Source organism: Lissotriton helveticus, chromosome 5_1 (assembly GCF_964261635.1).
Source record: "Lissotriton helveticus chromosome 5_1, aLisHel1.1, whole genome shotgun sequence".
Lineage (NCBI taxonomy): Eukaryota > Metazoa > Chordata > Amphibia > Caudata > Salamandridae > Lissotriton > Lissotriton helveticus.
In genome coordinates, this window is record NC_136065.1 from 839,683,863 (window position 1) to 839,828,041 (window position 144,179).

Here is a 144,179-nt window from a genome sequence, read left to right on the forward strand (position 1 = left end):
CACCAAAAACTGGTCTTCTGCCAAGCAGCGGGCTGTGCGAGAGGGGAAGCTCTGCAAGACGTCTGACCAGGACTAGAGGCCATGGCCTGCTGGTCTCCATGCTGGGTGAGGAGAGATCACCTCCCCTGGAGCACCATCGTCTGCCTGCTTGCCAGGACCAGTGTGCAGTGTCAGAATGAGGAGCGCGTTGAAGGGAGAGAGGTCTAGTGGAGAGCCTTGCACATGCTTTCCCTGAGCAAGGTGTGAGGCTGTGCACCCATCGGGCCACGGCCCATGTGCTGTATCACCTCTGCAACGTCAGTATGCCAAGAGAGGGTGCATTGTTCTTAGTTATATCAGAAGCTCTGTGCACCAAGTGTGAGAAGTTGGCCTGATGTGTGATGTTCACTATTCTAGTGAGCACCTTGTATCAGTCCAAACAACCCTTATGGTGGTGGTTGTAAAGTCAACCTTATAGACAAGCTATCCTAGGGGTAGCATGGACTAAGCAGTCTTAACTCAAGAGGGCATGTGAAGCCAGCTGTTTTACCATATGCAATCCTGTAATGTCAAATGAAAGGACACCACACAAGTTACATATTATAAAAAATATATGTATTTATTACTAGAATAATCCTCTGTACTCTTTATGAGGGCAGAGGCACAAGCGTTTAAACAGAAGCACAGTTAAACATACAAAAGTTGCACAATTATGGATGGGCCCGGTGGCCACTCAAACCATATATTAAATAAGTGGTATAAGAACCGATTTGCGAACAATGGTAAGGCCTAGGGCCTTGGGAATCGCTGGGACTACACTGGACTATCTGTAGTTAGGACGGGAGTAGCCCGCGGGATTCGGTTGCAGCGCTAAAAGCACACGCATGCACCAATGCAAAGTCAACTGTGCGTAAAAGTTATAAAGTTACTGCTTTGGAAGTCTTCCGACTGGACTAGAACTTAGCCACTTAAAACTAGGACACTAGAGGTGTAAATCACTACAGGAGCACTGGTGTTGTATTGTTACCTCACCCACAGGAAGCAGGTGCATAGGTGCCAAAGTGTGTCTGGTTTTGTCGTGGAGGTCTATGGAGCCTGGGGATGAAGATGCTGCAGGCGGCCAGGAGAGAAGAGTCCGGTTGGATCCAAGGGTGGATCGAAGATGTAGAGTACATGAAAGCAGAGGGGACAGAGTCTGGGTCACTAGCCAGTGACCAGGATGGAACCAGGAAGGAACCAGGCGATGTCGGGCGCAATCAGGTGGTTGTCGAGAAGCTTGTCTCCGCTGCCACGTGGACTCTGGGGCATCGAGGATGACCAGGAGAGGATCACAAGGTGTTCCACAAAGGCTCTCACTGTCGGCGGTGTCGGCTTCTGGATCGGAGTCAACAGGCCTTGGCAAATGCAACCCACGCAGGAATTGAAGATCGCGTCTTACTCGGACTAGCAAGGTCAGAGGTGCTGCTCCTTTTCAGGGGAGCGAGGGCCAGTCTGGAGCAACCAAACCAGCAGAGTAATTTCAAAGAATCATCGTCGTAGAGGCCACTAGCCAACAGGCAAGTGACCGGACAGATGCGTCGAGCTGGAAAATGCAAAAGGGCCCCACGCAGCACTCGGTGAGTGTGGAGGGGTGATCTTCGGTGCACAAGCTGCTCGGGGCTGGGGCTTCTCAAACGCCAATGCACAGCTTCAAGGGTGCCTCGGGAGCTGCACAGTCAGCACTTTGCAGTCTTTTCAAGATGGCCGGTCCCACGTCTCACGTCGCCTCCATGGGTCTCAGCTTTGCTGTGGCTGTGGATCGGGCTGTTGGATGTCTGAGAATCCGGTTCTTGTCGATCTTTGTCGCTCGAGCTCCGGCTGGAGCTGCAACTAAGCCAACCGTTGGGCGCTGGATGGTGCCTGTTTGCACAGGGTGGTCACTCCTTGACCACAAGGGAGATTCTTCAGTCTTCCACGTCGAGTAGGATGTCGAAGGGCCCAGAGTTTCAGTCAGGATTATATAAAGTCTATGGACACAGCTCCTACCTTTATTCCAAATCAAGGGGCTGGATTACCTGCTAGGTCCCTCCTATGGGTGGGACCCAGGAAGGGGGTGGTTACACCCCTTTCCCTTTGTCCAGTTTCGCGCCAGAGCTGGGGCTGGAGTGCCCCAGCACCGGTTTGAACTGGGCTATGCATGGGGAGACTTGTGCGCCCCAGGCAGTGTCTAGTTTCACTCGCCCTGCCTGCCTCAATCCACTATCTCCTGTCCGGGGTAGTGTAACACCTCCCTGTGACAAGATACCATTTGTCCAGGCCTCCCCTGCCGGAGTTTTGGTCAGCAGCAGGAGGCCAGACTTGTGTCTGTGGCAGCAGCATCCATTTTGTGATGCTGTAACATGTCTTCTCCCTCTAGAAGGGTGGAATGCTACCCCCGTCGTCAGAACTGGCGAGGGGGTAGTATTCCAAAGTGTATGACAACTTACACAACATGTTTTGATAAAGCCAAACCAAAGTTAGCAATAACCGCGAGGATTAAAATGCACTTAAGAGTATATGGTATGGCAATATCCTGAAACAGCTATAAGGAAATGGTTCCGAAAGCTGCAGACAGGCTCAGCTCATGCTAGAGCACCATCTCACATAAAACCAAGCACTCTGCCTCCAGGATTGTTAAGGCCTGCCATAGGAGTGACTTATAGGTGTATATGTGTCCAGATATAGGTTTAGACATAGGTATACTATATCTAAGCAAGGGGTAATCAAGGGGTAATTACACGACCTTGCCCCAGCTGAGTGATCAGCCAGTTGTGTCTGTTTGGATGGCCAGCCAGGGGTGGCAAAAGATATGCTGCAGCCCTTGGTAGGCCTTGGGTGCACCTATGCCCTGGGTACCTATAGTACACTGTACAGGGGCTGATAAGGTGACGCAATATCCAATTAGGTATGTACCTAGGGTACATGGAGTCCATTTTACAGAGAGAGCAGATAGCCTGGGGCCCTGATTAGCAGGGTCCCAGGCCAACTAAGTCGAAAACCAGCTAAACACAAGGCAAAAAATCTGGGGTAACCATAGTCAGGTATCCACCCTCCTACACCAAGTTACACCTACGCGGTCACACCGTATGCCAGTGGGTGTCACAGTTGAACTGATTTTGGGTCAGGAGCGTCAGACTTGTGACTGCTGAAATCGGTGACTCCTTATGCTAGGAGAGGCCGCCGTAGTGAAGACGATCTCATAAGGAGAGTCTGCGCCAAAATTGTGAGTAACACAGAGCTGTCTGTATCATTTTGGCCAAGGTTTCGGGTCATTGCCTCGACCTAAGCAATACTGTCACGCTAAGATCCAACCGGACAGATTTCCGGAGGATCACCAAGACACTGCTGAGGACTTCATACCCTCATTGATGCCCTGGTTGGGAGCCAGAGGACTGCACCAGCCCCCTCTCCCCCTCCTAGGGGGAAGTGCAGTGTCTGCCAAGGAGGAGTAGATCTGATCACTGGAAAGAACCGGCAGTGCTGCTTGACAGAGAGAAACTGCGTCGCTACGTGCTGATACGTACACCGCGAGCAGCACGTTTTTGTCATACAGGATCCGGAATCTTGAGCTCCCCAGGAGAGGGCACTCACTGCTCCATTGACATTGCCATAACGCCAGAGAGGGTAAGACTGGAACTGGGCCCTTGTGGAGGAGGAATTGCTGCTAGCGGTCATGCGGCACCATGGACACTTTTGACTAATTCCTAAAGAGTCAAATGGAGAACCCTTGAGTGCGGCCTAATGGTTTCCATTACTAAGATGCAGTCACCAGTAAATGGGGAATAACCCCAAACAGATTATAAGAAGGTGGGTGGGACAGGGATCTGCCTGACAACTACGCGAGCCCCGACCTCAAGAGGGCTTGTGTTATTGCTTCTGAATGTCATATAACTTTGCATGTGTAGCGTTAGAAATAAAATGCTTATTTTTTCTATAAAAGTTAGTTTTGGACTGGAGATTGATTTACTGCTCATACTGTTTGCACTTTGAGTTAGGAGTTGTGTTCACTGACCTGTATCTACATCCCTCAAGGGAGCCTTGACTGCTCAACCACAGCTACCCCTGGGAGTCAAGTGCAGAAGGGGTACTTGGCCCAGATGCTCGCTCAGGATCCATAGTAGATCAGGCACCAGAAGTAGAAGGCCTCAACCAACACGGTTGAGCCCAGTAGCCCCTATGTGCCTCTGAAAGGGGTTCTGGCAGAAGGTGAGAAAAAAGGAAAGAAAGAAGGAGAGAAGGAAATAAAAAGGGAAAGAAAGAAACAGAAGGAAAGAAGGAAGGGGAGAGAGAGAAGGGAAGAAAAAAGGAAAGAAAGACAGAATGACAGAAAGAGAAGGAGAGAGAGAAGAAAGGAGAAAGAGAAGGAAAGAAAAAAGGTAAGAAAAAGAGAAGGAAAGAAAGATGGATGGAGAAAGAAAGGAAGAGAATGGAAGGAAGAAAGAAAGAAAGAGAAAGAAAGAAAGAGAAGGAAAGAAAAATGGAAAGAAAGAAACAGAAGGAAATAAAGAAGGACATAAAGAAGAAAAAAGAATTACAGGAAAGAGAGAATGAAAGAAATGGAGATGGGAAGAAGAGAAAACAAAGAAGAAAAGATAAAGAAAGAAAGATGGAAGCAATGAAAGAAGAGATTAAAGAAGACAAGGGTAAAAGGCAAGAGAATGAAACAACAAAGGAAAGCGAAAGAAAGAAAAAGAGAAAGAATGAGATAAAAAGGACAGAAAAAAAGGGCAGAAAAAGGTGAAAGAAAGGAAAAGTAAAAGAAAGAGAGGGAGAGGGAGACTGAAAGAAAGAAATAGAAGGAAAGATAGAAAGACAAAGAAGACAAAAAAAGAAGGAGAAAGGAAAGAAAGAAGGAAAGAAAGAAAGAGAAAGAAAGAAAGAAAGAAAGAAAGAAGAAGAAAGAAAGAAAGAAGAAAAATAAATAAAGTAAAAAGAGGATAAATGAATACAGAAGAGTTTCAAATTGACACAATCTTCTATGCTGTAAAATAGTAGAAGCCAGAAAAGCAAAACTCTCCAAAAGGAATGTACAACATCAGTGGCACGAAATGGGATGTGGTAAAGATGGAATGTGTCCTGTGCTCACATCAGAACCTTCTAAACACAAAGGCAAGACTAAAGTAACTATAAAGTAAAAACAGAAACCACTGACACTGAAGGGAACTAGCTTATGTGTGGATGTGCTCCTTGTGAGTGAGCGAAATGCAGTCTCTTAAAGTGAAGTTAACCAGTGGCTTTAGTGGGCTGACCCTCTGCCCCATGCTACATTCTGTAGTGGGTGGAGGCAAAATGTGAATGACACAACAACAGACCAATGGATGAAAAGGGGTGGCTGAAAGCCCCTATATGTAATATATTATGCATATTTTAGTAAAATCAAAATGTTTTGGCTAACACAAAACCTAAAAATACAACAGAAACCTCACATCATGATATTTTTAATGAATGACTGAAATGTATGGATAAAACACTGCATGAATATTTTTATATCATTAAATTATTCTTATAGGTGTCAGTAAATGTACACACGGGGATTGGCCCTTCTTGGTACAGCCTGTGTGGACAAAGTTTAGAATGGCATGTGGTTACAGCATAATATAGTAAATAATTACAGATTCTCAGGGTAGCCCTGTTACATGGTAGACAGTGAATTGTTCTAATCAGACACAGGAGGGGTGCAAGCTGCAGACATGTTGTGATGAGATTTCATTATCATGCCTTACACTGACCCTGAAGGACTTTCCATCCTTACACTATTCAAAGAATCCAGGGGAAGCACCACTCTCTTATTTCAGCATCAGCCTGAAACGTCAAAAGCAGTGATAAACGACAAACAGCTGAGGAGAGACCAGGAGGAAAGAAATGAGTAAGCAATACACTTTCCAGCACCAGGACGTCTGCTAAATAAACACATACAAACAATTAAAGGTGTAGGCCTAATATCTGCAAAGTGTATATATTTCTTATGTTGTATAGTTATCAAGGACCCCCTGATTACAATGGATTTAAGATTCCTAGGTCAGGGGAAAACAACTTGTCGATAAATAACAACCTAGGCAATCATAATTAGAGTTCACGATCAACATAAAATTTATTTTAAAAAGGAAAAAAGAGCTACTAATGAATTCAGATTCTGATATTTATTTACATATATATTAAAAAGTTAACACAAAATTATACATACATAAAATAAATGACAAGGTAATCAAACATAATATATGAAAAAGAATTTGTAAATATCATACATAATTCACAACTCATTATAAAAATTCATTAAAACAATAGAAATGGCCTAATAATTCTCGACGCGCGTTTCGGCGACCAGCGCCTTCTTCTGGAGAAGCCAAATATGATCTATATTTCCATGTCTCCTGAGCTACATAGGAGAGACTTCAAGAATGATCCAAACCCGCCTTACTGAGCATCGCTCCGCTATTAAGACTAAGAAAATCATTGCCCCCATGGTCAAGCATTTTTTAGAAAAAGACCATGGTCCAAAAGATATCAAGTGGCGGATACTTGAAAAAATTAAAATACCTGACTCTCAAGGGGGCGCATCGATGAGAAAAAGGAGAGAAGTATTTTGGATTTTTGGATTTGATTCCTTTCGGAGAGGCCTTAATAGTGAAATCCCGTGGGAAAATGCAATCTGTTAACAAAACTGAGGATTAATAGTATATAGTAATAGTATATATATATATATATATATATATATATATCCATCAAAACAGGAACCACAAATTTGACGGAAGCCTCAGAAAGAATAACATCAGCTCATTTATTTTCATCAGGCAACTTGCTGGCATAGCACTTGCAGGAAACAAAGTCACACAGTGAAGCGCCGGACGCGTTTCAGGTTTAAAACTCCCTACTTCAGCGGCGAATTTTCAGCATGTCTGATGGCGCTAAACAGTGCACTTTTATCTTCTCAGTCCCCTCCCAGGTAGGTGTGGCCTAACGTAGGCCTTGTGGGATCTGTAGTGCATGTTAGTAATACCTCAGTGGGCGCGCTGTCAATGTCTGCTGGGTGCATCAATTAATCCCAAGTGGGCTGACTTGTATACTGAAATGCTGATGTCGTGCTTTGTAGTTACCTTCTCGAGCTTGAAAAGGCAGCTCCCTGCAAAGGCACCTGCTCGACTTTCTCCCTCCATTCCGACATCCCAGTGATGTCAGAGCGGGTCCGCAAAGCGAAGGGCCTCCGTACACGACTTTGGGCAAGCCGTTATAAATCCATCAAAACAGGAACCACAAATTTGACGGAAGCCTCAGAAAGAATAACATCAGCTCATTTATTTTCATCAGGCAACTTGCTGGCATAGCACTTGCAGGAAACAAAGTCACACAGTGAAGCGCCGGACGCGTTTCAGGTTTAAAACTCCCTTCTTCAGCGGCGAATTTTCAGCATGTCTGATGGCGCTAAACATTGCACTTTTATCTTCTCAGTCCCCTCCCAGGTAGGTGTGGCCTAACGTAGGCCTTGTGGGATCTGTAGTGCATGTTAGTAATACCTCAGTGGGCGCGCTGTCAATGTCTGCTGGGTGCATCAATTAATCCCAAGTGGGCTGACTTGTATACTGAAATGCTGATGTCGTGCTTTGTAGTTACCTTCTCGAGCTTGAAAAGGCAGCTCCCTGCAAAGGCACCTGCTCGACTTTCTCCCTCCATTCCGACATCCCAGTGATGTCAGAGCGGGTCCGCAAAGCGAAGGGCCTCCGTACACGACTTTGGGCAAGCCGTTATAAATCCATCAAAACAGGAACCACAAATTTGACGGAAGCCTCAGAAAGAATAACATCAGCTCATTTATTTTCATCAGGCAACTTGCTGGCATAGCACTTGCAGGAAACAAAGTCACACAGTGAAGCGCCGGACGCGTTTCAGGTTTAAAACTCCCTTCTTCAGCGGCGAATTTTCAGCATGTCTGATGGCGCTAAACATTGCACTTTTATCTTCTCAGTCCCCTCCCAGGTAGGTGTGGCCTAACGTAGGCCTTGTGGGATCTGTAGTGCATGTTAGTAATACCTCAGTGGGCGCGCTGTCAATGTCTGCTGGGTGCATCAATTAATCCCAAGTGAAAATAAATGAGCTGATGTTATTCTTTCTGAGGCTTCCGTCAAATTTGTGGTTCCTGTTTTGATGGATTTATAACGGCTTGCCCAAAGTCGTGTACGGAGGCCCTTCGCTTTGCGGACCCGCTCTGACATCACTGGGATGTCGGAATGGAGGGAGAAAGTCGAGCAGGTGCCTTTGCAGGGAGCTGCCTTTTCAAGCTCGAGAAGGTAACTACAAAGCACGACATCAGCATTTCAGTATACAAGTCAGCCCACTTGGGATTAATTGATGCACCCAGCAGACATTGACAGCGCGCCCACTGAGGTATTACTAACATGCACTACAGATCCCACAAGGCCTACGTTAGGCCACACCTACCTGGGAGGGGACTGAGAAGATAAAAGTGCAATGTTTAGCGCCATCAGACATGCTGAAAATTCGCCGCTGAAGAAGGGAGTTTTAAACCTGAAACGCGTCCGGCGCTTCACTGTGTGACTTTGTTTCCTGCAAGTGCTATGCCAGCAAGTTGCCTGATGAAAATAAATGAGCTGATGTTATTCTTTCTGAGGCTTCCGTCAAATTTGTGGTTCCTGTTTTGATGGATTTATAACGGCTTGCCCAAAGTCGTGTACGGAGGCCCTTCGCTTTGCGGACCCGCTCTGACATCACTGGAATGTCGGAATGGAGGGAGAAAGTCGAGCAGGTGCCTTTGCAGGGAGCTGCCTTTTCAAGCTCGAGAAGGTAACTACAAAGCACGACATCAGCATTTCAGTAAACAAGTCAGCCCACTTGGGATTAATTGATGCACCCAGCAGACATTGACAGCGCGCCCACTGAGGTATTACTAACATGCACTACAGATCCCACAAGGCCTACGTTAGGCCACACCTACCTGGAAGGGGACTGAGAAGATAAAAGTGCAATGTTTAGCGCCATCAGACATGCTGAAAATTCGCCGCTGAAGAAGGGAGTTTTAAACCTGAAACGCGTCCGGCGCTTCACTGTGTGACTTTGTTTCCTGCAAGTGCTATGCCAGCAAGTTGCCTGATGAAAATAAATGAGCTGATGTTATTCTTTCTGAGGCTTCCGTCAAATTTGTGGTTCCTGTTTTGATGGATTTATAACGGCTTGCCCAAAGTCGTGTACGGAGGCCCTTCGCTTTGCGGACCCGCTCTGACATCACTGGGATTTTGGAATGGAGGGAGAAAGTCGAGCAGGTGCCTTTGCAGGGAGCTGCCTTTTCAAGCTCGAGAAGGTAACTACAAAGCACGACATCAGCATTTCAGTATACAAGTCAGCCCACTTGGGATTAATTGATGCACCCAGCAGACATTGACAGCGCGCCCACTGAGGTATTACTAACATGCACTACAGATCCCACAAGGCCTACGTTAGGCCACACCTACCTGGGAGGGGACTGAGAAGATAAAAGTGCAATGTTTAGCGCCATCAGACATGCTGAAAATTCGCCGCTGAAGAAGGGAGTTTTAAACCTGAAACGCGTCCGGCGCTTCACTGTGTGACTTTGTTTCCTGCAAGTGCTATGCCAGCAAGTTGCCTGATGAAAATAAATGAGCTGATGTTATTCTTTCTGAGGCTTCCGTCAAATTTGTGGTTCCTGTTTTGATGGATTTATAACGGCTTGCCCAAAGTCGTGTACGGAGGCCCTTCGCTTTGCGGACCCGCTCTGACATCACTGGGATGTCGGAATGGAGGGAGAAAGTCGAGCAGGTGCCTTTGCAGGGAGCTGCCTTTTCAAGCTCGAGAAGGTAACTACAAAGCACGACATCAGCATTTCAGTATACAAGTCAGCCCACTTGGGATTAATTGATGCACCCAGCAGACATTGACAGCGCGCCCACTGAGGTATTACTAACATGCACTACAGATCCCACAAGGCCTACGTTAGGCCACACCTACCTGGGAGGGGACTGAGAAGATAAAAGTGCAATGTTTAGCGCCATCAGACATGCTGAAAATTCGCCGCTGAAGAAGGGAGTTTTAAACCTGAAACGCGTCCGGCGCTTCACTGTGTGACTTTGTTTCCTGCAAGTGCTATGCCAGCAAGTTGCCTGATGAAAATAAATGAGCTGATGTTATTCTTTCTGAGGCTTCCGTCAAATTTGTGGTTCCTGTTTTGATGGATTTATAACGGCTTGCCCAAAGTCGTGTACGGAGGCCCTTCGCTTTGCGGACCCGCTCTGACATCACTGGGATGTCGGAATGGAGGGAGAAAGTCGAGCAGGTGCCTTTGCAGGGAGCTGCCTTTTCAAGCTCGAGAAGGTAACTACAAAGCACGACATCAGCATTTCAGTATACAAGTCAGCCCACTTGGGATTAATTGATGCACGCAGCAGACATTGACAGCGCGCCCACTGAGGTATTACTAACATGCACTACAGATCCCACAAGGCCTACGTTAGGCCACACCTACCTGGGAGGGGACTGAGAAGATAAAAGTGCAATGTTTAGCGCCATCAGACATGCTGAAAATTCGCCGCTGAAGAAGGGAGTTTTAAACCTGAAACGCGTCCGGCGCTTCACTGTGTGACTTTGTTTCCTGCAAGTGCTATGCCAGCAAGTTGCCTGATGAAAATAAATGAGCTGATGTTATTCTTTCTGAGGCTTCCGTCAAATTTGTGGTTCCTGTTTTGATGGATTTATAACGGCTTGCCCAAAGTCGTGTACGGAGGCCCTTCGCTTTGCGGACCCGCTCTGACATCACTGGGATGTCGGAATGGAGGGAGAAAGTCGAGCAGGTGCCTTTGCAGGGAGCTGCCTTTTCAAGCTCGAGAAGGTAACTACAAAGCACGACATCAGCATTTCAGTATACAAGTCAGCCCACTTGGGATTAATTGATGCACCCAGCAGACATTGACAGCGCGCCCACTGAGGTATTACTAACATGCACTACAGATCCCACAAGGCCTACGTTAGGCCACACCTACCTGGGAGGGGACTGAGAAGATAAAAGTGCAATGTTTAGCGCCATCAGACATGCTGAAAATTCGCCGCTGAAGAAGGGAGTTTTAAACCTGAAACGCGTCCGGCGCTTCACTGTGTGACTTTGTTTCCTGCAAGTGCTATGCCAGCAAGTTGCCTGATGAAAATAAATGAGCTGATGTTATTCTTTCTGAGGCTTCCGTCAAATTTGTGGTTCCTGTTTTGATGGATTTATAACGGCTTGCCCAAAGTCGTGTACGGAGGCCCTTCGCTTTGCGGACCCGCTCTGACATCACTGGGATGTCGGAATGGAGGGAGAAAGTCGAGCAGGTGCCTTTGCAGGGAGCTGCCTTTTCAAGCTCGAGAAGGTAACTACAAAGCACGACATCAGCATTTCAGTATACAAGTCAGCCCACTTGGGATTAATTGATGCACGCAGCAGACATTGACAGCGCGCCCACTGAGGTATTACTAACATGCACTACAGATCCCACAAGGCCTACGTTAGGCCACACCTACCTGGGAGGGGACTGAGAAGATAAAAGTGCAATGTTTAGCGCCATCAGACATGCTGAAAATTCGCCGCTGAAGAAGGGAGTTTTAAACCTGAAACGCGTCCGGCGCTTCACTGTGTGACTTTGTTTCCTGCAAGTGCTATGCCAGCAAGTTGCCTGATGAAAATAAATGAGCTGATGTTATTCTTTCTGAGGCTTCCGTCAAATTTGTGGTTCCTGTTTTGATGGATTTATAACGGCTTGCCCAAAGTCGTGTACGGAGGCCCTTCACTTTGCGGACCCGCTCTGACATCACTGGGATGTCGGAATGGAGGGAGAAAGTCGAGCAGGTGCCTTTGCAGGGAGCTGCCTTTTCAAGCTCGAGAAGGTAACTACAAAGCACGACATCAGCATTTCAGTATACAAGTCAGCCCACTTGGGATTAATTGATGCACCCAGCAGACATTGACAGCGCGCCCACTGAGGTATTACTAACATGCACTACAGATCCCACAAGGCCTACGTTAGGCCACACCTACCTGGGAGGGGACTGAGAAGATAAAAGTGCAATGTTTAGCGCCATCAGACATGCTGAAAATTCGCCGCTGAAGAAGGGAGTTTTAAACCTGAAACGCGTCCGGCGCTTCACTGTGTGACTTTGTTTCCTGCAAGTGCTATGCCAGCAAGTTGCCTGATGAAAATAAATGAGCTGATGTTATTCTTTCTGAGGCTTCCGTCAAATTTGTGGTTCCTGTTTTGATGGATATATATATATATATATATATATATATATATATATATATATATATATATATATATATATATATATATATATATAGGTACCCATTAACCGTAATACCCTATATACTATCTCTACAGGATGTTTAAATAGTTTCCCCTTACTTAATGTTTAGAATCAATAAAAGGTAGAAATACCTGATTGCCTAGGTTGTTATTTATCGACAAGTTATATTTCTTATGTTTAAATTTGATTTGGAAATAGTTAATAGTGACCACTAACTATGCAAGATGATTAGAGTAAAAGTGTATTTATATTTTATTCATTTTTTCAGTAGGTCTACCACGGGAAAGCAAACACAGCTTTTTAGGTCTCGCCTACGCAGCGCGTATACGCTGCATAGGAGACCTTTAGCCGTCGTGCAGCTCTTTATCAAAGCACATACTCATGCTTGTGGCGGCATACGCCTTGCGGGAGTGCACAGCGGCACGCCACAAGCACGAGTATGTGGTTTGAAAAAGAGGAGACAGCTCTCCCCAGCGTGCGCGCACCACTCGCAGGTGCTCCCCTCCGCCTCTCTCTCCAGCTGCAGCCTGCACGCCTTTTTAAAAAAAAAATCTTTCAGAGCACCTGCTTGTCTTTCTCTTTACCCTTCTCCCTCTTGTTTCCCTTCTTTTAGCACTCTTGTTCTATTCTGTTATTTTTTTTACCTTTTTTTGTTTTTTCTAATTCGTCATTCTCTGTCCATGGAGGCGCGCGCGCTTGTCTTTCTCTTTACCCATCTCCCTCTTGTTTCCCTTCTTTTTAGCACTCGTTCTCTTCTGTTGCTTTTTTACCTTTTTTTTTAATTCGTCATTCTCTGCCCATTTCTCCTTCTGTCTGTTTTCGTTGCTGACCCGTCTGACTGACCTGGGACGGACTTTACGGCATGCACCCCCCCAGGGAGCCCAGGAGACGGGGTCTGCCGCCCACGCCAGGAGTAGGCCTTTCTCTGCTGTACCCAGTCACCGCCTCTACAGCATCCCAGAGAAGGAGCTACTCCCTTCCGCTCCCCAAGCTGCCTTACCTGCTCCTCTGATTTTCACGAAACTACGTCAGACCGCTGCTTTTCCTGTATCTCTGTGTAAGAGCTTCAGAGGAAGGGCTTGCTTCCCCGGGTTGCATCTGCCCTTTCTGCCGTTCTCCAAATGCAGCTAAAAAGAATGTGGCAAAACTTCTCAGTTTTGACTTAGGCTTGTTCTCATGGTGCTTGAAAAAAACATGAGCTTGCAGCTGTGCAAATGGGCGGGCCCGGGAGTAAATAGAAAATTCTCTGCATTTTTTTATGTACTTGTGTGTGTGTGTGTGTGTGTGTGTGTGTGTGTGTGTGTGTGTTTTCATGCGAGTCCATATCAAAAAATATACGAGGGTGCATCTCTGGGCCCTGCTGCCACTATAAGGATTTGCTCCTTCTTAAGGGTCTCAAAGTTCCTCATTTACTTTTCCCTATTACCAACCTTGTCTCCTGTCCTACTACTCCTCTTCTTTCCTCTTTCTTCCCATCTTTTGCCTCCCCCTCCTTATTCCCTCCCGTCTTCCTCTCTGACATCCTCTTCCCTTGCCTCGTTTGTTCGTTCTTATGTTCTTTTTCTCATCATTATCCCTTTCTCCAATCTTATAAAAAAAATTCTCTGCATTTCTTTAATCCTTTTCCTCTCCTCCACTCATTTTCATCTATCTCCCACAGTACTCTACCCAAACTCCCCAAAGAGTAAACCAACAGGCTCTGGGCTTACCCGTTTCTGAGTGCGTTTTAAAATTACTGCACTAGGTACAGGGCAGGCTCCCACCTCTAGGCCTGGCGTTACCAGGCAGCTGCACAATTGATCAATAGGCTATTATTCACAAAATATTGTGTAAAGCTTCGAAACTTTACAGATTTTAGGGACTGGTACAAATTAATTAGATTATTCAGTGAAAGTACTAAATATACATTTGCATGCATCGCGGTTTGTAGCGGCTTGTGAATTCTAGCAAGGGGCCTCTTCTGTTGTGACCGGCAGGGCTGCGAGCAACAGCGGCGGACTCCAAGGACCAGGAGTCCCCGCCCGCCCGTGTACAGCTGGGCTGCTCTCCCTGCCGGCCCCGCCCTCTCGGTGGCCAATTGTTTTGAACCGAAGATAATCGCTATATAGAGGAAGTATCTTCCCGCTGCGCGGGAGCGCGCGGGGGCGCCGGGAGAAGCCCGGGACAAGGACGGGACCGTTTGAGGCCTAGGAGGACTGGCCTGGCCCTCTCTCTTTCGCCCTTCCTACTTCACCAAGTACCCACTTAGGTCTGTGATTTACTTCTACCTGCCTATTCATAATCTCATTGTTTTCCTCACTTTTGTTACGACATGTGTTCTAGGCTAACTAGGAGTAAAACCTCTAAAGGTGGTCATCCAATCAGTGGCCCCATGGATGATTTTATTTCCCGTACCAACTTCGCCATAGATCAGGAAATATCGAAACTTCAAGCTCGTGTATCCTTAGAGTTGGTAGCGGCTAGAAGACTGTCGGAGGTTATTGCTACCTCTAAAAGATGCTCCCTAGGCCCCATAGCTGCCGCGGTCACTCCAGAGCGAACAACCATACCCCGTTGTGTAATTACTCAGGCCGAAGTTCATCCAACCCTGCTCCCACACACCCTTACTTCGCAACCTACACTATCACCCAAACCTAGCGATACGAGTGTACCTGCCATTGCCTGTCCCGAGAATCCTATTTCTAACCTTCCACCCCCAGTGATATTCAACGCCCCCAGTGTATCCCAAACCAAACCAAAACATCGTTCCCGTTCCGCTTACTCCCGGAAGAAGGCGAAGATCGTTGCTTCACACGATCTGGTATTGCCCGAAGGCCGGACCACTCTAATCCAAGGTGGTCAGGCTCCGGAGGTACAGCCTAAAATGATGGAAGGGGGGGTCGGGTCTACCGCTGTATCAGCCATTGTGACTGTAGAGGCTGAGGGCTTGCAGGCGGATGGGTTGGGTAAGAATGACAGAGAATTCATAGAGCTGGTGTGGGAAACCCTAAAACATCTCCTCTCTCCCCTAGATCTCAGACTCTCGCGGATCGAAAATAACCTACTTGAGATGGAAAAGAGCATTATTGCTCTTGCCACTCTCGGTCTGAGAAGTCTTGAGAATAAGGGCGTCCCTGACGCTGATTTAACACCTCCAGCTCCCACACCGCAAGTCCCCCAACCTCCTCCTACTATTCCACGTACTACACGCCCGGTCCCTAAACCAAGGACTGTGGCTGTGGATAAAATTTCAACCATTTCAAACCCTAGGGCCCCCAAACGTGCCCCTACACACCCTCCGGTTAACCACAAACCTGGAGCCACCACCAAACCACAACTTAGTAAACCGGCCAGCCAGCACACCCAGGACTTCTCAGTTAAGAACAACTTTAGAGGGGGTTACATTGACCTTCCACCGGAGACCAATGATTTTGTGGTTGTCCTGACGGGAGTTCCCCAGATAGGTATCGACCAACATGAGAACCACTGGTCCCTGAACAACAAAATAATGCATTGGCTTAATGTCAATAGACCCATCCCTAATGGCCATAGAAGTAGAGTCTTGATGGTGCGCAGAACGTCATGGGTGGGCCCAACTAGGAAATCCATTCCTGGGGACTGTATAGTCGTAACATTCGATGACCCCCACACGGCGCAGCATATATGTTCATGGCCCTGTAGCGAGGGTTCCTCTGTTATCCCCAGGCCATTGTCCTTTTTTTATCCTCCACGCCCCACTCACAACCAAATTAATAATTGGTCACTAGTCCACCACCAACCAAGGAAAGGCCATTTTAAGAATGTGGATCCCTACTCACACTGGAACGGCTTCCCTACCTCTAATAGATTTGGAGGCCTAGAGGAAGTAGATTGACTCCTTAAGCACCCTGATCACCACACAGGGGGGATTGTAATATCACCACAAGCCGGAAGGCCTTGTGAATCCCCCTCTGTCTCTAAGGAATCCTTAGCCATCGAACGCCCTTCTGACTTAATAGGAACACCTAACATTCCACTGCTAGAGGGTGGGATGACAGACATGAGCAAGGTTGCATTGGCTGATTCGACCATCCTAGGTGAGCCTTGTCATTATGGTAGGGAGTCCCAGTTGGTCCCCTCCCATATTCCACTGTCTTCATTACCCCGGCTCACCCCAGCACCGGCTTACCCACTGGAGGATACTATGGCTCCTAACAACTCTAAAAATGAGCCCTTAGATAGGCCACCGTCATTGGCTGTGTCCTCTCCATTTGCACTTACCCATTCCATCAACCATTCCTCCTTAGAGGTATCACTGTTAAAGATTGTAAGCTGGAATGTGGCAGGGCTTGCTCGCAACCTCGATAACCCGGAATGGAATGCGTTCTTAGAGCCTTTTAACATCTGCATTCTGCAAGAAACCTGGTCTCAGGAACCTAAACATAGGGTAGGGTTCACAACCTACTTTGTCCCAGCTCACCAGCAAAGCGGATCTAAGGGTCGCCCATCTGGCGGCCTCTTGATATGGGTCAGTATTGCTCTGGGCCTAAAGGTGAGTCATAGGCCCACCCAATCTCCTGACCTACAGAGGATTTCAATTCATTGTGATGGGGGAAGGATGCTAGAGGTTTTTAATCTGTACTTGAGAGGTGCTAGAAATGGGTCATCCAGCTTGCCATCAACAGGCCTAAGTAAAGATCTGGCTGCTTGCAATATTAACTCCTACGTCCTCCTTGCAGGCGACTTTAACTGTTGCTTTGAACCACTGGCAAGGGAGGACATTTTGGAGTCTTTCGATGAGGACACTAAAAGAGGAATACCGATTTTGACTCTCGACCCAATTCCAAAATGGACGCAAAGTGCGATAGACATCACTGCACTTTGCATGGAACACAACTTGCGCTCAATGAATGGTCGATCCAAATCGGATCCTGGGGGTGCCCACACATATAATAGGACGGGCCATACCTCCAGAATAGATTTTATCATGTTGAACTATAATCTCTGGCCTCTTCACCATGACATGGAGGTCATCACGTCTTCCGACAGCGACCACAACCCCCTCTCCCTAACCTTGTCTTCCCCGTGGCAGATGAAGAACCAGGTCAAGCCTTCCCACATCTGGAAATCATCCCATAACATTGTACCAACGAACTGTGGCAGACGATTGAAGTGGGCTAAAGTTAAAGAAGACGAGGCTAGACTGATGCAAGCTGGGACCATCTTGTCTGTGGTGGTATCCCGGCTTGACACTTTATGCCCACCGAACACTAAAGTGCTACCATTATTCATAGAGACCGTAGTATCCTTGAGTGATTTGTTTGTTATTCCTCAACCCAAGGCCAGGTCTGTAGCTAATGGTGCCAACAAAGCTAGAGCTAAATGGTATTCCGCCAAATGTAGAGCTGCTAGGGGGGATCTCATCACTGCAGTAAAGAATAGGGATCCAGTCATTATCAAATCCGCAAGGAAATTCTATAAAAAAACGGTGACTGAGGCCAAGGAGAATTATGAATATTATTTTTGGTGTGAGTTAACTGAGGCAAGTAAAAGGAAGGACTCGAAGGGTTTTTGGGATCTTTTAAGAGCAAGGGACAAGCCCATTGACCAGCAGATAACCTGCAACATTCCCGGTGACGTTTGGTTTGCTCACTTTTCCAAACTATACTCTGAGACTCAGGGGATATCCCTTGCATGCCCGGGCCCGGGCCTCTTGAACAGCCCAACAGTCTTCTCCCCTGTCATCGTTGACCCCTTCACTAACCAGGAAGTTGAAAGGGCAATTGGTGGTATTGCTTCTAACAAGGCACCGGGCCCCGATGGAATCCCAGGCGACCTTTTGAAGTCCCATCCAGCAGTATGGAGCAGATTAATTGCTTCACTGCTAAACGAGGTCTTGATGGGAGGCTCCTTTCCTGACTCTTGGAGGGGCGCTGAAGTTGTGCCAATATTTAAGAAAGGCAGCAGGGACGATCCAGCCAACTACCGTCCCATCAGTTTGCTGGATTCAACCCAAAAGGTGGCAGGCAAGGTGGTTCTGGGTAGGATTCTGCAGTGGGTTGACGAGGGAAAAATTCTGTCTGATTTTCAGGCAGGATTCAGATCAGGGACAGGCACCATCGAGCAGACATTCCGTCTCCTAATGATATATTGGAAGGTGGTGGTACTGGGAGGGGGCAGTTTGTACCTAGTCTTTATAGACTTGCGTACTGCCTTCGACCTGGTCCCACGGGCACTACTTTGGAATGTCCTCGATGGACTAGGCCTACCACCCTACTTGCTGCTTTTGCTCAGAAAATTCCACGAAGACAATTTCGCCCAGATCAGATGGGGTGTCCAGGGAGAAAAAACATCTCGTATCCCAGTAGACAGGGGTGTCCGCCAGGGGTGTGTGCTTGCCCCCACTCTGTTTTCTCTTTATGTAAACGGAGTGGTGGAGCATCTCTTGGAACATCCAGCAGATGCACCCACCCTGGCGGGCAGAAAAGTTCCAACTCTCCTGTTTGCGGACGACACCCTTCTGATATCCAAAACACCTGCCGGCATTCAGAAATTGCTCACAAGTTTTAAATCTTTTTGTGACTCTAGGGGATTGGCAATAAATATAGGCAAGACTAAATTCCTTGTCCTTAACCCTCCTAAGAAATCCGTTACCCCTCCTGCCTTAGACTCTATCCCCCTTGAAAGAGTCAGGGAATTTGATTACCTCGGAATACGGCTCTGTGATACCATGAGCTGGAAGGCACACCACCAAAAGGTATTCCTGACTCACAAAAGGGCCACAGGAGCCTTGCTTAAGGAACAGCGAGCCTCATCCTTAAAACCAATCGGGGCATTGATAGATATCTACAGAGCGCGGGTTGTGAGTGCCGCCCTGTATGGGGCTGAACTGTGGGGCTTACAGAAAGTTGATACCCTGGCCCACCTTGAAAATAATTTCCACAAGGATTTGATGAGGTTGCCCCATAGTACTCCTACAATCCCACTACTGTTAGATACAGGCACTCGCCCAATCTGTGAGCAAGCTAATTTACGACCTTTGCTTCTCTGGTCCCGGATCTGGAACGTCCCCGAATTGTGTAGCTACGCTGACGCCCTAAAAGACCTTCTGTCGCTTCCAGGTTGCAGTAAGATACCCTGGTTTAGGGAAGTCAAACGCCTGCTTTATGAGCTGGATTTGGGTGACGCCTGGGTCAACAAAACCGCACCCCCCAAGCAGTTCCTGAAGAGGGTGTATTGGCTATGGGTACACAATAAGAGAATACACAATTCCAACCATTGCAAATCTGTCGCCAAGTTCTTGTTGGTCAAAGAGATCCCCTATAGGGAACCCTATCTGGACCTGATTCATAATTCTGGAGACAGATCACTGTATTTTAAATTTAGAGTGGGTGTGCTCCCCCTAGGCTCGTTTACCTCTACCTGGAAACCTCCACTTCAAACGCTTCCACATTGCCCGTTCTGTGCTTCAAGGGTTGAGTCCATCGCCCACTTACTGTTTGAGTGTAAGGCTTATGCAGCACCTAGATCGAAATGGCTAAAACCATTGTGTAGGAGCCTAGGAACAAGATCACACTCAGAAGCCCTACGCATACTATGCTCAGATGCCCGCCCATTTTTTGCATGTTGTATGGCAAAATTTTTAGGTTGGGCCTGGCGTATAAGAACCTCAAGGAAGCTGCTGCTTCAGTAAAGTGCCCCTTGATGAACTATATTCCGTATGGGTGTTCAAATGTTAATGCTACCCTTATTTGCGCATCTCGCTCTTATTGCTTTTATTGCTTTTATTATCAAACCTGAAGGTATTTTATATTATGTAAATTGTATTGTTTTATTTGATGCTTTGTATTGCTTTTAGGATATGTACTGTATCGAAATAAAGCTTACTTACTGACATTTGCATGCTAGGCTAAACCATCGCTAGAAATATACAAGCATTGGCATAGCCAATAGGTCTCGCCTTTGGGACCGTATAAATGTTTAGCCATGCAACAGTTGATGTTGTTGCACCAAGGATATTGTGCTGCATAACTAAATACTTATAAGGTCCCAAAGGCGAGAACTATTGGCTATGCCAATGCTTGTTATTGTAGTCACTATTAGGTTTAGACCTCTGACCTTTAATGAACAGGTCCTTTTTTAGTACAAAAGTAACTAATATGAGCAATGTAAATTGTGAATAGAAGGGACATTCTGTGGTGTTCATAGTAAAATATGTGCAGTTATAACCAGTAAAATATTTACAAATACTTTTCCGAATGAAATATAGAATTGTTTTTGTACAAATGTTTTTTTGATCAAAGCCAAGGGAATTAAGGGATTTTGCACAAGTTGAACTGTGCCCATAATTAGGGCTATGCCACATGTACAAAATTAAACTGTGCCTACAGATAAACAAGCATTTGCTATGCACAGGGTCTCGCATTGGTGAAAGTTAGAGATATTAGAGGTGCAAAAGAGAACGCAGATCGCAGAATTGACAAGTTAAAAATAACTTGGAGGATTTTATACCAATCCATATTTGAGTGAGCGCTCCTGACACTCTCAGAATCTAAGTACAAAACCGAAGTGCTGGTATTTTAGCAGAGAAAGGAGGGAAACCTCGAGTCAGAGCACAGGCAGCAGAGGAGTCAGTTCTCTGCTCTGGGACTGTAACATGAACCCGGAAGTCCCGGCGCAGCCAGAGAGGGGCAGACGCACAGACACCACCACTACACATGGAGAGGGACAGAGGCACAGACACACCCACTGCACAAAGAGAGGGACAGACGCACAGACACACCCACTGCACACACAGAGAGACAGACGCACAGACACACCCACTGCACACAGAGAGAGACAGACGCACAGACACACCCACTGCACACACAGAGAGACAGACACACCCACTGCACACAGAGAGAGACAGACGCACAGACACACCCCCTGCACACACAGAGAGACAGACGCACAGACACACCCACTGCACACAGAGAGGGACAGACGTACAGACACACCCACTGCACACAGAGAGGGACAGACGCACAGACACACCAACTCCACACAGAGAGGGACAGGCGCACAGACACACCCACTCCACACAGAGAGGGACAGACACACCCACTTCATAAAGAGAGAGAAACTGAAACTTACCTTCACTTCCTGCATTTCTGAATCATGGCGGCAGCAGCTCAGCTCGGGAACCTCCAGGAAGAGGCCACTTGTTCCATCTGTCTGGACTATTTTACTGATCCGGTGATGATTATTGATTGTGGACACAACTTCTGCCGCTCCTGCATCACCCAGAGCTGGGAGGGAAGAGATGGAAACTTCCCCTGTCCTGAGTGCAGGGAAATATCTTCTGGGAAAAACCTCCGACCCAACAGACAGCTGGGAAACATGGTGGAAATGTTAAAACAGCTTCATCTGCCCCCAGAGGAGAATCTGTGCGAGACACATAACCAGGCACAGCTGCTGTTCTGTGCAGAGGATCAGAGGATGATATGCTGGGTCTGCCGGGAGTCCAAGGAGCATAAAACTCACTCAGCAAGTCCTATAGAGGAGGCTGCAGAGGAGCACAAGGTATGTCTGTGGGCCTTAAGGGATCTCAGAGTCCCTCTTTGAGCCCCATTGAAGCCCCTGCAGAGGAGCACACGGTGTGTGTGGGTGTTTTGGAACTACAAGTAAAGATTACAAGGTACGTCTGTGGATGTTCAGGGATCACAGAGTCGCTTGGAGAGCCACACCAAGGGCAGCCGGAGAGCACACGCTGTCTGTGTGTGTGTTCAGAGATCACAAGTCACTCTTTTTATAGGGTGGCCAGATGGCTCCATGTCACTGGGACAACACATTTCCATTCCTGGATTTTGCTTTTACATATCATTTTTATCTGGTGTGTTGAAGCAATAGGGTCAAGTAAAATGAACCAAGACTACAACTCCCAGAATCCACTCTTATGTTAAATCAGAAGTACAGAAATGAACAAGTTGTGTCCCGGTGGCATAGAGTCATCTGGTCACCCTCCCTGTGTATGCCTTTGGGAGGCTGCTGAAGAGAACAAGGTGTGTCTGTGGATGTTTATGGATGACACGGCACCCGTGGACCCCAAAGGGAAAGCTGTGCAAGGAGTGAGTGATTGATTTTAGATCTTATATAGCGCATACTGTACCCTACGGGTATCCTGGCGCTTCAGGAGTGGATGTGGGTGTTCACGAGTCACAAGTGAAGACACACTGTAAGTTCCACAGAGAAAGAAGCTGCAGAGGAGTACAAGGTATATGTGTGGGTGTTCAAGATTCACAAGTGAAGGCATTCTGTACATTCTGCAGAGGAAGAAGCTGCAGAGGAGCACAACGCGTGTCTGTGGACGATCACGATTCAGAATTGAATTAACTTGTCAAGTCTTTAAGAGGATACAATGTATATTTAGGGGTGTTAAGTGTCCTTCGAGAAGGCTGCTGAAAAATATAAGGTATGTTTGTTGGTGTTTAGGGATTGTAAGTGAATACACTCCATGAGGGCTTTATAAGAAGCTGCAAAAGAGCACAAAGTGTGTCTGTCAGAGCGCTGAGATTATGGGCCGTATAATGCGAGCCACGGCAGCTGCAGAGGATCAGAGGCGTGTGTGTGTGTGTTTTGGGACCTTCCACTTAATTCAAAGGATTCCATGTGGCACTGCAGTGTGAGTTGCCGGTGTCAGAAGACTTGATGAGACAATACAGTGTGTGACACACGGGCTCACATGATCGTGAACACAGCAGAAGAGGTGCAGCAATGCAGGGTGTGGCACACGGGCTCACATGGGCATCAGACACAAAGGAGTTGGCCTAACTGCTAGGGCGCTCGAAAACGGACCTGGGTATCTGGGTTTGAGTATCAGTAACGACGCCCAACATCCTGTGATTCTGGGCAAATCACTTAATCTCCCCGTGCCTAACAAAAATGAATGTGTGTCCTCATGTGACGTAACTGGTGCTATGTAAAGCGCTTTGATACCCGATTCGGGTCAAGTTCGCGCTATATAAAACTCTACAAAAAAAAAGATGTGCAGCAATGCAGGGTGTGACACACGGGTGCACATGCTCCTTGACACAGCAGAAGAGGCGCAGTAATGCAGGGTGCAGCACAGGAGCTCATATGATCATGGAACACAGCAGAAGAGGTGCAGCAATGCAGGGTGCAGCACAGGAGCTCAGATGATCATGGAACACAGCAGAAGAGGTGCAGCAATGCAGGGTGTAGCACAGGAGCTCAGGTGATCGTGGAACACAGCAGAAGAGGTGCAGCAATGCAGGGTGTAGCACAGGAGCTCAGATGGTCATCAGGCACAACTGAAGGTGCAGAGAACAGCTGCAGCCATGCACTGTGACGCTCACAGGGTCACGAGGGCTTTGGCGCAGATGACTCCCCAGCAATGCAGGGTTCACCAGACACAAAGTGAAGTACAGGGTCCAGGCCAGAGGCGTAGCTAGAGCTTGTGGCGCCAGGGGCTATCCCTCAGATTGCCGCCCCTGGGGGGGATGGGTGATGGGGGAAAAAGGAAGGCGAGCACTTGAAAGAGGTCCGAGAGACATGTATTATCGCCACTAATAGTTACCTCGATCATGCAAGTTACATGCACATACATGACACGGTCCAAGGCTACACATTTGAATACCCCGGTGACTGGCAGTACAAAAGAGAAGACACAGACTGCATGATCTATCTGGGGACTCAGAAAAACCCCATGTGACATCCATCAGAGAGCTGCGTGAACGATTACCTGGTAATCCCCTCAGCACAATGCAAACATGCACATACATGACACTGTTCAGGGATCCATCATATACAGCTGACATTAAATGACCATACATCATGGTCCCCCCATTAAAGCAATGGGGACCTGCACAAACGTGATGTGCTCATTTGTAAATTAGGAGCCAACCCAAGGACCATGGCGGCTGCTGGAGCCTGGAGCAGCAGTCACAGCACTGACTGTGTGCAGCTGCTGCTGGTTGGTGAGCCTGAATCTCTAGAATCAAGACCGAGCACCGTGTTTGCCGTGGGATGCTTCGTTGCGGCCACTCCACTGCCAGGGCTGTAGGTGCCCCAAAAACCGAAATGTCCGGGCTGGCGCACCCTCCACCTTGCTGCAAATATAAGTAAGTGAGACTGAGTGTGAGAGCGCCCTAATCATGTCACTGATTGTTATTAAAACTGCTTTATAAATTTAGCGCGCACTCTGTATTGGCTGCCTGCCCTTCTGTGGTACACTGAAGTTCTCTGCAGGCACACACAGTGAGCTAGCGAGAGTCTCATTCTGTCTGGACTCAGGTCACACACTGTGTAGTTCAGGGCCGAGCCACGTGAAGACGTACTTTTTGAAATATTACAGCACTTGCTGCACTGTAGTGCCTTAGCCTGAGACTTGCCCAATCAATGCAGCCCGGTGGTGCTGCTGTGTAGTCAGTCAGCGGGTAGTACTGACTCTGTGTGCTGACAGCTAGACTCTTAAAACGTACTATACTTAGGCAGCTGAGCTGAGAGCTCATCTGTGCTGCCGACTGCGGGGCTGGAGCCAGAAGGTGGCACACCAACAATAACCACTTCATGTTAATAATTTGGTTGAGAGCACTACATCTCCCTGGCTGCTGGCTGTGAGCTATGTGACATGACTGTATGGATTAGCCTGAGGCTTGCCCAATACTCATTGTACCCGACTAGTCAGCTGACTGTGTCGACTAACTTGTAATTTTAATTAGGCACTGCAGCTGTGAAGACCGAGAGATCCGTGCTCTTGAGGGCTCACATCCTGGGCTGCGTCCCACTTGAGACAGAGAGTGGCCTGGAGTCCACTGAGTGATGCTCTGTAGCATCTGATTTGATTGATGGATGGTTTGCCACTTGGAGGATCCAGGGACCCAGTAGACAATGCCCCCCCCCCAGCTACGCCAGTGAATTATCACAGTGTAACCAGCAGTTGGGCACTAATTAGGTTGAATCAATCTGTGGTTGGTCCATGCTCCACAGAAAGGAATGGAAGTGATGCTTGGTCTGCGCTGCCCAATTAGGAGACAGAAAAGAAGGGTGAAACTGAAGCCAACAAATGGTAAGCAATGGCTCCAGGCCCTTATTTTAAACCGTAGTCTTGCACATGTTGCAGGCTCAACCTAAAAATGGATGCCAAAACAACTAATTGAAAGTAATATAAATAAAAATGAACCAGCGTGAGCTTTGTGAAAAGCAAAATGTTCAGAATGTTCAGGGAGTGCCTTAAACTGAACAGGAGGAAATGCCACAGCTTGGTGCCAGGTATAAAAAAGATGTGTGGCTTGAATGAAGCTGCCATACCTTTAGAAGACTAAGAAGATGAGCACTATTGTCTCTTAACATAATGTCTCAGTGTAGTGCTCTGAAGTGACCAAAAAGTGACATGTAGTCTTTTATTTAAAAAGATAGGAAGGAAATGCAGAAGAAACGGACAAGTGTATGCTTACATGCCAAAGGCTGGGAATTACCTCATACCTCCCTTTCTTAATAATGCAAACCCCAATTTACATTGCTAATCCTGCAAATTCACCTTTCTACTGTGTTCCTCTCTATTGTCTCCATACAACGTTCTTTTGCGTCTCTACGCTCGTGCTTTATTAAACACACAAAATACAATTCGGTCAAGCTTAGTTCTGCAGGGCACAATCGGTGACATCAGGAGTGAGGGACACATTTCATCATTGGTGTACTACTCATGCATGGAACTGGCAAACAGAGGAACTCTCTTTTACTATGGGCACTGGTTTTATTTGACTGCACATTACGGTTCATTTTTCCATGGCCAGAATTTGCTTGGAATTACCTTTTTTAAAATCCTTGAAAATAAAGTCGACTGATTATTTTTTATCTATAGCCATTAAACCAATGAATTTATATAACGATGTAAACTCTGCATAAAGAAAAAACTTATGATATTTGAATCGCCAATATTAGAGACATTTTGCAATCAATAACACTCGCTTTGGCACTGAATGCATATGGGTAAAAGCTGCAGAGTCGAGAATAGGGCTCATTTTTGGTGCTGACGTCGTAGCCACTTACATTTTTAAAAAAATGCCTGCTTCGTTTTTTAGGATTCAATGTAATGTATTACGTAAACATTCAATGATTTGACACTTTTCTAAAAGGCAATTACATATCTTGAGCAAACAGAGCTGAATATTAATGTTGCTGTCAGTACAGTTTTTGGTTAGTGTCCAGGCTGGGCAATATCTGTTAGGGCAAGCTTGGGCGTGTTTTCAGAACCCCTAGGAGAAGTGTGGCTCACTGGTTAGAAGCGGCAGACCCTGAAGCAGAGATCGGCCCGGGACCAGGGTTTAATTCCCGACGCGGCAGGGTCTTGGGTCAATGTACGCGAACTCGATAATTCTCGCCGAGGTGCCTACGCTAACCATGGGTCCCACTCTGCAACTCTGGGCAATAGCTTGCTTAATCTCCACAACGGCCCCATCAGCGCCGAGGATGCCTGGCTTCACCTTGGAGGTGCCCAGGAGGGACCATCTCACAGGGAAAGCCAGGACGGGTTCCCCAGCGGTATACAGCGCCAGGACACTCCGAGATGGAGTAACTGTGCGCTTTACAAAGTATACTTACCTTTACCTCTGACAGGTTTTGAAAGTTTTTCTACAAGGCTGGAAGTCTTTCCAATCAAGGTCAGTTCTTCAACATTTAAACTCAAATAATTATTTTAAACATCTTGAGCAAGCAAAAGGAAAGACGACATTTTTGCAGTAACCCGGAAAGAAATGTCTGAGCATGTGCGGGCACATTTAGTGCAAATTGAGTGGACTCCAGTTAAACATCTCTCTCGTCTGCGGCCGTGTGCTCGGCACTAGTGACCCGTTGCGGGGGCCTTTATTATTTATTTGGGGACTCTGACACTACTGTAATGTCAGTGAGTGTCCCCAAATAAATTATAAAGGCCACAGCAATGGGCCACCAGTGTCCCGCAGCTGCCCCCAGAATTGTGCCGCCTCGGGCGGACCGCCCCCCCCCCCTAGCTACGCCAGTGGTCCAGGCACGGGAGACTTGCATCGTCACTGGGCACAGAGTGAAGATCTCCTGTAGCTTTGGCTGCTTGAAGCTCGCTGGCTTTGGGTACCCCTCACAGGATAACTGACTGTCGGGCGTGGCTACGATCACAGGCTCCCGGTCTGGGGAAGCTCAGAGTCTTCGACCTCCCCACGCCAAGTTGCTGAGCACTGGACTGGGCGATGAGGAAAAGTCCTCTCCTCGTAGGCAGTCCACCACCGGGTCCTTCCTCCGAAGCAACAGAGGTCCTTCCTCTGCCCTGGGGGTCCAGCGCCTTCTGTAGAAGGGAAACTGCCATCATTCCCATCTCTGGTCTTCAGCGTTCTCTTCAGTAGAGGTCCTTCCTCTGCCCTTGGGGTCTAGCGCCTCCTTCAGAAGGGAAGCGGCCATCATTCCCGTCTCTGGTCTTCAGCGTTCTCTTCAGTAGAGGTCCTTCCTCGGTCCTGGGGGTCCAGCGCCTCCTGTAGATGGGAGAGGACATTCATTCCCGCCTCTGGTCTTCAGCGTTCTCTTCAGTAGAGGTCCTTCCTCAGGGTGCAGCGCCTCCTGTAGAAGGGAGACGGCCATCTTTCCCGTCTCTGGTCTTCAGCGTTCACTTCAGTAGAGGTCCTTCTTCGGTCCTGGGGTTCCAGTGCCTCCTGTAGAAGGGAGACGGCCATCATTCCCTCCTCTGGTCTTCAGTGTTCTCTTCAGTAGAGGTCCTTCCTCGGTCCCGAGGGTCTAGCGCCTCCTGTAGAAGGGAGACGACCATTATTCCCGTCTCTGGTCTTCAACGTTGACTTCAGTCGAGGTCCTTCTTCGGTCCTGGGGTTCCAGTGCCTCCTGTAGAAGGGAGACGGCCATCATTCCCTCCTCTGGTCTTCAGCGTTCACTTCAGTAGAGGTCCTTCTTCGGTCCTGGGGGTCTAGCGCATCCTGTAGAAGGGAGACGGCCATCTTTCCCGTCTCTGGTCTTCAGCGTTCACTTCAGTAGAGGTCCTTCTTCGGTCCTGGGGTTCCAGTGCCTCCTGTAGAAGGGAGACGGCCATCATTCCCTCCTCTGGTCTTCAGTGTTCTCTTCAGTAGAGGTCCTTCCTCGGTCCCGAGGTTCTAGCGCCTCCTGTAGAAGGGAGACGGCCATTATTCCCGTCTCTGGTCTTCAACGTTCACTTCAGTAGAGGTCCTTCTTCGGTCCTGGGGTTCCAGTGCCTCCTGTAGAAAGGAGACGGCCATCATTCCCTCCTCTGGTCTTCAGCGTTCTCTTCAGTAGAGGTCCTTCCTCGTTGCTCGGGGTCCTACACTCTTCCTGTGTCGGTTTTCTGTCACAGACCCTGCCTGGGGTTGGTGCCTGCACTCTTCCTGTGTCTATCTTCTGTCACAGACCCTGCCTGGGGTTGGTGCCTGCACTCTTCCTGTGTCTATGTTCTGTCATTGACCCTGCCTGGGGTTGGGGCCTGCATTCTTCCTGTGTTTTTTTCTGTCACAGACCCTGCCTGGGGTTGGGGCCTGCACTCTTCCTGTGTCTGTTTTCTGTCACAGACCCTGCCTGGGGTTGGGGCCTGCACTTTTCCTGTGTCTGTGTTCTGTCACAGACCCTGCCTGGGTTTGGGGCCTGTATTCTTCCTGTGTCTGTTTTCTATCACAAACCCTGCCTGGGATTGGGGCCTGCACTCTTCCTGTGTCTGTTTTCTGTCACAGACCCTGCCTGGGGTTGGGGCCTGCACTCTTCCTGTGTCGGTTTTTTGTCAAAGACCCTGCTTGGGGTTGGGGCCTGCACTCTTCTTGTGTTGGTTTTCTGTCACAGACCCTGCCTGGGGTTGGGTCCAGCACTCTTCCTGTGTCTCAGGTTGGGGCCAGCACTCTTCCTGTGTCTGTGTTCTGTCACAGACCCTGCCTGGGGTTGGGGCCTGCACTCTTCCTGTGCCTGTTTTCTGTCACTGACCCTGCCTGGGGTTGCGGCCTGCACTCTTCCTGTGTCTGTTCTCTGTCCCAGACCCAGTCTGGGTTTGGGGCCTGCACTCTTCCTGTGTTTGTTCTCTGTCACAGACCCTGTCTGGGGTTGGGGCCTGCATTATTCCTGTGTGTGTTTTCTGTCACAGACCCTGCCTGGGGTTGGGGCCTGCACTCTTCCTGTGTCTGTTTTCTGTCACAGACTGTGATCATTTCTTTGGTGGTCTGTTCTGTATAGGTCAAGGTCTTAATATGGTTAATCAGCCGAGATGGTCTAGATGTAACATATTTAAGAACAATATGGATATGTGTGGCCATAATTTAAAATCTGGATATCTGTTACTGGTACTGACAGTCTTAGTATATATGGGCAGTACTTACAGCCTGGCTATAAAGCGCAAACCGAGTGGCTGGCCCTGGGAAGTTGCAGTTGTTGGCGGAAGGTCTAGGGTTGGCTGTCGGTTCAGGGATAGTGCTCCTTAAAGAGATGGGTCTTCAGCATTTTCCTAACTTGGGGGAGGGTCGAAGTTGATGCGATATCGAAAGTGAAGCTGTTCCAGATCCTGGGAGCATAAACGGAGATGGCTTGCCTTCTGGGTTTTAATTCTTAAAATTTTTTGTCTTGAGTCCGGTGATATCCCCGCTCCGGGTCTGATGTCGTTCCTTGAACATGTATAGTTTGTTTTCCAGGTGAGCTGGAGTCTTGTTGTTGAGCGCTTTATGCGATGCGCTGACCATAAAGATGACCTGGGCTGGAAGGAACAGCTAGTATAGGTCTTTTTTTTTTAGGTCTCGGCTAGCGTAGGCTGCGCACATGCGCAGTCTCGCTGGCGAGATTTAATGATTTGGAGTAGCGAGGTTAAGCCCCGCCCCTATTCTCCATTGGCTGGCCTCCTAAACTGTAGCCAGCCATTGGAGAAGAGGACCTAGTGACGTTCTTCTTTCGATCTATGCCCCGTCCTTTCAGATCGGGGGGCGTGTTGAGGACATGAGTAAAACATATGCACAATCTCTGCTTGTTCAGCCGCATTGTTAACACACGGTCCCCATCTTTCCCATGTTATCGGCTCTAGTGTAGGTCTTTTAATGTAGAGGTGATATAATTTCTTCAAGCCCTTGATGAGCTACGCCGCTTCATGTGTGCTGCCTTTCAGGGGTGCTAGGGTGATGTTTGGGCGACCGTTGTCCAGCGCCATGTCTCTGCCCGATAGGAGAGGCCCTGTACTTTTTTTCTGAAGTCATCTTCCAGGAGACACAACCTCTTCAAGAGAGGACATTGGAATCAAGCTTTCTTGTCATTCTTTGTCATTCTTTCAGTGTGTTGCTTGAATGAGAGGTCGGTGTCGAGGGTGAAGTAAAGACCGATAGGTTTACGTTGGAGACCCAGGCTTAAGTCTGTGGCTGCTCTGAGCTGGTGTCATACAAGAACAGTTCAGTCTTTGTGGGGTTTAACTTTAATACATTAGGTGACATCCAAGACTGGATGAGATCAGGGCAGATATGAGGATGTCATTGGGTGAGGATATTTAAGGTAGAGTTGAGCATCATCTCCATATTGATGGATCTTGATGCTGCTGTCTGTAAGGATGGATCAGAGATCCCTTGTAGAGGTTAAAGATGAAGAGAGAAAGGAAGGAGCCCTGGGGTACTCTGCAGGAGACGGGGAATGTTGGTGATCTTGTAGAACCTATTTGCATGAACTGGTGCCAGTTGAGGAGGAGGGTGTGGTCGTCTACTTGGAGTGTGGCTGTCTCAGGGCTCCATACACGGTTATTGCACTTAGAAAACTTGTTAGCTTTGATATTTTCACTTGGTTCTGTGTTGTTTTGAATGTTTGATAATGTTTCTAGGACAATGTTTCTTCTTTAGTGCAAAGTCTATCTGTTTCCATGCTTTGGGCATAAACTGTGCCCAATATCAAGTCGCAGTAAGTGCCAGCGATGAAGCTTGTTCCCATGGACCAGAGATTCTGATCCTTCTTGGCAAGAACCGGTACAAAAAAGGGACATCATTGTCTGTGATACTTGGGGTTGGTGCTCACAATCCTGTTAGTGCGGCTGGTGTAACAATACTAATGCATGACTGGTACGTACAGTCTGGGCACGTGTGGCAGGTACTGTAGTTACTTTTTTTTTGTAATTAAGACCACACTCTACAGATCTACTCTTATTTCTTGCACTCTCATCCCTACAGGTGAAACTTCAAGAGTGGCTGCTTGTCCTGAAGAAACAGGAGGGATATTTCCTGGAGTCCAGACTCAAGGAAGAGGAACAATATAAAAGCCTGAGGGTGAGTAGCTGCAGTGAGTGCGGTGTATCTGTGTCTCTGTATATGTCTGTGCCCATGTCTTTGTGTGGTCTCTTAAAGTTCAAGACACACAGAGACTGATGAGTCACACTACAGACTGGGTCGTGGGCCCCACCAAATAAATATTCTGACCGGAGTCATTGCACCTGGATATTGGGGCTGAAATCGTCCAAGGACGCGTCCTACAAAAACATAAAATCAAGTATTACTCTTCTGACCTTAGGTAGTACTTGCATACTCACATCGTGCGTGTTAGAGTATGTGTGCAGTGGGGTGGCATTATCTGGCTGGGAGTACGTACCAGCAGGTGTGTGTGTGCATATCTGTGTGTGCATGTTCACGCTTAGGTATACGTGTCTAAGTATGTGTTCATATATGGATGGACCTGGAGTTATCTTTGGGAGTACATGCATGTCTGCGAGTCCCTATATCTGTCTGTTTTTTGGGCATAGATTACTGCTTGTGTGTATCTCCATATTCATATATAAAATTTTGAGCCACAGAGTATACAAATACATGTCCTTATCTATATACATGCATGTTTGAGGGTTGTGTATGCTTTAGTCTGGATGTATTGGCTGTAAGTTTGTACCTACATAAGTGAATGCCTGCCTGTGGGCTTGTATATCACAAGGTCTGGTGTTATTTGTGAGTGTGCAAATACATGTGTGCATCTGTGAGTTTGTGACGTGAATGCATAAGTCTGGAGTTATACATCAGTGAGATTTTATATGCATTTGTGTGTGAGTATATATGTATTAATGTGTGTCTCTATGAGTGTGTGCATGCATGGACTGAAGATATCCATCTGTGAGTTTGTACAAGGTTTGTGTGTGAGTATATATGTATGAATGTGCTTCTGAGTCTGTGCAAGCATCGACTGAAGATATCCATCTGTGAGTTTGTACAAGGTTTGTGTGGGAGTCTGCAAATTAACGTGTGTGTCTGTATGAGTGGGTATCTCTGTGGATGTGTGTATGTATGCACGTTACCGCCCCTTGTCAATGTTCCGCCACCACCTACCTCATCCCCGCTCCCCTACCCCCTCCTCGTTCCCTCCTCCTGGAAGGAGGTTTAGCCCAAGACACTGTGCAAGCATCAAGGCTATCTTAGGACCTCCCTACCTCACTGACGCACAGCACACTCGGTCTTTCGAACACTTACGCTTACCTTTGCCTTTTTATGTGATTTCTGCTTCAAATCTGTTGTAAAGCGCTCCGATACCCTCGGGTCTGGCCAGTGCAATATAAAACCTCTTAATAAATTTGGAGTTATTTATCCATCCATCAGACTAAGAAAGCCTGGTGTAAGGCCTTTCCTAAAAAAAGGTTTTAGCTGTGTAATAATGCTACGGTATGGTACATACATCGTCGAACACAATAAATAATATACCTCCCTCTAGACCTCTATTTCTTTACCTTGTAGAATGAATCTTAATGGGTTATATATACATTTTGTGAAACATCATGGATACAACATCATCTTATTATTCAAACTTTTTATTTATTCATTTTAGTTGGTATCTGTATTCATTTACATTGATAGTATTAAAACAGGGGAAAAAATGGAATCTAGAAAAACATACATATTCATAAAAATCTTTTTGTCACAAGTTTTGCTTTTTAATACATTTTCTACATAGACCAACAATTTCATATCTTTATATACAAATTCAATTTAGTGCTCTTCACTGGACCCCTTTAATAATATCATACACTAATCACGTAAACAGAATCACATTCGCACTCAATCACACCAATAAAACTAACATACACCCCCAAAAGCACATACACATCCTGGTCAGAAGGGGACATAGATATTGTGAATCTCCATGACCGTGTTGTGGGTTGGGTGCATACAGTAAGGTCGACCCGCGTTTCGGTGGAATATGTCTGATGTTAACCACTTTCTTCAGGACCATACAAAATCATATATCTTTCACCTAGTGGTAGGAGTACAGATAATAATGATGCGAGAAAAATTCTCAAATGGTTGCCGCCTTCAAATTGACAAACTATTGTTAAGTCTGCTGGGTCAGTTATAGATGACTCCTATTCGGATAGGGTTCTGTTAAAGTTGCGTAGACAGGAAGAATCCTCTCTGCTTATTCTTCCAAGATATTTTTTTGTAAGTGAACAACATCGCTTCTAAGTTGGCGTTATTACCTGTTGTCTGTAGTGGTGCCACCACACTGGGGAACCATGTAGAATAAGCAATCATATAGTTTATTACATCCATGAATCATGTCATGTTAATAAGAGCTCAGGCTTCCATAATTGAGTCTATTTCTAAATAGTATTCGACGTATACAGAACCTAGAGGGACGGAACTATCAGGAGATGCCACGGAGGCCGAATTTGCACAGCTATCATCGGAAAGGAACAGTTATATAATATGCAGCAAAAATACTAAAACAGGAAATACGAGGATAAATCAGTTGCAAGCCCATAACCAGGAGGGGATGCCTCCAGAAACTGTGTTAAATACAAACATCAACAGTCCTGTCACGGCGGGGAGCAACGTGAATTCAGGCAATCAGGGCACAATACGCACAGACCTTGTGATCACAAAGACGGACCTCAACACCAACCAGGTCATGGACCATAGGGAAACAAAGAACATTAGCATTTGCCTATCCCGAAGCAAGGTCACGACAGACTTACCAATTTCTACCTTCATAAACATAGATCACCGCCAGGGACAACATCTTGAAGCACTTGCAGAGCATAACCACATCAGCATGGAACAACATCAGAGAGAGTCCCCGAGCCAACTGCCGGAAGGCGGAAATTACAATCAAATGATGGGAGCAGCCGGGACTCATAGAAAAACAGGAGTACACCAGATACATGCTGCCGCACAATCAAATATGCAAGAAACCGAAACCAATGGTATAAATTGGCAGGATACGACAGCATTGCTGTTCACACCAGAATACATTTCTAAGGGCAGATTTGACATTATGAATCGCTGCAACATTCTTCGCTTACTATCTCACATACCAACCCTGTCTGAAATCACGTCAACTGACCTAGTCTCGATAGAATTTATCAAAGGCAAGGATGCCGAGTCTGGGGAAAAAACATGTGCTTTATGGAGTTCACCTACTATCGCACAAAGAATATATCAAGAAAGGGATACTTTTAAGAACTGGGGGATAACCATTATGCCACACATCAAGCCAGGATATCCCGACCTGCTGAGGCCAAATCATACAGCTGGAAACCCGGCACCCGATGGTAGGCTCATCACCTCGGTACTGAAAGGAGCCAGGGGGCAAAGTAAAACAAATGGAGAAGTCTTCCTGGCAGAATGTGAAAGTAATCAAGTCCCCACAACAATACCAAAATGGGACACCGACATAAGATGGAGCTCAAGGACAATAAACAACAGGGGAACAGATTGACGACTTAGAGGGAAAAGAGAAAGATCAGTCATAAGTGGGTCTCTACGGATATGTTCCTGGAATGTGAATGGCCTGGCAAGCAAACTGTTGGATGCGGATTTCATTGATTATATCAGGGCCTTCGACATCGTGGCTCTACAAGAGACCTGGCTGAGCGAATCCCCACACTTGCAAGGATGTCTGCGCTTCTACACAAGTGCACTGGCTGAGGCAAAATACGGCCATCTACAGGGGGGCTTGGCCATGTATGTTGCATGTGGAATTAATCTCAATGTCCAGGATCTAGGCTCTTCTTCATTTGCAGGTCTTGCTTTAAACTTACACTGCTCGGGCTCAATACTAGCAACGGACCTTAACATCACAATAATCAACGTCTATATCCAACCAAAGCGAAAAGGTAAATTAATAAAAGAAGTGTGCAAGTTGGTAGAAAAATATATTACAGAAGGACCATCAGCGGAGCTCATTCTTACAGGTGATCTAAACCTAAATCTAATGGGGTCCCCTGCGGACGCCGAAATGTCGATACAAATCACAATCTGGAACATTCCAACGCAAGGGGAGCCACCTTCTAGCAAGCAAACAAAAGCAGGACTGTCGGCTTTGGAAGAATTGGAACACTTACATTTAAGAGCACTAAACGGTAGATTAAGAGGAGACAATCCCCCTGTAGCAACATACTGCTCATCCAGGAATAATACTATTCTGGATTACACTTTTGTCTCCCTTGATCTGTTCCAGTACATTACCCTATTTCGTTTAGGGGACAAAGGGGATAGTGATCACCGGCCACAAGAAATTGAGCTTAGAACAACAGTCCAAATGTTCGAGCACTGCCGGACCACCCAAGGAGCAGACTATACTATTAATCTTAAGAGAATCAATTTCGGGCCAGAGACACATTGCAGAAGGGTGGGAGTTGCTAAGGAGCATTTTGAACTGAGAGCCGGATTAGATGAAGTAAAAAAGTGGGAAAGCTTCACCGAAACCATGGCAGCCTACTCTACGATCATCAAGCCAAAAACCCAACAAAGAACCGGTGGTGTGAAATCGTTATCTCAACTTGCGCTGAAAGAAATAAAGCATATCAAGAGAGTTATCTACCGCATATTGAGACCGCTACGGTGGAACCCTCAAGATGTAACACTACTAAATTCACTGCAAAAGCAAAAGGCTCAGTTAAAAAAACTAAAAAAGGATGCAAAAAGGGACCAAGAGAATGCCATGTGGGCGAAACTACACGCTGATATAAAGAAAAACAACAGCGCACGTTTTTGGAGAACCATAAACAACTTTGTTCATCTAAATAACCAGGGAACTACCTCTAACATTTCTGAGGCAGTCTGGTCAAAATATCTCGGGTCTCACTTCCATGAAGCTATGGAGTCAGGAATAAAAGGGGAACACTCCTCGGGTACTTCCCATGATGCTTTCATCAGCGCTGCACATGCAGGAATTAACCAGATCATACAAAGCAAAACTGATAATGATAGCTTAACTGCCGATACTTTAACTAATCGAACTATGATCATAAATAGGCAAGGGAAGGAGGGAAGGGACCCTTGGCCCAAACGGCATACCGCCTGTGCTCTATAAGCAAGAGCCAACATTCTGGGCTGAAGCATTAGAACCACTGTTTTGGGAAATCAGGATGACAAATATTCTGCCAGAGTCATGGAGGGGATCTATCATTGCACCAAACCATAAGGCAGGGGATAGGTCAGAGCCTCAGAACTATCGGCTAGTGGCATTACAGGATAAGGAGGCAAAATTATTTGCGGGAACGCTCCTGGAAGAACTAAAGGCCTGGGCAGAAGCAAAATCCATCATCCTCCTGAATCAGACCGGTTTTGCAAAGAATGTGGGGACGACCACAAATATAATAACGATGGCATTGCTTTTCGACCGAGGGGAAACGACTGGGAGCTCCCTGCATTTATGCTTCATTGATTATAAAGCAGCCTTCGACCATGTAAAACGCAACAGATTGTGGTCCAAACTTTAAACTGGGGGCTCCCCCAACCCCTTCTAAACCTCCTGATAAGCCTGCATACTAACACCTGGGTCCAGATTAACCTGGGCGACGGAACACACTTGTCGAGACGCATTCCAATGGACAAAGAGCTTAAGCAAGGCTGTGTTCTGGCCCCCACACTTTTCAACCTGTTTGTAGCTGACCTTGTACCGAGATTAAACGCCTGTAACTCGCACGCTCCAAAACTGGGAGAGATCTTGGTACTGTGTCTCCTATATGCAGACGATATAGTCTTGATCAGTAAAACGAGAGTAGGCCTTCAACATCTTATAAATGCAACTCATGATTACTCAAAGGAAAATGGCCTAACTATAAACCTCGACAAAACTAAAACCATCACCGTGAGCAAAAAAAGGGAAAAGTCCTCAACTTGGTACTGGAGTAATACCCGAATAGAGAGTACCACGGAATACAAATACCTGGGTGTAAAGATCGACAAAGGAGGTCAATTCCCTGCACAAAGAAACAGCATCAGGTGCAAAGGTATCACTCTGGCAATCTCTCTAAAAACGTTGAATTCCAAATTAACTGGCCCGTCGATTCTGCCTATAGTCGAGGTGATTCGTGCAAAGTTATTGCCAGCAAGAACTTATGGAAGTGAAGCCCAGAAAGGAAGAGACGCCAAAATACTGGACTCCACAGTTACAAACACGTTTAGGATTATATTCGGACTGCCCAAATATACCTCCCTCTCGCAAATAAGGCTTGAGTTTGGTATCCACAAGCAATCACTTGGGAGACATGGGGCATATATCATAACGTCGGACAAAATACGAAGAGGCGCTCCAGGGTCATTAAACGCACAGCTGTGGAAAGAGATAAGCAGACATATTACCTCACCTGCAGCGGAATATCCCAAAGAAGGACTAAACAAACTGGGACTGACCCAGCTGTGGGAAACTCCCACTAGCTCCGGTGTACTCTAGAAATTCACCTGGAAATCAGTCAAATACCTATCGTGGCTGGAGGATAAAGCTTCACTTGCTGAAAGGTCTCACGGCTGGATGACTCTGAATACATACTGTGAGCAAGCAGCCCAGAAGTACTTTAACACGGGTTACGCCAAACATACAAAAATTAGGTTTATGAAGTTTAGACTTGGCTTGTTACCTGGCACTCGGCATTCTCCACCCTGGCTGAAGGAGAAGGCGGTCCCTAGATGCCGCCTATGCGGGTTAGCATCGGAAGACCTGTTGCATCTATTATGCTCCTGCAAACAACTCTCGCAAGAACGGCAACAAATATTAAAAGCAAAATTCAACCAGCGGGGAATTCGAACTAGGAGGCAAGCAGTTCTGGCATGCCTTGCTCCAAGTGATCCCCAACTAAACTGCGCCTTGGTAAAATCTTTGACAGCATGCACTGAGAAATTGCCGGAAATTAAAAACATTGACTGAAAGCTAACTTTTAAAATGTACTTATGTATTTATAAACAAAGTATTATATCCAAGAATTACCGTGGTGTAAATAATTGCGATATGCATTTCTGGATATAACCTGCCTGATCAAGTGTCTGCCTATATCCGAACTTTTAATGTACAGTCTTTTTAATTGAATTTGTTACCTTTTTATAATTATTGAGATTTTATGGGTTTGTAATGAAATATTTTTGTGTTGCAATGGTTTTAACAAACTATGCAAATAAAATAAACTTGAAACTATTAACACACGTGTCCTGCACATCCACCGTACCTACATGTACTGGGCATGCACACAGAAGGTTAGTGCAAGGGTCTGGGGCTCACACCAAAGCAGCACAGTAGACTGTACTTTCATCCGACACAGGAAAGAGGTATGGTCATAACTAATGTTCCACTAAACCTGGTACGTTGCCACCACTACTTTAAGTGGCTAACTCAGGACATGGAAGTAGTGTCTTCTCGGTTATGAGGGCACGCTTGGAACACCACTGCAGGTCACCAAACATGTACTGTTCTGGGCTTCAGGGAGCTATAACATTACAGTTTTGCATAACACAGGAACACATTCCTTATTAACACTGGTGATACAAGGACACAACCCTCTACCAAGGAGAGAGCTAAGAGGTGCAACCCTCTGCTGGGACTAATGACATAATACAAGAGCACAACACTACCAGGACTGGTGTCACATCACAGGAGCACAACCGTCTACCTGTAAACTAGTGACACGTACAGTAGCACAACCCCCTACCAGCAGTGGAGACATACCCGACTCCACAAAATGTTTGACTCCAGTCATTTTTGGTGATGCATGAGAAACGCACCGCTCTCCACTGCTGAACCCCTCCTATTCCTACTGGGACGAGGCGTGCCTCACGTGATAACACACTGGCTCCTGCTCTAAGCCGCAGTGTGATGTACCGCACCTGATTAAAAAAATAAACAATTGATGGACGGAATGCTGGATAATGCAAACATTCACCCCCAGTCACAAGGGTCTGGGTTTAATCCATCATTCTCTTGCTCACCACTCCACCCCAGTTTGGACCCAGCCATATGCAAATCAGTCTTGACCTTGTTCCTTATAGGAAGAGTCAGGCTAGCTTGAATCCAGTGGTGTAGTGAGCACGGGACCCACGTCTGGGCATACCCTTACTTAGGGCGTCATATGCAAAAGAAACAGTTGATGGACGGAATTCTGGACAATGCAAACATTCACCCCCAGTCACAAGGATCTGGGTTTAATCCATCATTCTTTTGCTCACCACACCACCCCAGTTTGGACCCAGCCATATGCAAATCAGTCTTGTCCCTGTTCCTTATGGGAACAGTCCAGCCTGAACTGCTAAGCCTAAGTCCTGGCTGATGATGGCTGAAAGCCTGAAACCGGTCCTAGGATGCTTGTTTCCTGTCCAGGGAGGACCTGGCCTGGCAGTTTGGGCTGGACTGTTCCCATTGGGGGCAGGTTCAAGGCTGATTTGCATATGGCTGCGTCCAAACTGGAATGGCATGGTGAGTAAAAAAACGATGGATTTAGGCCCAGATCTCTGTACTGGGGTGAATGTATGACATAGTTCTGCATTCTGTCCATCAATTGTTCTTTTCGTACCTCACCTGATAACACACAGGCTCCTGATTCAAGTCACAGTGTGACATACCTCACCTGATAAAACACAGGCTCCTAATTCAAGCCCCAGAGTGACGTACCTCACCTGATAACACACAAGCTTCTGCTCTAAACCACGGTGTGACATACCTCACCTGATAACACATAGGCTCCTGTTCTAATCTACAGTGTGACATACCTCACCTGATAATTCACAGCCTCATATCTTAGGATAGGACAAGATGTCGAATCAATCTCCTCACTCCTCTTTTACAGAAATTGATGAATTACCTTCAGAAACATTGATTTGTCTGGTAATTCTGCATTTTGTAACAGAATGCACATACTTTGTTTATGATTTTGAATGTGAAATTCCCACATTAGTGATTCTCCATCACTCTGAATGAGGGCCATTGTAGGACACCCTCTCAGCGTCTCCTTCTGGGTGAACACATCCATTGTGGTGGCAGGACTGGGGCAGCCCGCACTCCGTAAATCTTGTGTCTTCCCTCCCAAGGGATGTATCTTCCTGGCCCCCCTTCTTTTACATCATCATTTGACTTCAGCCAGTCTCTCCCGTCAGCCTGTCTCTGGGTCTTTTACTGTCTCTGCCTGCGGTGGGTTCTCTTCCTTGCACTCGCTCCATGGATCGAGCGTCTCTGCAGCTTCACAAATTCTGACCTCTCTACAGTTCATGAGATGTCTGAGGGAAGGGGGTGGGCAGGAGTGTGAGAAGGATAAAAGACAGGAGAAATTAGGAAAAGCACATTAGTGGTCTTATTTTTTTTTTTTTAAGGAACTATCTACCTCTCCACCGTCCTCCTGGACTCCGGATGGCTTGTAGAAAGCTTTTTAATATCTAAACCGCTTTTCTTTGCTTCTGATAGAACAAGCTACGATCTGAGAAGAATAAAATTGAATCTGAATTTGAAAAGCTGCTGCAGCTTCTGAAAGAAAATGAGCAAGCACTGCACAGAAGTCTAGAGGAGATGGAAAAGAAAATGACCATGATAGAAAATGCAAATATCACCAAACTGTCCAATCAAATCACCGCTCTCAAGGCCCTGATAACGGAGATAGAAAAGAAGTCTGAGGCGCCAGCGTGGGAACTCCTGAAGGTGAGATACTGCTGGGGAAATGAAACAGAAGAAGGAAGTGAAATATTCATATTTTGTGTGCATTATTAAATGTATGAGTGGAACACATATGATCTCCTGGCTGGGTCAATGCACAGTGGCCCTATGCACTCTGACAGCCGCAAACAATATACAGACATGTATAAGTAACATTGTCCCACTTGATGCTGTGAGCCCAACTCAATATACTAACTGTGAAATGTACAGTGACCGTTTACAGTGTGATCTACAAGTTAATAACCCATCTATTTACACATTATTTATGTATTTTATCTATTGGGAGAATGCAAAACACCAAGCAATTCCAGTGAGTGTATATAATATATAAAGACCAAGGAGCAAAAAGTGTTAAAAGTTATATAGAAATGGAGAGCTTAATGAGTGACAACACCTGAGAGAATTGGAAAGAAACCACATTCCTTCTTTTCTAAGTTTGAAAACATTTGTGTTCTAATGTGGATACTTTTCTCCTGATGCAGGTGGCCACTTAGGTTTGCATGCACTGAACCTCTTGTTAGGGTGAACAGCTATATTACTAGGAATTTAGAATCAGTAATGGAAAGCTGTTAGAAATGGGATTTCTGGCTAGCTGAGACTTGCACCAAAGCGAGGCAGAAACCACCACTCTAGTCAGGATAAGGGAGTTCCACTCCTAAAATAACCCCTGGTCACCCCCTTGGTAGCTTGGCACGAGCAGCTAGGCTTATCCTAGAGGCAGTGTGTAAAGCGTTTGCACATAACCAACAGTAATATCGTGTATGCACTACAAAAGGAAACCACACCAGTTTAGAAAATATTTTTATATACTTTAAGACAAGACCAAATATGATAAAAATCCACAATACTATACTTAAAAATCTGCCATTATCAAAAAAAGTTTCAAACACAGTTCCTTGATGTCGATAGCTCCGTCTGGGGCTATCACGGCATTGTGAACAACAAATTCAACAGTTCTGGCTGGTCGTGAGGTCGCGCGCCAGCTGCAGTGTCGGGAAGACCAGCCAACAGTATCTGTGAGAAACGCAGGGCGATGGGGCCCTTGAAGTCACTCGCGTTGCAGGTCGAGCTCCTCTCTGATGGAATCAGGAGCGCTGGCGCTGACAGGCGTCGGGTGCTGCGGTGCGAAGTGCAGCGGTACGGCGTGCGGTGCCCTCAGGTCGTGGTGCAAGCAGCGGCTCGGTGGCGGCGCCAGAAGACATCGTCGTTGAGACCAGGGTCGTGGTCGAGATGAAGGTGCTTGTCACGGTGCGGGCAGGTCACGGTGCAAGCGGCTGTGTCGTCGTTGCTGAAGCGCTGTCGTCGGCTGACGAACGGGAGTCGATGGCACCGGCATTGGTAGGCCAAGGCTGCGGTGCGGGATGAGGGCGGTGCTTCGTGTGACTGACAAGCGGTGTCCACGAACCACGGTGCAAGCAGCGGCGTAGACTTCGGCGTGGAGCGGTGCAGAGTGCAGTGCCAACATGCGTCGTCGGGGAGACCAGGGTCGCAATGCGGCGGTGCTCTCAGCAGTGCCAAAGCTTCGTGAAGCGAAGCGGTGCGGAGTGTGTTGCCCACAGGTCATGGTGCAACCAACGGCTCGGTCGCGGTGTCAACAGGCTTTCTTGGTGAGACCAAGGTTGCAGTGCGACGGTGCCATCTGTGGTGCCTTCAGGACACGGAGTCGGCAGCGGCGTTATAGGCATTGTCCAGTTGCTTTTCCTCTGATTGCAGCACACACACACACACAGTCCCCAGTGCTGCGGGCAATAGAGCTTGAAGTCTTTGTGGTTCCTGAGACTTCGTGAACAGGGGGTAAGCTCTACCTCAAGCCATTGGAGAGGCTCACAAATTAGGTTGCAGAAAGTCCAGTCCAGGCCTTTCACTGCCCAAGACAGAAGCAGCCACTGCAGGTCAGCCCAGCAAAGCACCTAGCAAAGCAGTCGTTCCATTTAGCAGCTTCTCCGGCTCTTCTTCTTGGCAGTCTTCTTGTCCCAGATGAGTTCTAAAGTTCAGGGGTCTGGGCCCCAGTATTTGTACACAACAATCCTTTGATCTTTTAGACAGAGGGTGTCTGTGTCCGGACAGAACCAGTCCGGCCTACTCTGGTGTGATTTCCTGGCAGGAGGTGGAGACGGCATTGTCAGAGGCAGACCAGGCCCTTTGAGGTGCAAGGAAATCTCCCCCATCTTCCCCCATCGCAGCCCAGGTCTATTCAGCCCTTTCCTGACATACCTAGACTATCTGGAGCTACATCCGCTCCCCAGCCTTCTGTCATCCAAAACCCAGACAGGCAATCCACATTCCAGTAAGGCACACAGGACGGCCGAGCAAAATAATACCCACTTTCTAAAAGTGGCCTTTATGAACTCAGAATAAAAAGGGCACCCTCGCTAAAAGCTGCGTCTTTAGATTCTGAGTTCAGGCATACTAAATTTAATTTCCTTACCACCTTACCTCCTTCCCCAGGCCCGTTGGGTTTATAAGATGTTATAACCGGATGGCCCGATCCATCCTATGGGGGAAGGGGTGACCTTACAATAGTGAAGAGCGAATTTGGCTGTATTCACTATCGGGACATGCCACACACACACACTCTGGCATGTCCTACCTTTCTCATACAATGCACCCTGCCCATAGGGGTACCTTGGGCCTACCTTAGGGGTGTCTGGCATGTAATAAAACGGGAGGTTCCCTGACGGGCCAGTGTGGGCATGGGCCGAGTCAACATGGCAGTCGCAACTGCGCGCAGACTCTGTGATGGCAGGTCTGAGTTATCTTTTTCTGTGCTATGTGCGTGGGTGACACAATCCGTGCTAGAGGCCCACGAGTAGCGTTTGATTCACAAGCCCTGGCACCCGTAGTGCACTTTACTAGGGACTGACATGCAAATCAAATATCCAATTGTGAAAACATCAATCCATAACATACTTTACCACAGGAGCACCTGCACTTTACCACTGATCAGCAGTGCGAAAAGTGCACAGAAACATTACGCCAGCAAAAACAGAGTCAAAATCGAGAGGTCAAGAAGCAAAAACTCAGGGGAAACATGCCAAAAGATGCCAAGTCTAACACATGTCCCCTCCAGCTGAAAGTAGGGAGAACTACCCACCCTCCTGGGAGTTCTCTTCACTAAGGCAGAAGAACCTGGACAGACCATCTGCATTGCCGTGTTCTGTGCCAGGGCGGTGTTCCACCATAAAGTCCATTCCCTGTAGGGAGATGGACCACCTCAGCAGTTTCGGATTCTCACCCGTCATTTGCATCAACCATCTGAGGGGCCTGTGGTGGGTCTGAACCCGGAAGTGAGTCCCAAACAGGTACGGTCTCAGCTTCTTCAGCGCCCAGACCACAGCAAAAGCTTCCCTTTCTATGGCACTCCACCTCTGTTCCCTGGGCAGTAGTCTTGGCCCTCTTTGTTTATTTGTGAGAGCACCGCTCCCACTCCATGCTCTGAAGCGTCGGTCTGCGCAACAAATTCCTTGGAGAAGTCGGGTGCCTTGAACAAGGGTGCCGTGCACATGGCGGCCTTCAAGGCATCAAAAGCCTTCTGGCCTGATTCAGTCCAGATCACCTTCTTTGGCTGCTTCTTGGAATTCAGCTCAGTTAAGGGGGCAACAATGGTGCTGTATCACTTAGCAAACCTCCTGTAGTACCCGGTGAGTCCCAAGAAGGCCCTCACATCCGTCTGGGTCTTGGGGGGCTCCCAAGCCAAAATGGTGTCAATCTGGGGCTGTAGGGGCGCCACCTGGCTGCTCCCTACCTGGTGTCCCAAGTACACCACCGACCCCTGCCCGATCTAGCACATACTGGCCTTAATCATGAGGCCTGCTTTCTGCAGCACCTTCAACACTTACCTGAAGTGCTGCAGGTGTTCGTCCCAACTGGAACTGAACACCGCAATTTCGTCCAGGTATGCAGCGCTGAATTTCTTCAGTCCAGCCAACACCTGGTTGACCAACCTCTGAAAGGTGGCAGGGTCATTCCTCAACCCGAAGGGCATCACACGGAACTGGTAATGTCCTTCCAGGGTTGAGAACGCGGATCTTTCCTTGGCTCCCTCAGTTAGAGCAATCTGCCTGTACCCTGACGTACTAAGGAATTTGGCAGCTCCCAACCGATCGATGAGCTCATCAGCTTGGGGGATGTGGTGTGTGTCAGTCGGGTGACGGCATTGAGCCCCCTGTAGTCCACAGAGAACCGCATTTCTGGGGTGGCACCGGGTGTAGTAGCCTTCAGGACCAAGACCAGGGAGCTGGCCCATGGACTGCAGGATGGCTCAACCACCCCTAACACCAACCTCTTCGAGACCTCCTCTTTGATGCAGGCCTTGACCTGGTCAGCCAACCGCTAAATCTTATGTTTCAACGGGGGGCTGTCACTGGTGTCCACATCCTGGGTATACCAGTGAGTAACACCTGGGGTCAAGGAGAACAGCAGGGCAAACTGCCCCAGCAACTGGCGACACTCGCTCTGTTGCTCAGCGGTCAGGGTGGGGGAGAGAATCCCACCATCCACCGACCCATCCCCCTCTTGGGCAGACAGGAGGTATGGGAGAGGCTCACTCCCTGCTTCCTCCCCGTCGTCCGTCGCCAAGAGCATGCTCACTTCGGACCTCTCAAAGTGGGGCTTGAGGGGGTTCCCTTGGAGGACCCATAAAGGGGTCTGAGGAACCTGCAAATCCACCAGGTAGGTGACTTCACTTGTGCGCTCCACCACCTCAAAGGGTCCGGTCCACTTAACCTGCAAGGCACAAGGTTCCACTGGGGCCATAACCCACACTTTTTGCCCAGGTTGAAACTTGACCAGAGTGGCATTCTGGTCATACCACTTCTTCATTTCTTCCTGGCTAGCCTCGAGGTTTACCTGAGTGAGTTTCCTGAAGCGGGCAGTTTGGTTTCGGAAGGCCAGCATGTAGCTAAACACATCCTGGGGCGTCTTCCTGGGAGCGGCATCCCAGCCTTCCTTCACCAAGCTTAGACGACCTTGCACCGGGTAACCATACTGAAGCTCAAAGGGACTGAACCCGAGAGACTTCTGGGGTACCTCCCGGTACGCAAAGCGAAGGCACGGTAAAAGGACGTCCCACTTTCGCCTCATGGGTTTGGTGAGACCCTTGTTCATGCTCTTCAAAGTCTGGTTGAACCTTTCCACCAGACCGTTACCTTGGGGGTGGTAAGGTGTGGTGAACTTGTAAGCAACACCACACTCCTCCCACAGGGATGTCATATACTTCGATATGAAATTGGCCCTCCTGTCAGAAACCACCTCTCTGGGGAACCCCATCAGGAGAAGATCCCCATTAACGCCCAGCCCACCACTGGCGCTGTTGTTGTCCTGAGAGGGATTGCCTCTGGGTACCGGGTGGCATGGTCCACCAAGACCAGGATGTACCTGTTGCCCATGGCTGTCTTGGGATCCAGTGGCTCCACAATGTCCATCCCTACCCTCTCGAAGGGTGTCCCAACAACTGGAACGGTTAGAGAGGAGCTTTGACCTTCCTCCCACTCTTGCCACTTTCCTGGCAAGTTTGGCAAGACCGACAATGCAAATCCAACTGCCTTCGCATTTGGGGCCAGAAGAAGTGGGTGACAAGCCTGTCAAAGGTCTTGTCCTGCCAAAGGCATGTCGTGAGCCAGATCCAGTAGCAAGGTTCGGAAACGCTGGGGTAACACAAGCACATGGGCTGACCCAAGTTCCGCGACCTTAGGCTCGCTGTACCGGAGATCATTCTCCCAGTAGATCCAATGTGACCCGGACTGATCACCAGTCGCCTGGGCTGCGGCCTGCCGCGGCAGACCCTCCAGAGAAGGGTACTCCTTCTGCTCCTGGCAGAACTCCTCCCTGGTGGGACCCCCTTCTTGCTGCCAATGGGTCAGCTCAGAGATTTCCCCCAGTTCGGCTACCTGTTCCCCTGTAGGAACCGGGGTGTCCTCCTCAAGGTCTGCCTCCTCCGGGGCCGGGGGAACTTCGGGGCTGGTTTCCCACGCCCCGGCCCTTTCTCTTGGCAGTTACCTAGGCCACTGTTTCAGGCTCTGGGTCCCTCTGATCACCCTCTCTGGCCACCATGGACCGAGTGGACACGCATGCCCACTCTGACAACCCAAGCTTTTCCAACTGGGACCTGAGCTCAACATCCTTCCACAAGGACTGCTCCAGGTCGTTACCGAGCAGACAATCGACAGGCATGGAAAGGCTCACAACTACCCTCAAAGGACCTGTGACCCCCCCGCCCCACTCGAAGGGATCCTGCGCCACCAGACACTGTTTCTCTGAATTGTCGACCGCAATTACTTTGTGGAATTCCCCTGGGACTTCCTGCTTCTCAGAGACCAGGTGACACCGAACTGAGGTCACACTGGCTCCAGTATCCCTCAGAGCCTCTACCCTTTGCCCATTGATGGTCGCCCAGGTGCTGTATTTCTTTGTGTTAGGGGGAACCTGGTTTCCTGGGACCATCTCATTTTCCCATAGTGAGACGAGGGTCATTTCTGCAGGGTCACCACCCTCCTGTGGGTACTCCACCTCCTCCCCAAGCACTACGCTAGCCAACACTTTGGACAACCCGTTAGTGGGTGAGTGCGCCCCCTTTGAGCACCTGGGGTCCCCCTTCATGTGTCCCACCTGGTCACATGCAAAACATCTGCGGGGGCTGGTCTCATCCGGCTTTCCGGTTGAGACAACTTGCTTCTTATCTTCGGGGGATGGGAACCTTTACCAGTTATTTTGGGGCCCTGTAAAGAACTCCTGTGTTTTGCACTTGCCCCCCCCCCCACCTTTCTGCTGGGGACCCTGCCAACCTTTGGCTGAGTCCCCCCCAACTGCTTTCTTGTGGACCCTGGTACTCACTCAGCGGTCCACCTCCATAGCAAGCTTCCTAGGGTCAGTCGGCTTACTATCAACTAGGTGCTAGTGCAGATCTGCAAAACATAGACTGGACAGGTGCTCCCATGCAATCAAATTGTAGAGCCCCTGATAATCTGTTACATTACTGCCTTTTACCCAGCCAGTAAAACAATCGGCAAAACACATCCACACACTCCAACCATGTGTTGGCATCGGACTTCTTAGTGGACCTAAACTGGTCCCTCTACTTTTCAGGAGTAAGAACATATTTAGTGAGGAGGGCGTCCTTCATGTCTGGATAGGTGAGGTGATACCCCCTTGCCCAAAGCTATTAAAGTGTCCCTCACTTCTTCAGGGAAGAGAGGCCACAATCCTACTCCCCAATTCTCCTCAGGGACCCCATTCATGTGGATTGCTGCTTCGTACCCCTGAAACCAGTGTTGTATGTTATGCCCCCTTTTTGAATTCCTTGCCCACATTCTTAGGGATGTGCACGATTCTGTCTGCCTGTCTTGATGAGTTGCTGCCACTATCTGAACCGGGCCTACTTCTTAGCTCTAGCTCCTTAAGACCTCGCTCATGGTCTAACATCATCTTTCTTCCATGGCTATTCTTTTGTTTTCCATCCTGAGTTTTTCCAATTTGAACGTCCTTGCTTCCCGCCTGGCCTCCAGGTCCTCTGGGGACAGGCCACTGCAGCCTGGCTGGGAGGTTTCCCCCCCTCCCAACAGCACATCCACCCTAGGACTAGGCTCCTCCGCCTCTCCACTAAGATCACCAGATTGCCCACTCGCGTTTCTGGCTTCTACCCAGGCCGTCAGTGCCTTTTGTAGCTCGTCCTTCCTAGTGAGGCCTCTGACTTGGACTTTTAGGTTTTTGCAAACGGATTTCAATTTTCTACCAGTGTAGAGCTCCAACCTATCCTCCTCAAATCAATTTCCATGGATGCAGCGGATGATGCTGTTGATTCCGGCATGATGAAGTAGAAAGTTCACCTGGCAAGATCACAAAAATCGGCCAAAAATAAAACGGACTAGTATGTAGTACGTAATGGTCTACGATATGGTATTAGTCCACACCAATCACCGTAAGTCACATGCAAACGCAAGTCCTATCCTCACCGCTGACAGCCAATTTTAGAAATGGGATTTCTGGCTAGCTGAGACTTGCACCAAACCAGATTGTGGCCTATCCCTCAAGACACTCTTATTTTATAATTAAACTCCAGGAACCATGTGGGTGTGTGCACAATAGTATCACTACCCCTTCCCTGTTATGTAGAGGCTCTTAGTTCATGCATAGGTGTCAATCTTTGTCAAAGTACACGCAATGTCAAAGTTAAAATTGCCAAACAACCATCACCCATACCACAAAAAATTGTGGAGAAAGAGAGTGAGCCCCCCACGGTAGAACCGCTAATGGGGTTTTCTGGCTAATGATTACCAGTATACCCACTTATCATCATCGGTAGCTCATTCTCATGAAAGTGGAAAGAAAAAAGCACAAACACAACGAAGAAAAGGACAAACACCATATAATAATCCTTTTGCTTCACAACAGTCAGGCAATGTACTGAGTGTTCGTGAAACAGCGAATAACCAGTACCAATCGCTGTTTAGTGTACACATTCACCATAAACCCCAGTGAGAAAAAAGAAAAAGTGAATTTCACAACATTAAAATTGCAGAACTCACTAGCCACTCATACTTTTATTCTGGGCTGTGAGTACTCCAAATTAAAACAGACTCACATTAAACCACGTTAATCCCATATCTTTACAGAAACCTGGACTCAGGCGGGTTTCCAGTAGGACACGTGATCTTGTTGACACCGAAGTCCACCTGAGAGAGGTAGCAGGTATGCAGTAGAGATGCAACCCCCAGGTGAATATGCTTTAAACGATCTAAGTGCCACGCCGTGTAACTCTTTTAACTCCTGTTCTGTACCTGATCTTGCCGTTTGGCTCATCACGTTCTGGACATATTGGCTTACAACATTTTGATTTTTATCATTTGTCAAAAAAATGTTTTAAAAACCATCACAGGTCACAATAATACATAAGTGGAATTGAGAAGGGGAGAACCCCTGCTTGCCCTGACGAAGTTGTGTAAAATTTAGCAACGAAACATGTTGGCGACCTAGACTCACACCAAACGTGGTTTAATGTGAGTCTGTTTTAATTTGGAGTACTCACAGCCCAGAATAAAAGTATGAGTGGCTAGTGAGTTCTGCAATTTTAATGTTGTGAGATTCACTTTTTCTTTTTTCTGACTGGGGTTTATGGTGAATGTGTACACTAAACAGCGATTGGTACTCGTTATTCGCTGTTTCACGAACACTCAGTACATTGCCTGACTGTTGTGAAGCAAAAGGATTATTATATGGTGTTTGTCCTTTTCTTCGTTGTGTTTGTGCTTTTTTCTTTCCACTTTCATGAGAGTGAGCTACCGATGATGATAAGTGGGTATACTGGTAATCATTAGCCAGAAACCCCATTGGCGGTTCTACCGTGAGGGGCTCACTCTCTTTCTCCACAATTTTTTGTGGTATGGGTGATGGTTGTTTGACAATTTTAACTTTGACCTTGCGTGTACTTTGACCAAGATTGACACCTATGCATGAACTAAGAGCCTCTACATAACAGGGAAGGGGTAGTGATACCATTGTGCACACACCCACATGGTTCCTGGAGTTTAATTATAAAATAAGAGTGTCTTGAGGGATAGGCCACAATCTGGTTTGGTACTGTTTGAGAGGGGGGCGGCCTATACCTGTGTTCCCCCTAAGACTCCAAGGGAGTTGATAGCTGAGACTTGCGCCAAAGTGAGGCAGAAACCACCACTCTAGTCAGGATAAGGGAGTTACACTCCTAAAATAACCCCTGCTCACCCCCTTGGTAGCTTGACACGAGCAGCTAGGCTTATCCTAGAGGCAGTGTTTAAAGTATTTGCACATAACCAACAGTAATATTGTGTATGCACTACAAAAGGACACCAACACCAGTTTAGAAAAATAGCCAATATTTTATATACTTTAAGATAAGACCAAATACAATAAAAATCCACAATACTATACTTAAAAATCTGCCATTATCAAAATAAGTTTCAAACACAGTTCCTTGATGTCGATAGCTCCATCCGGGGCTATCACGGCGTCGTGAACAACAAATCCGACAGTTCTGGCCGAACACGGGGTTGCGGGCCAGCTACGGTGTCGGGAAGACCCGCCAATAGTACCTGTGAGAAATGCAGGGCGAAGGGGCCCTTGAAGTCACTCATGTTGCAGGTCAAGCTCCTCTCTAATGGAATCAGGAGCGCTGGCGCTGACCGGCATCAGTTGCTGCGGTGAGAAGTGCAGCGGTGCAGCGTGCGGGGCCCTCCGGTCGCGGTGCGAACAGCGGCTCGGTGGCAGCGTCAGATGGCGTCGTCGGTGAGATCAGAGTTGCGGTGCGAGATGAAGGCGGTGCTTATTACGGTCAGGGCAGGTCACAGTGCAAGCAGCGGCATCGTCGTTGCTGAAGCGCTGTCGTTGGCTGACAAACGGGAGTCGATGGCACCGGCGTCGGTAGGCCGGGGCTGCGGTGCGGGATGAGGGCGGTGCTTTGTGTGACTTACGGGCTGTGCCCTCGAACCACGGTGCAAGCAGCGGCGTAGACTTCGATGTGAAGCGGCGGCGTTAGGGAGGCCAAGGCATCCTTATGAAGCCAGGCGGTGCAGAGTGCGGTGCCCACAGGTCGCGGTGACAATTTTATATTACGGGTGACCCGTGATTATATTACAGTGTGCAAAATGAATGTCCACAAATTGCTGCCCGGCAGCAATAGAAATTTAATTTACAACTAGATTTTTTTTAAACCCTAAAAGGCAACCAAATTCCTCACCCATATGGCCTAGGGTGGGATTAGAGGTGTAAACCTCCTTATTGTGGTCATACGCTGTCACTTTAACTGTGATGCTCTGCTCAAATGAGTTGATTAGTTTACAGACCAGAAGCTTCCTGAGAAGTAGCTTCATGTAAATGGCGCTAGATGATGGTGACAGAGAACATCCAAAACATCCCTCGGAGGGCGACAGGGAGCCTCCCTCGCAGGGTGACAGAGAGCCTCCCTCGCAGGGTGACAGATAGCCTCCCTCGGATGGTCAAAGTTGAAGTTGTTGATAATTACCATGACCTGTCCATGTTGGTGGAAACATGTAATTTACCAGTTAGTCTAAACACATGTTCAAATGCCATTTCTTCCTCTAGGAAATTGATAGATTGTAAACCTATGTTTCCCTGGGTGAACAATTTGGGAATCAAGCCTATCACCGACTTAGCTAAAAGTTTGACCCATAGTTTTGTGCCAGTGTTGAGAAATGAAATGAGAGCAGTAAGACCCACAGTCCAGGGGAGGCTCATCCTTCTTACAAGAGAGGACCACTCTTGCCTCCTGCTAGAATGATGGACCCTGACCTGTTGATATGACCTCGTGACTCATTTTAGGATGCTCTCCCATGACCTTTTGATTTAACCTCTTTTGTAATGACAGGAAGGTGAATCCTGACATGTTGATGAACCTCTTGTGTCAGTCAAGGACAATGGGCCATGACCTATTGATGAACCTCAAAGGGTCCTATGCATTTGATTTATCTGATGATAGTGGTCCTCTGCTTGCTACTACCCACTAAGGCAGTCACTCTACTGACTTCTGATAGCAGTAGACCCGGCTTCTCCAATGAGTAGCTTGTGAGATACTGGTATCTCTCCAGATACCTGCAAGTAGCTCATGTGTGTTCCCCAGTCTACTAAATTAGATGATTTTCCTTGGTTGAATTAATATATGTTCACAAAAATTCTGAAGCGTGTATTTAAGATGAATATGTATTTATTTTTAGAACTCATGAACTGATCTATTGAGGAAACCTGGATTTCCAAAATATATTTAAAGCTGTTATTTGAGTGATAAATCATGCAGCTTTGGAGAGATGTATTATTAATAATACCACCATGGGACGGGGCATTGCACCTATGACGTCATGTATTTCTCATGCAGCTTTGTTCACAGATGTCGCAGAGTATTATATCACAAATGCTGGTTCTCTGAGTGTTCATCAATGTGTGGTCATTTGCTGCGAATCAATGTAGCCACTACAGCCAACATGTGTTTCGCGATTGGAAACATTGGACCCAAAATCCTTGCCAATTAATTCTTTAACAGTTTACATACTCTCTTAGAGGTATTCTCTAATTCTTATGAGGACACTTTCCATTCGCCAGCTGTGAACCTGGTGTCACCCTCTAAGCAGTACGTTTGAGTCCTTACACTGACATGAACTTGTAATATAGCCACGCCGCATGCAAGTCATAGACAACTTGTCATAAAGAGTCCAATACTCCAAATCCTTTCCTCTTGCCTGGTTCTTCTTTAAACTTTTATATAGTTGGTCTTTCATTTCAGCCCCTTCAGTCCAACAGCTCACCCCATGCTGGGATGAATTAATCCAGTAATTGGCGGGAGCTTCACACAAGCAGATCCTTTAAAAGTCCAGAACAGCACAAGAGGTGGTCACAGTTCTTTGTCCTTCCTTGGCAGCTCTGATCTCATTTCCTAGATGGCTTCCACTTACACAGACTCCTCTAGTACTCCTTCTGCCTGTACCTCCTCCTGCGGGGCACTCTTCTAGTACCCCTTCCTTGTACCTCCTCCTCCTGCGGGGCACTCTTCTAGTACCCCCCCTTCTGGCTGTACCTCCTCCTGCAGGGCACTCTTCTACCCCTTCGGCTCTTAACTACTCCTTCATGGCACTCTTTTAGTAATGCTTCTCTTGGTTCCTTACTCTTCTGAAGAACACTCTTCTGGTATCCCTGCTGTTCATACTTCCTCCTGAAACGCCTGTTACCTGTAATACTATTCGTATAATAAAACATGGCGCACCAGGATCTACAGCACAGACCTCTGGCAGATTATTCACTGTTAATGTAATAAAAATTGGCAGAAAACGAAGGTGGAGCACAACTCTCATAAGTGCGAGCTGCCTCTGTCTTCTTGGCACTGATTTTGCTACCTCTGAAGCCAGGGGTCTCACAAGCAGGGCCATGGGTCACAAGGGGCAATCCAGGAGTCGCAGCTGCGACCCCTGGCAAGCCCTAAATGATGCCCATGCATGAGACCCTGTTGAGAACATCATACAGTGCGTCAAGTGAATCCATTCAGAATATCAGAATGTGCTGTGTTTTGTGACTCCATTCAGAATGACACTGTGCTGTGTCAGTACCATTCAGAATATCAGGTTCTGCTATGTGATTTGACGTCATTCTGAATGTCACATTCTGTGTTTGGTAATGCAATGCCATAGAATGTTCTGTGTCATGTGACCCCAGCCACTGTTTTCTAGTCATAAATCAATTGAAGTGTTTCACTCCTGCAAATACTACCATAACTTTAACATCTTCTCTGGAAACTGATCTTACGTTGTTTCTCTGTTTTGCAGGATGTCCGAAGCACCCTAAGCAGGTAAGGCTGGTTTATTATTCTCCTGTCCGTGTGTAAAGTGCAGGTCTCATTGCTGCAGTGTGTAAATGCCACTACTAAGTTCACACAAAGTTTTAGTAAACTTTCAGATTCTCATAACATCACTTTGTATCCTCAAAAAAACTCTTAAGTCCTCAGAAAATACCTTTGATTCCTCTGAAAACTTCCTTGTATCATCAGGAAATGCTCTTAAATTTTCCTAAATCCCTGTAAGTCATCAGAGAACTCCTTTGAATCTTGAAATAATTGATACAGAAATTAGCTGCTGTCCTCACAAAACATATTTTTATCTATAAAACCTACCTGAAGTCCGCAGAAGAGTTCCATGAACACACAGAAAACTAATACAAATTCTGGAAACTTCCCCTCCGGTTTCCTCAATAAGGAGTTGTGGAAAAACTCATTCAAAGTTTCCTAACTACAAGGCCAGTCTTTAAAACATCCCTTCTGTGCTTCCAAACAGCATTGAAATGTAATTAAAGCCATGTTCAGGCCTCATTCATTAGTAAATTCCCTCCAATTAGAAGAGGTCTCGTCCAGTTCTCATAAACTTCATTGCAATCCTCAGATCTGCTCCAAGTCCTAGGAAATCTCTCTCCAGTCTGCAGTGACCTCCCTCCAGTCCATGGCATCCTCTTGAGTCTTCAGAAGCCTCATTTCAACCCTTAAACCTCTGGTCTGGCACCAAATCCTTCTTCAAGTCCTCCGAGACCTCCTTGTGTGTCTTCCAAAGCCTCATTTCAATCATCCTTTTCTTTTAAGGACTTTATTTATCATTTTTGGTAGCAATACAGATTCCAACAATAAACATCAGCGGCTCAGCGTCCTGTCGTATTACATTGAAAACATGGGGTGTGGTTCGGGGGCATCAGAACATTGTCATTTTTTAAATCTAAAATAAGATAAAGAGACATTTGTTTACAACTATTGCACCGCGGTCACGCTGTTGGCCAGGGTGTCTGTCCACACAGGTCTCCGTTCCTATGGGGGGAGGGGCTGACTGCAGCCCTCTCAGCCACCTTCCCTCACCTACAGAGACTGACCCCACACCTTAATTTCCTATGGAGTGTCTCCATTCCAGAGGGATCCTTCCACGGGCCTCATGTCAATCCTTGAGCCTGTAAATAAGTTTCTAAACTTTCACCATGAGGTGACACACACATATGTGCTGCTTGTTTACTGGCTGGTCTTGCTAACTAATTATTAACAGAGCTTAATGAGACATTGTACTTCTCAATGATGAATTTAGTTGTGTAGCTAACAATGCAGTCTCCTCAAAGCCTGTACGGATACATGCCATCTGGATCACTTAACGAAACAATTAAAGATGGCGGTGGACCACATAAAATATTTGTACATGTTTCCAACACTGAGGTTCCAGTCAGTTTCACGAGGGACGTGCGGCCTTGGCAGTTTGTCTGTTGTGGCCCAAAAAGGTGCACGGTAAGGAAGTTCAAGTGGCGTGTGACAAATAAACTGGCTCGGAGGTGCAGGGGGAGGTCGTTTCAGGTCTTGGCTGCCAAATGGGAGAACGAGCGGCCGCCCCTGTTAGTCCGGCGGATGCTACAGGCGGCAGCTAGGGATCCAGATCTGAGTTTCCTGGTGGGCTGGTGAAAGGTCATGCGTTGGTTGAGGAACGCAGGCCCTTCATTGTGTGATGCCGTGTATGACTTGTATTGTACTGGTATCTCTTCATGACTGGTAGCCAGTGGAGTTCCTGAGGTGAGGGGTTATGTGGGTCCGTCTGGGGAGGTCGAGGATGAGCCTGGCCGCTGTGCTCTTGATCGTCTGGAGTTTCCTCATGAGTTGGACTGTTATTTAGAGCTACAATAACGTATAGTGAGTTATAAATTAAACAAATGCAGTGCTCTGCAAGAGTCCTTCCAGTTCTGACACATTGGGCTTATGAACAGATGAATCCAGAATAAACAAGAACAACAAAAACATTGACCTGCCCCTAGTAACTTATCCCTCCATCTTCGGGCATGTTTGCGTAATGTTTCATTGCTACTGTGTTACTCAACGTCTCCTTTGCGTAGTGTCCAAGCTTATTCACATTCTTAAGTGGTCTGCGTACACCCATGGAATATCATGGTACGCCCATTAGCGATATGTATGGTTCGCTATATATAGTCGCCCACGTCTCGACCAGGCGAATCCTCAGGGTCACCGCCCTCTATCTGTTGCAGCTCATTTAAGAGGTTGTCCCAACATGCTGCTATGGGTTCTCGACGCAGTCCTAACGTTTCTTCACGCTTGATGGAGATGCTTTCTGCCTTGGCCGATGCTAACAATGAGTGACGCCATGCCCTTACATGTGGTGGGTCTGCCGCTTTCCACCGTCTAGTTAGGAGCCTTTTAGCTACTATTATCCCCAAGTCTAGGAATCTAGACACTACTGTTGTGGCAGGCGTCCTCCTGAATTGATGCAGGAGGTATACGGACCATTCAAATGGTAGTGCTCGACCTGTGCATGTGTGTAATATCCTGGTTATCGTGTTCCAGTACCCTCCTATTCGGGGGCAGCTCCATAACAAGTGTACTAGTTCAGCTCCTGGTGGGTGTTGTTTCTTGGGGTTGGTAGGATTCCTCAGGGTGACTTCACCAGCGCTTGCTGTGATCCGGTTAGTGAAGTTGTCCGCTGCTTATTCGGTGTCCAGATGGAGGTGGGTAGGTGAAAGATGAGGGTGTTGATCCAGCGTTGTTCTGATGCTTTGGACCGGCTGCGGCTTGTTTCGCTGGCAGTGGAGGTGGGGGTTTGAGGGGCTCTGAGAGGAGGAAGTGGACGCAGTGGTGGTCGGTCCAGGTGAGGTCTTCAGTGTGAGTGTTAAGATAGGGTCAAGCATGTCTCCTGCGATGTGAGTGGGGTCGGTGACCAATTGTTCGAGTTCGAAGTTGGCCATACTGTCTAGGATGTCAGCCGTGTTGGTGTAATCAATGTTTTCAAGGTGAAAGTTGGGGTCTCCTAGGAAGATCGTTTCACCTCAATGGTGATAGGAGTGATGAAGTCGGAGATGGCGTTGCTGAAGGGAGGGCGGAGTGGCGGGGATCTGTAGGTGAGGGTGTCGCCGATTGTGGTTATGCTGTTCGTTTGGAGTTGAAATGCTCCATGAAGGGGGTGGTGTTATCTGTGGTGGTTGCGCATTTAAGAGTCTCTTCGTGGATTATGGCTGTGATGCTGCCGTTTCTATTGGTCCTGTCTCGGTGCGTGATCTTGCATCCGTCTGGTATGGCTGTGGCAATGCTGGGTGCTTATGTGGGGTTCAGCCAGGTCTCTGTGATGAAGACAGTGTCTGGGGTGGTAATGGTTTGCCAGATTTCTGTGGCGTCTTTTCCAAGAGAGTGTGTGTTGTTCAGCAGGCAGTTGATCTCTCCGGAGGTGTTGGCCACGGCCCTGCTGTTGAGCGTGTGTGACTTGCTGTGGCTGATGAACTTGGTTGTCAGTTGTTTCTCTTCTGGTACAGGTAAATCAGCAGTTCCGGAAGGAGAAAGGGCTGTTGATGGTCGTGGGGGAGGACTAGGCACAGCAGTTGTTCTGCCATCTGGGGTCCAGGGCTTTAAGTTCATCTGAGGTGAAGCACACGCGGTCCGTGGTGGGTGGAGACCTAGTGCAGAGCGAGGTCCATGCACGGCATACCCACTGTGCGAGTCTGCTGAGTGAGTGCACTGCGGTCTCCCTGCCAGAGGACTGGGTTACTTGCAGGAGGGTGCCCATAGGAGGAGACTTAATATAAGAAAAATGCTTACAAGGGAATTTTTTTCAAAGATTGAATCGCAGGTAAATGATTGCATACATTTTTAAGCTTCTGATCAACTAAATTGAATTGCTACCTGCTATTGTTATAATTTGTCACATGGATTTGGACACAGTAATCGAAATACTTCAAAAGAGAAAAAGCTACACGGGTATAGAGTTTGATTCACAATATCTCTTTATATATGTTTTTTCTAAAAGGGTACTGTTACAATAAATAAGAAAAACATCAAAAACAAATGGACAAGAAATAAATAAATTGTTCTTTACATCCACTTGTGCTGTGGTCCACTCTTAATAGATAGATAACAATGAATCTTGCACCGCCTTAAACAATGATTCAGTTGCTTGAATTATTCAAACTTGGAAGATGTGGACAAAAAAGTCGACATTTCGGCCTTGTAGTTGTTATATCCTTAAGGCCATCTTCAGGACAATTCAATCTTTAGAGAGTAGAGACCCCCAACTTTCTTGCAATAGAAATGCCTCTGCGAGTTCGACTGGTGAAAACAAATATCTTCTTTATGAGTCAGGCTCAGAACTTTGGCTCGTATAAATCGCTTTTGAAGTATTTCGATTACTGTGTCCAAATCCATGTGACAAATTATAACAATAGCAGGTAGCAATTCAATTTAGTTGATCAGAAGCTTAAAAATGTATGCGATCAATTACCTGCGATTCAATCTTTGAAAAAAATTCCCTTGTAAGCATTTTTCTTATATTAAATTTCAGCCCAAGCTCGCAAGGGTTTATTGGGTCACCCACCTCTTATATACCCATAGGAGGAGACAGCAGGCGCGACGGGAAGTGACGCGGGAGGCTAGGTGGAGGGAGGGGCAGGGCTGCAGGCAGCGCAAGGGAGGTCCCAGCAGAGCCGGGGGCACGGGATAGGTCGGGCACACAGGGAGAGAGGGAAGGGGAAGAAGCCAGACTGCAATGTCAACTGCAGCTGGCCAAGGCTACCAGGGTCAAGAGGGGCGCAGCTGGGCAGTAACTACTAGGAGTCTAGTGCAGGTTGGGCTGAGGGGAGAGCGCCTGGCACGGTGTCAGGGGGGACAAGGCCACAGAGCACTGTAACTGAAACTGTGGGCGTAAGAGGGGTGGCCCAGTTTCTGACGGGCATGGATGGGCCCACCCTTTGCCTAGGCTTTGCTCGGGCACTGCCCGCACAGCTCCCGCGAGGCGGGAGCCGCAGAAGGAATTAATCTGTTGTGGAGGTGCGAAAACTGGTCCGGCCCGCCTCCTGGAGGCTGCTGGGAACTTTAGTTCCCGGAGGCTGATGGCAACGCTGACTCTGGTTCCCGAGTGAAGCAGAGAGAGTCGTGAGGCAGGAGCCCGGGGCCTGGAGAAGCAGGTGAGGGAGCGGCAGATACTGCGGTGCCCCATCCTTGGTCTGTTGAAACTCTATCTACCCTCTATGACCATTGCTTGACATCAGTCTTTGTAAGTGCCTGGGTTAGATCCGTAAATGCTGTCAAATTCTTTGCGAACTTACCACAGTATGTCATCATGCCTAGGAAACGTCTTACTCCTGTCATGAAATTTGGTGTGAGTACAGATTTCTTGTTTTTTACTTTGTTGGGATTCGGAGTCACCATTTCCGCTGAAAATCTCTGTTCGAGGAAACTGATGTGTTGCTTTGGAAAGTCACACTTGCAGGGTTCAGCCAGAGGCTGCTTGAAGGCACTGTAGGACTTTTTGGAGGCAATAATGACTGTCACATTGTGTGCCTACACCAAGATGTCATCACAGATGTCAATTATTCCAGTCAATCCATATAGAACTTCTGGGATGGTGTTCTCAAAAAACATCAGCGACACTGGAGATTCTGAAGTTTAATCTTGTGTATAGTCTCAAACCAAAGGTGAGTGGAGAAGGTTGTGAAATAACAAAGAGAGGGATCGAGCATCAGCAGGTGATACCCTGACGTAAGATCTGTTTTGGAGCACAAGCTACCGCCTTTGATCTCATTTATTAGACCATCCTCTGTAGGTGTGATATGTTGTTCTCTTTGGCATGCCTGATTTAGGAGATGCATGGCCACACGCAGCAATACTTCTCCTGGCTGTTTGGGCTTCTGGGTGACAACAGTTGTGGAAACCCAGGGAGTGGGCCCATAATCTCGCTCAATGATGTCCGCCTCTTTCAGCCTTCATAGCTCCTCTTCCACTTTTGCCTGAAGTTGAATCGCCCCTCAGTGATGTCAATAGATTGATCGATATGCAGATGCACAGTCTTTCCTTTCAAACACCCAAGGCCATGAAACAGGCTGTTGCTTTCCTGGAGAAGATTGTTCAGCTCAGCAGTTTGGCAGACTGAATCAGCTGAAGACATATGGCTGGCTGCCTGGCAGCATTCCTCCACTCTTTGGTAATGTGCACTTTTGTCCTGACTGCTTGTTTCTCATGAGTGAGTTCCACTTTGAAGACTCCTCTTAAGGGTAGGGGGTTTGGATGTCTTTATCTACCTTGATTGTTTATGGATTGAGCTCTCATCAGTTAACATGCACACATTGGCCAGGCCTTTAACCAGGCACAAAACTCATCCATTGATCCATCAAGGTTCGTTCTCATTTGACAGAGTATGAAATCTTCATAATTAGGGTGTACCAGGGGTGCAAAATATATGCACTCACCATGGAGTGTGAAGCAGACCGGACCGAAAAGGGTGTGTGAGAATCTGGAGCTCTCTCTTCCTCTCTTCCAAAACACCAGTGATGGCAAAGAAAATGTATGTTCTGTCAAGGCACACCTTCCATGTAGGTGCCTGTGAAGAGGATGACCAAGAGACCACAAATGGACTGATGGCGAGGATGGAAGACATCTTGGGTGGTCTGGATGTGTGCATGCAGAGTGGATCAGTCACGCCTTGAGGCTGGTGCCTACGATGTCGATACTGCAGGGAGAACACGTCTGCAGCAGCCAGGAGTGGTGACCTGTGTTGCAGTGATGTCAAGAGCTGAGGCAGTTGGGGTTTGCATGTAATAAAAAAAGCTTCCAAAATCTAAATTACCCTTCTTTCCAAAAAGATGGGGATGCTTTAGTCCACAAGAGAAAACCAAATAGGATGATGGGCGGAGTGTTGAACATTGCAAGCACTCACCCCCAGTCAACTGATCTGGGTTTAGTCCATCATCATTCTTTAGCTCATTCCACCACCCCAGTTCAGACATGGCAATATGCAAATCAGTCTGACCCTTTGCCTCATCTGAACAGTCCAGCCCGAACTGCCAAGCCATGCCTTCCCTGGACCGGAAACAAGCATCCCGGGACCGATTTCTGGCTAATCAGCCGCCATCAGCCAGGCTAGCTTGAATGCAGTGGCAAGGTGAGCAAGGGACCCACGTCTGGGCATACCCTGCCAACTTAGAGCGAACCAAGCAAAACCAAAGGTTGGTACCAGTTATGAGAGAGGCCGGGGGTGCAGTTCATTGGGTAGTCCACAGTTCCTGTACTTGTTTCATGTTGGGGTGGAGTGATGGGCACTCTGCAGAGTTTGGAGGTAGGCAGTTTTGGGTTTGCCGTGCAGGGAGGCGGGATGGAGGGTTTCAACATTTGAGGGGAAGGGAGGGAAGGGAATGGGTTGTGTTGAATTTAATGTTGTTTCTCTTGACGGTGTGCTCCACACATATTGTAACGTAGAGACTACTCTTTATCTATGTACGGAGAGGTCCGGCCCCGCATGGCTACCGACAACACTAGGCCCCTGGAATGGTGATGCGAGCAGTCTCTGATATCTGCATCCTATCCTGGAATGTGAAAGAATTGGAAGACAGAATCAAGCGGGGGTAGTGCTACAATATGTTGAACGGCATTCACCTGATGGTGGTACTCATACAGGAGATGCATCTGATAGGTAACACTTGCAAAGCCCTAGACGGCAGGGGTCACAAGTTGGTGATGCATGCAGGTTTCACAACAAGCTCTAGAGCAGTAGGCATTTTATTAAAAAATAATTGCAGTTGACAGTGAAGCAACCCCCTACAACCCCCTACATAGATGCACAGCCCTCTCTGAAATATGGAAGGGGGGACCAATAAATATCCTATCGGTGTATAACCATCTGGCCTTACACAGCAGCACTCTTCTGGACTTGGGTGAACTCCTATTAGGGGGTGACTTTAATATGACCATGCGTGATTCACTTGACTGTCGACCCCCACGCCACGTGACCACTTCCCACACACATTTGATGGACTTCTTTACAGCAATGGGGTTGGTAGATGTATGGCAAACATACAATCCCATCACTCAGAATTTTACATTTCCCTCGTAGGCTCATTGGGCGTCTCTCCCGTATTTCCCTCCTATTCACTTTGGCCCACCACGTCTCGTGATACCGAGAGATGCACCATTTGGCTAGGGGGACATCTGACCGCTCCCCCATTTGGGCTTTATATATGGCATTGCTAAATGGAGCAAACACAAGGAGATGATGGACGGAGCGCTGAAACATTTCAGACACTCACCCCCAGTCACAGATCTGGGATGAATCCATCATCATTCTTTAGCTCACTTCGCCACCTCGGTTCAGACCCAGCTATATGCAAATCAGTCTTGACCCTGTGCCTCATGGGAACAGTCCAGCCCAAATTGCCAAGCCAGGTCTTCCCAGAACCGGAAAAAAGCATCCTTCAACCGGTTTCTGAGTGACACCCTTCATCAGCCAGGCTAGCTTGAATTCAGTGGCAAAGTAAGCAAGGGACCCACGTCTGGGCATACCCTGCCAACTTAGGGCGAACAAAGCAAACACAAGGAGATGATGGGTGGATCGCCAAAATGTTTCAGACACTCACCCCCAGTCACAGATCTGGGTTGAATCCATCATCATTTTTTAGCTCTCTTAGGAACCTCAGTTCAGACCCAGCTATATGCAAATCAGTCTTGACTCTGTGCGTCATGGGAACAGTCCAGCCCGAATTGCCAAGCCAGGTCTTCCCTGAACCGGAATCAAGCATCCTGGGACCGATTTCTGGGTAACACCCTTCATCAGCCAGGCTTGCTTGAATTCAGTGGCAAAGTGAGCAAGGGACCCACGTCTGGGTATACCCTTGCTCACTTTGCCACTGAATTCAAGCTAGCCTGGCTGATGAGGGCTGACGCTCACAACCCTTTCTCTACTTGTCCTTTTGAGGCTGAAAAGGTCCAGGGCTTTGAGCAAAATTCCCCCATAACTCTAGGGTTTCATATCCAGATTCAGGATCTCTGGACCGTTCTTTTTTACCCTAAACTTTAATGGCAGCGGTCCCTAAAGGGGAGGTCCTCCCTGAAGCATCCTTGTTAGAAAACAGAATATTAGATGACTACATGGTATGCAAAGCAATATCCTTAACATATCAAAAACTTGTTAACAGTGCATCCGACACATTGCTTCAGCTCCGGCAACGTTGGGTACTGACATAGGAGACATAGAGGATGAGGACTGGCTGGTAGCCCTAGCCTCTCCCAAAGAGATGGCGATCAGATCACGATTTTGTCTGGTGCAACTCAAGATACCACAAAGGGCGTAAGTCTTTTGCAATACATTGGTCAAAATGGGAAGGAGGCCGATTCAGCTTGGTTGCGGGGGTGTGGGGGAGAGAGCACCTCTTACCATAAACTCTGGCACTGTTCAGCAATACAGACTTATTGGACCTCATTGGTGGCTTTTATAAACAGTGTCAGAGGCGGGGGCTCGTCGCTCTCGGTGAAGTGCTGCCTCTTGAATGTGTGGGAGGCCACGGATCTGGGCCGCATGGAGCAAATAGGAGTCACTTTAGGCCTCATGGTCCCCAAACGGAAGATAGCAAGGTTGTGGGGAGCAGAATCACCACCACAGCTCAAGGATTGGAGGTGTAATATGGACTGATGATGGTGGCGGAGAAGGTGATCTAAGGGGGTCGCGGTTGCCCCCGTAAGTGGGAAAAGAGTTGGGGTCACTGGAATGAACTTTTGCTCTGCTTCAGGAATGAGGTCCTCTGCAGTGGCCATGGGCGGGAATGTAGTCACAAAAGTATGTAGTGATGTAGACTTATGATAACGTTGAGTTCCAACTTGTATGAAGTGGGGGATCCTGTCTCTATTTATGTATATCTATAAAGCCTGATGATATTGATTGGATTTTCCTGTCGCCACATATTCAAGAAGCCTGGCTCCATATTCTGTCAGGAGCCAGGCTTCGTATTACAAGAGTCTCCATTGTAACGCTATACCATCTCAGGAGCCAGGCATCTTATTACAGGAGTCTACACTCTGTAAGCCTAAAAAATTTCAGGATCCATGCATTGGATTACTGGTCTGCACTTTGTACACCTATCCCATGTCAGGAGCCAGGCGACATATTACAAGAGTCTACAGCCTGTGCCATGTCAGGAATCAGCATCGTATTACAGGGGCCTACACTCCGTACGCCTATACCATGTTGTGGTCCAGACGTTCTAGTACAGGAGTCTACAATCTGTAAACCTGTAACTTGTCAGAAACCAGGCATCCTATTACAAGGGTCTATACTGTGTACGCCTGTACCATGTAAGCATCTATGCATCGTATTATAGGGGTGTACACTCTGTAAGGCTTTACCATGTCAGGATCCCTGCGTTGTATCACAAGAGTGCACAGTCTATAATGCCTAGAGGCCAACAGCAGGCTCGGGCAGGTCCAGGCAGGTCAAGTTGGTACTGGTCAGCAGGGCAATTGCAGGGAGGTCTCTAGAAGCTTGTGGTGTCAATGTCGCTCACACAGGAGATCAGTCGACTAACCCTTAGAGTCACTCTGGGTAGCCTGTGACCTAGGCAAGCTGCTCCAGCCCTTCCTCCTCAGACAGCAATGCAGTCCTTCCAGCAGCGGGGCAGTCCTTGCAGCAGCGGGGCAGTCCTTCCAGCAGCGGGGCAGTCCTTCCAGCAGCGGGGCAGTCCTTCCAGCAGCAGGGCAGTCCTTGCGGCAGCAGGGCAGTCCTTGCAGCAGCAGGGCAGTCCTTGCAGCAGCGGGGCAGTCCTTCCAGCAGCAGGGCAGTCCTTCCAGCAGCGGGACAGTCCTTCCAGCAGTGGGGCAGTCCTTCCAGCAGCGGGACAGTCCTTCCAGCAGCGGGGCAGTCCTTGCAGCAGCGGGGCAGTCCTTGCAGCAGCGGGGCAGTCCTTGCAGCAGCGGGGCAGTCCTTACAGCAGCGGGGCAGTCCTTGCAGCAGCAGGGCAGTCCTTGCAGCAGTGGGGCAGTCCTTCCAGCAGCAGGGCGGTCCTTGCAGCAGCAGGGCAGTCCTTCCAGCAGCGGGGCAGTCCTTGCAGCAGTGGGGCGGTCCTTGCAGCAGCGGGGCGGTCCTTCCAGCAGCAGGGCAGTCCTTCCAGCAGCAGGGCAGTCCTTGCAGCAGCAGGGCAGTCTTTGCAGCAGCAGGGCAGTCGTTGCAGCAGCAGGGCAGTCCTTCCAGCAGCGGGACAGTCCTTCCAGCAGCAGGGCAGTCCTTCCAGCAGCAGGGCAGTCCTTCCAGCAGCGGGGCAGTCCATCCAGCAGCGGGGCAGTCCTTGCAGCAGCAGGGCAGTCCATCCAGCAGCGGGGCAGTCCTTCCAGCAGCGGGGCAGTCCTTCCAGCAGCGGGGCAGTCCTTCCAGCAGCGGGGCAGTCCATCCAGCAGCAGGGCAGTCCATCCAGCAGCGGGGCAGTCCTTTCAACAGCAGGGCAGTCCTTGCAGCAGCAGGGCAGTCCTTCCAGCAGCAGGGCAGTCCTTCCAGCAGCAGGGCAGTCCTTCCAGCAGCAGGGCAGTCCTTCCAGCAGCAGGGCAGTCCTTCCAGCAGCAGGGCAGTCCTTCCAGCAGCAGGACAGTCCTTCCAGCAGCAGGGCAGTCCTTGCAGCAGCAGGGCAGTCCTTCCAGTATCGGGGCAGTCCTTCCAGTATCGGGGCAGTCCTTCCAGTATCGGGGCAGTCCTTCCAGTATTGGGGCAGTCCTTCCAGTATAGGGGCAGTCCTTCCAGCAGCAGGGCAGTCCTTCCAGCCGCAGGGCAGTCCTTCCAGCAGCAGGGCAGTCCTTCCAGCAGCAGGGCAGTCTTGCAGCAGCAGGGCAGTCCTTGCAGCAGCAGGGCAGTCCTTGCAGCAGCAGGGCAGTCCTTGCAGCAGCAGGGCAGTCCTTGCAGCAGCAGGGCAGTCCTTGCAGCAGCAGGGCAGTCCTTGCAGCAACAGGGCAGTCCTTCCAGCAGCAGGACAGTCCTTGCAGCAGCGGGACAGTCCTTCCAGGAGCGGGGCAGTCCTTCCAGCAGCGGGACAGTCCTTCCAGCAGCGGGACAGTCCTTCCAGCAGCGGGGCAGTCCTTCCAGCAGCGGGGCAGTCCTTCCAGCAGCGGGGCAGTCCTTCCAGCAGCGGGGCAGTCCTTCCAGCAGCGGGGCAGTCCTTCCAGCAGCAGGGCAGTCCTCCCAGCAGCGGGGCAGTCCTCCCAGCAGCGGGGCAGTCCTCCCAGCAGCGGGGCAGTCCTTCCAGCAGCGGGGCAGTCCTTCCGGCAGCGGGGCAGTCCTCCCGGCAGCGGGGCAGTCCTCCCGGCAGCGGGGCAGTCCTTCCGGCAGCGGGGCAGTCCTTCCGGCAGCGGGGCAGGCCTCCCGGCAGCGGGGCAGTCCACCCAGCAGCGGGGCAGTCCTCCCGGCAGCGGGGCAGTCCTTCCGGCAGCAGGGCAGTCCTTTCGGCAGCAGGGCAGTCCTTTCGGCAGCAGGGCAGTCCTTTCAGCAGCAGGGCAGTCCTTTCAGCAGCAGGACAGTCCTTTCAGCAGCAGGACAGTCCTTCCAGCAGCAGGGCAGTCCTTCTTCTGAATCTTCCACATGTCCAGGAGTGTTCTGATGGAATGTTCTGAAGGTTCTCATTTTCATACTGGTGTCAGCTTTTTGTGGGGAAATTCCCCAACCAACCCCAAAACTGGTTCTGGTCCGTTCTTCCCCATCCCCTGGTCTTGTCTCTAAACTGTCCAGAGTGACAAAGGCAAGGCCAGGCCTGATGTCAGTTTCCTTGTGTGAATCTTTAGGAGTGTAATTAGGGTGGGGTCCAGCTTCTCCCCAGCCATTCTATCAGGAAGGCCCTTCCCCCTTACATTCTTTGCTCAGTGTCTGGAAGGGTGTAAAACAATGCCAATATGTTTTTAAGGGAGAATCAGTCGGAGCTGGCAGGCTTTGACAGCAGAATTCATTGCATCCCACATTTGACCCATTAAAGGTAATCTGATGGATGCATTTTAGGTGTAAATAACCCCAGACTGGGATTGAATAAAGGGATTTGGATGCACATCTTTGTGCACGTGGGGGCTTCCAGTGCACAGTGGGTTCTTATTTAACACATCTCGTTCTACACAACTGTATACACAAAGAAGGAGTCAAGATGGTAATATTATATATCAATAATAAAATGAATGCCCATGCCGACCCTATGGATCCCCCATAGGATAAATCACAGATAGATCCTATGGATGCCACAGACTAGTTCAGCCAAAGATGAAGGAAGAATCCTAAGAAGTAACAGTGCCTCGAGGTCACAGCGTATAGTGACATGAACTCTCCTCTCTACAGAGATAGTATGGTGCACTAATCCCATTAAAAGTTCTAGAACAGGGAAGACGGGCTCTACAGTTGCAGAGATTGTGTGTTTATTGACCCAAGGTTCTAGAGTAGTGATGAAGGGGTTTAAAGTTGTAGGTATTGCGTGCTAACCCCACCAAGGTTGTAGAGCAGTGATGATGGTGGTTACACTTGCAGGGATTATGTGCCTGTCTCCCTCTGTAGGTAGGGTATGTGGGCAGAGAACTGTGGGCAGAGATCTCTGGGCAGAGATCTCCCAAAGTACTGCAGCTTTTAAACATTCATCATTGCTGATAACAGAATTTCCATTATCCACTGTGTGCAACGTAACAACCTGAGGATGAAAGGGTGAGTTTGCCTTGCTGGAATTCACAGTTATGTCTTACAGGTCAGACAGATGCCAGCAGTGAGCACTTACCTCACTGAGCCATCTAGTAAACTTGAGGATATATTTTTAGAGGGGTTTGTGCTCTAAAGGTCTAGATCAGTGATGATGGACTTTGCAATAACAGAGGGTGTGTGCTAATCCTTCCAAGGTAGTAGAGGAATGGCTTATATATTCTTGTCCTCATATCACCATCCAGCTAAGTAAGCTGTGAGCCAAGATGCCTCTATCCGGAACGTACATGCATGCTGAATATTTCTTATAGTTTTGCCCTTTTGTAGGAAGGAGAACTGCCCATTTCTCAACAAGAGAGAAGTATAATCATAGGATGTTATGATTTACTTTGCCATATCACAAAGGGACACCATCTTTTCTCTTCTAAGGCAAACTTGCGGTCCAAGTCCAGTCTACTGACATCTCTTACAGATCTTAGCCTTTCTTATAACTTTGGTGGGTTGGGAGTAATCCATTTCTTACAGATTTCCTTTCTTGCTAGAAATATCAGAAAAAATATACATATGTATATATAAATATCCAAGTTTAACTCGTCCCAGTAAAGGCACAAGTCCATTTCAAATAGGATAAGGCAGGGGCTTACCTTAAGTTTTTCAGCCAATAAATTCTTGAAACACCTGAGTTACATTTCCCCAGAAGAAGGCCAACAATGGCAATCCACAAACATGCCATTCGTATATTGTCCGCTTCTGTGTCACTGTACTTCTTAGATTTTGATGGTTCCAACATGGTCTTTCTTAGCTAACTTCGCTGGTGACCAATAAGCTCTATGGAGAGTCAACAAATGATTCTTTTTAAGTTGTGCTGGTTTGACCAGAGTGTATGACAGATTTAAAGATACTCGCCATAATTGCTCTGTAGCCAGCTCTGGAAGATCCTTTTCCCAGTGCAGGGATGGTCCTCCCATTTTCTCATCGGCTGTAGAAATAATTATCCAAAACCACTGGAAAACCTCTTTCTTAGGTTGTTGCTTAGCTCTCACCCACTCAAGAAAATCCTGCACTGAACAGCCCACCTCCGACAACTTTTTTGGATGACCGACAAAAACACATCTGCGGGTAAATGAATTTGGAAAGCGCCCCCGCCCCCCAACATGTCGGATATCTCTCCCTGAAGTTTCCCCAGGTGGAAATGTTGCCATGCTGGGGAAGATAACTAAGTTAATATTTCATCTACTTGGGGGTTCCAGGAGAGCCCTAAATTGAATTGGTGCCGGTTCCGCTTTGTAGTCTATCCCGAGAATTTTCCTAAAGAAGACCCACACCCTCTGTGCTGTTAAGAGTACCTTCAACGTAACTTGTTTAAAATTTTGGGTCCCCAAACTTAAACAAAAAACATATTGAGGCCTAAATGCTTCAACATAACTTCATACAATTGACTCATGTAAGAATTATCTAGCTCTCCAGCCAAGAGCAGGGAATTCTTGAACTGGAAAGCATAACAGTCTCATTCAGAGCTTTTTTCATGAGATCCTGGCTCCCCAGGATGCCCATATAAAGCTGCCGACCCTCCGTTGCTTCAGTCTCCTCCGGGGCTTCATTCATGAGATCCCGGCTCCCCTGGATTCCCATATAAAGCTTCCGACCTTCCCTTGCGATTTCTGCAAAAGGTTTTTGGGTAAAGGAAGTGGTTTAGTGTTAAACAAGACGATCACCTTAGAAAGAACCAGCATCTTAATGATGTTCACTCTCCCATAGATACCGAGGGGCAGATGTTCCCACCTTGGAAGGAGATCATCTCTATAATGGTGTTGGTTGAACATGAAAGATCTTTGAAAAACAAGAGACCAGAGGCATTTGGCAAAACAGGAACCGTTAGTTCGATTAAACATAGCGGCCGGGAGAACTGTTACAGGCACAGGGTCAAATTTCAATCACTCTGTAGCAGTCTTATATAAAGTTAATTTTTGGCAGGAAAATTATTCTAGCGATCCTTGTATGCTGAGGAATATAAGTTGCTGCCTCTGGAGTCATAAATTATTTTTAAGGGATAATCCAGGTGGACCTCGACCTTGCATGGACACAATGCGGCCAGTGGGTAACGTGTCCAGATGTCTGGCATGGGGAGCATCCGATTGCTGTGTTCTGATTGGCTATAAGCCCATTACAAAATAATGGGGTAACCCAATAATTGCCTGAAATTCTGGGTACAATAGGTAATGAACAAGTGGTCCGTGACTGCTTTAGAGAGGAGTAATTTATAGCTTATCATGTGTGTGTTGCCTAAGTCAAACACTGGTAAGACATACCAACAAGGAACACAACAACATACCCTGCTATCTAAGATAGCATTCTCCAAAACGTACAGTCAATGTAAAACACAAAAGCGCCAAAGAATTGTTTGAGTCCAGTATATTTAATTTCATATACTTGAAACAGATCAAAAGGTAATTTAGACAAAAGGAAGGTACAAAGATTGCTCAAGTGACGGGAGACGGATGGGTGTGCTCGTGATGGGTAGGGAAAAGTGAATAGTCACTAATATTCAGAGTTTATACATTTTTAATGCTTAGGTAATGGACTGGTAAAGAGACCAGTACAGAAAGGTCTGACCCAAACAGATTATTTATAACATTTTTTACTGTTTTTCTGAAAATGCATAAATGCAACATCAAGCGAAGGGGATGGGATGAGATACAGGCCGTTGATGGGTGGGGTGCGTCGACGTTTCGACTCGTCTTGTGCATAGAGGGTGACTTATACCTCCGCTGTGAGTCTTCTTCAGGACGGAAGGGGGGGCAGGGTGCAACCTAGGGGTGAAAGATCAACTGTCGGTTAATTGGCACCTATTACCCAATCCGCGAGAGAATCGAGTGACGTTATAGTACTGACCTAATCCTGGTGCCACACAGGCATCTCGGGTAAACCACTGGAGGTTGAGTAGTTAATGGCTCTGTCAGGGCTTTCTGTGGAAAACCAATACTAAACTTAGTATGCATACAATTCTGCAATGTGGCACAAGGTATGAGGTTACTCTGATTCTGCACTCACTCATTAGTAGTGAGCTGAAATCCACTGATGAGGGCCCACCTTGTGAAGTCCTCACCGGTATTTAAAACCGTCAATTAATTAGAACATAGTCATCAGACATTTTAATTAATCTGTCAAAATCTGCAAGTTAAGGAGTAGGAACGAAGTTAAATAAGGGTTAAAGGCTGCCAAAGTAAAGCTTGCCGTTTTGGCAGTGGTTTCAGAAATGTACCTTAAATGAAAAGCTGGGCGTCGCACGCCTCGTAGAATCCCTTCTGCCAAGTTCAGAAGCAGGAATGAACTGGCAAAAGGCTTCCGTTTATATGCAGAAAGCAGTGTGAGACAGGGAAACATGCATGTCGCACGTTCAGCCCTCGCACGTCATTCAAGGAGCTCAGATCTCGTAATCCACGGAGCCCGGAGGTTAACTTCAAAGGCCCAGGTTGGATGCCAGAGAGTGCAATACTGTAATATCCTTAAAGCCATGCCGGCAATTTTATAAGGTGCAATTATATACAGTGATAACTCTTAAATGAGAAGGTACCGACAAGAAAATGGGTTCCAATCTCAATTGGAGAATAACATGTGCATCCAAGCATGCCTAATCGGAGATATGTGTAGGAATTACATAACATGTATGTGTACTAACTCCCTACAGTGCAGTGAGAGTGATAGGGTGCCATTATATGCAGTGTACTAATACATAATGGGAGTACGCAGTGTGGGAGAAAACAAATGTGGTATTCGCAATCGTGGTAATTATTCATGTGAGGATACCGATTTGCGTAGGGAGTTGTACATATAACATAGGAGAAGCTTAAGGGGTGTATATGCAAGAGAAGAAAACATAGTAGTTCAACAAACCATGGGGATACATATTTATGCATGTATAAAGGTCACATGTGAAGGTACGGATCGACAACACTTAGGTGTATATACATGATGCCATGGATGGGAGGTGCATACATATATTACAATTCATATTCACAAGCGGTGTATATACATGGAGTGCATACATATTACTAATCGTATTTACAAGCGGTGTATATACATAGAGTGATAAGGAATCTAATGTATTCTGCCTATTTACAAACTATAAAGTCGATGCTGGGTAGCAATATAGCCTGCCTATATACATCCTACTAGCTATATATGGAGTGTCAGAATGTGCAGGTCTAAGGACCAAGGTTCTGGATGGGTGTGTTTAGCCAATACTCAAAGTAGCCGCCTGTCTGGCTATCTCCTCGTATTCGTTCAACCCCTAAGTGCTGTGTCAAATGTGTAAATCCATTTATACTCAAAATAGCTCAGGGTGTTGGAGAAATTCCCACCCCTTGGGTTCCTTTGGACTTTTTCGATCACCCACCCTTTTAGGCTCTCGGCCGAGTGCCCAAAGGTGATAAAGGGTTCTACTAGTGGGGCACCTTGTACCCCACACCATATACTACTACAGTGTTGTAAGACACAGGTTTTGACTTTCTGCGTTGTTTGCCTGATATATAAAAAGTTACTGGGGCATTAGATGGCATATATGACCCATGAGGAGTTACAATTGGTGTGATCCCTCGTTGTGTACGTGTAGACACTTAAAACGGCCCTTGATGGGGGTGATGTTCCATAGTGGTAACTGGACACTGTTGGGTTTAGGTGGAAGTAAAGATTTCACCAAAAAGTCCCTGATACTTTTCCCTTTTATAAAGGCATGCATGGTGGGGTTTGGTATACCCAGATCGTCAGCAACCAGGTGGCAATGTTTGTTAACAGTTTTCCGAATGTCATTGCTCTTGGTGTACACAAGTTAATCGATCCTGTGTCTGGGAATTATTGTTTTAAGGTTCCAGAAGATACTCCATGTGGCTAAACCAGGCCCTCTTACGTGCCTTCTTGAGGAGCCTGGCGGGATAGCTACGATCAGTCAACCAATACTAGTTTTAGTAGGATTAGGTCTACTGACCTAATACCGTCACTCAGTTCTCTCCCGGATTGGGTAATAGGCGCCAATTAACTCACAGTTGATCTTTCACCCCTAGGTTGCCCCCCCTTTCATCCTGAAGAAGTCTCGCAGAGGAGGTATAAGTCACCCTCTATGCACAAGCCGAGTCGAAACGTCGACGCACCCCACCCATCAACGGCCTGTATCTCATCCCATCCCCTTCGCTTGATGTTGCATTTACAAAAAATTGTAAACATTTTTATAAATAATTTTTGGGGGACAGGCCTTTCTGTACTGGTCTCTTTACCAGTCCATTGCCTAAGCATTAGAAATGTATAAACTATGAATATTAGTGACTATTCACCTTTTCCTACCCATCACGAGCACACCCATTCTTCTCCCCTCCTCTGAGCAACCTTTGTACCTTCCTTTTGTCTAAATTAACTTTTGATCTGTTTCAAGTATATAAAATTAAATATACTGAAATTAAACAATTCTTTGACGCGTTCGTGTTTTACATTGACTGTACATTCTGAAAATGCTATCTTAGATAGCAGGGTATGTTGTTGTGTTCATTGTTGATATGTCTTACTAGTGTTTGACTTAATTAAGCAACACACACATGATAAATTATAAATTACTCTTCTCTAAAGTAGTCACGGACCACTTGTTCATTACATGATTGGCTATATATTCCTAACTAATGTGGTATCTGAATTTGTAGTGTTTTAGGAACACACGTATCCCCTCCAGCCATGTGTGCATTATTGGGGCCAATTCCGGCCGTGCGTACTTTATATACACAAGACTCCACCAGAAGCAGATGTAACCTGTTTGTCAGCCCCCTCTCACTGAGCTGACCCCCGCTCATAGACAACCCAATCTGAGGCACTCCGTGGACTCACATGAAGCACTCTGGTCTCACTGAGCTATCTGCCATAGAACACCCACATCCTGTCATAAGATGTTAAAGGTACTTTTGGATATCGTTAGAGCTTTGACTGTTGTGTATGAACAGTAACTCACACTGAGCACTAGTCCACAGGCGCTGCTCTTAATACTGAATCTTATTTCAAATACAGGTCTTATGTGATGTTCATCCTTTGTTCCTGTAGCTGTCATTGCTCTTTAATACAAAGATGATGTGTGTGTTATTTATTACAGGTGTAATAATGTGAAGATTCAGTACCCAGAGATGGTGGTGAAGAGTTATAAAGGTAAATATCATTGTGACGATTAGCTCTGTATGTTTCGGTTCATGAAAATGATGTGGTATGGTGTAGTTTTGTGTGGTATGGTATGGAATGTTATGTTATGTTCGTATGGTATGGGATAGGAAGGGATGAGATTCTGTATGGTATTGTATAGTTTGGAACGTTATGATTGGATGGGATGGTGTGGTGTGCTATGGGTTGGCATCATGGTGTATTATGGTATGATGGGATGGTGTGGTGTGGATTGGTGTGGTGTGCTATGGAAAGGTATGGCATGGAATGTTATGGTGGTATGGTATGGGGTAGGAAGGGATTAGATGCAATTGGATGGTGTGGATTGGAGTTTAATGGAATGGTATCTTAAGGCAGTATGGTATGGAACGTTATGATGGGATGGTGTAATGTGATATGGGGTGGGATCATAGTATAATATGGATGGCATGGAATTGCACCTCAGAATTTGGCATGTACTGCATAACACATTCTGTTTTCCAGAGTTCTAGCTCCAACAGTGACCTAACACATGCTTCTGCAATGACCCAGCACATACTGACCTAGGGCATGCACCTACACTGACCTAGCACATGCATCTACACTGACCTAGCACATGCATCTACACTGACCAACACATGCATCTACACTGACCTAGCACATGCATCTACACTGACCTAGCTCATGTATGTACACTGTCGTAGTTCGTGCACTTACCCTGAGCTACCCCATGCACCTACACTGACCTAGCGCATACTTCTACTCTGATCTAACGTATGCACCTATAGTGACGTAGTGTATGCACCTACGCTGGCCTAGCGCATGCACCTACACTAACCTAGCGCATATATCTACACTGATGTAGTGCATCCATCTACAATGAAGTGTAGTATATGACTGGTACTGTATAACTTGGAGTAGATCTGTCATTCTGTACCATCAAATGCAGTGTACTGACTAGTACTGTATACCTTCGAGTAGCTCTCTTGCTCTGTATCATCTAATATATTGTACTAACTAGTACAGTATGTCTTGGATCAATTCTGTTATCTGTACAATCTAATGCACTGTACTGGCTATTACATTATAGCTTGGAGTAGCTCTGTAGCTCTGTACCATCTAATGCAGTGTACTGACTAGTACTGTACTCCTTGGAGTGGCTCTCTCACTCTGTAACGGCTAATGCAGTGTACTGAGTTGTACTGTATACCTTGGAGTAGTTTGCCATCTTATGTGGATTACTGGCTTCTACTGTATGCCTTTAGAGTAGCTCTATGACTCTTCACCATCCAATGCAGTCTTCTGACTAGTACAGTATACTACTAGTAGCTATCTTACTCTGTGCCATCCAATGCAGTGCACTGACTAGTACTGTATACCTTCTAATAACTCTGTACCATGTAATGCAGTGTACTGACTAGTACTATATACTTTCTAATAACTCTCTCACTGTACCATGTAACGCAGTGTACTGACAAGTACTGTAGACCTTCTAATAACTCTCTTACTCTGTACCATCTAACACCGTGTAATGACTAGTACTGTATACCTCTAGTAGCTTTCCTTCCCTGCAGCATCAATTGTGGTGTACTGATTACTACTGTATACCTTTGAAGTATTTGAAGTAGTTTTGTCACCCTGGGACTTCTAATAGAGTGTACTGACTAGTACAGATCCCCTTCTAGCACCTCTGGGATGCACCCCAGTTGCAGAATATTTGCCCCAAGATTTCTCATCTTTTTCTACCTGAAGGACAGCTGTCGAAGTCTGGTTTATTTTTGAGAAGCAGCTTCACCGCCTTTTCTTTCCTCCTAGTTCTTGCTTCTGCTCTAACTTTGCTGCTTTAAGACTTATTTTCCAGTAGTGGGGAAACTTCCAGTAGTAAGGTTGGATCCAATTGTAATAAGGGTTAGCTTATCATGTCACTATTTATTCGACTGGTGTCCTTTTTGATCACTGAGAGTATCTGCCGCCTGAATTCGTTCCAGCTCCTCTGGGACTTCTAAGAGAGTGTACTGACTAGTACAGATCACCTTCTAGCACCTCTGAGATGCACCCCAGTTGAAGAACATTTGCCCCAAGATTTCTCATCTTTTTCTACCTGAAGGACGCTGTCGAAGCCTGGTTTATTTTTGAGAAGCAGCTTCACCGCCTTTTCTTTCCTCCTAGTTCTTGCTTCTGCTCTAACTTTGCTGCTTTAAGACTCTTATTTTCCAGTAGTGGGGAAACTTCCAGTAGTAAGGTTGGATCCAATTGTAATAAGGGTTTGCTTATCATGTCACTATTTATTCGACTGGTGTCCTTTTTGATCACTGAGAGTATCTGCCGCCTGTTTTCGGTCCAGCTCCTCTCCCAGTGTGTTAACTGATTCTGTTCTGTTAGCGGTTATTTTTTAGGTCTCGCCTATGCAGCGCGCATGCGGTGCTCTAGGAGGGCCTTTAGCCATCCGTCTTCACTTTTCAAGCGCTGCATTCGTGCTTGTGGCGGCATCCACCTGGCGGGATCGAGCAGCGGCGTGCCACAAGCACAAGTGCAGTGCTTGAAAAGTGAAGACTGCGCGAGCACACACGCACGCACCACTCCCGGGCTTGTTCTGTTAGTTGCTCTCTCTACAAGCAGAGAGAAAAGTGTCTATTTGCCACAAGGCAGCGTGAGCAAGCGGAGAGTGGCTTGGAAACATGAGGCGGCATACCCGATCACCTCCAGCCTCTGACGGCGTGTTGCTGGGCAACCGAGTACACCGCCTGCACTCCCAGGTGAAACATTTGCACCCTTGCTTGTGTTGTGTGTGAGCATCCGAAGAGTAGCAGTGCTGTCCCACAGCACCTTGACCAAGTATACGATGGCGTTGCACTACTTTGGCAGAGTTTGGGACTATTTTGGAATTTATTTACAAGCGCTTTTCACAAGCGCAACTGTTTATCGTAAAGTCACTTTTCACAACCACTACTGTGCGCCCGCCCACTTTTTGTGCATGCTGCTCTGCACCTTTACTCCCTCCTCTTGTGCTACGTGTCCCTTCGTCTAATTACCGCCCCCGCTTTTTGCTCCGCCATGAGACTGCCCGTAGCTCCTCTTATGTTGTTCATCCCTTCTGCCATTAGGGTACCTTGCCCTCTCCTGTGGCCGTAGCGGATCTGCTAAGCAGCCCCTCCCGTTGCTGGCTCCATTATTGCTGCCCCCGTTCCCTGTGTGGGCTTGGTCAGGGAGGCATTTTCAAGTTGAATACAATATACACGTTCTTCATACCCCGCAGACGCACCGACCAAGATACAAGATGTCCATTAACTTGATTAGGATTCTCTAATTGTGACTGATTGACATATGCAGCGGTAGTGCTGTGGACTTCAGGCAATATTTATATATGTGATTTTCTTTTTGCTTGTGTCACGGCGCAAGATATTAAACAGTTATTACGTCCATGTACCAGACCGAGGTCAAGACAAAGAGTCGCTGTAGGTGATGCACAGCTGCTTGTTTATTGTTTCAGTTTCTGGGACACTTTAGCATCAAAGTCGGGAGCTTCTTGACAAGATGGTTGTTCTGAATGGACATATGACGTGGTGCTCCCTTAAGTGCAGAAGTCACTTTGCAGCAATATCCACAGCTTTATTAGTTGCCAAGATAGACTGATTCATTTGACCACACACGTCACCCCTGAGTGCCTGCGAATGTTGGTTTAGGGATCATAATGAAAGACTTGTTCAGAAGGGGTAAAGGTTTGAATCCCTGCAGTCCTTTCTGTTGCTCTATAGCTTTGATTGCAACGATTTGACTACCAGGCATTGGCACCTTTTGCAAGTTATGCAAGCTCTTACTAACTTGTTGCTGTTTACAGATTCGGCTATGGGCAGAATCATAGACATCAATACACCAAAATGGCAGGTGAACCAGAAGTGACATCACATATCCTTTGACCTTAATGACATCACATTAGGGGATGCATATGACTACTACTGACTCCAAGGCATGGTGAATAGTGACACGGCTCATGGTCCTCCATGCTAATTCAGCATCATGTCAAGGGAAACCGTGATGTGGCACTCTCCAGCTGTGATAATTAAGAACACGAAGATGGTGAAAGGACACAAAAACACAGAGTGCTCTTTCAAGGAACTTGGTTCCTTTTTTCATGCAGTATATAATGCAGGAAATTGACATGCAACCCATCTCTTTGTGTGGGTGTGCAACTCTGATCAAGAGTCTGTCCACAATTCTTCATTCTTCAGGAAGTGGCTTAGTCAAACGAAGGTGTACTCCAGCCTTCCTGCTCCATCGAAGTATAGGTGATTTCACACAAGATGCATACACTTGGCTTTCCATTGGTTTCTGGAGGGAGAGAGAATGAGAGTTAGGAGAGCAGTATAAGAAACCGGTAGGAAAAGGAAGGAGATCAGTTCTGACTACTAGTAAACCCTGCTGATAACTGTAGGGTCTAAATAAATACAGGACTCATCCCAACTTGGGTGTGCTCCTCCCATCATTTAATTAAGATCTACTCACACATACAGTTGGTCCTAGTTAGGCTAGCCATGTAAACGACATAGATTTACACAGGAAAAGCTGGTAATCGTTGTCTACATGGTTTGATCAGCTGCTACTAGTCGTTGTCTTGGCCGATTCATGGGGCTGTGTCCCTACCACACATCAAAGTCTAGTCCTCTATCAGTGAGCATCATGTACAGCACCCATCAGGAGACTTGTTACCCGGATCTCTTGCACAAGAAAATGCGTGGAGTCGGTCACTTGAAACAGAGCTCTACTGAGCTGTGACCCTGGGCCCAGGGCACTGCTCAAGGCCTCGCACATGGTCACAGATGATCTTAATGGTGATATTACATCACTATTGACATTTTTGATGATATCACTAAAATCATGTTTGCTGACAGTGGAAATATTGCTGTTTAATTGAGTGACCATTGCATGGACATCTACATGTTGTGGTAGTGCAACCTTCTCGCCAATTTTAATGTCTGATTATGTGTATTGGTGGAGTTTCAAAGACATCAAGCATTATCTTTAATCAGTCAAGATATTCGTTATGAGTGACTTTTATTGACGAGTGCAAAACAGATTTTTTTTATAAGGCTTTATTGTTGACTGCAGCAATACATTGTTTTGATTGTTTTCCATGCTGCCTTAAACACTGATCTTGAATAAGGGAATAAACAGGGCATTTTCTAGTCAGCCTAAGACTTGCTACCGATCGTGTTTTCACAGTACTGCCCCATGTTTAACAACACTGAAGGGAACATTTTCTGTTGAGGTACAGTTTTTACTGTTCATCACTGTATTTGTGTTTGAAAGAAAAGATATTAAAATAAAAGTAAATATCCCATCATTCAACACAAAATACCATTCCACATAATTACACTCATAACACACAATCTCACTCCACATAGTTCCACTGCACTCAATACCACATAATTACTATCCGCATAATTCGACTGCACGCCATGCCTCATAATTCCACTACACAAATCCACTCGACACAATTCCGCAACTAAAAATTACAATCCAACCCACATAATTCCACTACACAACACATGCATACACACACATAAAATGTGTTTTACACAGGTAAAGCACATTGCCATTTACAATGCCAATAGCTCTAACTCAAACAAACGCGAGACCTATTGCATTTCCAATGCTTGTATTGAATGTTCCCTGTAAGATGAATGAATGAATATACAGCTACATAACAAGAGCAGCTTTGTTTTTATTCGATTATTAATGATCGAAATATTTGTGCAAAAATGAAACCCTTTGTGGTCGATGCTAAAACAAATTCAGTTTGGGATGGATCCCTAAAGACATTTACTAATTCAGTGACAGCACGGCATGTAATGCGGGTTTACCCATCGTGAATTTAAATGCCCAAACAGTAATCTTTTTTTTTTTTTTGGATATCTCTATCGGTATTTCATATAAATAATATAAAAGCAGTGACACGATGTTACATAAGGCCCTATTTCTTTTCTCGATAGCGCATGGTATATGCTCCTAATGGGAGCTTGTTTGTTATTCACATGCAAGGGACTTAAAGCTCGAGTATACCATCACTGCCATTTACTTTCAAGGTCCCAGTGCACATAACCCGGAAACATCCCACAAGGTTCGTCTTCATAGTATAGTAGACATGAGTTGCAGCATTTTTTGTTATTTCTTTTTTAATACAGGTGTTCAATTTTACATAATATAATCCTAATTATATATAAGCTAACGGAAATGGCAATAGATCTTGCTAAACACTTATAAGGTCCCAAAGGCGAGACCTATTGGCTATTCCAATGCTTGTTTTTAAAATTGGGTAGACTTGAGCAGACTGACTAGCATTATTTATTATTTATTTATTTAGTATATTTATTGAGCGCAATCCTGTCACCAGAGGGCATCCTGGCGCTTGAACTAGAGCAGTGGCACTATTCACTTACACAGCAGATTTTAGGAACAAGTGCGTTTTTAGCGCTTTCCTGAACGGAAGGTAGTCACTGTGGCTTCTCAAGGAGAGTGGCAGAGAATTCCAACATTTGGCCGCTGCCACACTAAACGAGTGGCCACCCATCCTGACTCTAAAAAACCGCGGGACCACCAACAAATGAGCAGAGGAAGAACGTAGAAGTCGCGGGGCAGCATACCAGGTGAACATGTTCTGCAGAGGTATCGGGCCCAGCTGATGTACTGCTCTAAACACCAAGCAGGCGGCTTTGTACATCACTCTCAGATGTACCGGGAGCCAATGTAGCTCTCTCAAAGCCAGGGTCGAAGAACTAGACCTAGGACGTGAGAGTGCCAGCTTAGCGGCCATGTTCTGCACTCGTTGTAACTTCCCCACCAGATGTTTTGGGGCCTCCAGAAGCAGCGCGTTACAATAGTCTAAACGACTAAGTATTGTCCCACGAACTACTTCTGGTCTGGCTTGGGCGGGGAGAAGAGGCAGAACTTTACGCAACATGCGTAACAGCATCATGCACGTGGACGTGGTTTTGTTAACGTGTAGGTCTAGCTGCAAATTTGGACCGAAGATCACCCCCAGGTTGCGAGAGGATGCCGCAGCCAATACTGGCTCGGGGAAGGAAGCCGGCCAAAAGTTCACTGGAAGTGCCCGCGGGATCCGATCTAAAGAACAGTAAAGGACCTCCGTCTTGGCACTATTAAACTGTAAAGAATTGGCCCGTAACCAGTCTGCTGTGGCTGTCATGCAGCGATGAAATATCTCCAGCGAGACCGCGTTATTGCCCTCCAAGGAAAAGACCAGCTGGGTGTCATCAGCGTAATTAAAAACCGAGACACCAAAGGATTTTATGAGCTGGACCAGAGGGCGGAGGTACAGATTGAAAAGTATTGGGCTGATGGCCGAGCCCTGTGGCACCCCCTGCCCTACCTTCCTTGGCTGAGAGCAAAAAGGAGGAAGCGAAACCAGCTGTTGCCGACTGCCAAGATAAGATATAAGCCAATCTCTTGCAGCCTCTGTAATCCCACACTCTTCAAGTCTCCCGACAAGGGTCCGATGGCAAACCGTGTCGAACGCGGCCGACATGTCGAGCAGCACTAAAAAGGCTGCCCTCCCACTGTCGACTCGCGAACGAAGATTGTCCAGCACGGTTACAAGCGCGGACTCCGTCCCGTGCCCGGGGCAGAAGCCGAACTGTGCCTCATCGAACCAACAGATGTTTTCGAGGAAGCCTGAGAGCGAGCGGGTCACCCATTTTTCCATGATCTTAATAGGAAAAGGGAGCAGAGAGAAGCATGCGATCCACTCTTTCCCAAAATGAGACTTTTTGCTATGTGCTTTCCTAAGCCTCTTACGCTGTCTTTTAGTCGGTTGTGTGATGTCTTCAAGTGGGTTACATCTTAATAAAGTATGGGTAATATGGGTTACTGGTTCTCCCAGATCTATACTAGTTTTGTGAGGTGGACAAAGCAGAGGGACACCACAGCTTTCAGTTCTCCGGTGGCACCTGCTAGTTCACGACCTTTGGGCTCCACGCCGCCGCTGTTTCGAAATTACTTCACTCGGCTCCACTGTAACCTTTCCTAATTCTGTTGTTTTTTTGACAAGAAACTTTATTTGAAGCACAATTGTCAGAATTGGTTGGCGTGGTAATGTCCACTGTTCTTGGAGTGGTCTTTAACTGCAGCTTAATGTCGTCCAAAACAGATCCTATCAATCTTGGGAGCGATGCCAGTTTATCTAAAACTGGACTGCAGACACAAGCAGGAACATATTGAGTGTCAACGTGTGCCCTCTGGAATGTAGAGAGCTATTGTATTCAGTAAGTCCACCTAGATGGCTGACTTACTAGACTGGTATGTTAAGGCTTTGATGAAAGTTTGAAATGAACTAAGCAAAATATCCCACGTATTGTTGTCGTTTCCTCACCGACAAGTGCAGTGGCGGTCCAGTACTTCGGCTTGTAGGGAGATGTCTGGAGTCAGTGATAAGGGGGGCAGCCAGAGGTATTCCTTCTCCCTGTATCAAATATTTATAAGTAACAAGGACCCCCTGAATATATGAATACAGTAATTCCTACGTCAGGAAAACACACTTTATGAAATATAACAACCTAGGCAATTCAATACTTAAACCTCATGGGAAAATGACAATAGAGAAAAGATTACTAGGTGTATCCAAAAGGTCATCAGTGACATAAATTTTATTAGCACAAAAAAGGTTAAAAACATTAAAAAAACACACAGGTTGATTTTCAGATATTTTTAACTAATTTCACAAATTAATTGAACCAACATTACATCAAATCACACTATAATTAAAAAATCATAATTCAAGTAAAGAAATTAATATAAATAAAAACAGATAAAGGTGGCAAAAAGATTTTCTCGACGCGCGTTTCGGCGACCAGAGCCTTCTTCTGGAGTAGCCATATTATTTAATTTCTGTACTTGAATTATGATTTTTTAATTATAGTGTGATTTGATGTAATGTTGGTTCAATTAATGTGTGAAATTAGTTAAAAATATCTGAGAATCAACCTGTGTGTTTTTTTAAATGTTTTTAACCTTTTTTGTGCTAATAAAATTTATGTCACTGATGACCTTTTGGATACACCTAGTAATCTTTTCTCTATTGTCATTTTCCCATGAGTTTTAAGTATTGAATTGCTTAGGTTGTTATATTTCATAAATTCTCCCTGTATCAACACAGGCTTTGCCTGTGGCTCCACCTGTGAGTGGAAAGGTCTCATCCTATTGAGTCTTCCTCCAGAACTCAAATGGAATTCGACAGCCCTATTAGAGAAATACCATTGGTAATTTACTATTTTGTTCCCTTAACAGGATCCTTGCCGTCCAAGCCTGAAAGTTGAGACTTAAAGCTGTTATCGTTGGAATTAAATGGTTGGTGCACCTCAACTATCACTTGCCTATCCTTGCCCTTTGTCGGGACAGTGTTTGTCTCTATTACGCATTTATCCGTCAGTGGCCCATTGGAATTAAGAACCAGTCCCTCAGGAACTTTATCCAGCTCAGACTGCAAAATCTCTAAGTCATTATGACTTCAATGAGCTCAACACCTGACTTTGCCTTCTCTCCATGGCTTGGAAGCTCCTTTTCGCCAAGTACTCCCACTGGAAGGCAGGTTTTTTTGTTTTAATTTCTGCGGAGGTAACAGATTTGAAAGATATCTTCAGAGTTTTGGGTGTTATTTTGGAAAAACCAGGTTAAAAGGCACGTAGCAGGCTTGTAATCCACTTGCCTCGTTGTGATATGTAAGTAAAGCAGTCACTGGATTCTTTAAAAAAAAACAAATTTCGTCTCGATTTCCCTCTGTACTATTTTGCTGGTAGTTTGAACCTCTGCTATAATTGAAGGAAATCCCCTTCTTGTTCAATCAATCAATCAATCAATCAATCAAATAAACTTTATTCGGTTTCACAAAAGTAAACCATAAAACGTACCCCCCTACTTGTTTTGTTGTAGCCTCTGCTTGCGCGGGTTTCATTTTTTTTTAATATCAACCAATTGTAACACTTTTGTCTACGCCGAGCAGTTATTGGCCTGTTCTTCCTGAGCTCATAGTGAGCTCATAGTGGGCATTTCAACCTCGCTATATTGAGTATCTAAATTGACTCAGTAAATAAAATAGCCGTCATGTGGTGATTACCTTCGCGGGTTTTCCACTTTATGTGCTCTCAGGGACTTAAAGATTACACTGCGCACCCCACGTAACCAGAAGATGGTTACTTCAACACTCAAAGTCAGACACAAGTCTTTGCCCCAGCAAGGCTATTAGTGGGAGGGTTTTTTTTCACTAGGCCACTGGCGTGTTGGACGGTCACCTACAGGTGCGGACATCCGAAGGAGCTTGCGGCACCGACCTTATGCCAGCCGCTCTCGCGCCTCTCGGAGATTACCGCAGCACTGGCAATACCTGCAACCAGTGGCGTAACGAAAGTTGAGGGTGCCTCCCTGCAAGTTACATGGAGGGGACACATTCCGCATTTAATCCGGAGCTCTCGGGCCTGAGTACTGTGCTGAGGGGCCCCCTGCAGCCCATGTTCCCCCTGCACCACAGGGGCTGCGTTGGCCTTTGTTATGCCACTGCCTGCAACCACATGCCTCCTGGGTTCTTAAGTATAATCCCCAGCTCTAGTTGCTTCCAGTGTCACTTAATTCTTGTTGCCCCTGTGTCCTCGCCGGTTCACCAGCCACACTTCTTGAATTAGCCTGAATATCCCAGCTGCAAAGGGGCTGATGCTGAGCGGAGCGAGCCTGAGCGTGGTAAATGTCCCACGCAGGGCCACACTACCCCGCTACTGCTGCCCACGCCAGTGTCTTGCTGCTGGAGCCCTTCTGCTGAGACCTCTCTGCCAAGGGACCGTTGGGACCGCACAGACCACTTCCTATTCGGAGCGGAGCCGTGGGGATGCCAGCGCAGGCTGGTACAAGCTCTGAGCTCTAGCAATGCACCCGGACCGGAGAAAGGGCCGGAGGCTCACAGGAGCTGAGCCTCTCTGATCCGCTCCTGGAATTGCGGTGCGTCCTCGTATCACTCATTACCATCTAATACAGTGCACTAACTAGTATTGTATAGTAGTAGTAAGTAGTAATAGCTCTTTATTCGGTTTATCACAAAGAAAACCATAAAAGACACAGTCCGAAGCAAAATCCATACAAATACAGCTTATAAGGAAAAACATTTCATACAGGGCATTATACAATGAATAAAAACAGACGTATTGTATAAAAGAAACTATTGCTTTTAAAATGTCATTGTTGTTTCGTGGGCAAGTTACTAAAGATTTTTTCTGTGGTTCATAATACATTTTAAAAAATTTAAAACTAGGTGACACACTTCTTCAGACTCTAGGGATTGGAGTCGATAGAAGGCCGGTCGACACTGTCTACATATCGGGAGAATCCAAAGTTTTCTGTGAGGATGGTAAAATTTACAGAACATAATCACGTGCATGTTGGATTGTGTTGATTTCCCGTCGCAGGGACATGGGGGCAAGCTTGATTCCCAAGGCTTATTCGTTGGAAAAACAACCAGTCTGAAAAAAAGGTCCAGTCTAAGCCTAGTCAACAGCATCCTCTCGTATATTTTGATCTGGAGAGTAAGATACGGTTGAATACCAAATGTTAGCTGTACTATATTTGCATGGGTAACTGAGGGTTTTGCAGCGTCAGTTGACAATCTTAACATTTCCAGATGTCGTAAAGTTTGTTCTTTGAGGTCCTTTTTTGTCAGGCCGACCATTGACTCAGGTTGGAGATAGTATTTCTCGAAACCTAGATCAGTGAGAAAGTTTCTAATATAGCAAAGCCATTTCAATCTGGAAGAGTGGTCAAGTAACATTGCATCGGCCACTATCGACTGTGTTAGTTTGTTCGTGTCGGATGACCAGATACGCTTCCACAGCATCAGTGGCTGGATTTTTAAAAGATCCTGTAAGTAGGGAATTCCCAGTTCCATGTGGGAAGCGTAATTTGATTAACCTTTTGGTGTGGGGAAAAGAAATCTTATAAATGTATTTTCAATTATCTGTAGGGCTCCGACATCTGTGTGGCCCCACACTCCTGCTCCATAAAGGGCAATAGCCTGGCACTTGGCATTGTAAATTTTCAACAGCTCTACTGGGGGCCTCCTCCCCAGTTTCCGTGAGAAAGTCTGCAAGGCCGCTATCGATCGCTTAAAAAGATGGCATCTCGTTTCCACTGCAGGTTTCCATGTTAGCCTATCGTCTACCATGATCCCGAGGTATGGATATTGTGTGGTGGTCTCGAGTGCTTGATTATCGAGAAAGATGTTTTTTGTGCCTTTCTTCACCCCCCCCGTGATCATGACAAACGTTTTTTTTACGTTGACCTTTAGATCCAAGGCGTTCATAAATGTCGTGTATCTGTTTAATGAATGCTGAAGTTCGCGTGGGGTTCGGGCCAGGATGACAGCGTCATCCGCATAAAGTAGTGCTGGAATCGGTCGCTGCTTTGCTTTTGGGAGGTCCTGGGCCCCCCTCAACATCTCCCCCCTCCAGGCCGTTGGTATAAAGTGAGAAGAGAAAGGGGGCCAGGACACAACCCTGCCTGACTCCCCGCTCCACTCTGAATGACGTCGTTGTCTCGCCATTCTTTCCGAAGCGGACTTTCGCCGAGGCCCCCGAGTACAGCTCTCTCAAGAGATCTAGCAGGGAGGGGTCAATGTCCATTTGTTTTAGGACTGTCCAAAGTTTAGAGTGTGAGACACAGTCAAATGTGGCAGACAAGTCCACATAGACCATGTATACCGTGCTTTTCTTTGCGTGCATATATTTGGCCATTATTAGGCTAAGGTTGAGTGCCTGCTCTACTGTCCCAAAGCCTTCTCGGAACCCGAATTGTAGGTCCGAGATAATGGCTCTTCCTCGCTCCACTGTTGGAGTCTCTCCAAAATGACCCTCCCCACCACTTTGCCAAGCGAATCCAGGAGTGAAATGGGGCGGTAACATTTCACGTCCTGGCGGTCCCCTTTCTTAAAAATGGAGACTATGATTGATCTAGTCCAGGAGTCTAATATACCCTCACTGGCTGCGGCTGCACATACCCTTGTGAGGATAGGTGCCCAAAGATCCTGGTTAAATTTAAAAAGGTCAACAGGAACGCCATCTGGGCCGGGGGCTTTTCCTGTCTTGCTTTTTTCCAAGGCCACCAGGATTTCGGAGATATCAAAAGACAGTGGAATTGGGTATTGTACTTCTTTATGAGTATTTGTTAGATGGTCTACAGCCCCTTGGTCTTTGAAAATTTTTTCAAAGTGGGCTACCCAAGTATCCTCGTCTATCGCCACCTCTATCTTGGGGGAATTGGTGTCCGCGAGATATGGAGATCTGACCATTCTCCAGAAGTCTTTGCTGTTTTTCGAGAGAGAGCTCTTATATAGATCTTTCCAGAGTTTCTCTTTCATTTGTTGAACTCTTAACTTGCGTTCCTTTGTGTATTTTCGTCTCAAGAGTTGAACGAGGCCCACATCTCTTGGCTTATTGTGTAGGGCAGATTTTAAATCAGTTAGGGCTCTCGTGCAATTATTGTCAAACCATCCTTTCCTCGCTGAGTGTTTGTTTGTTATTTTCCCCGTAAGCAGTCTTTTAGCTACTTCCAGAATTTCTACAAAGTTTGTCAATACCTCTGCGTGATTTAGCGCTAGGTCCAGGCAATTAATTATGTTTGAATAGGCCTGGTTTACTAAATTTTTCGTGAGCTTTTGCGGGTCGATCTTTTCCCATTTTATGGAGAAACCGTTGTGTTTTCCTATTTCTAATCTGTCTTGGGTGAGAGCGTTTTGTATATCTGTGACCTTAGATTTAGATTCTGGCACATGAAGTTCCATCTTTAGTGCAGAGTGATCGCTTAGTGTGTTAACCATAACTTGATGATCTTTGGCCATCGTAGAAAGTGCTGGAGACAGCAGAATATAGTCCACTGTTGTTTGGTGGCCTCTGCCCACATAGGTTGGGTTAAACTGGTTTTTCTCCATCCTTGGGGAATTGGCGATTACTAAATCAAAGCCTGACAGTACGTTGTTCATTACAGTTCCTATTTTATTGTGAGCGAAATGGGCTAATGAAGCCTTGTGTTCGTCCACAAATCCACAGTGTTGAGAATTTATCATAGGGCATGGGTGAAGGTTGAAATCGCCTCCGCAAAGGAGATGGGTCATTCTAGAATTGTCCTCCCGCTGCAGTAGGTTTCTTAATCTCTCCTGCAAATTACCAATGAAGATCATGAAATCATTTTCCGCTAGATTGTTGTATAAATTAACTAGGATGATAATATCTTTATTTGCAAAGGAAAGAGATAATATCTGACAGTTAGCGTCAGTGAATAGATTAGACACCTTTAGGGGGGATAAGGTATTAGAAATATAAATTGTTAACCCTCCTTTAGGTCTGCCCGTTACGCTATGGGTAGCTGGGGATGAATAGGTTTTATACCCCAAAAGGTGAAGCTCTAATGTTGCCCAGGTCTCTTGAAGACAGATTATTTTGCCTTGTTCTAGAAAGTTCACGGCCACAGGGTCTTCGATCTTTGTTCGTAGACCCGCCACATTCCAGAATAAAAGAGGTATAATTTGGGTATTAGCTTTTGAGACTAATGTTGGTGGGGCCTTCGTCATGTTATCATTTAGGGTGGGGGAATGCAGCGAGATGAGGCTAGTGTGTTCTATATCCATTGATGGTCAATCAACCATTTCTAAGGCACTATATCTATTTGCTAGTGGGATATTATACCAGGGATCCCATCGGGGCGGTTCTCTGTGGACCATCCTCTGCTGTTGATGATGTCCCCATTCCCCCCAATTCGTTCCCTGATGGCGTGGTTTTACTATATGCCACTGGTTCTCCTGCTCTCGGAAGCGAGGGGCACCGTATTGTCTATTATTGTAAAATGTGGCCTGGTGAGGGGGTGGATCAGCCCAGGGAAAACCAGGGTCCTTAAAAAAGTTATTATTATTAGATTGAATGATGGAATAAAAGAAGGAGAGTGGTTTAATTCTGATGCCTCCATTTACGTTAGATTGATCCCAGGAGCTGATGTAATCTGCCGCCCAGGGATCCTCGAAGGTAATGACAATACAGTCCCCTTAAGCCTGTTTACTACCTTTTCCCACCCATGGGGTCCTACGTAATGAGGAAATCCTTCCGTGACAATTTGGTGGCATAGGACGATTTGTCTGTAACCAGTGGTGTACTTTATTTTTTAGGGACCATGGGGGTTCCACTGTATTGGGGGCTAACTCAGGTACGCCAATCATAACCGCTACGTATGGGGCAGCCTCTGGGGGTAGCTCGAGATGAGCTCTAACATCTCCAGAGCCTCTTGACATGTTTCTTTGGGTTGATTGGAAAAAAGAATTAGAATTATGCGCCGGGGTCTTGGGAGGTGCAGTTTTTCTTGGTGCTGGTTGTGACGAAATAGTTGTTGATGTCACAATCTTAACTTGTTTTGATATAGTTGGTACGATGGTGGTAGGATTTAATGTACTTTGGATAGACGTGACTGGGGGTGTTGGAATAGGGGATGATACTATCGATACTGCTGTCTGTGGAATGATTGTTTGGGGAATTGTGGGTTTTGCAGTGGCACCCAAAGGTTTCGGGAGAGAGTTTTGGAGAGGATTTATACCCCCTTTCTTCTGTGAGGAATGCCCCTGGTTATTTGTGAGATAGTGATGAGCTTCAGGATCTGGGTCTCTAGCTTTGCTAGTCTTTGTTCTACAGGTTGTAGAGATTGTTTAAAGAGTTCGGCTAGCTTAGTTAGCGTAATAGGGTTGTCTTGATCTGTCGGGCCCATATCTGTGGATATTTGGACTGGTGAGTCCAATAGTATGGGGGTAGCGCCTTCCTGATGATCGTGATGTACCAAAACAGTGGCGACTTGTTGGTCCAGTCTTGGCCGTGGGATATGTGGAGCGTTTGGGGGGGAAACAGTTTTAGGTAAATTAGGATTTATTTGAGTAGGCTTGTTTTTGCTAATTGCTCCTTCCCTCCTTCCTCTAGCTTGAATATCCTCCGCGAGTTGTGTTTGAGTGGGGGATTGAGGGGGTAGCTCGGGAGTTTTTTCTAGTTCTGAGCCTAAAGGAGAATCTACGAGCTCAGATACAGACAGATCTACATTATTTGGGAGGCTACATCTCCCCTCGCCCACCAATCTAGGTGCTTCTTTGTTGGTAATCGAGGCGGGTGTTCTTGCTTCGGCGAGATTTCCCAAGGAGGATCTTTTGGCAAATTCTAGATCCAATGAGACCCTGTTCTCCATTAGGGAGATACTTTGGTCAATGAACGAATTTGCTTTTGTGATGAAGTCGTCCATGGGACCCAATAGGTTTCCAACACTCCCCGTATTGTATACCTTCTAGTAGCTCTACTACTCTGCACCATACCTTTGGAGTAGCTCTGTGACTCTTTGCCATCTAATGCACTGTACTGACTAGTACTGTATACCTTTTAGTAGCTCTCTTACTCTGTAGCATATATTATATAGCACTGACTAGTACGGTACATCTTGGAGTAGTTCTGTCACTCTGTGCCATCTAATTTAATGTACTGACTACAACAGTTTACCGTCTAATCGCTCTGTCACTCTAACATTTTTATGCAGTGTATGGACTAGTACAGTACACCTTCTAGTAGCTCTCTTACTCTGTCATCCAATGCAGTGTTCTGACTAGTACAGTTTACTTTGAAGTAGCTCTGTTGCTCTGTACCATATATTATATGTTACTGACTAGTACAGTACGCCTTGGAATAGCTCTGTCACAACTAATGCAGTGTGCTGACTAGTACTGTATACCTTGGAGTAGCTCTGTTGCTCTGTACCAACTAATCTGGTATACTCGCTTTTACAGTTTACCTTTCAGTAGCTCTGTCACTCAATACCATCTAATGTAGTGCACTGACTAGTACAGTCCACCTTCGAGTAGATCTGTCACTCTGTACCCTTGAATGTACTGTACTGACTAGTACTGTATACCTTCTAGTAGCTCTCCTACTGTGTGCCATATATTATATACTACAGTCGAAGGCAGTATAATGGGTAGTACTGTAGACCTTGGAGTGTGTATTTCATTCTTGGCCATCCAATGCAGTGTACTGACTAGTACAGTGTACCTTCCAATAGCTCTATCACTCAGTACCATCCAGTGCAGATTACTGATTAGTAGTGGGTACCCTGGAGTAGCTCGGGTTACTCTGTGCCAGGTAACGCAGTGTACTGACTAGTACTGTATGACTTGGAGTAGCTTTGTCACGCTGTACCATCCAGTGCGGTGAACTGCCTTGTGCAGTACACTCCTGTCACCTCTGTTACGAAGTGCGATCTAATGCAGTGTACTAACTATACTTCCTAGTGTCTCTCTCACTCGGCACCATCTAATAGTGTTATGACTAGTACTGTATTCCTTCTAGTAGCTCTCTTCCTCTGTACCATGTAATATAGAGTACTAACTAGTACAGTACTCTTCTTGTATCTGTTACTGTGTGATAGGGTGGTGTAGTATGTGCTGCGAGGTGCAGTGTAGTGTGTAGTAGAATGCCTTGTCTATGTAGTGCAGTGTGATGTTCAGTGTAGTGTGTGCTCTAGATGAATGTGCGCTTTAGTGTAGTGAGCAGTCTAGTGCTGTGTGCTTTAGTGTAGTGAGCAGTCAAATGCCCCACGCTTTAGTGTAGTGAGCAGTCTAGTGCTGCGCGCTTTATTGTAGTGAGCAGTCTAGTGCTGCACGCTTTAGTGTAGTGCGCAGTGTAGGGCCGCTCGCTTTAGTGCAGTGAGCAGTCTAGTGCTGCATGCTTTAGTGTAGTGAGCGGTCTAGCGCTGCGCGCTTTAGTGTAATGAGCAGTCTAGTGCTGCGCGCTTTAGTGTAGTGAGCAGTCTAGTGCCGCGCGCTTTAGAGTAGTGAGCAGTCTAGTGCTGCTCGCTTTAGTGTAGTGAGCAGTCTAGTGCTGTGCGCTCTCTAGCGCCGTGTGCTCCCTCCAGGTGTGGTGTAAATTAATCACATGTAAAACAGCCTTTCTTTGTGTGATGTTTGGTGTAGTGTATGCTCTAGATGAATATGCGATTTAGTGTAGTGAGCAGTCTAGTGCTGTGTGCTTTAGTGTAGTGAGCAGTCTAGTGCTCCGTGCTTTAGTGTAGTGAGCAGTGTAGTGCTGCATGCTTTAGTGTAGTGAGCACTATAGTGATGCGCGCTTTATTTTAGTGAGCAATCTAGTGCCGCCCGCTTTAGTGAAGTGAACAGTCTAGTTCTGCGCGCTTTAGTGTAGTGAGCAGTCTAGTGCTGCACGCTTTAGTGTAGTGAGCAGTCTACTGCTGCGAGCTTTAGTGTGGTGAGCAGTCTAGTGCCATGCGCTTTAGTGTAGTGAGTAGTCTAGTACCGCTCGCTTTAGTGTAGTGAGCAGTCTAGCTCTGTGCGCTTTAGTGTAGTGAGCAGTCTAGTGCCGCGCGCTTTAGTGCAGTGAGCAGTCTAGTGCTGCGTGCTTTAGTGTAGTGAGCAGTCTAGTGCCGCGCTCTTTAGTGTAGTGAGCAGTCTAGTGCTGCGTGCTTTAGTGTAGTAAGCAGTCTAGTGCTGCGCGCTTTAGTGTAGTGAGCAGTCTAGCTCTGCGCGCTTTAGTGTAGTGAGCAGTCTAGCTCTGCGTGCTTTAGTGTAGTGAGCAGTCTAGTGCTGCGCGCTTTAGTGTAGTGAGCAGTGTAGCTCTGTGCGCTTTAGTGTAGTGAGCAGTCTAGTGCTGCGTGCTTTAGTGTAGTGAGCAGTCTAGTTCTGCGCGCTTTAGTGTAGTGAGCAGTGTAGCTCGGTGCGCTTTAGTGTAGTGAGCAGTCTAGTGCTGCGTGCTTTAGTGTAGTGAGCAGTCTAGTGCTGCGCGCTTTAGTGTAGTGAGCAGTGTAGCTCTGTGCGCTTTAGTGTAGTGAGCAGTCTAGTGCCGCGCGCTTTAGTGCAGTGAGCAGTCTAGTGCTGCGTGCTTTAGTGTAGTGAGCAGTCTAGTGCCGCGCTCTTTAGTGTAGTGAGCAGTCTAGTGCTCCGTGCTTTAGTGTAGTAAGCAGTCTAGTGCTGCGCGCTTTAGCGTAGTGAGCAGTCTAGCTCTGCGTGCTTTAGTGTAGTGAGCAGTCTAGTGCTGCGCGCTTTAGTGTAGTGAGCAGTGTAGCTCTGTGCGCTTTAGTGTAGTGAGCAGTCTAGTGCTGCGCACTTTAGTGTAGTGAGCAGTCTAGTGCCGCACACTTTAGTGTAGTGAGCAGTCTAGTGCAGCGTGCTTTAGTGTAGTGAGCAGTCTAGTGCTGCGCACTTTAGTGTAGTGAGCAGTCCAGTGCTGCACACTTTAGTGTAGTGAGCAGTCTAGTGCAGCGTGCTTTAGTGTAGCGAGCAGACTAGTGCCGCACACTTTAGTGTAGTGAGCAGTCTAGTGCCGCACACTTTAGTGTAGTGAGCAGTCTAGTGCAGCGTGCTTTAGTGTAGTGAGCAGTCTAGTGCCGCACACTTTAGTGTAGTGAGCAGTCTAGCTCTGCGTGCTTTAGTGTAGTGAGCAGTCTTGCTCTGTGCGCTTCAGTGTAGTGAGCGGTCTAGTGCCGCGCTCTCTAGCGCCGCGTGCTCCTTCCAGATGTGGTGTACATTAATCATATGTAAAACAGAAGCAGTAATTACAGCCTGTCTTTGTGACATTAAATCTCTAATTGTGAATCTCTTCTCTGCAGTGATGGTGACTCTGGATCCTGACACGGCTCATCCTGGGCTCCTCCTGTCTGAGGGGGGGAGACGAGTGAGAGAGACGGGCACAGCACAGACCCTGCCGGACACCCCCAAGAGATTCACCTACTACCCCTGTGTGCTGGGGAGCGAGGGGTTCACCTCCGGCAGATATTACTGGGAGGTGCAGCTGCTGCAGGAGGGGAGAGCGCGGCATGTGGGGGTCGCAGCAGAGTCTGTGAACAGGAAGGGAGAGATCCCATGGTCACCTGAGGGGGGAGTCTGGGCTGTGCTGTGGTGTGATGGTCAGTACAAGGCTCTCACCCGCCCTCGGACCCCTCTGGCCCCTCGAGAGAAGCCCCTGATGCTGGGGGTGTATCTGGACTACGAGGGGGGGCGGCTGTCCCTGTACAATGCTGACTCCATGGAGCTTCTCTACTCCTTCCTGCAGGCCCCCTTCACACAGAGGCTCTTCCCGTACTTCGGTGTCTGGGGAGGAGTGGAGCTGAGGCTGGTGTAAGAGTGACACCCCCCCCCCAACTGTCATCTACAGTTCAAAGAATCTTCAAACACCAACATTCCAAAGAATCTTCTTCACAATGACCCACCCACAGGTTGCCATGACACCCAGAAGCCTCATGTGAAACTGACTGCTACATATCTCTTTTCCTTGTACATTTTTTAAAACAAGGGCAGGAAATGTTTGTTGTTTGAACCATGCACCAGACATCATCTAACATATGATAAAGTCTCTGTAAAATTCAATAAAGTGTATTTCTTTCACACGTGGAGCTTTGACATTAATATGCAGATTATAGCGCTGCGCTGAGAAGTACTTATTGAAAGTGATTGTTTTTAAATATGACCCTAGAAACCAGTCCTGCCCCCGCCCGACAACAGGGATATTATTAATGACCTCAGACGCAAGACAGTTGTCACGTGAACCCTGTATGTAACCCAGATTCAGGGCGGCGTTAGGACTGTGCGACCGGTGCAGCCACACCTGCGCGAACCTGGGAGCGGTGACGTGTGCAGAAATAACTTTGGGTTTTAAAAGCACCTGCTGCTTCCTTGTGTGTCCAGCAGGTTTCGGGCAACAATAAAAATGTCAAGATAACACAGGTGATTACTGTTTCTGCTGGAGAGAGATCGAAGTTTTGTCTTGTCAAAGTTTCGACTCATCCTTAAGTAGCGCAGAGGGTTAATATGCCAGCTGCAAAGAACGTGTACATGCAGAACACAGAACGGTAATCCTCATTGGTTTGTGTAACATTTCCTATAGACTGATTTACACATATAAGAGTCATTGCCTCTGTTAATGTGTGTTTGTTGTAAAGTGCTCTGACGCCCACGAGTTGGCATGAGTAGCGCTACAAAACAAAAGACATGCGTATGAGAGAGGGACTGTACAGAAATGGGTGCCACTGTTGGAAGGTGCGAATGTAAGAATATTTGGAAATGGTGTCATGGGCGGAGGGGTGCAAATAAATATTGTCACACCTGGCGCCTCTAACTCTAAAGCCGGCTCTGCCCAGATTCTTTTAGATCCATTAATTCAAACGCAATCTTTGTTTGTATCGCTGTTATTCTAAACTCACGGTTTTGAAGGTACTTTCATATGGGATAAGGAAGAAAATGGACCATCGGTGAAATCAAATATTTTTCTAGGATCACAAAATTTGGTTACGCGGCGAAGCCGCAATTAATCCAGGTGTTCTAATTTCCCTTTGGACAAATTACCTACTAAATGGGTATCTATTTGTCTCTCCTTTTTACCTTAAATGTTAATGCTTTTGTGATCCATCACCTGTGAATTAAGCTGATATTTCTTTGCAAGGGTTTAAAACTTCTTTCTGAGGACAGTGTTTTTGTAACGGGAGCATGATGAGACCAGTGAAGATATATAACAATACATAACTATTTTTAAATATTGCAGTTCCTAAGCTGCAAAGATTCCATCACAATTCAATACCATCATGTAGAAGTTGTTTTCTTGTGAAACATCTGCCCTGCTGCACAAGCCACTATTGTAAATTATGAAATGTATATTGTGCAAACATATGCAGATTCTGTGAACACTGTGTAGTAATGTTATATTCCAGCACAAATACAACACAATATCCTCATGCGGGGCTTTCATGACTCCACAAACATTCCAGGTGTCGCAAACATATTCGGTTGAATCAACTTGTCTGCAACATTTTTTCCAGATGGTATTGTGTATTTACAGACCATCCTGTATTAAAAGTAGAATCTATTTTTGTCATGAAACTTTAAGAATATCAGCTAGATGTGTGACACTGAGAAGTAAGTCTGCCTTTCAAGCCAACATCACGTGCATGCTGGGACTGAGATAACATGGTACTTAATAGAAAGCATCAAACTACAAGTCCCAAAATGCAAAGTGGTGTTGATACAAAATGTCAGAGGTTGGAGGGGTCACTTAGAGTGAGATTTTGACACCAGGTCAAGCAAAGCAAAATGATTTTGCTATGAGTTTTAAATGCTGCTTCCTGGACGGCAGGAATATTGTGTAATACTCGTCACCTCTTCATCCTTTTAGGAGTTTCTGCTTCTTAATATCCTCGTCTTTGCTTCATGGAGATTGGATTTAATTCTTGTCTCTTGAGTAAGACGTGGGCTGAGTATGTTCTCTTTCAGCGTTAGTGTCATGACGTCCTTTTTATAAGGTAGCTCAGTAGGTTGAGGCACATCTGCGAGACCCATGATCTAGAAGTCACAGGTTAGACGCCTGGCAGGGGCTTCTCCGACTTTCTACTGATTGCACAGTATCGTATCCTTTATATAAACCTTCATGCTGCCACCAATGGCTGCAGCTGACGTCATTGAGAAATGGACCTCCACGCGCTAGACATTCATTTAAGATCATTATGAATTCTGGGGTTGTAATTTTGGTTTACTTCAATACAAACATTAACAATATCAGATTAAAAAGAATTTTTACTGGTGATAAACTAATATTACCAGCAAAACATTTACAAAAACATCCTAAACAGATCAATTTCCGATGCTTGCAATTGTCGAACTTTTTTCAGGAGCTCTGTGGTAACTGGACTTAAACAGTAACAAAGAGAACCTGTTACCACTGGTGTCCTGGAGCTACACCTTACTATGGGGTCCAAGACTGAGCACCAAGTGAACCCCTCACCCCTTGACTCTCAGAGTAGTGAAGTCGAGCTGTCCGGACCTTACTCAAGGAGAAGGTGTGGGGTTAGAAACCAAGAACTCTCTAAAGCAGAATACAGTTAAATGATTGTGCAGCCAATGCTTTTACTCGAAAAATGAAAGGTGCTTTAATCACGAACACACACCTCAGGATCATACACAAAAAATAGAGGGGACAGACAGATGCACCTAGTGATACTCTGGAGGTTGGGGGGTGGTCCATAGGGACCATCATGTAGACAGTCCTGTTCCCCAGTGGATGAAGATAGAACGACATTTGTACTTAGTGCGTAGAAGTGCCTTGTACATGATGTTCGTGGCATCGTGTTAATGTTGTTTGAAGCTAGATGTGTAAACAAAGCAGTTTCAGAGAAACGAGTCCAACATTGCCGTGCACGCAGATATGTGCAGAAGGTCAGGCAGAAATGTTTGTGAAAAATAGGACAATGTAAGAAACGAGCAAATTCACTACATGGGCCTAATCCAGGCATATAACAGTATTGTGCTGGCGCATTGAATGTGCAGTAGGACAGTTGAGAATGAGGACAGTTATGCATTAGGACAGTTATACTATAGGACAGAAGATTGAATAGGACTTTGTCCTCAGGCTCTCACTGGGTCTGTAGTTAATCCCCCCTTTCCTCTGGAATGGGCTGTGCCAGTTATGGAGCTGCAATGGTGCCAATGTCTGTGGTGGTCCCTTCTTACAAGGTCTCAGTTCACACTGTACCTTAATTCTAGTTCACTGGAGGATGTTCTCATTAGACTCGTCAAGGGGTGCCACTCCAATAGTGCACGTGCTCACACACAGCTCCTGGTGGCAGCCAGGCTGACTCTGCCTTGGCCCTACCTTGAGCACTTATCCCTGTTGGTGCTCAGGCGTATGTCTCCAGTCCAGGTGAGAGGCGAGAGAGAGAGAGTGGCAAAAGTGGTAGGTAGAGAGGGAGCGAGAGAGTGGTGACATTGGAGGGGAATAGGAGAGGAGAGAGAAAGTAGTAGAAGTGCAAGGAGAGGAAGAAAGAGAGAGAGATGGGAGTGAGATACACTGATGTGGAGAGAAAGAAAGGGGGAGATAGGAAGGAAGTGGAGAGAGAAAGCGAGAGATCGAGGAGTGTAAGAGAGACAGGAGGAGGAGGTAGAGAGTGGAGAAAGAATGGGATAGAGAAAGAGGGTGGGTGGTGGGAAACCGAGAGAGACTGCCAGCAGTCAGTCTATAAGACGAGTGTCTGCTCACATGAAGGAGCTGCACGTCTGAGGGTTGTCCGGCTCCCACCGCCTGTGATGGACTGAAGTGACCAGGGCCCTTGGGATCTGCATTAAGAGGACACCATGCTTCTGACCTGCCCAGCTATACCCTATGGAAGAACAGGTGTGTAATGTAGCGCCAAGGTGCCCCTGCCTGAGGATCATGGCAGCCCAGTTAAAATGCACCAGATGAGAGTAGCTGTCCCCTCCACACCCCCAAGGATACAGCAGCAAAGCTGAGGCTGGTGTAGGAACTCTACCCCACCCCCACCGTACTGCAGTAATGAAAATTTAACAAGGGGCACAAGCAGAGATGCTGCCACCAGGGCCAGTCTCTTGCCGCAGAGTGAGAGGATGGTGATAGTTTTATCCAGGAGGGTTGCACTTTGGGTGCCCCCCCCCCCCTCGGATCTTAACGATCTGTGTGTCATGTCAATGCACGAGAGGCTGACGGTGAGTCAAAAAATTATCAGTGACTATCGGGGGGCATTCCTGTCCTAGCATCTTATCATTTTAAAATTATTAGGTACACACATCCCTCAACTTCCTTCACAACTGACCCGTAACACTCTTGCCCTTATGAACTAGGGATCTGCACATAACTCTGCCAATCCCCTCAATTCCAACTTCTTGCAGAGACCTCTGTAAAACTAGCACTGGCAGCTCTACCAGTGTATTAGAATCCTGACATGAAGTAATGCACCTAAACACGTGATCACTCCATCACAAAAGCTGCCGATGGGTGTTGCACATCTTTACCACGACCGGTGCCAGCGACACTTACATCAAGTGGTATGCCGATTCAATACCAGCCCTTGCTGGCTTGTCCCGTTTGTGGAGGGTGGGAAGCTATGGAAGAGGACAGTCGGGGTTCCAAAAGTGTCATGTTGGGGATTTAACTGTGGAATGTGCTTCCACCAGTTTTACCGCTGTTGGTATGAATGTTGTGGCTGTGTGTGGAGACACCCGCTTACACAATGTTTGGGCTGTTGACTGTGGTGGAACAGTAGGAGTGGTCCCGGGCCGGGGGCAGCAGTCTGAGCCTTAAATGATGGCTTGACTGTCATGTTATCCAGAGAGGGAAGTGGCCGTCAGACTCAAAGGGGGTTTCAGTGGTGGTTTTACAATGAAATATCAAGGTCAGCGACAACAGTGCTGGTCAGCTTCAGTCAGTGATGAAGGAGAAACCAAGGAAAGAAGTGGCGGAAGAAAGGATTGCAGGCCCATTGTTGAGTGGACATTGCCAGATTTGATGCTGTCTCTTTTGGGGGTCGTTTCAAAGAAAACCCCTGGGGAATATTGTTTAATTCACCATTTATCGTGGCCGGAGGGGGCGTAAGTGAATGGATGCAAGACTCAGGAAGATGCAACAGAGCAGTGTGATGCATCAGTTGATACTATTAGTTTTAGGCAAAATAGGTAAAATGTTACCTTAAGTCAGCATTTTACATAATGCCAGTTCATATAGTGGAGATTTCTTTGCTGGGAATGTCATTTGAAGGGACAATGTATGTAGACAGAGTTTTGTCCAGGGGTTGTGCACATTCTTGTCCTCTTTTTGAATTTTTCAGCACCTTCTTATAATGCAGTTTGTCAAGAAGAGCTGGTCGTCTGCTAATTTTCATGGATGATTTCTTGTTTGTTGAGAAGGAAGTTAATTTAATTACAGAGAAGTGTTGGGCATTTTTCAGGACTTGGCAGAGGTTTTTGGGATGCCCCTAGCACCGGAAAAGACAGAGGGCCTGAATACTGTATTGATTTTTTTCAGAATTGTTACAAAGAAGATGCAGGCGAGATTGCCAGGAGACAAAGTGCGAGAGATTGTTTTATTGGTAGAAGAGGTGTGCAAAGAGCGGAAGGTGGCGCTCCATAAGGTTAAATGTTTGTTGGAGCCTCTCAGTTTTCCATGCAGAGTGGTCAGGGCTGGCAGAATGGTTTGTAGAAGGTTGGGCTTTGCCATGTCAGGGGTGGATTTACTGCACCATAGAGGGTGAATGTCAATTGCTCCTCAGTCATATCTGCATGTATGCTAGCATGTTATTGAGAATTTAAACAGAGTAAGCATGTTTTTGCAGAGGACGAGACACATTGACATGTGCAGATTTTGTCTGAGCAAGAGGTCCTTGGTTGTGGCTTGTTTTGGGATGGATGGTGATGTGCAGAACAATTACTTTTTCACTGGTGTTTGTTTTGGTCGTGTGTTGTGTGAAACTGATGAACAGAAAGTTAACGTTCAACGTGGATAACATATCAGGGGTTGAGTTGTTTAACAGAAGGCAAGGACTTGAGCGGTTCGTGGCTCTTGTGGAAGGGTTGTAGGGTTGTCTGTATTTCAATATTGCTTTTAGAGCAAATCATATTCCTGGAACGAGCAATGACATTGCTGATACTTCATCTTGTTCGCGGTGGAAGAGGTTTCGAAGTTTCGCCCTAGAAACGGAAGAGATGACAACCAAGTTGCAACATGACATCTGGTCACTGGGGCAATGAGAATGCTGGATCTTGCTGAACATTCTGTATCAGTAACTACTAGATGATCCTACTGAAAGGCTTGGTGGGAGTTTAAATATGGTTGAGGTAGGAAGAAAGGGGGTGATAAAGTCTGGAACTGAGTAACAAGGACATCATGCATTTTTGGTTTTCTTTGATTGACAGGAGCTTATCAGCTGTTACCATTGCTGGGAACCAGGGAGGTTTGTCATCCATGTGAAGTTTTTTTAGGGATATGACCCGGGGGCTTAGGAACTGGTGAGGCATGTAAACTTGTCATTTCACTTGTTGACAAGTTTAATCCAGGTGTTGGGGTTTTGCTGTTATAACAATTTTGAAGTTAAAATCTTTTAGTCTTTACTTGAAGTTTTTATGGTGTCTGCATTGTTGGGCTCAAGGAAGAGACCAGGTGTAAAACGACAAGAGGTGGGGATGGAAGATATGTTTTTGAAAATATGGCTGAGGCGTTTCAAAACTGATCATAGAGGGATCAGGAGATGGGTTGTGTTGAAGACTGGGCTTGTCACAGAGGCAGGTGAACTTTTGACAAATTTTACAATTTCCAGGTGTGTTTAGGAGATGAGGTTGTTTACCCTACTGTTGGTGAGACAGTGACTGCGGCCAATCTTTTGGGAATATTGAGAAAATCATTGGTTTACTTGGGATTGAACGCAAAGGGCTTTGGCATGTGCTGTTTTCAGACGGATGCTGCATCTGAGGCAGCAAGGTCTCCAGACTGAGGACATAAAGAGGATTGAGAGATACATACGAGGTTAGGACCAGGTACACACCGCAGCACATCCTACTAGACCTCCCTGCAGCCTTCGACACCGTCTCTCATCACACCCTCGCTGCCAGACTGCACGACACTGGGATATGAGGAACCGTCCTCTCCTGGATCTGCTCCTTGCCCTTCAGCAGAACCCAGAGGGTCAGACTCCCCCTTCCTCTCCGGGCCTACAGAGATCAACTGCGGAGTCCAAGGATCATCACTCAGCACCCCGCTTTTCAACATCTACATGGCCCTCCTCGCCACCGTCGTCAGACACACAGGCTCAACATAGTATCCTACACCGACTTTACCCAGCTCATCCTCTCTCTCACCAAGAACCCCGACGACACCAGACTCTGCTTCCAAAAAGGAATGACAGATGTCGCAGGCTGGATGAAAAGCAGCTGCTTGAACATCAACTCAGTTGTATGCAAGGCCATTGGGAGAAGGAATAGTGATGTGTGGGTTGTGCGGCATTACTTGGTTCAGGTGGCTACAAAGTTCACTCATTGCCATCCATATGGCCTCTCGTTGGGACTGTCAAGTGGTAGACTTGGGGTATATTCATGGTGTAAGAGTAGGATGAGGTGGGGCAGCTGTGGCTGTTAATGGCTGAACTATTAATTAGCAGAGGATGTCTAGATGTACTAATAATACATCTTGCAGAAAATGATCTCTGCCACTAATGTGCCTTCCTTTGCTGAAGAAGATGAAAGAGGACTTGGTGAGGCTGAAGAGCTTTGGGGCTGCACATGCATCGTACGGACTGAGTCTGTTCTGAAAAGGGTGTGATGGGATGATGTGGAACACAGCGCTAAGGACAAAGCAAGACCAAACGGAATAGAGCAGTGAGAGTTTGTTTTGTACAAGCTTGTGGATAAACGTGTCATCACGTATACATTTTAATGAAGAAGATGCCGTGTTATATTGCTCAGATGGGGCGTATGCGTCCCTTTTGAGAAATGTATATAGTTTTTAGGTCTCGCCTAGCGTTGCAGCGCAAATGCGGTGCCATCGCTTTGCGAGGAATGCAGTATACACTATAGTGTGGAAGCTTCACGGAAGCTCCGCCCACTCTCTAGCCCATCTTCTTCATTGGCTTAGGCTACAAATGCTGCCTTCTGATTGGTTTTAAGCTTGTTAGTCACTCCCCATGACAGCCATGACAGTTATTTGTACCCTTCCATGGCTACTGGCCCCTTCACAGCACAGACTACTTTCTTCCCATGCTTCCCCCAGTCCATGCCTTCTCGCCGCTCCCCCCCTCCCCCAGTCCATGCCTTCTCGCTGCTCCCCCCTCCCCCCTCCCGCAGTCCGATGCCTTCTCGCCACCACCCCTCCTCCCTCGAGCCTCCTAGCCCGCATGCATTGCCATTTGCAATGCAATAGGTCGGTCTTGCGTAAATGGGAGGTTGAAGTGCCGTTGACCAGGGTCACAGGGTAGGGAAGATGCGTGGGCAGCCGGCGGGGTATTAATATTACAACTGAAGTGGTTAATAACTGGCAAGAACGGTATGGGCCATTAATAAAGTGTTCAGGAAAAACTTTACATTATATATCTGGGTATTCGTGTTATTCACCTTTCACGATCGATGTATTGGCCCGAGAGCGCACAGGTGATCATCTAGCAGAGATCCCCACCCAAGGCTAGATTTCTGGGGGCGTGGCTTGACTGCCGAGCGGGATGGCTGCCTAAGTAAGGAGCTCCGCTGATCGAGTAAATTAATCCGCCTAATATCCGTATATACCTGACTCTGGGGCTCGGGTCTTGTGCCCGTGGTGCAGGCGAGGCGTATCCGCTTCGGAACGAGAGGGTTTGGTTCCACCGCGGCCCGCATTGCGGTGGAAATTGACTTCCCGACTTGCCGGCGAGGCGAGGCCTGCTGCTGCGTGTGACGCCGGGGGCTTGCGTGTGAGGTGGCCGGCCGGAAGTGTATGGAAGCCCGGCTTGGCCCATCCTGAAGGTGCCGCCTGGATTGGAAACTGATTGGCCTGGCCTGATCGCGGACAACGGAGCCCGGAGCCGGAGGCACTGCAGCACTTCGGAGGCGCTGATACCAGCGAACGAGGAGATGCTAGGGAGAGGCCGCGCCACGCAGGATTAGAGGCGCGCAGACACGGCGGAGAACGCGGCGGGGACAGCCGGACGCCACCGGAGAGACAGCGTGATAACCGGTGAGATGATTTGGCGCGACTGAACCGCTGGGAAACGGAAGGCCCTGTAGAGCCTGTTACCCCTGGATGTAATTCAGTGAACATTGCCCGGGTCTGCTAGTGACAGTTGGTGAGCGCGGACAGCCATTTTGCCCGGTATCCCAGGCGCTGCTGCTATAACGGTTGGGGGCAGTCTGTTAATGCGCCTCCCTCTTGCTCGCGTGTGGTGGGCACTGACTTTTTATGGACATACTGCCCTGTGAGCCCTGAAGTGAACAGCAACGGTGCCAGGGGGTGAACTTGGCATAAGGCTGCCCATTGGTGAGTGCGGCGGACCCCTTCAACGATTCACGTGGTAGACGCCTGGCGCTGCAGCGAAGCACGCAATTTACGAAGGCCGCGACCACTGCCATTTCAGTTGCCCGGGCTGGGCACGCGGTACTGCTGGAAAGCAGTTGGTGGCGTGTCGGGGCTGGACGACGCCATGGGCAAGCCGGACACGCGTCAGCCCAAAATTGCTTTTGAAAAAACGACCAAGAAACCGACAGGCAATGAAACGCCGGAGCAGGAGACTTCGGGGGACGCCCGGCCTGTACTCCCGGCAGACGACATCAAGGCCATGTTTCAAGACCTCAAGTCGAGCCTGCAAGGCATAGATGGGAAGATGGACGCTCTTGCTGCCCGAATGGATAATATGACAAAAGGAATGGATAAGCAGGAGGGAGCTGTCGGAGTACTAGAAACACGCATAACGGAAACGGAGGAATGCCAATCGGACCTGGACAAGAAGCTGCGAGGCATGGACAAGGTACTCTCCCTGATCCAAATGAAAAATGAAGATTTAGAAGCTAGGTCCAGGAGAAACAACGTCCGCGTCACAGGCGTGGCGGAATCGACGGACATTGCAAATATGGAACGCTACGTTGAGCAGATGATGAAAGATCTATTTGGAGAGGAACTGTCCCCCATGTTTCTAGTGGAAAGGGCTCACCGCACGCTAGGACCTGTGCCCAAGCCGGGAGCTCCACCGCGGACAATCCTTGCACGCATTCTAAACTACAGAGACAGGGATATGATACTGCGTCTGGCACGCAATATGTCAGATTTGCAATACAAAGGGAACCCGATTGCAATGTACCCTGACTTCACGCTCCAGGTTCAATCAGCCAGGCGGGAGTTCTTGCCCGCGAAGAAGGTGTTCCAACAAACGGGCACGAAGTACTCCTTGATCTACCCGGCAAAGCTGAGGGTGCAGGGGCCGGGTAAACCCACATTTTTCACGGACGCCAAGGCGGCGTTGAAATATGCGAAACAACTTGCTAAGGATCAGAAGAGGCAGTCTGATACCGACGGGCGTGGGGACACCGACCAGCTAAGTGACGTCAAATAAAAGCATTTGTTATGAATTTGGCATTGCTGGGACGCTACCTCGAGGGTGGGGAACTGTACACGGGTCCCTGAGGGAGTTGGGGCGCTAACCACCTGAGCGGGGGAGGTGTTGACACTACTGTTCACCTGTCCAGTTCCTTGTTGCTAGATATTTATTGTTTAGCTTGCATTGGGGGCGTGATGTGCCCTGTAGCGCACAGAGTCGGAGTTGCACTCGATCGCCCTGTCAAAAGTACAGGGTTTGAAGGCAGACTCCTGCGTACCCCGAGGGATGTATCCCAAACTATGGTTAGACCATCTATCGCTGTTGGTACTTGGTTCAGTTGGGGTGGGGTTGGGGGGGATGACTGCACGACCTGATTGGGGGGTTGGAGCGGGTGGGGTGGGAGGGACGGGACTTGGGTCTGTTTGGTTTGCATTGTTAACCTGTAAAAGCATTGTGTTACATGTGTCACTGAAGATATTCCATTTGATGGTCTCTAGTACAATGGTGATAAAATGTGAGCTTTGGAGTCATGGCGAACCTGTATCGAGAGCCTTGCTGAGACGATTGTACCCTTATCTCTTATTGTCCCTATGGCCACTGACGAGTGCGTGACGATGGGGGAGAATACTGCCCTAGCTGTAGAGCCCAGATTGTCGTCCATAACATGCTTATCTTGGAATGTGAGAGGGATGAATGACCGGAGGAAGGCGAGACTAGTACATACCTACTTATCGCGGAAGAATGTGGATATTTGCATGCTCCAGGAAACACACCTTAGTTCCATGGAGGCCCTACAACTCAAACACTCTAGATGGGGAGAAGTGTTTCATGCCCCTTACTCGAATTATGCTAGGGGGGTGGCAGTTTTGATTCGGCGAGGCCTACACTGGGTGACACAGCGGGTGATGAGAGATGCGGATGGGAGATACGCTCTGATTTTGGGAATGATGTGCGGTATGCAGTTATTGCTGGTAAATGTCTATGGCCCGAATGATGATAACCCTGCCTTCTATGAGTCACTATGGGATAAAATACGTACATTTGGTGATGCAGCGATTTTATGGGCGGGTGATTTCAACGTAGTGCTGTCTGATGCGGTAGATCGACAGGGCACTGCCCGGGAACACCACCCGAGGGCAGCGGAGGCACTGGGAGGCATCATTCTGGAGGCGTCCCTCGTTGACTCTTGGCGACAATTGCATCCCCATGCGCGGGCGGGCACTTGTATTACGGCCCACAGGGCCGCCTGGTCGCGGCTGGACTACTGGTTGTTGTCCAGAGATTTGCATACCTTGGTGGTGACTGCGGTACACCTCCCGAGATCGTTGTCGGACCACGCACCGGTGGTAGTGACATTGGCCACCCCAGCGCAGTACGCACAACCCTTTAGTTGGCGATTTCCGTATCAGGCCTTACTAGATCAGGTGTTCAAGGAAGAATTGAGAATTAAGATGGAGGAATTTTTTGAGTTCAATGAAGGCACGGTGGAGCCGCCTGGCACGCTATGGGAGGCCTGTAAGGTTGTGACAAGGGGGCACTGCATGGCACTAAAAACAGGAGTGTTACGGTCCATACGAAACACGCTAGATACGCTAGAACGAGAGTTGGCGGCACTAGAGGCCGAGCTTATTAGCTTACCTACCGCTACCATCCAGGCTGCATACAGGGCGAAACTTACTCAATATCGGGAGAAAGCTGAAAGGGAGGTGAAATTCTTAAATAAATACGCTCAGGCTCGGAGGTATGGGGAGGGAGATCGCCCGGGTAGGACACTGGCCGCGATGCTTCGCAAACCAAGGGGCACGGACTATATTTTGGAACTTACGGCTGCAAATGGCGAATCTGTCAGGAAGCCGAATGATATCTTGCACACTATGGCAGACTATTATGAAGACCTGTACGCATCTAAGCTGCAACCGGAGGACGGGGTGATAACGGAATATCTTGACACTATTGCACTGGCGTAGTTTAACAACGGGGCGCGGGAATATATGGGCCTGCCGATTACGCAGGATGATATACGGACGATCATTGCCGGCATGCCCTCGGGTAAAGCGCCGGGTCCGGATGGGCTTACGGCGTCCTTTTATAAGGAATACGCTGACATCCTTGTCCCCAGGTTGCATAGGATGTACATGGAAGCGATAGAAACGGGTAGCCTACCCCCCTCGCTCCGTGAAGCCATGATAATCACGCTTTTGAAGCCAGACAAAGATCCCGTGAGCCCTGATTCGTACAGGCCGCTCTCTCTAATAAATCTAGATGCCAAGATTTACGCTAAATTGTTGGCGGAACGTATGAAACCGATGCTGCCCCAAATAGCGCTGTCAGATCAGTCAGGGTTTGTGACAGGTCGTTCGACCTCGCACAATCTACGGACATTATTTGGTCTGCTTCACTACTTTTTCCCCGAGTGGAAATTCCTGCACGCTCTGTTCACGAGAATGGGCTTTAGTAGGCTGCTTATTCAAAAAATCTGCATCATATACAATGGCCCAACGGCAAGGGTGAAGGTAAATGGGCAGATTTCGCGGCCGATCAGTATCTCTAGGGGGACCAGGCAAGGCTGCCCCCTATTGCCACTGCTATTCGCCATCGCCACGGAACCCCTGGCGGCGAGACTGCGGCAACACCACACCCAGCGCAGCATAGGATTCACTTCCAGAGGGCTATTAGTGTCACTGTACGCCGACGACGTGACAATTTTTGTGAAGGACCCAGCGGAAAATCTCGCCCCCATTATGCGTGAATTGGTGCGTTATGGTGGTTTGACTGGCAGTAACATTAATTGGTCCAAGTGTACGATTTTGCCGCTGACTGACGGAACGGTTCGCTGCCATACTGAATTCCCAATATCCTGGGTGACGGAAGAGGTGAAGTACCTGGGGATCCATATTAGCCGCTTGATACAGGAACTGTGGCTTTTGAACTACGGCAGGGCAGTAGACTGGCTCGAGACAAAAGTTAAGACATGGGTCGCATTACCGCTGTCCATGACTGGCCGGATAGCCATAACTAAAATGGTTATACTACCCAAATTTCTATATTTATTTGTTAACATGCCGCTGCCACTCACAATGTCTTTTTTTAAGCGAATACGCTCCGCGATATTACACCTAGTGTGGGCGGGCAAACAACCCAGAATCCAATGGAAGGTGCTGACGCTTCCCTTTTGTCAGGGTGGTCTAGCGGTGCCAGATTTTGAGCTCTATGCATACAGTGCCCAAGCGCAGTACCTGCATTTTTGGCAGCACCCGATCCCGTATCAACCTCACGTAGCGATCGAGGCGGACGTGTCGGCGCCCACTCCCTTGAACACAGCGGTCTACCACAAATACAAACGTTCGTCGGAAGATGTAAACACAGTTGAAACAGCACGATGGGCCTGGCAACGCATAGCGGAGCGGGCGGGCATTGCTGAACTATACGCTCCATCCATGCCACTGAGCGGTAATCCGTTACTTAGCCCCTTACAAGATGCGGCGATATCGGAGAGGGCACGCAAAAGCGGGCTTTTGGTCGCGGGTGATCTATACCCGGACGACGTTTTCATGGAGCTGGGAGACATCTGCAATGCGGAGGTGCCTACGGCATCTGAATTGCTCCTGTTCTATCAGCTGAGAGCAGCGTGTAAGGCCAGATACCCGATGTTCCCGATGGTGCCGCCAACGCTTTCGGCACTGGAAAACATACTGGTGAACAAATCCCTGAATAAATTAATTACCAGAATCTACAAAATAACACAGGACACTGCCCCGTGGATACGGCCTGGGTCGAAAGCGCAATGGGAAGGGGAGATGGGGCTAACCATAACGGACAAGCAATGGACGTTTTGCTGCACTCAGTTGGAGCACTTATCTCCCAACTACCGGCTACGGCTGATTCACTTTAATTTTCTACACAGGCTGTACCGCACGCCGATACAGCTCTTCAAAATGGGATTAATCGCAGATTCTCGATGCTGGCGCTGTGCAGCGCTGGATGCGGATTTCTTCCATCTGACATGGACGTGCAGTCCAATACAGCAATATTGGACTGTGGTATTCTCCAAATTGGGACAAATCCTAGGGGAGCAGTTGTCTCCAGATCCCTTGATGGCGCTTCTAGGAATGGTGGCCACTATACCATGTGCTTCGAGAAAATTGATAGCTATGTTGCTGCTACTGGCGAAGAGACAAATTGCACTACATTGGAAACAACAGGGCGCCCCTGGGGTGAAGGGTTGGATTACCTCGGCACTATATTGTCGAGATCAGCTGACTACTTACTGGGAATTACTACCGCAGAGGTCCAGACCTGCTGACATTTGGCAGCCCCTGGAGACCCTGCTGGCTGACGACATGTTGGATGAGTGAGTATGGACAGTGGGGAGGCGCGAACCAGTTGGGATTCTGGCTGGCCGGGAAGCGAGAGCCTGGATGCTGTGCCGTAGTGACTATTAAAGGTGGAACAGAGGGCGTTGTGTCTGAATGTGAGTGGTCACTAGCTCCATATCTGCGACTTGTCGCAAGTACAGATGGCCTGATGTGCAAATCCTGGCGGACCACCGCTCACCCCTCCCCCCTCTACCCTTTCCTTCTGGATGGTCGACACTTACAGGTTCGCCCCACACCTAATGACACGTGGCTCCACAGGCCGACAAGGCTGACATACTGCAAACACGGATGCTTAAGGTTTCGTTTACAGGGTTTGTTACATTGTTTTTCTTCTCTAGAACATTCACATGTGACTTGCCGTAGAATGTATGCAAGTATATAAGACAAATGACCGCGAGATGAAGTCTACGCTGTGCCTATTGATGCTGCCTGCCTCCGGGTTGTTGGCTAAATAGCTGTGTGCCAAATTGCAACATTCAATAAAAGTTTTTACCCCAAAAAAAAAAAAAAAAAAGGCTAGATTTCCTCCTTGTTTATTTTGCTATTACTCGTGGGCACCAAAGGACAAGCAAGACTATTCAAAGATCGCGGTGTCCCGTGCAGTCTTCCGATCCCGTCTACGGTGTCTGCGCGCGCAGCCGCAGTGTGGAGCACAGATCTGGGTGCGTCTCGGCAACAAATGTTATTATTGTCATCACCGGCCTGTCCTGCTGGAGCGAGCGTAGGATGCTGTACAAGTGCTGGGGAGGAGCCCCGAGCCTGGCCCTTACACCGACACCATGGGGGTCTACCCAGAGGTTGGGGGCACCCCGCAGACAGCTGCTGTGCCTGCCTTCATTGTCAAGCTCTGGACTCTGTTGGAGGAGCCAAGCAACAACCAGCTGATCTGCTGGAGCTGGGTAAATGGGCAAGGTTACGTCTCGTAATGGGGGTTGTGGGGGGGTCTGTAGTACCGCGAAGTATCCCAATAGGAAGTGACAAGGCGCGTGTTGCGATCTGTCAGAAAGGTTCTAAGACTTCCTGAGATGCCCCACTAAAACTTTTAGAATTTCATTTAATTCTGGTGCTTGGACCTCTTTTGACTGTTGCGCAGGGACAGTAATTCTGCATGCTCTGTGTCCCTAGTCTTGAAATTGTTTATCAGCTGCACCTTTAAGGCGTGATATGGTTGTCCTTCAGACTGTACACACAAACCTCGACCTCCTACTTCACTCACATACTTTCGTTTTCATTCATTCGTTGTTGCTCTGCAAAAGCTAATGGAGAGGATGTGGCTTAATGTCCAGAGATTCCAACTTTGATACTGGGGAAGGAGGTTCAAGAACCCACGTCGTCTCAACATTCCATGAACCTGTGTAAATCACTTAATCTCCGCATGCCAAAAAAAATAAAAAGTGAATGTGCTCTTGTGTAACATAACTAGTGCCCTTGTAAAGTAGGTTTATATAGCCCAATTTATCTCCTGGAGAGATTAAGAGATTTGGCCAGAATCCCAACACGTTGCGACACCAAGACTCTAACTGGGATCGCTCTCAAGTCCACAGCTCTGGACGCTGCACCACATCTCTCCACTCCTGTGGTACTTGTTTTTTGGGGGGCTCAACTCGTATTTGGGCTCTTAGGGCCTAGCCAGACTACTGGCTCTGCTCTACCCATAAATTGCCTACCTCTCTACTGCTTTCCTCAAGGTACCCCTTCAACCAGCAGTGGACAAGGCCTCACTGGAGAGGTTCAGTAAAGCCTATGGGATTCCTAGTACTGATTAATTCCATCACCCCCCTGGCTCTGGGAGGTCTCCACCATCGGGTGGTCACACTGTGCAATCAAGACCATTGTTCGCACTACTGCACAGGTAAGTCCTGTGATTTTTACTTTAAACTTTGTTGCTGAATACTGTGCATTTCTGACAAACCAAAATGCAGATTGCGGAGAGATACAAAAGTAAAAATCATTCTTAGAAAATAGTTTCTTGGTCGCCATGAGCAGTGCCAGTGTCCACATTTTCAGAAATGTTTTTTGTGGCCACTGAGTGCCAAAACTAACACAACAGTTTACAGTTCTCTGGACACACACAAGTCCAGAGTTGAGGTTGTGGTTTCAACAGTTCTTTATTGGGTGTCTATTACTCCAATGCGCCCTAGCTTTCCATGACGCCAACACGTGTTTCGTCTGTTGCTGATACTCTGACAGCAGACTTAGTCAGGGCTATAGACCTGAAGATAATCACATTCTTATTTCAGGAGGAGCCTCTAGAGTGTTTAAGAACCCATCACCAGGGTCAGTGACCCTCAAGGCATCGAGTGTACTTGAACATGGCTGCTTTGACAATTTCTTATTAGGCATTGTCCTTTCTAAGTGGTAATAAAGATACAATGATGCCAGGCAGAAAAAGCCTTGTCGTGTAATGTTAGTCAACAGATGTGAGAAAATCATCACTAGGTATCGCAGTGCATTCACTATATTGCAGACCCCAGCTTCATGCACATTAGGGTCTCAAGTTCAGATGTAATCTTCTGAAACAAATGCTAGCCATCCAGAAGGTATAGCACACATAGTTCCGCATAAGTATCGTTGGTGTGTTTGCTAAAATTCAGTAGATTTGAACAAAATTCTAAAAGCCCCATCGCAGATCTGAAACATAAATATACCCTCCAAGTATCTAGTTCCAACAAATATGTAACTACTAGAACCAGGATAAAAGTGTTAAAGTTTAGAAAAGTCTTACCTTCAATCTCCCCATTAACTTGTGTGGAGTGTGGGACTCTGTATGTGATGTGGTGTCGATCGATCGGTGAATAAACATATTAGAACAGTATTTTAATATCTGTATTAAATACTGTTACTTGGTCATAAGTAGTCCACTTTACCCTTAAGGAATAATGTCAATAAAAAAATAATCAATCCATGGGTCTGGTGATGGGGATTGAGCCTACTTCCTAGGCATAGCTCCCGGAACCCCACTAGTCCAGTGACCCCTGAGCCAGCCTTAAGATTGTAGTTGTTGGTACTCCTTGAAACAGGGGAGGCACAGGCTGTACCTGAGATCAAACTGGTCACAGCCAAGAGGTTCTTGTGGACTTTTTGAGTGACAAGATCAATAAAATAAGCAGTGTTTTAAAAACCTGGAAAAATCAGACCTCTTTTTCTGCACCCTGTTGGCAGGTGCGGCGATGGGATGGTATTAGTTGTGGAAAGCTCTAGGTCAAACCAACAGTACAGGTGGATTGGACTGTGAGTTCAGCATGACAAAGTGCATGGGTTGCCTTATGTGAGTGAATATGTGACTGTCAAACTCCTGTATTAGTACTCCTTTTTAGGCCGAAGGCCGCCAGACGCACAGCTGTTTGGTTTGCTAACGACATCTTGGGGACATGTGGAAAGCTTTCCTGGGAAATTTTTCGCCCTTTTCTTACCAGTTCATTTGTGGTCTGTCACTCACATTTGCTTGTTCTCTATTTGCTGGCCTAATTTGTTTTAGGCTGTGCATCTTGAGTTCGTTCCATCCCACCTCCAAAACCATCCATCCATTGATAACTTTATTTCAGCCACCACGGGCCATAAAAGTGCAGATAAAATACATACATACAATGCACAGAAGATAAATAAAATAATAAATAACATATCCAGTAAAATTGAGAGATATAAAATTGAATTAAACAATTAATAGTTATCAAGATGTGCAATGAAAACAATATTATAATTACACTTGATCTTTACAAAAAATTTCTTTGTCTGTGCCACATACCAATTAGGAACCGTGAGACAGCGAAGACAATTGGGGGATGGGTGTCATACTTTAAAACCCTGCACGCTTGGGCACATTGACTGAAGCCTAAGTTTCTACAGAGTGGAATCAGCCAGCATTTCCCTATGGTCTGATAAGCAGGGCAAAAGAACAGGACATGGAATACATCCTCTAGCTAATATTTCCAAGCCGGGCACACAGTGTTCTCTGTATTAGCCCATTTACTGGTGAACGCTCTGAGTGGGAGACTGCCGATCATAAACTGTAAATAGAGTTTCTCGCAAGTGGGGGATAGATTACGTCCAAAAAATCCTCCATTTTAGATTCTGTTTTTACTTGGAGGAACTCTACTGTTAATCTTCCCACTGTAGTGCATCTATGGAGAGATGATAGGTTATAGTGCCTAAAGTGGTGGATCAGCGCTGTCTTGGATATCCCTGGACAAGTTTCTTCGGGATTGTCCCACAACTCAGGTAAGCCAATCCTATTACTAAGTACCTTAATATGTAAAAGCCACGGAATGTTCTTAGTTCTTAACCCGTTTGCTGCGGCCCCGATTTTGTGGAAGTGCGGCACTTCCGCAAAACGGGCGGGGCCGCGTCGGCCGTTGAACGTTCGCAGCACCAGCCAGGTAGTGCTCCGAACGTTCAAAGGACGACGGCAGCAGCAATGGGGTTAACGTAGCCCAAACCTTTAAGAATTCTTTTTTATAGACGACTAGTTCAGGCACAGACCATAATCTCTTCCAATACATCAAGGGGCGTAGTGCTACTACCTCCTCTATAGGATCTAGTCCCAAGTCTATGCGTAATGCGTAGGGGAACAAGCGGTGTACTGGCTGGTAAGCCCAGTAAATTCCCCATGAAGGTGTGTTCTACCTTCATGAGGCTGGTTGTTTTTTGGTGTCCCCATAGTTCCGCCCCGTACATAGAAGCCGTTCTGGCCTGAAGTTTATACATTTCTATGACCGGGGCCGCTGGCTTGAATTCGGAAATTCTTTGCACTTTTCCAATTCCACCCACCACTTGAGATAACCTATCGGCCGCTTTTGCTGACTGGAAACCCCAGTCAAGGTGTTCTGTCAAAGTAATGCCTAGGTACTCAAAGGTCTTAACTCTTTCCAAAGGAGTTCCATTCAAAAGTGGATTTGGGCGGGTCTGCCTTGGGGGATTAAGAAGCATAAACCTGGTCTTATCTAAGTTTATTTCTAGACCACGCAATGCACAGAATGCAGCAAACCCATCCAGGGTACGTTGGATACCCGTTGATGTTTTGGACAACAGCAAAGTGTTGTCCGCAAACATCAATGCAGGTACCCGACCAGAGGCTAGCCTAGGGGCATCAATATCCTTTACTCCAAGGAGATGGTCTACTAGCCCAAGACAGAATAAGGTGGGGGCCAGGACACACCCCTGGCGCACCCCCTTCTTCACTGGGAAGCGGGCCGACAGTTCTCCGTACCTCTCACACCTGACTTGGGCATAGTTATCAGTGTGGAGTCTAATTAGGACATTCAATAAGTGGATGGGTAAGCCCAGATCAAGTAATACTCTCCACAGCTTGTCCCTCGGCACTAGATCGAAGGCGGCCCGTAAGTCGACAAAGATGAGGTAGAGGCTGCCACCCTCCACTCTCACCATTTTCCAAAACAGTACCTGGAGCCTAAATATCTGGTCTAGGGTTGAGATACCCAGCCTAAACCCAGCCTGCAGAGTACTGAGAATCTCATTTTCCTCTATCCACCCATGAAGTCTGTCTAAAATAATCCTTCCCATCAGTTTTTGTGTGGTGTCTTATCAAACTGATAGGCCTATAATTAGACGGCATTAGGGGACAGCCTTTTTTATGGATAGGGACTATCTCCGCTCCACGCCAGGTATCAGGCGGGTCCATGCCCTTAAGTATTGCATTAAAACAAACACCCAAATATGGTGCCCAAATTTTCGGTTGAGACCGAAATAAATTCCCTGGCAGCTTATCTAGGTGGGGCGTCTTGTTAGGTAGGAGTTTAGCTACTGCAATTTCAACCTTGCTTAGCGTAATGTCCAAAGACCCCTCCAGTCGATACTCATGAAGGGGTCCTGCAGTAAAAAGCGAGGGATCCTCATCACCAGAATATGCATATAGAGCTCCAAAATGAGTTTCCCAGACCGCAGCTGCAATGTTCGGTACGGGAGCTGATCCACCCTCACTCACCCCAGAGCTGACAATAGCCCAAAATGATTTAGAGTCCCTACGTGAAAGAGCTGATCTTAGATCTTCCCATCTATTTACCTCTCAATCTTTCTTTTCCCTATTGATGACCTGGTTATACTTTAGCCGGCATTGCTTAATGCTTGGTTTGTCCTTTGCTTTTATTGCGATTAGCAAGTCATTTTTTGCTTTCCGACAGGTGGTGATGTACCAGGGATGGGTTATAACTGGGCTTGCCTTCTTCCTTCCCTCGGGGTAGAACACATCAGACAGTTTAACAACCAACTGCTTATGAATTTCCAAGGACCTAATCTGAGAAACTTGCTGGGAGTCCTTCCCCGTCTCTCCCATTTCTATCAGCTGTGGTAGAGCCTGCTGATATATACCTGCAAGTTTAGTTGGAGAACCCTGCAAGTAGGACCATTTAACTCTCCGCCTATTATTAGTTAGCCGCAGAGGCAGTGGAGCAGCATTGGGCTCAGGGACGGGGTTAGACAACCCAAAACTCCCGGGTATCAACGTCAAGACCAGGGCATTGTGGTCACTGTCTTTCCTCGGGTATACCCTGAAATCCAGGACCTTGTCCCAATGTCTAAGTACTACCATCATGTAGTCAATAAGGGAATTTTTCCCTTCTCTGTTGAAGGTTGATAGGCCCGGTCTGTCTGATTTTGTCCTCCCGTTGCACGCCCTCAAAGACATTGAAAGGGAAAGAGAATTAATTTGGAGAACTAACGGCGTCCATACTCTAACAGGTGGTATCTGTGGGTCTGGGATACGCCAATACTGATCCTCATCAGTTAGTCCTTCTAAATCTATACTGCTAACAGGCTCAAATTGGCAATTGAAGTCCCCGTCTACTATTAGGACAACTGTTGGTTCAAGGGTCACAATGAACTGTCTAAGTGTATCAATTTATTTATTTGTTAGGTTTGTATTGCGCATGGCTGCCCCAGCGCCGGGGCGTCCCAGCGCAGACCAACAGCTCCCAGACGAGAAACCGAAGCAGAAAGCATTGAGCCGGAAAAAGACAGGTCTTAATGGCCTACCGGAACGCAAGATGATTTTGAATAGCTCTGATGGACCCAGGGAGCGAATTCCAAAGTTGCGCAGCCAGGCAGCGGAAGGAACGGCCACCAGCTCTGGCTTTCCAAACACGCGGGGTGCATACCAGCACTAAGGTGGCAGATCTTAAAGGACGTCGGGGAGCATAAGATTGCAGCAGTCCCCTCAAAACAGCCGGTGCTTGCGGTGATAAGATCTTATGCGCCAAACAAAGCAACTTAAATTGGATGCGCTTTTCTATCGGCAGCCAGTGAAGCTTCTTCAGAACATGGGAGACTGAACAAGTGTACGGGAGGGCCAACAACATGCGGGCAGCAGCATTCTGTGCCCTTTGCAGACGCTTGACACCAGCCTTATTTGCGCCTAGATATAGGCTGTTCCCATAGTCCAATCTAGACAAAATAGTCGCCTGCAGGATGATTTGGCGGACTTTTGGGGGCAAAAAACCCAACAACGGTCTCAAGTCCCTCAGAACACCAAAAAAAAGCCCGGCCACAGCTTTAGATTGGGCGTCAAATGTTAGGCCACTGTCGAACCAAATACCAAGATTTTTCACTGTCTCCTTGGGCAAGGGGGCAGGTTTCAACCGGTCGGGCCAATAACTCTCTGACCACAACCCCGATCTTTCCCAAACGGAAGGATCTCGGACTTGCCAGCATTCAACTGCAAGCAGTTCGCTGCCATCCAGTTCGCAATCACAGCAAGATCCTCCTTGAACTTAAACAAGTTTGTGACTTTTTTTTGGAGAAGGCGATCACCAGCTGGGTGTCATCAGCGTAAGATACCAGTGCCAAGCCCCTATCCCTAGCCAACACAGCCAGAGGCTGGACGTAAATGTTAAACAATAAGGGACTTAGCACTGAACTCAGCGGTACACCCTGGAGCAAAGCAAACTCTTGCGACTGGAAAGGTGGGACAAAGACTTGGAAGGACCTATCTTCCAAAAAAGACCGAAGCCACTCTGGTTCCAGATTCTTGCCCACTCTGCGTAGGCCTTGAATAGACATTAAGTAGGGCAATCTGTATGGAATCTGGAAGCGTTAGAAGGACACATTGGACGTCGGGTGAGTTAGTTGGTATGTGGGCTGCTTTGGCACCCAGTTGTGTACCCACCCAGGTGGTTAAGCCCCCGAGGGTCTGCCCCTACCCCGAGTTGTAGCCAATATATTGAAAGTGGCTAAACCGGCCATCACGGTCTCTTCCAGCGCCCACGTCTCCTGCATTAGGCATATATCATTCTTTTTTATAAACAATCCCTACTCAGGGGAAGATAGTTTGCTTCTAATCCCTGCCAAATTCCTGGACAAATTTTTTACATTATCACCCATTCCCCTAGCCCTAGTTGCACCTATTACTCTCATTGAACTGGTTTCCCCAGCATGGGATGCGGATGCTTTACCCGGTTCTTCCCCGCTAGTGTACATTAGCCGCTTATTCTCTTGAGTTCTTTCCTTGGCCCCTCCCTGTAGCAACTCCGCTTTAACCCCACTTGCCTCCACCTGTGTCACGGGGAGAAGGGCTCCAGAATGTACGGCCACAAGGTCCCTCCCATTGATCTGCCCCGCATTAGCCCTGGATGCCACCCTGCCACCTCTGCCTCTTGTTGGATATTTATAGGGGAATGGGGAGTATTAACATAAGCATTACTACCCACTCTCACTACTTGTTTGCCCTGAGCATTGATCGTTGGAAATGTAGGCAGTTGGCGTCCAAGGCGTCAATCCACTTGATCTAGGGTACTGAACCTATTACTTTGAGGGAACAGCAGAAGTATAGGGGTAGATGTATATGCACCCTTCCAATTTGTTGCACCCACTTGGTCTCTATGGCAAAGCCTATTCTGAATCCCCCAGGACTGCCCACCTCTGTTTTAACTGGAATCCGGCTGAGGGGCGGGATAAAAGTAGGATAGGTGTAGGGGTTGGATTTGCGTTTCAGACCGAGCTGGGGCCCCATTACAAATATATTTCACAGCACAGCTATTCCTGAAATTAATTATTACACAATCTCCTGGAATAGTTTTTTGCCTAGGCCCCACCCAGTCTACTCGTCTTGCAAACAGTATTTCGCCAAAGACCTGAAAGGGAAGTGGCCTGTTAAGATTGAGCCACTGCATACATTTGTTTTTGAGCTCATTATAATCCTCTTTTTCCCCTGGCCTAGAACTGGGACCCCTGCGAGCACCACCACATATGATAATGACTCTGGGGAAGATCAATGCGGGGTAGGGCTTTTACTAGCCCTTCCTGGTGTATATTTCTGCTTGTTCGGAGTTGTTGATTCACAGGCTCGCTCGTCCTCCCGGGCGCCCCCCTTCTAATCAAATCATTGTTGTTGGTTACAGTTCTGTAGCTGGAATTCCGTTCTCCTACAGAACTGTGCATAAAAATTAGGAACCTCAGCGAATTAGGGTGACCCAAAACTCGCCTCAGTACCCAAAATCCCCTTACCGAGCTAGCTACAGTGTCTCATTGGTCATAACAAACTCCCAATGTTTAGACAAACCAGAACATGAACTTATAATACCTCAGGTATCGTGGAACACATGAACACTCTTTCATTATGCAATCATTTCAAACCAGAACATGGAGTAAATGAGGACACGTGCATATTTGAAATATTTATTTACTAATGCCGTTTTCTCAAACGCCGTACCTTAGATAATACAAGGAAACATATTATCAGAAGCAAAGTTATCAGCATAGTTACTAGTCCATAGAAAGCAAAAGGTGACAGCATGCTATAATGCTGAAATGAATAGGAGTTAGCAACACCTAATTCTCACCCTCCTTAACTAGCATAGGATATTATATCTATGAAGGTCTCTTTGGGTTTTTAGCAGGGCGGCCCCATACCTCAAAATCCTAGTGTGAAGGGATCACATCATCTTCCACCAGCTCTCTGCATGCGAACCGCATCAAGTGTGTATGTGTGCTCTAAGCAAAGCAATATAAAACGCGCCTAAAGCTAGAATTTGGCAGGAGCTGCACTTATGTTATGTCTATGAAGGTGCGGAGATCAGACCTCGCAACAATTCTGTGTCGAGTTATCCTTGAAGCTTCAGCATTCACTGTACAGACATAGTTTACCAAGCAAAGCTGATATCAGAGCAATAACATATTATTCTCATGTAAATCACAACGCTCTTCTAGGCTGAAAGCTAAATCAATAATTATGTGTCGTGTGCAGAAGCAGCACAAGGAAAAATGGCGTTTAAACATTTAATAAGCTCATGCTAACTTAACACAGTTTATAGATAAGCAGTAACTATATGACACCCCCCCATGATCCGAGCACGGATAAGATAAGATAAGATAAGATAAGGGCCTCCTCATAAAAGCAGAGTTCAAGAACGATGAGCATGATAATAATCTAAAAATTGATGGAAAAAATGTTCATGAAGCAATTCAAAAAAATCCAAAATGTCAATACAGTGTTCACTTATACTCAAGCCAATAGGTCTGGGAGGTGAAAAGTTCAAGCAAAATTTGCAAAAAGTTATGTCAGTAGAAAATAAGGGTCCGTGTTCTGAAACTTGGAAATCTTTTAGGGCAAGACCGAATATGCAAAATATGCAGCAACAGCCTCCAACATGAAGTCACTGTCTTCATCCGAAAACAGTTCAGCCATCCAATTTAATAATGGGAAAGAACATACGTGCTCTTCTAGAACCGGAGCCTCTATCACCATCAGAGGACAACTCGGTGGGTTCTCAAGAAAGCTCTGCGCCAAGAAATCTTGCGCTGCTGCGAGTATGTTCCAATGACCCATTAGTCCATGCATCGCTGCCAAGGCCATAATCCTTTCGCCAGAACAAACCAACTCGTGAGTAACGACGGGACTCATCAGCTGATTAAAATCGACGTCAGGAGATACCGTCTTGCAGAGACACAAATCAAGGGCCCAGTCAAAATCGCAGCTGAGGCAATGAAACACAGGCTGGATACATGTAAAATAGGAAAATCAAAACGATAATCCATATGCCGTGCTTAAAGTCGCAAGCGGCAGAGTGCCATAATATTCAAGCATCCTGTTGCGAAACAGTGCCAGGAGGGGCTGCGCGGCTTCTTGCACAGGAAGGGCATCCATGTTTAATAAAGCAAAATATCACCAGAACGCCTGCCGCCAGAGCCAGCAAAACCGGGAATCCACCAAAAAGACTAGTAAAATTAGAATGGAAAAAAGCAGGAATGACCCCAAATATTTTCTCAAATGAAGTCACGAGACCGCTGCTAACTATCCTAAAAAAGTGCGCGAGCCCAGTCGTGGAGGACGCGTTAAAGATTGAATGAACCAGTTCGCTGAAATGCAACGGCAAATCAGTATTTAAAAGGGCCTGAACCTCTGTGCGGGTGTTAGCTATGTGAAGCACAAATGTTTCTCGAGCCGAACTCAAGGCCACCTCTTTTTGGGACAAAAGAGCTCTTATTCTAATCATGCCATTGAACTCCGCTGTCAAGGTTGGGATGCGCGGCCAGATGGAAACATCCCTTTTCCCATGCGGGGGTGGGTAAAGTACATTTTTGCAGCAAACCACACGCTCCGATATGGTCACCACATAAGCAACACCTTTAATTAACCCACAACAATCTTCATTATTTAACAGTAAATAACTGCCATTTGCCAGTAAAGTAAAAGTGGGAATGATTGCGGGAACTGGTGTTCCTTTCAAAACACAGGCTAAATTTGGCCGGTCCTGGTTACAAGAACCGTGCAATTGAATGTGTCTACACATTAAGGAGTGATCTGGTGTCTCTGTACACTCCTCCCCATTCAGATAAACTTCTTGTCCGTCTTTTAAGCATCTGTAATTAAATGGGAGGGACCAGACTTCATGAAGAAATGCATTACCTAACGGTTCATATCGACCTATAGCAACATATCGCATACAATTGGTAAATTTATATAAATCAAATGGTAATGTTATCAAACCGTGGATAAGCCACGTTGCAGCAGTGGCCTCTGCCACAGAGAAAGGCAAGGATTCCAACCTTTCAATATGCAACATTGAAAAAGACGCATCGCGCATGGAAAGCAAGCGCTGCTTGTCAGTTAAATTAAAAGGGGCAAAGCGAGAGGACACATTCATGTAGGTCCATGGCACCTTGCCAGACTTCAGCGTCTGTAGGGTCCACGCAAATTGCATGATAGAACGCAATTGATTTTGACCATGGTACAATACAGACACTTCATCCTGCACAAAATCCACTACAGAGGACACAATATTATCTAACGTGTAAATGCGGGAAGAAAGCATGTTTATACTATTATCTATCACTGCAAGCACTTTTTCTAGGTTAGCTTGATCAATAGCTCTAAGGCGAGTCGCCGCCTCAATCTGTGATGTCTTCCAGATTTCATTGTAAATAGCATATATCCATCTTTTTGATCTACCACTAGCCGGGCCTTTTATGAAATCATTTAAATCTACATCCTCATTCAGTTTGGATAGATGCAGCTTAACTGCAGCCAAAGTAGAATGTTTCAGCCAATTTTGACATAATTTGCCTACCAAATAAGTTGTGACAGAATGGTCAGAGTCAAAACGTGGATCAGGTCTGACCTGTTTAAAGCCATCATGAATCAGCACTTCTGTGCCACATCAGCCAACCTTTTGGATCCATACTGGATATGTTAAAGGATGAATTTAGCAATAGGGTCTGCAAGTCCCTAATGGAAATCTCAGTAAAATTATTCCAGCCAGAATATTCTTCTAACTCAGGGATGGTAGGAGTATTTAATTTTTTAGAAGTAGCCAATCCAAAGCATGTTGTTTGTGAAATAGTAGAATTCAGAAACAACATATGATTTGGGATGAGGCATGCTCGGTGCAAAGCCTCTGTGCCTTGTACCTGCCAGCTTTTAGAACCCCAAACTGATTTAAGGTCAATAGTTTCCTTCCACAATTCATAGCCGCCAACAGCCAACTGATCAAGAAAGGACTTCGAGTACAATAATTTGGTATCGGTAGGTCGAACCTTGGACATCGGCTTCTGTGTCATTTTAAAATAAAAGGACTCGGGATTGGACTGATTGAAGGTGGTAAAATAAGTGTACTTTTTCAAAAAAGTACTTGAACTGCCTTGTATAGGAGCCGGGCAATGCTCCCATTGCGTATAATTTACAGTATTCCTTCTGCAAGTAGTTTTATGTAAGAAGTGATTGCCAAAATGTTGAAAGCAAAATAAATCACCATAATTAGCAGATTCTAAGTACAAATCTTCAGCATCAAAGGCAGCATAGTATTTCAAATCAGAAAACAAAGTCTCTACGGCCTGAACATCCCAATCATCAGAACGTATGTTTTGTTTCACTACATCCCCCATGTTAACTCTAAGCACATTAGGGACAATAACAACCTCTGTAGGGCCATGAATTTGAAATCTAACGGCATCCCACACTATCCCATCAAGGACAGGCCAAGCAGTGATGTTAACAAATGTCAAGTCTCTTTTCAGTCTGTGTGCAGAATGTGATGAGGAAAGTGGGGCCAAAGTTCCATTGAGAAGTCGAATGCATGTTCTTTCCTCGACATAATGTCCATTGACAATTCGAAAAAAATAAAACACAAAACCAATTGACATAAAAAGGTAAATTGAAAAAAGCACTAGCCAAATATATGTCCAAGGGGGAATCAAAAAATGTTTTTTAAATAAGCTGGCATAAACTGCAAACCGTGAGGGCTTCTTTGAGGCATTGGAAACAGTGTCAAAAGAAAATCTGGATTCTGTGGCCAAACGTGTTTGCAGATCAGGCATAGATAAGTCAGTGGGGTAAGTGTAATCAATGTTATCCTGGTCTGTACCAGGCAAAGTACTTAATAAAGGACTGGAAATTGCAGGCAACTCGATGGTCACTTCAGGTTCAGGATTAGAAGCAGTGGCCAAAACAGAATTTCTCACAATGGGAGGACAGGAAACAGCCGGAGTCATACTAAGAAGAATCGGCCACTCTGTGTATCTTGACATTGTCAATTGAGATAAACCTGTTTTCCTTACGACCTGGAAGCGGAGGTAAAATGACTGTTCTTGTGCCCTTCACTCCAAGGACTGGAACCAGAGCTCGATAGGAAGGTCCAAATTCTTTCTTGTTATCGATCTTCTCTCGAACCAGTTCTCCAACTTGGGGTAGCCAGCCAACTACCGGGATCTGCAACGCATCATCCAATGTGGAGGGCAAATGTTCCTTTGCAAATCTGTCTCTGGTCTTTTGTAGATCCTGTAAAACATTGCAATGTTCATCTACGTCAAAGGTTGTGGGGCGAGCCACGCAGTCTAGACCATCAAGGTCAGGGACGTACATCTTGATGCCAAAGAGCATTTCGTATGGGGTCCGCCCACCCAGAGACCTTCTAGGGAGATTATTAAGTGCACGCTGCATGCCATTGAGGTGGGCTAGCCAGTTTCTGCCAGTGCCTATAACTCGAGCTGTCAATGATTGCTTTAAGTCACGGTTCATTCGCTCCACTACACTATTACCCTCAGGTCTGTAGGGAGACAAAAACTTGACTTGGACCCCCATCGAATTCATGGCATCCTTATACGCCTTAGAGGTGAAAGCCGGACCCTGATCCGAATGGAAGGTACAACAGGCAAAAATCCCTACAAAGACACGCAAATCTCTTATGACAGTTCGTGAATCAGCGCTGCGATGGGGCCATACTCACACAAAGCCTGTGCATGAATCAACTGCAGTATCAGAGGAAAAAGGACCGCAGTGATCTAAATAAACACAACCTAGCGGTTTATTAGATATGTACAACTGTATCTGTGGCGGACGCGCAGCAGTCGAAGGTTTAATCTGCTGGCAAATGTCACATTGAAGGACATAGTCTCGTGTCTGTTTGTACAGTCCCCGCCACCAGAAACGTTGTTGTAATTGAGCTTCAGTGGCCGAGACGCCCGCATGCGCAGACGCCACACCTTCATGCGCCGCTGTAATCAAGCTAGCTCTGCGATCCGAGTTGGGAATCAAACGTTATCCAACTTCAGGAATTGTCACAAAAGGAACCTTTTCGGGACTTAAGTGGTATGTGTACTTCGAAGGGAACCCCGTAGGATGTTTACCTCCCTTCTCAGTGGCAGCAACAGCAGCCAAGATGTCAACATCAATCTTACTTTTGGACCGTGTAACTGCTGCAACTAAATACGTAGACAACGCTGATTTCGCCACTTCATCAGCAAGCGAGTTACCGACAGCGTGAACTCTCACACGCTGATGGCCGAGAGTATGAATCACAAAAATGAGTGTCAACTTAGCCTTAAGCTCAGCCACTCGAACCCAGATCATCTTGTGTTTTATTGTGCTACCCTTGGAATCACGAAAATCATTCTGAATCCAAAAGAACAAGTTTTCATTGTAAGACTGGACACAGTAGTAAGAATCACTCACAATAAGAGTAGTCACACTAGGATCAGCGTACTCCAATGCTAGTAGGAGAGCACGAAGCTCTGCCAATTGTGCGGTGCAATCCCCTAGAGTCTGCGTGTGCACTACTCTGGACTTGAACTCATCGTTCACCATGGCACCGACAACAATGGCTCATGCGGAAACGTAGGTGTGTTTAGAGCCATGCGCAACCTGCGCCGGACCATCAGTGTAAATGATGCAATGGAAGTCCTCCAAAGGTCGCATAGCCAGAGGAGCAGGATGAACGAATTCATACTGCAAGTACTCCTGCGACCGTAATGAGGCGTCAAAAATAAACGTGACATCCGTGGACGTCAAGGAAGCAGCCCATTAAATCCACCGAGGGTGCAAAGCTTTAGAATTTGGTACACTGGCTTTCGTAACTGCCTCCAAATGAGGACAGGGTGTAACAACCAACATGCTTTTTCCCTGTGACAGAGCACGTTCCTTAAGAATCGCCATCTGTACAGCAGTTAAAACTTTCTCCACAGTGGAAAACCGCATTTCAGCCGAAGTATACAAGTGTGACTTGTAAGCAATAGGTACCGTATCTCCTTCATTAAAAGTGAGGTACGTGAAACCCACCGTCCCAGGAATAATTCTAATTACCAGGTTAGTGTGGTTATCACGAGTCAGTAAGAATTTAGAAGCAAGCAGATCAGCCTGCAAGGATTGCAAGATGGCTGAGTGCTCAGACAGCCAGCATGATTTGGAAAAAGTTGGTTGTATCAAAGCATACAAAGGCTTGATACGCTGGGCATATTCCGGATTTTAAGTTCTCCCGAAATTTAAAAAACCCAGTAAAGACTGTAACTTTTTCAGTGTTGTAGGAGAGCGCAACTGTGCGCATTTCTCGAGGAAGTGAGGAGCCAAACCTCTACCTTCGTTGTTGAGCTCATAGCCCAGGAACAACACTGTGTACTCTGCAATGTGCGATTTCGCAAAGTTAAATTTGTAACCCATGTCAGCAAAGTTACAAATTATGCTGTTGACTCGACACAGATGCTCCCAAATTTAGTTGTCTGTGAGATATATGTCATCCACATACGAGCATGCATCTGGGTTGATCCTCTCTAAGAGAGAGACTATGCGGGTGGTGAAAATCCGAGGACTATTCTTATAGCCCATTGGGAGACGCCGAAATTGTTTTTGGACTCCGGCGCAAGTAAAGCTGGTCCATTGGGAACTAAGACCATCCAATCTATGGGCATGCCGGTAATCCAATACCAAACGATATGACCCGTCCGGCTTGGTCACAGTAAAAAGAGGGTTATTCATCGGTGACACACATGTTTCAATCACTCCCTGATATTCCAATTGCTCAAGGAGTGCCGCGACGGAAGCCTTGGCTTCACGCCGTATGGGATATTGAGGTTGAGGCTGCGGCTGAGTCCTCAAAGGAATCTCATGGCATGGGGACAATTTATCCCAACCACATTGGTTGCGGTACAGAGCCGGTACTAGTGCCTTAGCCCACTCTTCTGCAAAGTGCAGCGCATCCTCTTTCGAGACTGTGTTCGTGAAACTCGGGAGGATTACCTCCTCCCCTCGCGGTGCTGCGAGCACAAAAGGTGGGGGCCAGTCAGCCTCCGAAAGCAAAATGTCATACGTAGACGAAAGATTTTCCCAAAATACCCCTTTGATGGTACGTTGTATGTCACCTTCGATTAACAGGACAATTTCATAAAGTCTATCAGGGGGAGCAACTCTTGTATCGGCTGTTTCTATCACAACATAAATATCAGTCGCTGTCACCTTCAGTAGCGGACGCAGGGCCTCTCTCACTATGGTAATCTCCTCCGCGCTGTCCAGCAAAGTCAGAGCCCATGTCAGATTCCGAAGCCGCGTTCTCACTATCTGTGGCATATCGATGCGCTGTTAAAGCCGCGGCTTTCTTTTTCGCAAACTGCGGTCTCTTCGGCGTTGAGCTGTCCTGCTTTCCTGTACCGTCTGTCTGGCGGGGCTGGTCACGTCCTTGCTGACCACCCCGACCTCTTCCGCCTCCTCCACCACCGGTCTTCGGGGCCGATGAGTCCTGAAAGGAACGAGGAGAGCGTTGATCAGAAACCTGAAATCGATCAGGTGATTTAATCGCCGCGCGATCCCGCAAGTCATAAACACGTTCTGTTTGCGCAGGCATCGGAGACGCAGGATGAGATTCTTGTGTCTGCTGTTGTTGCTGTTGCTTACCCTGTTTCTGTTTTTTAGGCCAATTTTGTTTTTTGGACTTGGGCTGAACTTCCGTTTCTGAAGTCTGCCCTTTGGGTTGCTTCTTCTCTTTGACAGAAAAAGGCTTTAGACCCTTGCTGTTGCGACCCACTTTTCTATAAGCAGCCACAATAATCCTCGCTAACTGCCTGGGTTTATCGGGAATCGCCTACAAAGCATTAGCTACCTGAAAGTTCACTGCATCCCCCTTGACATAAGCAAGAATGAGATCGCAAACTATATCAAAGGAGCCACACAGGCGCATACCCAACTCAACCCCTGCCTCCGGTCCGTGATCATCTTGAACATGTTTAATGATCGTAGGCAGGACAGCCATAGAAGGAGTGCCGTAACACCTCGCATAGACCGCCGCAAATGTTTTTCCTCAGGTTTTACAGTCAACGAGTTCGGGGGCCAAATCCTTCGGTAAACTAATCGTTAGGATCCTATGTTCATCACCAGGAGTTGTATTAGGAAATACTGCTTCCAGCTGGTCAAATTTCTCGGCAAGCCAGAAAGGAAAATCATCCTTTTCCTGGGAACGCTTACCCATCACTGCATTGACCATCACAGGACTGAGCTTCAAACTGCCCTGTCCCGCTGGATGAGGCGGACCCCCCGGGGAACCCACCCGGGAGATGACGGCCTGTGTATTGCACTAATGCACGAATCACGGCAATAGAAACTACATGTAGTCTACGAACCTCCGCCAAGGTACAATTGCTGTGTTGAGGATGAGGAGTAAATCCAGCCAGAACAGGCCAATTTGCGCCTGTAATGGATAAAGGACCTAATCTCGGAGCGGTTAAAGAATGGGGTAGGGCGCCACCAAACCAAACTCGATGCTGCCAATGATCAATAGGTATTTCCAGTGCCCTGTATGGAGTATATTCATTCGGCACAGGTGAGGGAGTGTAAGTGTGGAACACATTAGAATTAGCGTCCACAGCCGGAAATGTCACCCACGAATAAAAGAGTTTGTATGGGTAAGCTGCATCCACACTCACCACCAAAATCACAACCAAGCCGTCAACGGGAACATTGTAAGTCTGCAAATGATTGCGCACCGCAATGAGACTATGCTGCGGAATGTCTACAGGCTGAGCCATGACTGCACAGGAACTTAGAAAAACAAAGTAAACTATGTAGCACAACTGGGTAGTAATTCAAGGAAACCGTTTTAGAAAGATTCAAGCTTGAAAAGACCTGTTTCAAAAATAGGTAGGTTTTGTCCGACACCCCCGTTTTCCAGAAACGACAGTGAAGGGGTTAAGGTTTGAATGATATACTACTCGAGTGTCATGATATAAGACCACCAACGAATGGGCGCCATGTAGCGGGAATTCCGTTCTCCTGTGCATAGAGATTTGGAACCTCAGCGAATTAGGGTGACCCAAAACTCACCTCAGTACCCAAAATCCCCTTACCGAGCTAGCTACAGTGTCTCATTGGTCATAACAAACTCCCAATGTTTAGAAAAACCAGAACATGAACTTATAATACCTCAGGTATCCTGGAACACATGAACACTCTTTCATTATACAATCATTTCAAACCAGAACATGGAGTAAATGAGGACACGTGCATATTTGAAATATTTATTTACTAATGCCGTTTTCTCAAATGCAGTATCTTAGATAATACAAGGAAACATATTACCAGAAGCAAAGTTATCAGCATAGTTACTAGTCCATAGAAAGCAAAAGGTGACAGCATGCTATAATGCTGAAATGAATAGGAGTTAGCAACACCTAATTCTCACCCTCCCTAATTAGCATAGGATATTATATCTATGAAGGTCTCTTTGGGTTTCAGCAGGGCGGGCCCATACCTCAAGATCCTAGTGTGAAGGGATCACATCATCTTCCACCAGCTCTCTGCATGCGAACCGCATCAAGTGTGTATGGGTGCTCTAAGCAAAGCAATATAAAACGCGCCTAAAGCTAGAATTTGGCAGGAGCTGCACTTATGTTATGTCTATGAAGGTGCGGAGATCAGACCTCACAACAATTCTGTGTCGAGTTATCGTTGAAGCTTCAGCACTCACTGTACAGACATAGTTTACCAAGCAAAGCTGATATCAGAGCAATAACATATTATTCTCATGTAAATCACAACGCTCTTCTAGGCTGAAAGCTAAATCAACAATTATGTGTCGTGTGCAGAAGCAGCAAAAGGAAAAATGGCGTTTAAACATTTAATATGCTCATGCTAACTTAACACAGTTTATAGATAAGCAGTAACTATATGACAGTACTATCCCTTAATCGGGGTGGAGGGATATTAGGAGCAGCCACCACAGGAGATTGAACAGGTATGTTATTACTACTGGGCAGGGTGTTTAGGTTACCATCTCGATTTTGTTGCACCCCATCATAGTTACCTACCACCCTTATAGCCTGTGGACCTGGGCAGATTCATGCTATGATTCTAGATGCAAGAGTCTGGTTTCTATCAAGGTGAGTCTATCATAGATAGGAAGACAAGTCTTTGTGAAGATAAGTTCCAATTTAGTCCAAAAGGCAGGTCCCCGCTCAGTAGGACCCACGTCACTGAAGCTCATTGTGGTAGTGGCCGCTTGAGTGATATGCGGGCTTTTTCACTGGGGTATTTAAAGTTCTTGTACTTTGTCCTTCACCTTCATTATTCCGTTTTTGGATCTTCACTTTCCTATTTTTCAAAGGGGCACCCCCGCGTTTCCTTTTAACAACCGGATCTGCTACAGGTTGTATGGCCTCCGGTTTGGAACTCTGTTTAGATCTTGTTTTTGGCCTTGAAATCAGTGAACCTGGATCCTCATACTTGTGATCAAGTATGCCTAAATTAGCTGGGGCGGCGTCCATAATATCTGGTAATATGGGCGGATCTTCACTAGCTTGTAATAGATTACCCCCCTCACCATTAACTCTTATCAAGCCAGTGTCAGTCCCAAGTTGGTGATTAGGCGATACTGCATGTACTAACAGGCCTAGGGATGACCGTTTGTCAAAAACGGGGTCCAATGACAGCCTTTTTTCAGTTAATTCTATTTCACGGGCCAGCACAGATGATACCCTCATGATAAATTGATCCAAGGTGCCCATTAATGAGCCACCAGTGATAGACTTTCTCCCCTTCGCTTCCTTAGTAGTGGTCATGGCGGTGTTGGAAGGGTGAGCCCTTCTGGAATGCTTGCTAATAAGATTTAAAGCATACAGATTACCACTATATCAAGCTGCCAGACGTGGTGTAAGCACACTAACCTTGGTTTGCAGGTGAAAGAGGGTGGCCCCGTCCCATCCTCAACCGGCCTCTAACGGGCCCGCCCAGGCTGTGCCCGCGCGCGTCCCGCGAAGCGTGGGCCTCGAGCCACTATGTAGTGCGTGGGGCGGAGCAAGCAGGCACAGGTGTGGGCAGTAGAGGGTCTCCTGGTCTCTGTAGTCCTTCCCCGTATGCGCGAGTGATCCCAACAGCATGTCCGCGGCTACGAGCGGCACCCAAAACCTATTTACTGTTTTCGTCCACCAGTGGTTGCTTTCTGTAAAAAGGCCTTTAAATCTTGTTCTCATCTTGTCACATTTGCTGTGCATTCAAATACAGAGGTCACATGTGAGGCTCTGTCTTCCAAGGGAGCTTGGTGTTATTTTTCTTTCTCTGACTTCTAAGTGACAGTTTTTGTGACAATCCTGCTGGATATTGGCCAAGTGCTTGAGGAAGGCTGTACAATGGCATTTTTTCTAGAACACAACAAAATGTAAATGCCTTTATACGAACTGTGTAGATCAGCATATATTAGAATTAGAAAAGCATAATGAAGCTCATTTTTTGGTAATTCCGATGTGTGATGGGAACAAATATTTTATTACGGTCACAGCAAATCAATACACTAGGTGATCACATTTCCATACATTATTGTTCGCTGTATAATAAAGACCAAACTATGTCTGTGCAAATGTAATTGTCATTTAAATTGAAGATGTGGTAGTGTACTACCATTACACACAACACACCATGCATACTTCACTTTACCCCACTCCACTATACTCCACTCCACGCTCTGCCACTCACCACTCCATGCCACTCAATACTGCACTATACTCTGCATCACTCCACTCTACACCACGCCAATGAACTCTACAAGCACAACTCCACTATGCACCACTGCACTCTACACCCCTCCACTGCACACCACTTCACTCTAAACCACTCTACTCTGCAACACTGTACACTATGCCACTGCACCAATGCACTCTACTCTGTACCACTCTATTCTACGCAAGTGCACTCTATGCCACTCTAATCTACTCTGCACTTTGTGCTACTCTACTCTCCACCCCTGTACTCTACTGTGCACCACTCCACTCTAAAACAATCTACTCTGTGTCACTACACCCTGCCCCATTGAACTCTACTCTGATTCACTCCATTCTACCGGGACACCAACACAGGTCCCCTGTTCCAAGGTCGACAGGTTGCGGTCTCAGCTGTGCAGCATGGCTCAAAAGTAGAGCCATGTCACAGCACTATTTTTCTTTATGTGAAGTTTTTCTGGATAGCAGCCTCCACTGCTGAGCCACATGTCTACAAAAACTTTAACAGTGCCACTAGATCTCACATAGGAGAAACCTATTGACTTTGCCCGTGCTTTGTCTATGCTATCTTCCCTTAGATTTAATCTGCAGGGCATGTGGCCTGCACTGTGGGCGTCATTTAAAGTTTGACAGAAAAGGAGCAGCAGAGCTCCTGGCCTTCCAAAAATGCGGTTCTCATGCTCTAGTTGACTTCAGGAGAAGTGTTGGATGTACACCAGCAAAGCCTCAGCTACCTCTGATGGCCAAATCCATTGACTTGATGGCGGGCCTGCCTGCTGAAAGCTGTCAGGGTGGTGCAAGCACCACTGTGACCCATATGTAGTGTGGGCAACCCTCATTCATTTTATCTTCCCTGGGACTGGGTGGACAACTCCATGCACATATTTTCAGTTTCCTTTTTTAGGTCGAGCATTCGAGACCTCTTGTATATACTTTAGTATATATACTTTATTAGGTCGAGCATTCAAGACCCTTTTGTATATATTTTGGTATATACTTATATGTGTATGTACTTTGTGGGCTCTGGAGATCAGCCCTAGGACTTGTCTGCTTCCGCTTAGGGGCTTTTTTTTGTTCAACTGCCTTTATTTGACTTTTTGATAGAAAACAACCAGCAGAGGTCAGTAAAGTAGCAGAATCACTTTATTTTTATTTTTTATTTATTACGTTTTATATAGCGCGAACATGATCCCGAGGGATATAAGAGCGCTTCACAATTACGGTTGGTCAAAGGTTAGGCATGCGTCAAGTACATAACACAGGGAACAATTACAAAGGGTGCAAACGCATCATCACAGTAAGTACAATGAATGATGGAGTAAGTCCAGTAACTTCAAGGGAAAGATTGGAGCCCCATTAAGGTAAGAACTTGCTCATAAGGAATCGTTTTACTTCAATTTTGGAGGTGAGACTGCGAATTTCAGGGGGAAGAGAGTTCCAGATCCGTGGAGATAAGCCGGAGAAAGTCCTTTTACCAGTTCTCTTTTTTCGAAATATCAGAGGTTTCAGAAGGAAGGTGATAGCGCTTCTTCAGGGTCTACCACCTCCAGCTAATTCCAGCTTTTGGCATAGGTACTTGGGGGTTTTGAGATGAAGAGCTTTGTGAGTCAGGCAAGCGATCTTTAGCTGTATTCTTGCTTTAGCCAGTTTAGAGATTTTAAGACTGGGGAGATGTGCCCCGATCTTTTAGTACCCGTGGTTAGTGTGGCCGCCGCATTTAAAACCGCTTTAAGAGGGGCCAAGGTATATTTCGGGAGGCCACATAGTGTAGCACTGCCATAATCTAGCCTCTGCAGAACCAGAGCTTGAACAACTTGCTTGAAGTCAGCTTGTGGGAGGAAAGGTTTGAGAATCCTAAGTAGTCTCAACTGGTGATTCGCTCCCTTGCAAGCCTTACTAATGTGGTTCTTCAAATGTAAGTGTTTGTCGAGGGTGATTTCGAGCGATTTGGCAGAATCAATTATGACAGGGGGAGTTGAAAGCAGTGAGATGATTCAACCAGAGGTCTACCTTGGGGGTATGATTCGGAGGAGAAATGAGCAAGAATTTGGTTTTGGAAGTGTTGAGTAAGAGGTGGTTCTCCCATTAGCCAGTTTTGAGTGTTCATGAGGGTAGTGTTGAGTGATGTGAGATTGTCAAGTGAGGAGATTTTTATGTAAAGTTGCATGTCTTCTGCGTACATATGGAAGAGAATGTTCATTGGGTTTAGTGCATTTGCAAGTGGTTCCAAGAATAGGTTAAAAAGTATGGGGGATAAGACGGCCCTTTGTGGGACTCCCATTGATACAGGTGATGGCTGGGATAGGGAGTGGTTCGCCTTTATTCTTTGGGATCTGTGGTGGAGGAGAACCATTGCAGCACCAGACCGGAGAAGCCCATCCTTTTTCCAGAACTGATAGTAGATTGTTGTGATTTACAGTGTCAAATGCAGAGGAGCGGTCAAGGAGGATCAGGTGGCAGGATTCGTTGTGGTTGAGCATTTTTAGAATGTCATCAAAAACATGAATAAGAGATGATTCAGTGCTGTGTCCGCTCCGAAAGCCAGATTGGTGATGGTCTAGGAGTAGGAATTTTTCAATGTGAGCACAAAGTTGAGATTGGACACATTTTTCAAAGAGTTTGGCCAGAGTAGTGATGTTGGAGATAGGGTGAAAGTTGTTACGGTCTGAACTATCAGCATTAGGTTTTTCTAATATAAGGAAAACCTGAGCTGTTTTTAGGCAGTCAGGGATCATACCTTGAGACAGCGAGGCATTAACAATCTTGGTCCAGAGAGGGAGGACTTCCTTGATTTCTTTGAAGATGGAGGGTGGTAGCAGGTCATTGAAGTGATTGGATGGGTTGATGAGTCAGGATTTCTCAGAGAAAAACATGGCCAAAGCGTCACAAGATGGTGGGCTGTGACCTGGGTCAGACCGAGTGGGTGAGTCACACAATTGTTGTTTAACAATTTAAAAAAGTATCCTGGGACGATTAGAGGCTTGGTTAAGTTGAGATCTGAGGTAGTCATCCTTGGTGCTCTTGATTTGTTTGTTATAGGAGCTCCTTACTGTTCTGAGGACTTTTAGTAGTTCCAAGGGAGGGTTGGATTTCCAGAATCATTCAATTGCCCGTAGGTTACACCGTTCGGAGTTTAAGTTGTCGTTAAACCATGGTTTTGCGATTTTTGTTGATGGCACTTTTTTTGTTCGATTGGTGAAACGGAGTCCATGATACTTGAAATAGTAGAGTTGTAAAAGTCTGTGAGTAAGTGAACCTCAGGCTTGACAACTTGGGCGGAAAGGGCAAGTTTACATTGGGTTGCTAGCTCAGCTGTATTGATATGTCTAAGGTCTCCTTTGCATACCTTTAGCTTCTTCAATTGAGGCTTCCTCACGGACATCTCCCTGTTAATGTATAAGAGGATGATGTGATGGTCAGACCAGTTGCAAGGGGAGATGTTATCCAGCGATATGGTGCTTCCTTTGGAGATGATGAGATCCAGGATTTCTCCTTTATTATGTGATGGCCTGTAGCAGTATTGAGTCAGCTCGTGATCATCTAAGAAGGATTTAAGGCATGTAGCAGCTTGGTCATTGGGGTTAGACCAATGAAGGTTGAAATCACCGAGGAAAATTTGGGGAACTGCGGAATCAACATTACCGGTGATGATTTCGAGTAATTGTTAGATGAAGGGGAAATTGCCCCCCGGGGGTGATAGAATGTGTGTAATTTGCATATCGGGATGTGATTACTTAAAATGTTGAGACAGAGGTATTCACTCGAGGAGGGTGCAGAAGTCTCAGAGTGAGAGATCAAGAGAGTGCTCCGATGAATACAAGCTAGGCCACCGCCCTGCTTTAATGCTCTGTTGAGATGAATTATGTCATGGGAAGAAGGAACTAGGAGGTCTATGATAAGAGAGGAGGCGGAATTCAACCAAGTTTTGGTAAGGATGATGATGTCTATCTCCTGGTATTGAATAAGGTCAAAAATATCCGAGGCATGTTTACTGGCTGATCTGCAGTTGAGAAGTGTGCATTTGAGTCCTCCCTATGAGTGGGGTAGAGGCGACTGCGTGATGTTCACTCTTTTGAGGTTGCCGTTATTTACATCTCTGAGGTTGAGCAGGGGTTCTCTGTTCGGATTAGGGTAAATGGCTTGAATTCGACCGGGAGGAGTCTTGTCGGCAGGCAGATTAAAGGAGTAAAAGGAGAGGAGGCCCTTGATGTCTTTATATGCAAGATCAGACTTTATCCTTCTAGGCCGTGAGTCTGTATTAGGAAGGGATAAGGTGTTCAATGTGCAGAGGAGAGGATATTGGAGAGGACCGGATACCACGCTAGGGGGCTGACGGGCAAATTTAGGAGGGAGTTGATCGAGGGGAGAAGCACGACTGTCCATACTTTCAGGATCTGAAGTTCGGCAGTAAGAAGGAGCAACTGATGAGCTAGATTATTGAGTCGCGCCACTAGGTCTAAAGGTAGGGTAAGGGTTAATGGATGTGTAGGGGGATCAGGTAGAGAGAGGGGTGAGTCCACGAGGGGAGCCCGAGAGGTCTAAGGTGGAACAATTAAGATTCGGGGTGGGGGGTTGGTCATTGCTAATTTTGAATGATTCTGAGAGCTTGGAAAGAGGGGCAGGGAAATGAGTGAGGACAGGCGGGCTAATAGCCTGTATGTCGGGGGAGATCAAAAGAGGGTAGGATGGGTTTGACAGTTCAGGGACTGAGGAGGACATATGCCAGGTCTCAAGCCAGGCAGGTGTGGTGGATGTAGGGATTTTAGCATTCTCTAGATTTCAGTCCACAGAAATTGTCTTCCAGGAGCACCCGTAGACAATAATATTTTTTTCAAATATTGTATTTTTTTCAGTGATTTGACCTCTGAAGGCCCTGCTTTTACATTAAAAACAGAGCTTTGGACTATACCATTGCCCGCTGAAAGACAATATTTCTCTCCATGTGTTCCCATACCTGGTGTGTCACGCAGTTTGGTGCTTACTTTCCCTCCATGTTCAAGAACAGTTGATGTTTGAGCACACAGGCTAATGTGCTGTGTAGCTAAATACATATAAGGTCCGAAAGGCAAGACCAATTGCATTGCAAAAGCTTGTTGGATTTGCAGGTATTGTTTTCAAAGCTGGTGAGTGATAGGGTACGGTGTGGGCATTACAGGAACAAGCTGCATGTCTGTGTTTTTATGCTAAAGGAAGTTGTGCGGTGGGCAGGACAACACCTTACCATGGTTTTACGGGTTCGCAGTATTTGGGGGGGTGGATCATGAGTGGGTGTTTGCACCCCTAAGGGGGAGCACAGCTGAGGGACTGTACAAACTTTAAGCCCTCTCTCTCTCCCTCCACCCCCAATATGTTTTCATAAGAGGCAAAAAGAGGCTATTGGCTGGTCTGTGAGAGCGCCACAGGCTAAGGGTGGTGACACCAGAGTGACTTCCGGGGCCCTAATGCACCTTTATTACACTATATGTCATGAACATATGAACATATCAGTCACACCTGAAGGGGGAGGGGCAAAAATGTGCCTTGCCACCATTATCCACATCCCATGATGTCAGTGACATCATTAAACTGTGTACAGATTCCCAGGATAAAGGTAAAATAAATGCAATCATAAACATCTGCACAGCTGATGCCAAACCTCCAGACAGAGTCCCTCAACCCCTGTCTACGGTCCCAGCCCTCAGGAGGAAATGTAAAATCACAGGATTTGTATCCCACGCATCGTTCTAGGGGGAAGTATGAAAATGCAACTTTGTGAAATGTGTCAGGTGCACACACAATGCATCATCCTCATGAGCACATTTACATTTACTGCAAATAAGAGTCCCTATATCTGTCAATGAAGAGTTTCAGTGCTTCAAATGGGGATAAAGAAGGGCAGGCGCTCACGGGGGTGGGGGTGACTCAGAGCCAGTCTCCTGACCTTCATGAGGCCCGTTATTCTCCTCGTTTCTCTGCATTTGCAGACATTGGTTGTGGTTTTGATGTTTTCGCACTCGTGATTAGATATGACTTTAACACCTGTTTCTCAGGAAGGCAATAAGTGTTGCGTCTTTCAGGGACGGTGACATCAATACAGCATGCATTCTTAGGAACTTTCCTACCTTTATTGCAGGTCATTCAAGTCCGTTCTACGTGCCCGTTCTCGGTCACATTCACCCTTTGGCCAACCATGGGCGTGGAATGCTTTGCCGGATGCGGGGGTTTTTACTTATGCACCGAATCCAGCACTTGTCAGCCAATTTTGTTAAACATAACTGACTCAATGGGGATGGGCTTTTTTCTTGTTATGACATTTACTCTGGTTGAGCCATTGGTCACCCCTGGCCCTATGCTGCAATGACAGACTCAAATTTATAAAAATATCCTTATATAAGCAGTTTGGGGACTGTTTACACTTTATTATTGAATGCAGAATTTTTGAGTTAGTGTGAGTGAGTGCCATGTGATCAACTCAGATAGTGTGAGTGAGTACCATGTGATCAAGTCAGATAGTGTGAGTGCCATGTGATCAACTCAGGGTGAGTGAGTGCCATGTGATCAACTCAGATACGGTGAGTGAGTGTCATGTGATCAACTCATTGATAGTGTGAGTGAGTGTCATGTGATCATCTTCGATAGGGTGAGTGAGTGGCATGTGATCAACTCATTGATAGTGTGAGTGAGTGCCATGTGATCAACTCAGATAGTGTGAGTGAGTGCCATGTGATCAACTCAGATAGTGTGAGTGAGTGCCATGTGATCAACTCAGGGTGAGTGAGTGCCATGTGATCAACTTAGATAGGGTGAGTGAGTGCCATGTGATCAACTCATTGATAGTGTGAGTGAGTGCCATCTGATCAACTCAGATAGTGAGGGAGTGCCATGTGATCAACTCAGTGTGAGTGAGTGCCATGTAATCAACTCAGATAGGGTGAGTGAGTGCCATGTCATCAACTCAGATAGGGTGAGTGAGTGCCATCTGATCAACTAATTGATAGTGTGAGTGCCATGTGGTCAACTCAATAGTGTGAGTGAGTGCCATGTGATCAACTCATTGATAGTGTGAGTGAGTGCCATTTGATTAACTCAGATAGTGTGAGTGCCATGTGATCAACTCAGATAGGGTGAGTGAGTGCCATGTGATCAACTCAGATAGTGTTAGTGAGTGCCATGTTATCAACTCAGATAGTGTGAGTGAGTGCCATGTGATCAACTCATAGTGAGTGTCATGTGATCAACTCAGATAGTGTGAGTGAGTGCCATGTGATCAACTCAGATAGTGTGAGTGGCATGTGATCAACTCAGGTAGTGTGAGTACCATGTGATCAACTCAGATAGTGAGTGAGTGCCATGTGATCAACTCAGTGAGTGCCATGTGATCAACTCAGATAGTGTGAGTGAGTGCCATGTGATTAACTCAGATAGTGTGAGTGCCATGTGATCAACTCAGATAGTGTGAGTGCCATGTGATCAAGTCGGATAGGGTGAGTGAGTGCCATGTGATCAACTCAGATAGTGTGAGTGAGTGCAATTTGTGATCAACTCAGATAGTGTTAGTGAGTGCCATGTTATCAACTCAGATAGTGTGAGTGAGTGCCATGTTATCAACTCAGATAGTGTGAGTGATTGCCATGTTATCAACTCAGATAGTGTGAGTGGCATGTGATCAACTCAGGTAGTGTGAGTACCATGTTATCAACTCAGATAGTGTGAGTGAGTGCCATGTGATCAACTCATAGTGAGTGCCATGTGATCAACTCAGATAGTGTGAGTGAGTGCCATGTGATCAACTCAGATAGTGTGAGTGGCATGTGATCAACTCAGGTAGTGAGTGAGTGCCATGTGATCAACTCATAGTGAGTGCCATGTGATCAACTCAGATAGTGTGAGTGCCATGTGATCAACTCAGATAGTGTGAGTGAGTGCCATGTGATCAACTCAGATAGTGTGAGTGCCATGTGATCAACTCAGATAGTGTGAGTGAGTGCCATGTGATCAACTCAGATAGTGTGAGTGCCATGTGATCAACTCAGGGTGAGTGAGTGCCATGTGATCAACTCAGATACGGTGAGTGAGTGTCATGTGATCAACTCATTGATAGTGTGAGTGAGTGTCATGTGATCATCTCAGATAGGGTGAGTGAGTGCAATGTGATCAACTCATTGATAGTGTGAGTGAGTGCCATGTGATCAACACAGATAGTGTGAGTGAGTGCCATGTGATCAACTCAGATAGTGTGAGTGAGTGCCATGTGATCAACTCAGGGTGAGTGAGCGCCATGTGATCAACTTAGATAGGGTGAGTGAGTGCCATGTGATCAACTCAGATAGTGTGAGTGAGTGCCATGTGATCAACTCAGATAGTGTGAGTGAGTGCCATGTGATCAACTCAGATAGGGTGAGTGAGTGCCATGTGGTTGACTCAGATAGTGTGAGTTAGTGCCATGTGATCAACTCATTGATAGTGTGAGTGAGTGCCATCTGATCAACTCAGATAGTGAGGGAGTGCCAGGTGATCAACTCAGTGTGAGTGAGTGCCATGTAATCAACTCAGATAGGGTGAGTGAGTGCCGTGTCATCAACTCAGATAGGGTGAGTGAGTGCCATCTGATCAACTAATTGATAGTGTGAGTGCCATGTGGTCAACTCAATAGTGTGAGTGAGTGCCATGTGATCAGCTCATTGATAGTGTGAGTGAGTGCCATTTGATTAACTCAGATAGTGTGAGTGCCATGTGATCAACTCAGATAGGGTGAGTGAGTGCCATGTGATCAACTCAGATAGTGTTAGTGAGTGCCATGTTATCAACTCAGATAGTGTGAGTGAGTGCCATGTGATCAACTCATAGTGAGTGCCATGTGATCAACTCAGATAGTGTGAGTGAGTGCCATGTGATCAACTCAGATAGTGTGAGTGGCATGTGATCAACTCAGGTAGTGTGAGTACCATGTGATCAACTCAGATAGTGAGTGAGTGCCATGTGATCAACTCAGTGAGTGCCATGTGATCAACTCAGATAGTGTGAGTGAGTGCCATGTGATCAACTCATAGTGAGTGCCATGTGATCAACTCAGTGTGAGTGCCTTGTGATCAACTCAGATAGTGTGAGTGAGTGCCATGTGATCAACTCAGATAGTGTGAGTGAGTGCCATGTTATCAACTCAGGTAGTGTGAGTACCATGTGATCAACTCAGATAGTGTGAGTGAGTGCCATGTGATCAACTCATAGTGAGTGCCATGTGATCAACTCATAGTGTGAGTGCCGTGTGAGTGAGTGCCATGTGATCAACTTAGATAGTGTAAGTGAGTGCCATGTGATCAACTCACAGTGTGAGTGCCATGTGATCAACTCAGATAGTGTGAGTGCCATGTGATCAACTCAGATAGTGCAAGTGCCATGTGATCAACTCAGAGTAAGTGAGTGCCATGTGATCAACTCAGATAGTGTGAGCGCCATGTGATCAACTCAGATAGTGTGAGTGCCATGTGATCAACTCAGATAGTGTGAGTGCCATGTGTTCAACTCAGATAGTGTGAGTGCCATGTGATCAACTCTGATAGGGTGAGTGAGTGCCATGTGATCAACTCAGATAGTGTGAGTGAGTGCCATGTGATCAACTCAGATAGTGTTAGTGAGTGCCATGTTATCAACTCAGATAGTGTGAGTGAGTGCCATGTTATCAACTCAGATAGTGTGAGTGAGTGCCATGTTATCAACTCAGATAGTGTGTTGGACCCGGCCTCGTGGCGTGGTTCACCTCTGTCCCTCCACACCCTGTGAGCGTAGGCCTGTACCCCGAGTCCCCTGCGCAGCCACCCCGTTAGTGTAGCCTGCAACCCGAGCCTGGTCGTCCTACCCAGTGACGCCTAGATCCCCCGAGACCCTTGACCAGGCCTGCCTTTCCCGCTCCTCGCCCGGCTCCGAGCACCTAACCATGCATGCCCCACAAGGCCTGGACGCCATCTTCCCTTCGCGACATCCCTGTCTCCCTAGGCCTAGCGTGACCCCGGCCCCAGCGAAGCCCAGACTCCAAAGGCGCGCCAGTCCCGGCTGGGGGGTAAAGGGCTCCCCGAGTGAGATAAGCCAGGGAGTTTCGATGGCACCTCCGGCCTCCCCTGAGGGGCTGGTTTCTGTCACACCTTTGGCCCTCCCCTGTGGGCCAGTTTGGATCACCCCTCTGGCCTCCCCGAGGGCTGGCTCCAGACCCGCTGGGCGTCTGGGAATTCCCGGACCCATCTTTCAAAGGGATCAAAGAGCCAACCGCCGGACCTCGCCGACGACCAGCCCCCAGGGCCGGAGACCTCTGCCTGCGAGGGTCCGGAGATCAAAGAGTAGAAGGACTATAACTGGGCCCGCCTGACAACTAGCGGGCAGTTGTATCTTGGACCTGAAGCCTGCTGATCTGATCGCGGCTGACCCTAAGAAGACTCACCTGGAACCTCTGAGCCCTGCTGACGCTGTCGCGGCTCCTTCTTCGCCTTAAGGAACTGAACCACCGGAGCCCTGCTGACGCTGTCGCGGCTCGATCTCTAAAGACCACCGGAGCCCTGCTGACGCTGTCGCGGCTCGACCTCTAAGACCATCCGAGCCCTGCTGACGCTGTCGCGGCTCGACCTCTAAGACCATCCGAGCACTGCTGACGCTGTCGCGGCTCTCACGAACTTCTCCAGATCAAGCCCTGCTGACCTCGTCGCGGCTCGAGGAGTACTCTGGTCCGGCTGGACCATCGAGACCACCATCACGACCGGGCCGACTCGACGAAGGTGAGGCAGCCAGTACGACCACCATCCCGTAACCCCCGGCTCGAGGATTGAGAGCTGTGCGTGGGGTATGCCTCGTACTGACCCAGAGACTAAAAGACTGTCCCGCTTCCCCCTTCCCGAATCCTCAGAGACTTTGTGGTCCTGTTGCCACTGTGTATATAAGAGTGCTTCCTTCATTATTTGCTTATATAAAGAACTTGTTCCTAAAACCCAACGGTGTGGTGTCTGTTCGTAGTGTGGTGTGAGCTCAGTGTGTACGATCCCAAACCCAAAGGCCTCCCCGGCGAGGACCTCACAATCAAGACTCGGCAAGTTCTGTGGGAGAGGTGGATCTTGGGGTGTCTGGGTGAGCACAACCTGGCCCTCGGAGATTGCCCCTTCTAACATAGTGTGAGTGGCATGTGATCAACTCAGGTAGTGTGAGTACCATGTTATCAACTCAGATAGTGTGAGTGAGTGCCATGTGATCAACTCAGATAGGGTGAGTGAGTGCCATGTGATCAACTTTGATAGGGTGAATGAGTGCAATGTGATCAACTCATCGATAGTATGAGTGCCATGTGATCAACTCAGATAGTGTGAGCACCATGTGATCAACTCAGATAGTGTGAGGGAGTGCCATGTGATCAACTCAGATAGTGTGAGTGCCATGTGATCAACTCAGTGTGAGTGCCATGTGATCAACTCAGGGTGCCATGTGATCAACTCATAGTGTGAGTGCCATGTGATCAATTCAGAGAGTGTGAGTGAGTGCCATGTGATCAACTCAGAGTGCCATGTGATCAACTCATAGTGTGAGTGCCATGTGATCAACTCAGATAGTGTGAGTGAGTGCCATGTGATCAACTCAGATAGTGTGAGTGAGTGCCATGTGATCAACTTGGATAGTGTGAGTGCCATGTATTCAACTCAGATAGTGAGTGCCATGTGATCAACTCAGATAGTGTGAGTGCCATGTGATCAACTCAGATAGTGTGAGTGCCATGTGATCAATTCAGAGAGTGTGAGTGAGTGCCATGTGATCAACTCAGAGTGCCATATGATTAACTCATAGTGTGAGTGCCATGTGATCAACTCAGATAGTGTGAGTGAGTACCATGTGATCAACTCAGATAGTGTGAGTGAGTGCCATGTGATCAACTCATAGTGAGTGCCATGTGATCAACTCATAGTGAGTGCCATGTTATCAACTCAGTGTGAGTGCCTTGTGATCAACTCAGATAGTGTGAGTGAGTGCCATGTGATCAACTCAGATAGTGTGAGTGAGTGCCATGTGATCAACTTGGATAGTGTGAGTGCCATGTATTCAACTCAGATAGTGAGTGCCATGTGATCAACTCAGATAGTGTGAGTGCCATGTGATCAACTCAGATAGTGTGAGTGCCATGTGATCAATTCAGAGAGTGTGAGTGAGTGCCATGTGATCAACTCAGAGTGCCATATGATTAACTCATAGTGTGAGTGCCATGTGATCAACTCAGATAGTGTGAGTGAGTACCATGTGATCAACTCAGATAGTGTGAGTGAGTGCCATGTGATCAACTCATAGTGAGTGCCATGTGATCAACTCAGTGTGAGTGCCTTGTGATCAACTCAGATAGTGTGAGTGAGTGCCATGTTATCAACTCAGGTAGTGTGAGTACCATGTGATCAACTCAGATAGTGTGAGTGAGTGCCATGTGATCAACTCATAGTGAGTGCCATGTGATCAACTCATAGTGTGAGTGCCGTGTGAGTGAGTGCCATGTGATCAACTTAGATAGTGTGAGTGATTGCCATGTGATCAACTCACAGTGTGAGTGCCATGTGATCAACTCAGATAGTGTGAGTGCCATGTATTCAACTCAGATAGTGAGTGCCATGTGATCAACTCAGATAGTGTGAGTGCCATGTGATCAACTCAGATAGTGTGAGTGCCATGTGATCAATTCAGAGAGTGTGAGTGAGTGCCATGTGATCAACTCAGAGTGCCATATGATTAACTCATAGTGTGAGTGCCATGTGATCAACTCAGATAGTGTGAGTGAGTACCATGTGATCAACTCAGATAGTGTGAGTGAGTGCCATGTGATCAACTCATAGTGAGTGCCATGTGATCAACTCATAGTGAGTGCCATGTGATCAACTCAGTGTGAGTGCCTTGTGATCAACTCAGATAGTGTGAGTGAGTGCCATGTGATCAACTCAGATAGTGTGAGTGAGTGCCATGTGATCAACTTGGATAGTGTGAGTGCCATGTA

General features: G+C 46.9%; 1 protein-coding gene across 1 annotated transcript; it reads left to right on the plus strand.

The window, feature by feature from the left end:
• Positions 1 to 20,967: 20,967 nt before the first annotated feature.
• Positions 20,968 to 94,696, plus strand: LOC144754946 (E3 ubiquitin-protein ligase TRIM11-like). Its single transcript, XM_078643302.1, has 6 exons — positions 20,968 to 21,813; positions 31,413 to 31,508; positions 40,882 to 41,112; positions 54,426 to 54,448; positions 74,203 to 74,255; positions 93,918 to 94,696. Exons 1-6 carry the CDS (start codon positions 21,409 to 21,411, stop codon positions 94,427 to 94,429), a joined length of 1,320 nt encoding a protein of 439 aa, XP_078499428.1. The 5' UTR covers positions 20,968 to 21,408; the 3' UTR covers positions 94,430 to 94,696.
• The last annotated feature ends 49,483 nt before the right edge of the window (positions 94,697 to 144,179 follow it).

Coding starts and splice junctions, on each gene's coding strand:
- LOC144754946 (XM_078643302.1), top strand. CDS start 21,409: ATGGCGGCAGCAGCTCAGCTCGGGAACCTCCAGGAAGAGGCCACTTGT. Junction 21,814..31,412: donor AGGCTGCAGAGGAGCACAAG/GTATGTCTGTGG, acceptor TCATCCCTACAG/GTGAAACTTCAAGAGTGGCT. Junction 31,509..40,881: donor AACAATATAAAAGCCTGAGG/GTGAGTAGCTGC, acceptor TGCTTCTGATAG/AACAAGCTACGATCTGAGAA.